At 38.2% G+C, this 122,021-nt stretch overlaps 1 protein-coding gene across 2 annotated transcripts; it reads left to right on the top strand.

The window, feature by feature from the left end:
• The first annotated feature begins 17,034 nt into the window (after positions 1-17,034).
• adcy1a (adenylate cyclase 1a) lies at positions 17,035-97,168 on the top strand. 2 transcript variants are annotated; one of them, XM_038291772.1, is made up of 20 exons: positions 17,035-17,963; positions 20,313-20,462; positions 32,373-32,491; positions 42,157-42,268; positions 52,163-52,290; positions 57,294-57,452; positions 64,859-65,000; positions 65,562-65,717; positions 67,454-67,648; positions 78,317-78,414; positions 78,513-78,597; positions 79,391-79,480; positions 83,458-83,732; positions 84,010-84,136; positions 85,147-85,263; positions 87,856-88,002; positions 88,425-88,523; positions 91,194-91,308; positions 93,308-93,432; positions 96,808-97,168. In XM_038291772.1, the coding sequence occupies exons 1-20, from the start codon at positions 17,349-17,351 to the stop codon at positions 97,138-97,140; spliced, it is 3,387 nt and encodes a 1,128-aa protein (XP_038147700.1). In that variant the 5' UTR covers positions 17,035-17,348; the 3' UTR covers positions 97,141-97,168. The 2 variants fall into 2 exon arrangements, with proteins under 2 accessions (XP_038147700.1, XP_038147701.1); XM_038291773.1 differs by having other exon boundaries at positions 17,349-17,963; positions 83,659-83,732.
• Positions 97,169-122,021: the final 24,853 nt, after the last annotated feature.

Genomic DNA, 122,021 nt, shown 5'->3' with positions numbered 1-122,021 from the left:
ATAAAGTTGAACATTAAAATTTTTTGTCCTCTTACAGTGCTTAAGTGACATGAATCTTAAAGCTATCTATTTCAACTCATAGTTGAAATTGTATTTATTAATCGAGTATACATCTAAAATATAGTTGGGTATAACACATATTTTCTATAACTTTAAGTTTCTACTAAATAATGTTACTGTAGGTTACATTGCCTTGACTAATTGTAGGAGCTTGAAAAAATGCTTTGGAAAGAAAGAAAAAAATTAAAAGAATTGGGTCAATCATGGAGTTTATCTTGCCACCAGACTGGATATTTGGGAGGAATGCGAGAAAAAAATTATTCTTATTTAACTGTCATAAAGGTTATCATGAAAATTTTTTTTCCGTTTCACTAAGATGTAATCTGGTCTGCTTTGGTCAGTTACCCTTCTGGAACAAAGACTCTTTTTGGGTGTGCCAAGAAACTAAGAAGTAGTAGAAACTAATCCTATGCACCACTCTTTAGTGAGACAGAGGATTTCTATGCTATGGTCCTTTACACCCCGTCATAGTTCATAGCATTACAATTTTATTTGAAATGTCGACATTTCAGTATATCAATATTGAAAGATACACACATCCGAAGAAGTAAATTTAGGTTTCAAAATAATGCCTGTCCAAATTTTCAATCAGTCAGTTTGCACCTGAGCAGCCTGTATTTGGAGCATTGATGTTTTAAGCACCTGGAAGCCATCCTCATAAACACAATCCAAGTCAGATGCAAATGAATTACCCCCACGTCATTCTCCTGGATCCAAACCAAAACATTTGAGAAATTTGGGAATAGGTCAAGTTTTAACTAATTTAGAGCAATTTGAATATGTTCAAAACATTTCACACAGCAAATCCATAAGGCAACTTTTGTTAAATGATTTAACTCAGAAATCAATAAACTTTAAATTCATTTTTAACCTTCTGTGACTGTTCCTGAGGGAATAGTTGAAGGTAATGCCTACCTAGCTTCTTTACGCTTCGCTCATCTTAAAGAACTCTTTATAAATATTTTGGCAATCAAATGTAGTGAACATATTACTAAACACATAAATCTCATGGTGATGGACCGAGCAGTAAGGACAGTCAGGCATAGGTGTTTGTCCAGAACAGGGTATCTTTATTTAACCCCCCAAAAAGATTAAATGTAAAAAGTACAAAAAGTGACCCAGAAAAGAAGTCAAAGGAACAAAATCTACTCAAAATATCACTAACAGAACAAGACAAACTCAAACAAACTGACCTACCTTAAAGAGACAAAGAGTAAATTAAATAGTGGCAGATCAGTCCACAAAAGAAACATTAAAAAAAACAACAACAATATAACTAAGCAAAAGAAAATTAAAACCCCATTTTCCCCCATAGCACTGATGTGGTACAGTCCAAATCAACTCAGCCCCTTGGCCACCTGCTGGTTCCTCAGCCAAGGGACTGGAGCAACAAAACAAAAACAGCAACAAAAACAGGGTAAACTAAAGTGTGCACAGTAATTTTGGAACACAGTGTTATAGTGATGAGTAAATTCAAAATAATGAGGTGGCTCTGCAAATAAAACCCTATATGAAAAAAAAAAAAAAATACATATATGGTATTTGTTACCACATCTGTGTGGCTGTGTGTCTAAACCAGGCATCCCCAACCTCGGTCCTCGAGGCCCGCTGTCCTGCAGGTTTTAGAGATTTCCTTGCTCCAGCACAGCTGATTTTAATTGAAAGCTGATTAACAGGCTTTTGGTCTACTGCAATCATTATAACCAGCTGTGCTGAAGCAGAGAAACCTCCAAAACCTGCAGGACAGGGGGCCTTGAGGACCGAGTTTGGGGATGCCTGGTAAACTATTAGTAAGATAAAGTTTTTTTTTTTTTTTTCCAACTTTAGAAACAACAGCACAAGATATGTTTGCATGGGATATCGTATGATCACCATTGGCTTCTTGTTACGTTACTCTACATGAAATGATAAAAAATCATTTAAAACCAAAATTTGGATGGAAACTCTATCCCTAACTTTAACAGACCTGTAACATCTGTTTATCTCCGTTTTGTAAAGATGGTGTATCTCCAGGGGTTCAGTTGCATAGTATCTCAGGCCTGAAACAGGGAAGTTCATGTCTTTTCCTCTCAGATGAAAGCCTCCAGCTTTTCAAAATTTTCTGTCAACTCAGAGACAGAATTAGAAAAAGTCTATTTTGGAGAGTCCAGTTCTGAGATTACCAACAAACCCACTTAACTTTGGCAATCAGAAGGTTCTGATTTCTGTGGCCTGCATGGCCTTCCATTCATGGGGTCTCTCTGATGTGGCTAGCTCAGGAACAACCACAAAAAAGGATCAGACAAGCATGAAGCAGCTGCTTTGACCCCAAGCACGATGGCTTGAGCTTCAGGAAGTTAAAGGTGAACCAGGCTTTGATAAGGCAGGAGGAGAGGGATGCAGGAGCGAGGGGGGAGGCTTTTTTTAAACAGGGAAAATAAAATCTTTAATATTGTTTACTGTGATCGTTTAAAATTGATGAATTCATAAAAACAAACGTTTTGTAAGAAGGATTAAAAGTCTTTAGTAAGGGTAAGATTACTGTTATACAGATGCGTGTTAAAGTAATATTACATCAGGAGAGAGAAGACATATGAGTGAGAAAGTCAGCCAGTTCATTAAAAAGGTCAGTGTTAGATTTAGGCAGGTGGTAAACTGCAGCAAAGATAGTATCTGTCCACGAATTTTACATGCATTCCATTCCATTCAATGGAGGTTAGAGCTGCGATGCACAGAATCGTAAATTTTTTCTCTTTTTTTTTAATGACTTTTCATAATATGTCCAAGGCAAGTGTGGGGAATTGTTTGTATTTTGTGTGGCGAAGACAGAAGTGAAAAAACACTGCACCGATCTGTCCATCCTGCCTAGTCGGAGCCTCTGTTTACATCAGTGTGACATTGAAAAAAAAGAATTGGATTGGAGATTAAAAAGCTGTACCAACTGGTGTTTTCATGCCTTAAGCCAGGCATCCCCAAAGTCGGTCCTCGAGGCCCCCTTACCTGCAGGTTTAAGAGGTTTCCCTGCTCCAGCACAGCTGATTTACATTGATAGTTGATTAACAGGCTTTTGCTTAACTGCAATCATCAGAATCAGCTGTGCTAAAGCAGAGAAACCTCTAAAACCTACAGGACAGCGGCCCTCGAGGACCGACTTTGGAGATGCCTGCCTTAAGGTAACAGTGACATCACATAACTGGTTCCATAAGTATTGTCCCTATACAAATGTACCATTTGACTTTTTTTAAATTCCTTCTCTTATTTATTAATTTTTTTAAAGTCAAACAAGCTTTAATCAAGCCTGACTTTTTTTAGGAGCAAATTATGAATGAAAGCGGTGAAATATATATATTTTTTTCCTATTCACACAAATATATTTTCAGGCGCAAACGCGAGTAAAATGTTCCCACTGTACAGCTTTGTGTTAAACTAAACTTTTTTTTTATTGACAAAGTGCTTATTTTTCTTTTGCATGGTGGCACAGTTGGTACACTGTTTCCTTGCAGCAAAACGGTTCTGTGTGCGATTCCAGGCATGGCCATGGGAAGTGTGGTTGCCGGGGGTGCTGCAGCACTGAAATAAAAAAATAAAAAAACAACTGAAAAACCTTGTGAAAAAGATGCTGATGCTGTTTTATTTAAAATGCAAACATTACAACCTTATGCATGCGGCCTTGTGGTCAGTTAGCCTAACCTAAACTAAGGAGCAGTATTAGTTGCCTTTTTTTTACAGCCTACAACCCAGCTTGAATCTGCTGAAATGGACAGATTGTCCCAGCAAGGTGTTCTTTCATTACTAAAGAGGTTAGGTATTGTTCTTACTCTGCAGATTAAGTATTTAACAAATTTATCCCTTAACCTGTCACTCTTGAGAATAAAAGTAAACAGGAAGACTTTAACCAGACTTAATAAAGATGAAGAGCTTGTTGGGGCAGTGTATGCTTAATGCTGTGCTTTTAAAAAAATAAGGAGATGAGAAGAAGCAAACAGCAAAATATTAATAGTTGTTGGAGTTGACACAAATCGGAGTTCAACTTATTTCCTCTAATTTATGTTTCCTGTAAAAAAACAGCACCAGTAAAAGGAAAAGTGAAGATTTACACATTTTTAGCCACGTTTTACGATTCACCACACAACAGGCACTGATTTGGTCTTGAGTAATACGTTGGTAATCAGGCTCCAAGTGCTGCGCTTGTTGTCTTAAACAATATTTTAGTTCCCTCTGCCACACTGGATGTGTTTATATCTGCTGGAGGAATTTGTGTGCGAATATATATAGATATATATTTTTTCTCTGTGCTCGGTAGGGTTTAACTGAATTAAGATGACTGAGGCTGGTGCTCTTCCCAATCGCCCCAGATTGGGTTTTTGGAGTGAAAATCCTCCAGGGAAGCACTAATCCCCGACTGTCGGGAGCAATTTCTATTCCGTAAGCAAAGCTTTCGCTCTCCATGTCTATCTCTCTCTCCTGCTCGCTTGTTTCCTCTCATGCTCCATCGCTCTATTTATAGTCCTCTTAAGCTGCTCTGAGTTCCACTGTTTACATTTAGAACCCCACAGTCTTTAGTTTTAGACCCCAATCCTTCCCTTTTCCCACTTCTTCTCAGTTCCCTGAGCAAAAGAATACAAAGATATCTGCAGGTAATAGGCTACTAACAAAAGGTGAAGCACCCCAAATATGGTGATCATTCAGGGTAGGACAAGGCGAAGGGATGAAGGTAAGTAGAGGTGTAATAAGGCAGAAGGAAGACAAAGAAGACATGTGAAGTGACAGGCAAATTCAAAGTAACATTCTAGGCAGACAGGCAGTCAGACATTGTTATAAAAACAGGTTTGTGTGGGGGAAAAGGGTATAGAGAATGGATTAAATTTGAAAATAAATTCTTTAAATAATCCAATTTTTGTTAAAATTTGACATAAAGGTGGACAGTCACTAATATCCTGTTAACTTGTCAAAGTTAAAAGGTCCCTGCAGAACCTTATGAAAAAAAAAAAAAAAAAAATATTATAAATAAATGGGGAGTGGTGGCCTAGTAGTCAGGGCATTGCGCTCGTGTCCCAGAGGTTGTCAGCAAGACCCTCAACCCCCCACTTCTCCCAGGCGCCTCACTTTGGCAGCCCACTGCTCCCCAAAGGGATGGGTTAAATGCAGAGAGTAGAGTTCATTGCTTTGTTCTTGTTATAGTATAATAGCAATGAAATTGAATTCTATTCTATTCTTCCCCTGAAAATGTGATTCTAAGTTCTGGAAAGTTCTTGAGAGTAGCATGCAAATTCCATGAAAATTACTGGAGACTTCCAGCAAGCTACTGAATCTACTATGCATCCTTTATATTTGCTAAAAGTGTATTTTGCATAAAATTAATAAAAAAAATAAATCTAAAAAATACATTTCAAATTCTTTAGAAAGTCTCTTCTTTACAACTGAACATTTGGAATCCATTAAAGTGACATGAAAAATCTTAAACGTTTAAGGGAGTTTCAGAAAGAATCTTTTAAGATCTAGACATTACCCACAGGCCTAGAAATGACCCATACCAGCACTACTGGAAATAGCAGTTTGCTATCCTGGAATTTTCGAAGACAGTTTAAGATTTAATTCACCTGTGAACTGAAAATGTTCTAGAAATTGGCATGGAAATCCTGAAAAGCTGCTGGTAGTTTACAGGGATAACCTCTTAAATAACCTGCATCTTTTGGGTAAGTAACATGCAAGATTCTGGGTAAGTAACTTTGCAGATCAGGAAAACACTACAAATACTCACCTAGATTTTTGGATGCCAAAGGTCAATTGAAAATTGCTTTGTAGCTAACAAAATATAAAAATAAAACAAGTTATGGTTGCAGGGAGGTACAAAATATAACTACTTAAGTCCTTAGTAACCTCTAAATTCAGGGAAAATTGAACCCTTCGCTTTCAAAGCAAAATCTTTATTATTTATTTGCTTCCAGAACAGATTTTTACTATCAATCAAACTTTTTAGGCTTTACTGTTTCATTTTAGGCTTTTGAAACATGTAGTGAAACTTGTTTTAGCAACCCCGTACAGATTTAGTGGAGCTTATAGAAATAATAGCTAAACTGAGTTAGCTAATCAGATTTTATAGAAAAAGATGATCTTATATTGTAAATTTCCTGAAACCAGGGCAGGTTTCAGTTTATATATTTTTTCAATTGGTCAAGAAATTGTGTCTAAACAACACTTTTAATGCCATGTTCAATATATTAGCATTGTGTCATCATGGTGAGACAAATTACATGTTTCTTATTCAGATTTGTTCACTCTTCTGATAAACCCGTATTAAACAATGCCTCAAATGCATGAGCAAAAAATAGAATCCCCTCTAAGGGAATAAGCCAGCTTAAACTGGAATGTTATATTGAACATTATATATTTGCTTCTTTCAAAGCTTGTGTTTTATAATTTTTTTCCTCCTATGGAGGTCAGCTTGCCCCTTTCAGCTGAGGAGGAGCAGGATGAGGCAGCAGCCAACATTTAGCTCATTATGTAAATGCTAATCATTAGTTGTACCACAGACCCTAGGGCTTTGGAAGCACTCAGACAAAACTAACGCTGGCAAAGTAAAGCAGTGAGCAGAATTACCAATTCTAATAAATAAACGAACTGATAAATGGATTCCTATGAGCCACGTTTTCAAACAGTTTTATTTGCAGCATGTAGTAAAGCAGTATGATGTAAACTAGTAATTCCATTAAACATGATGAAGCATACTTATCCTCTGTGTATTTTCCCTCTCAGCTGAGGCACGTTTCCACTTGTGCTTCCTGCCCAGTGTCAATAACCTAATCAGATGTGGTGTTCACAGCTGCTCTACCTGTGAGCGTTTCTCTGTCTACTTGTGTCTGAGGTGGAAAAAAAATCCTGCATATAATATCCAAACATAAGCCCTCTAATAATTGAACTGAGAAAAGATTAAGGTTTGATAGCTTTATCCCTCATTAGGATTCATCTAAATGGTATTAATGAGTGAAGCGTGTGGCATACTGTTCGTTTTATTTATTTAGTAAAATATTCAGTAAATAAAACATATTCCTGTGCTTTTATCCAAGCTACAAGCTGCATTTACAAAATTAGCATCATCTCCAGTCCCATGCAATCTCCTCCATCATTAATACCAGTTTGGATCAGGTAGACTCATGTTCCATTTATCATAGGGGAAGTTGTGGCCACCCTAAAAAAAGGCCAGAAAGCTTAATCTTGACTTACTTTAGAGAGGTTCGATCATAAAAAGTGTTAAACAGTCAATGCCTCTAGTCAGCCTTTTTATCAACCAATACATTATTTTATGCTGTATAATTCCAAATACTTTTTTAGAATATTTTTTTATATCCATTTCTTCAAGGAACCTCTTGATTATATTTAACAGCAAACATTTCCCTGAAATTATCTGAAATAAATTCAACTGAAAACATTTTAAATTAAATCACCGCGAAATTGATGACATTTTTGTTCATCATAAAAAACATTAAGTTTTTTAACTTAGTTTATTTTTATTATTTTGGATAATCTAGTTAGTAGAAGTACTTCATAGAGCCTGTTCTTTTCTATCATTTAATTAATATTTTGATGACTATTCCCTGATATTTACAAGATTAACTCCCGAAATAACTTTCACAGATGTTAAAATTGACTTTCCAGTAGTTAACAGCTAATCTTCTCGGATGTGAAGGGGGAAGAGAACTGTGATGGAGTGTTTCTTAACTCATACTTTGCAGAATACACAGTTCAATCTGAAAAACTCACCCAAAGAGAAAAGACAATTAGAAGAAATTTATTTATACAATAACTTTTTCTTTGTCGCTAGAGGACATGTTTTAAAATCGGCAGAGTATTTTTCTATGATTAACAGATTTTGGTAATTGGAATCTGTTAGAGGACTATTTCCCATTTTTACAAGGTATTTTTTGTTAATATTAGATCACCCGGTAGAACTAGGACACATATTATGGGGTTATATATTAAGTGGCTCCATGCAGTTTTTTGTGCCATATGCCATGATGATGGTTTTTGGAAATTGGGAACCAGTGTCCATATTTCATCTTGACAGGATGACCAGAGGAGAACACGCAGCTTTGGTAAATAACCGCTGGGGGAGTTCTGCAGTCCCCCCTTTTCAGCCAGCTCTCTCTGTGTGAGGACAGACAAAAAACCACAGCGAAAACCAGATTCTCTCTCTTTGCCTCCTCTCCCTTGCCCATGAAGACGGGGTCCATCTCTGGCAAAATGGAGATCCTGCCGGAGCAGAAAGACCCAGATCTTCAGAATCCTAAAGGATAAGAAAGAACCTTTCAGAACCAAACTGCTGCAAAACAAACCTTTTGCAACACCCTTGTCTTGAGTTTCAGAACGTATAGAGCCAGAGTGGATGAGAACCATGTCCTGGGTGTGAGCCTAAGACAAAGAGGACCCCTGCTGTGAGACCGAGACAAAGAAACCCCTGGTTGTTGCTGCCCTGACTGCTGAGCTGCAGCTGGACATGGACATGGACAAAAAAGGTTTGCAGTTCTGGCATGATTAGGGACAGAAAAAACAACATGTGTTTACTGATGAGTAAAGACAATGCTAACAGGATGGACTACATGCTATGCTATACAGAAACGTGTGTTGAGCTGTTGTTGTTGAAGCTTGGACAAGCTTTATTTCACAAAAGGGTCTAAACACTGATACAACATTAGTGTTCATGTGTTCCTCATTACATTTCGAATTCCAAGTATGACAAAGAGTCATTTAGTGATGTCTATTCGCTGCTAGCTATTTCAAAGAGGGTAAAGAATAATTTGACTAAAGGTTATTGGTTCTTGATTAAGAAAATCGTTCAATAAAACCAAATTTGGCCAAATAATGTTTTATTTACCTTATGGATATGCATTGTGAATTTGTCTGAAAACATTCCAATTTCTCTAAATTAGTGAAAAGCTAATTTGATCATATCCCAAATTTTTCCAGATAAACTTTGGTTCACAAACACAAAATCCATCTTAAACTGTGATATTGTTTTTAACCATGTTTCCTCTTCCTCTTTGTACATAGTAGTTTAGTTTAGTTCACTAGTCTTAGTTGAGAGTGTTAAACTGAAATAGGTTTGACTTGGAGCTGAATGATTTTTGTTAATAAACTCTTATATTTTGAACAGAAGTTGTGGTGAATTTATTCCATGTATGTACAGAATTAACTGTTTGACCATGATTAGAGCTCGAATTGCTCTTTCATTTATTGTTTAGCTAGTTGGGCGTGTGTCATAAGCAGTATATAACAGCCGAAATAATATCTGATTAAATAAGATATTTTACAACCCCTACCGGGAAGGGCAAAACACTCTTAAAATATCAGAAACATAAACTCCCAGCCGGCTGGGAATTGAAAAGAACATAAAATCACAACACAATGTTCAGAAATTGCAGGATATTTTCCAAAAATTTTAATGTTACTTTCAGAACTTGCTTGTTTTTAACTAAAACCTGTATAATACTCTCTAAAAAAAAACCAAAATAAATAAATGTTAGGAAACTGCCTCATTAAAAGTGATATTTTTGCTTTTTTTTGTATTAATCAGCTAATAAATCTTGAAACTGCATCTAACATTATGGTAAATAGCAAGTTTCTATGTAACTTGAAATCTTCAGAAACTGAGTATGAATATATAGAATCTGACATCTGTAAGTCTAAAAATATAAAAATTATTTTCCTGTGATTAAAGGTATTTGATTACACACTATCTTTCGGTTGCAGTTTATGTGGAGCACCATAATTCAGCTGTCCATGTACACCCACACATTAACTCCTCTACTGCAAGCTCTGATCTGCAGCCATTGATTGGGATAAATAATTCACACCATCTCTTTAATATTTGATGAGTGGAGCTACAGACTGGCAAGTTTAAGAATCATTTCATGGGAAGGAGCAGAAAGTTCTCGCACATTTGAACCTTTTGTACCTTTGTTTGTGCCTATGCTCTTTTTGGACTAAACCTTAGAGAGCATGACCTACGCATTGCAGAATAGTTGGTGTTTCAAGTTGAAAATCGACTCCAAACTCCCTCTCAATGGTCTCTTGATCATGTGGCTGAACTCCTGCACCTAGTACTCCTCCACTATAAGTACATTACGTACTTTTCACTGAGTAAAAATGAAGTTGATTTAACAAAGCACAATGTTTTTACCGCTTTAATCAAGGCTTGGACCATCTGAAAAAACGGTCCGTTTGAAACCTTTATTTGTAAATTTTATTAAGTTGAGTTATTAAAATATTAAAATCTTGTGACTCCCGACCCTATAGTTGCACTATGATGAAGATCAAGAGTATTTGTACTCTATGTCAGCATTTGTTTCTGCAAATGTGATACTCTGTCAGGTTAGTGACTATGAGAAGCTTGTCTTCTTAGCCTGAGGGTGAGGGTACCTAAAGCCATCATACATGTGCTATGGGAAGTGATTAACACATTTGTGCTTTTCACATGCTTCACTGTGAAGGGGAGTGAGAGCAGAATCCACTTAACTGCCTCTTGAGAGAAAAACCTAATCCTGCTTTGCAGTCCACCGTGACTCTGCAGACTCCTAAAAGCAACGGGATAATAGAAAGTCATTAGATCGAAGGCAGTTGCTCCACAGGGAATTAATATTGGCATTCTCTAGCTTGTGGTTTGGTATAATTTGGTTAATGTGACTTGAGGGTGTTACTAGAGTTAAACAGCTTCCGTTTGATTTTGCTCAGTGAGTAGCAGATTTCCGAGTTTCTATTTGCCTTGGTGAATAGATTTCATTAAAAAAATTATAAAAAAAAAACTGTAATTATATCAATCCAGGATCACTTTTGGATTTCATCACGTAGAGTGTTCCTCCCAAGCACTCATGGGAAGATTGAAATAAACCCCAAGAACCCGCAGACAATCCAGAAGGCTTTTTTTAACTTTCAAAGACACAACTGGTGAAATATGAAAGGCTCCTGAAACTGTAAAAGCATTCACCCCTTTTATATGTGCACACGATTGTGTGTGTATTTAAATGATAGCAGCATCGGAAATGTTTCCAGCTTCTCTCCGATGTCTCTAGCTGAGGGAAATGAGAGGCGCTGTCATAGAGAATTAAAAATATCTCTCAATAACACTCCCACACACAAACTGCAACCCAAGAGCCCCTCCCACAGATCCACGTATGCTCTCAAAGACACTCTTCAACTTTGCCTTTTTTTTCCATTTCCATCTTTTCATTCCCCTTCCAGAATAAACATACAATCTGCCTGCAGATGTGATAGAGATATAAATAACTATGAAAGACATTGGAACTTTGATTCTATTTAAAGTGTATTTTTTTTCCTATGTGCTGACAGTAAATATGTCTAGTCTCTCAAAAATATTAATGAGCACAATTGAATTAATTAGGTCATTCAGTGGTTGTATTAGCATTTACGCATATGAGAGTTTGCTTCTTTGTTCATCTGTTTAGTTTGTCTCAGGTGAAGCATGGAGCTAATTGTGTTTGCATGAATGGCAGGAAGCAGGTTTATTCATGAATGCAAACAGCAGCATGGCTCTGTTGGTGAGCTTATATTCATGAATGTACTGAAGAGACCAATTCCCATTTATCTCCCGGCCAACATGCCTTTTGTGTGCATTTTGTGACACGAAATGCATGGTACACAATCCTCAACCAGGAAACCACCTGACTGTGACAAACCTGCTAAATAATCAGAGTTACAATCAATAGATCACATGGTTTTATGCAGCCTGGGCCATCAATCTAGCATTTTTTTTTATCTTATCAGAGTTTAATTTTCTGTTTGCCTACTTAAAACAGCAGAAAGGCTGCAAATTATGTGGAAATATTATAATTTAATTACAAACTCTTTAAATATTGACTAACTTAAACAACATATTAGAAAATAATAGAAAATATTAGAAATATTAAAATTTAGAACATGAAATTGAAATGTTCTTTATGACTTTTAAAGCAGCTTCTTAATAGCAAGCTTGTCAATAGCTGATTTCATCATCTCATATCTTTGCAACGATTTTCAGAAAATTGTGAAAGCTCAAAGGAACCCAGGTATACACCTTCACATGGAGCCTCAGCCTCAATTATTGAATGAAAGGTTTAGGTCAGATTTGTAGCATCCTAATCGACTCAAGCATGATGTGTAATACAACTTGCTTTTTGTGCAGCATAATCACGAAATGATTTTGACATGCTTATAGTTTAATAGAAAACATTAATCTTACATGGGATTTTAGATCATTTTTCGTGTTTTACTACTTGATTTGCTGGTATAGTGAAAAATATCAAGAGCTATGTAAAAAATGTTGTATGAACTGCCACTGAATGGAGAAGCAAGTCCAAGCCAGTTGTGTGAATTTAAGGATTGTTTGTCAACACCCTGCCTGATGCCTGGCAGTGAAGGTGCGACTTTTATGTGGTGTGGTCACCAAAGTGTCACCTTTATTTTCCATCATTCACGTCAGAGCCTCAATTTGGAGAAAATGTCAGTGAGCAATATATGGCACCCGTGCTGTACAGGGTGCTCGATTTACTGTGGTACCTGAAAAAAAAAAAAAAACACCAAAACAAATCCACCTGAAGGAAAGTCATTAATATAAGATGGAAGGGAGGGCAGAACAACCAACAGAGATGAGAGCTTGCCTGTCAGATTAGGGATCACCCCAGCAGCGCATCAGCCACTTACTTACTGCCTCACTAACTTACTGCCTCTGTTGCCATGGAAATGGGGGGATTGTCAGGCATTCTGAAGGGTGGATTGTTAAAGAAAAAAATCTGCATCTGTCACTTTTGTAGAGACAGAGACTAAGGCAATCTGAAACTAGAACAGAAACTTGCCTCATGTATTGCAGGTAATGGGTGGTGTAAAGTACTAGCTCAAAAATATTAATGAAACACTCAAAAAACATTTCCTAGATCCGAATGACTGAAATATTCTCATTGAATACTTTGTTCCATACAAAGTTGAATGTGCTGACAACAAAATCACGCAGAAATCATCAATGCAGATCCAAATTATTAACCAATGGAGGCCTGGATTTCAGATTCAGAATTAAGTTTAATAAAAAAGTATGATTGCACTTACAAGGAATTTGACTTGGTGTTGCTGGTGCAGACAATATATATATATATGTATATATATATATATATATATATATATATATATATATATATATATATATATATATATATATATATATATATATATATATATATATATATATATATATATATATATATATATATATATATATATATAAAATACAGAATCTAAAACTGTATGCAGTATAAAACATACAAAAGACTATGCAAAATATAGTGCATAGTTATATACTATATACACAGTAGTAAACTCCTGGTTTACTGTCCTGTTTCCTGATAATTCCTCCAGCCTCTGGACACTATGCTAACAGACACAGCAAAGCTTCTTGCCACAACTTGCATCGATGTGCCATCCTGGATGAACTGCACTACCTGAGCAGCTTGTGTGTTTTTAAGTCTCATGCTACCACAAGTGTAAAAGCACCATCAACATTAAAAATTGACCAAAACATCAGCCAGACAGCATAGCTACTGAGAAGTGGTCTACGGTCCCCACCTGCAGAACAACTTCTCTATAGAGGTTGTCCTGCTAATTGCCAATAATTTCCACCTGTCTGTTCCATTTGCACAACAGCATGTGAAATTGATTGTCAATCAGTGTTGCCTTCTAAGTGCACAATTTTACTTCATAGAAGTTTGATTTGATAGAAGCTATACTGTGTTTTTTACGTGTTCCCTGTTTGTGTTTACGTGACACATTTCGCAGCCTAATTTCTATCTGCAGAACATCTAAATTATTTGATTGATTGTTATTTGCCTCCGGCTTCATTTTCCATTTAGGGTTTTTGGTGCTTCTCAAATCAGGCTTTTTCTTTTTACTTTTAATGTGCATGTCACAACTTTTACACCTAAATCTTTTTACAAAAAAGCCTCCTTTAGTAGCAACAATGAGAGCATTGATAATAATAATCAATTAATGTCTGATCTACTGATTTTCAAGTCTGCTTTGTAATGATTGAAGATAAAGGGGAAAATATTAAACATTGACTGCAGTAATTGAGTGTGCCCATGAAGAGATGTTTCATTACAACAGTTGCAGAGTGGCGGGCATTGACTGACTTGAAGCATCGACGAGGCAGCTCATTGATTTCTTCAGACATCCAAGCAATCTGAGGCACATGTCCAAAGGTAAACAAGGTCAATAGCATGGCAATCGAAACTACTACATTTGTCTTCTAAGGATGAGTGGTTCATAGATTTCTAAAACCTTTCATCGTCTTTCTGTCTGATCTGATGGTGAAAGACATTTTTACAAAAGGATGTGCTATTGGAGGGTTTTACTATCATGTTATGGCATGTTTACAAAGCAAAAGCTACTGAAGGACCTATTTTTTCAACTGTCCCTACAAGAAAGTTGGATGAATATTCATGCTTAATGATCTGTTTTTCTAATGATAAATGTTATTTCTCTGAGATTCCAAGCGTTAATCTGCTCTATTTTATGGAAACACTACCTTTTGTTTCATTTTATGAGAATTCCTTCCTGGGTCATTTTCCATTAAAGCCCTTTGGTGATTACCACATCTAACCTTTGTCTGACTGACTGGTTGACATTAGGAGATGGATGACTATCAGTGGCTTTGATTCTCTGTTTCTAGCTCATAAAAAAAAACATTTTTTCAAATTTAGGGGTGAAATCTGATCAAATCATGAAACTGTGGCAGCAGAGTTCTAATATAGAGCTTTGTTAAATGCCAAAAATAAAGCATTTTGCTACTATAACTTTTAGGTAAGAACTGCATTTTGTCAGAGTTGGTAAATTTGGGTAAAACAGTGGCAAAAAGAAGAAGACATAAAATTGTACACAGAATATTAAGGAATATATAGGGAAAAAAACAGATTTTAGAAGTTAGGCTGTACAGAAGAAAAAGTGAAACCTTTCAGAGAGTAAAAAAATACCATCCAGTTATTGAGAAAAAGAATATTTAGGTAAGAAAAAAATATACTCAAAGCAGTTAAAAAACATCTCCAAATAGTCACCAACAGATCTTCCTTAATGTTTGTAAGACATATTAAGGGAATTAGAACTGTGAACAGTTCCAAAGAACAGCTCCAAATGACACAAAACTTATATGGGTGAGTAGAACATGATGTACACTCAATGACGGAAGTGCAAGTAAAGATTTTCTCCCTAAAAAATGGGACACCACTAGTCGTAAAATTACATCCCAGCCCTAGATGGCCAGTAATAAATAGCCTGTACACTTCAGAGAGGTGTTCACCTACGTCATGCGTAAACACAACCTGAGTTACAACCCTTGGAAACTCTGCCATACTCATAACTCTTCACCAAACACATCCATAATATTGAAATACAAATATGTTACAAAACGGAAATGGTCCATTTATGAGCCAGCATGGATAAATAAAGGTATCACAACTAGTGTTGCGCTGATGCCATTTTTTGGCCCCGATACCTGGCTGTGCAGTATTGAACGACACAGATACCATCTTTTTGAAATTGATGTGTGTGTTAATATATGAAGAACTGTATACTACTTGGATGAAAATAATTGCCATCATGGCTTTGGCACGCTGCTGTCTACCTTTGTGAAGCAGGAAAAAGACTAAAAGTGAATTCAGTAGAACTTTTTATTGCCTACCTGGAATGGGTGACAATAGTTGAATAAAAAAGGCTCTCAAAATGTTAACAGTGCCCTATTTGTTGGTACTCGCTGATACCGATACCACCATTTTAGTGCTCAGGGCCCCCGCCCGATACTATCGGTATCGATGCAACACTAATCACAACCATCTCTAAATTAATTGACAATCATGGTTATATTATTAACTATGACAACTTTTTGATGAAACATCAGTTTCCATAAAGATGCAATACAAATGAATTATGCATTGGGATCCCCAATGGACTCTAACTAACAGTTATTAAAATCCTCACAATTTACTCAAACTTTTACCTCCAAATAGTTTCTGCATTTTCTTGGTACCAAATACAATAACAAACACATACAGAACACATTTCAACAATCCAAATGCCTCCTAATCTGTATTCACCTTCTGCAAGAAAAGGCTACAACCCTAAACATACCAGAACAGAGTGCTAATACAGTATAGACCTATAGATCAAATGTACTTTTGCGGCAAAACATTCTTATATATGCTCTCTCTCTAATTTTACTGCTGTTGTGATATTTTTTTAGAGAACTACAAATTTAAGTTGAATTTGCACAAACCTGATAGCCACATACCCCAAAAAAGTTGCAGCTGGAGCAGAAAGTATTATTGTACCCACCGTAACTGAACATAATTCAAGCGTTTTAAATCGGATTATATATTTGTATGTGCATGTATTTATATATTTTGGCTGTAGATTATATTCCAAAAATGCACACTTTTGCAATATAAACAGCAGGCTTGCATAATTTCACATATGCAAACTGTGCCCTCCACCATAACAACGGAGCTGCACATTTTAGGATGCACGTCATCATTCATACTTGCGCTGCTTTTTTAACCTCCCTCCGAGCACGACCTCCGCTGGGTTTATTTCCGTTAATTCTTTACGCGCTATGCACGCTTGACTCTGCAGTGAAATGTCTGAGTTTGTTGGGGGGAGGAGGGGTTAGAGAGATGAGGGAAAGACCAAATTATTGCTATATTGGACCATCCACCGGTGCAGCTGGTCTATTTTTAGCCGGGGACTACATCAGCTATGACTGCAGACGCTGAGAGGGGAAATCACCAGCGCTTGCTGCTGTCTTCTTCCATCCAGTGACCCTTCATTGAAACAAATCAAACATCAACATTGACTCTGATACACAGCTTGAGAGAAAGTCAAGGATGATAAAAGAGGTGTGTTTTTAGGATATGTTTTTGAGAGTTTTTGGTGAGGTATTTTGTTTTTCCAATTAAGACCGATTTAGGAACGCAGGTGAATCCCATCTGAGGCAAAGCAGGTGGTCTGCGCACACCAAGATACAGAGAGAGAGAGGGAGAAAGAGAGAAAGAGGGAAGTAGCGCGCGGCACAGTGGTCGGGCTGCACACCAACAACAACCAACCTGTGGATAGAGCGCGCGCGGTGCGCCATCGCCACCTCTCCTTTTCTGATTTGAAGCCCGACATCCATCATCCATGGTCCGGGAGAGGATGCCGGGTTCATACACCAGAGGAGGAGAGCAACCTAAAAGTTGAGGGGTCGTGTGCCAGTCCTCATCCCTCCTCCTTCCCACCTCAGCTTCATGAATGGCAGCACCATGGAGGAGATGCCGTTCGAAAGAGTTAAGACGCGGCGGAGGAAAGGTCGCTGCCCGCCCGGCACACCACTGGGATCCATCGAGTGCGAGGATGAATTCAAAAGCCAGGAGCTGGAAACTCTCTTCCAGACCTACAACCTGAAGCTGGAGCAGACCGCTACCCTCAAGGCTCTGGCGGTGCTCATCGTGGCCGCGTCGTCGCTGTCTCTGGTGGAGCTGCTGTCCAGCCAGCGGCTCACCTTGTCAAAGGGCTCCTACCCGGTGCACTGCGTGGTGTTCCTGTCGCTCTTCATCGTCACCAACGTCAAGTACCTGCAGGTGACGCAGCTGCAGCAGATCGCCAAGCTTGCCCTGCTGTTCAGCTTCACCTTTGCGCTGCTCTGCTGTCCGTTCCCACTTGCGTTAGGCACGGCGGACGCGGTGAGCGCCGCAGCCCCGGAGCAGGGTGTATGGCAGCTCATGCTGGTCACTCTGGTGGCTTACGTGCTGCTGCCTGTGCGGACGCTGCTGGCCGTGTTGTTTGGGGTGATGCTGGCTACAGCCCACTTCATTGTAATTGCGACCTCCGTGGCCGGGAAGAGGCAGAAACCGTGGAGACCGGTGAGTGCAGCACCCTTACACTAACTTTTTCTAAATAACTGCACATCAAATGCTTTATTACCACTCAAAGTCTCTAAGCTGTGGAAGGCATAAGCTTTGCTTCCATCGGTAGTTGAGAGAAAGGCGGTTTACGCATCCAACTCTTTTTTGGAAAGGCAAAGGTTAATAAAACCATGTGCATTGATTTCAGCCCCAGGACGGTAAAGATGTGCCGCGTGTTTCCGCAGCAGCTGAAGCAGATTAGGAGCTGTCCGGCTGTCGGTGCTGAATCAGGAATCAGAACATATGTGTTGAGTTAGATTTTTGAGATTCAAAACGCATATGTGTTGGTATCTCAAAATATACTTAATGGTTTCATAGGACCATCAGCAGTTTAAATATTTCAGCTACAAGTAGATCATCATCACTGGAACAAAATTGAATACTTTTTTATCAGTAGAGAACCATGTTATATAGATCCATTACAAACATCGACTCACATCAAGTGTTGTTACTGTTAATCTAGATGATTGCTAATTATAACTATAAACAACTCAAGGAACAATTGATCAGAAAAAATGTTATGTAATCCATTGACATCTATCTGTTTACTGTACAATAGCCTACATGCAAATCTTTGTTACACCCTTTGAATTAATGTTTGCATTAAAGTGATCAGCCTGTGGCTTTTCTGTAGTGTTAGCAAAACACAGGTAGCTTTTTTGTGTTTTCAGCACTTTTGCGTTCTACTGCCTGTTGTCTGTCTTCTTCCTCTTGATCATTTGCTGTTTTCTATGGGGTTTAGGTTCTAGTAGTCTATGAGAATCATTGATACCATGGTCATTAAAGCAGTTGTTGGTACTTTTGGTAGTCTATGAAAGGTTTTGTGGTAAAACAAGTCAGGATAATCATAAAGCTATTAGTAGAAGGAAGTCTGAGATTTTTTTTACATTTTCTTGGAAACCCTAGCTTTGAATTAAATGACACGGCGTTCCAAATAATCAGGGACTGTGTACATTTCACACTGGACCTAAAAAAAACTTTGCCAAACTGTTCCTCTAGACCAGAATAATCTTTTCCAAATTAAATAAATGCAATAGTTTTTTTCATCTGAGAAGACGACTGAATCACTGAACAACAACCCAACCCTTTTTTTCCTTAGCCTGGTAAAAACGAGAAATGCTGTGGTTGAAAAAAGGAATGCAACAATTTTAGTCGACTTTCTGGGTACATCTGTTTGTGGTGGCTCTTGGGGCACTGGTTCCCAGCACAGCCTAAGCCCAATTAATCTCACTCAAACCTTTCAATAGGCTTTGCCTCAGACTTTGGTTATCTACTGTCTTTCCACTCCCTTTAGAGTCTCTATCTGTTCCACATGTTCTTTCCAATCATCTTGAAAACTGCAATGAACAATCCTCCCCAAAATTGTTTATACTGTAGCATATGCATAACTTCTCTACAAAAAACAAAACAATTTTTTAACTTTCTAATGTAAACTAAGTTTCTGATATCTAATAAGATACCTAGGATAGTTAACATGAAAATGTTTTGCGAACATCAAATTTGCTAGGGGCTCACTAATTATGTCCAATCAAACTCTATAGTCTTGATTGTTTAACCTTAATTGTAATCTTCAAGAAACTAAGCAGATGATTAAAACATGATCTCAGCCTGATAAGAAAAATTATTTTTTTTCCTGATCTATAAATGCATTCAGAAAGGACTAATCATGTTCTTCAGTGCATTTGTGTTGCTATAGTACAGATTGTTCCCAGCACGTCTACTTAAAATAGAGATGATTTTAATAAAAGCTTAAGCCTTTAAATTTCTCCCTCATGTAATAATGAATAATGACAGTACAGTATGAAACTCTCTGTATATTTACATTCCGAGCAGCCACACTTCATAACAATTATAAGGGGATATTGTTCAACAGTTTTCCAACACTAATAAACCTCTTATAATAAGCCTGTCTTTAGCATGTAGGTCATAGAAAATGTCTACAAGAAATTTTGTGAGAAGGTTATCACAAACCATAATCGTTGAAATATGTTATACTTTTTGAAGAGAATCGCTGAACCCTAAATTGTCCAAGACAATCAGATTTATTGAGTTGCACCTGTATGATTCTTATTATTTTCTTTTTAAGTCTGTCTCTTTAATCACTCAAATCTAACACATTAGGTATTGATAAGTAATACAGCACATTTTGCCTTTCTTCCCGTTACCTACAAATTCTTGGTTTTCAATGCTATAACTATGCTCGCAGTCCACTCAAATGGTTTTAGTGAGGACTGCTGACTGCATGTAGAAGCTCCCATATGCAGATGTGTGCAGCTTTGATATGCATGTCTGCTCTTGTCTGTGCAGCTGGTGGCCAACGCGGTGCTTTTCACCAGTGTCAACCTTTCGGGGGTGTTTGTGAGAGTTCTCACCGAGCGCACTCAGAGAAAGGTCTTTCTGCAGGCTCGCAATTGCATCGAGGAGCGGTTGCGGCTGGAAGACGAAAATGAGAAACAGGTGAGAAGTGAACTTCAACTTTACAGCTCCTTCAGGACTTTTTAAAAGTGTTCAGGTGCCACCGTATTCCAACAACCTGCCCACAGGCATGCAGTAACTATGACAGCAGCTATTTAAGGAAAGAACAATTACTGAGGCACAGGCTGCAGTGCCACATGATCCTCCCCCTCCATGCACACCTACAAGGAAGGATTTAACTAAGCAACAATCAGGCAACTTTAACTTGCAGAAATTCTTCATTCTGAGCCTCACCTGTATTTTTTGCACTCAAAGAGAAATTTAAATATACAATTTATACTCACAATTTACATACTGTCTTTTTTTTACACAATCCTTGCATACTTTGCTCCTGTCCTTTGTAGATTAGGAAAAGATATGCTGTGTTTTCCCCGAGCAGTAGCAGGCTCCCTTCTGACAGGCAATTATACAAGCAGATTGCTTCCATGCCCCCCCCCTACATCAGTAAAGGTCGTGGTTTACTTAGGAAAGAGAAACACATGCAGTTATCTGATCAGGATATACTGGCAAACATCTGCCTGTGTTGTTCATGAGCATGGGTCTTGGAGTAGATGATCGCCCATCAAATGGCATAAAACATGCCTATATTTATCACTCAGAGTGTGTTTTGGAGCAGGATGCAGGTCGTATTGACTCCGGAACAACCAAGGGCTATATTCCATCCGCCTCTGTGGTAAATCGGCTCTCCTGCTCAATATTCGAAGAAGTGGAAAAAAAATACAAAGCTTCCTCTTCATTTTACTGGTGTTTGCCTTTCCACTAAACTCGGTCTGATTGGAATGAAATTATCTGAAATAAATTCTCACCATCTCTAAGGCTGACTGATTTGGCATGGAAACAATATATATATTTTTTTGTCTATAACTTAGTAAAAAGTTAATGAAGATAAATATCTATTACATTTTTATGGAAATGGAACCTTTGAACTTCCCTGTAGGCTTCAATGCATTTATTCTGAATCAAGATGTGTGCAGAAGTTTTACTGCAGCAACTGAGGTGAATTCGGCAGATTTATACAGCACCTGCAAAACTATCCAAACTCCATAAACATCTTGTCACATTGCAATAAAAAACTTTGAGAAATTATCTGATTCATCATCACAAAGTAGTGGACAGTGATGGGACTAACGGCGTTGAAAGTAACGGCGTTACTAACGCCGTTACCTTGTTTTAGTAACGAGTAATCTAACTAATTACTTTGACTGTAACTATAACGCAGTTACCATTGCAGACACCCCGTTACTGCGTGTTACTCAGGTCGCACAATGAACCTTTTTTCATGATAGGACTCGTGCGCAGCTGCGTGAAGCTGACACCCCACGTCAAAAAACGCTGCAAATAGACTGAATGGTTAGTGCAACGTTAGTGCAGATTTGTGCAGAAAAAAATATTGTTTGTGCTACTTTTGTTTAAGAGATATTAAAGATTATTTTTTAGGTCATAATCTGGATGGATGGATGGATGGATGGATGGATGGATGGATGGATGGATGGATGGATACTCTGCCTTTTCAACTTACTGTATTTTTTATTGTAAACATTATTTGATGGCCTTTGTGGCAGGGATGGAGATCCATATTTTACGTCACACACAGAGTATACATATAGATAGATAGATAGATAGATAGATGATAGATAGATAGATAGATAGATAGATAGATGATAGATAGATAGATAGATGTTGCAGTATCTATAACAACCCAAACACACAGGATTTCAGAATTAGACATCCCCAGTTATTAATTTCACCAGATCTAAATGCCCTGTTAAAAAACTTCACATGGCGTTCCCCCCTGATGTCATTTACGTTGAGTTGCAATAAATGCTGAACTCTCTGCAGGTCCTTGTCTTTGTTGTCCGCTCTATTCAGCTGGCTTTGGAAACACACCGCGAGAAGGTGGGGGCTGGGTGGTGAGGGTTACGGGGGCGAGAAACGCAAAAGTAACGCAATAGTTACTTTTACTAGTAACTAGTTACTTTTATTGTGGAGTAACTCAGTTAGTAACTCAGTTACTTTTTGGGAGAAGTAACAAGTAACTATAACTAATTACTTTTTCAAAGTAACGTGCCCAACACTGGTAGTGGATAACTGTAAAGTGTAAGGAAATGTTATACATGGTTTTCAAATTTTGCATGCCATCAAAAGCAGGTTTGCAATTATATTCAAACCCATTTGTTTAATATTTCCAGAACCGTCTTTAACAGCTAAGATGTAAATACACCTGGCAGGTTTACAGTGTTTATGACATCTGGTGGCGGCTTACATGTCTATTTATAAAAATGGAAATTTACATTAGATTCTTTAAAAGAACCTTCCAACCAACATGTTTAGCAACAGGATTTTAAGTGGAAATGGATTTTTGCTATGTGGGTAGGTAATTTAATCACGCTGGTAAAACGACCTAGAAAAAAGTGTATTTACCCTTAATTTGAGTAGGTAAATAAGATGATCTACCAATGGAATGAGTATTTTTAATCTTAAAATAAGATAATTAGATAATATGCACTTGAAATAAGACAATCCAATTCTGGTTTCTTATTATAAGTGTAAATTGTCTTGTTCAGATTGACAAAATGTCTCTTTTACCTCCTCAATCCAAGAACAAATGCACTTATTTTAAGAAAGAATTACTTATCTAAATTTAGTTTTTTTTTCCAGTGCAGTGTATTACATACATAAAAAAGTATGTCCTATCTTTTGGTAAATTAAAAGCCTGTGTCTTTACCATCTAGTTAAAAATCACGTTTTATTTGTTACAACTATAAAAAGAACCACTTAAGGCTTTGTATATTGTTTTGTAAAAAGAGCATTAAGCAGGAGGCACACCTTAACCTACCTTCTGCTAGATGATGAGGTGTTATGGGAAGATCTATGACAATGGATGTTGTTTTCCTGTTTCTTCCCTGCTAAACAGGAGCGTAAAATACATATCTGAAATAAGAACCGAAACCTGATTTAGCGCCCTTTAGTGCCCTGATCTCCTAGGTGTCTAGTGAATATAATCTAATTGTTTAGAATGAAATGTCACATGCGTAACCTACATGTAGCTTGCTTTGTTGTGCTTACACACTTCAATGCATCTTGTTTATTTTCCGATTATTTATGGAGCTAATCTCTATGGTCAACTTTGACCAGCCTTTCTGTCCCTACTAAAATATACAACTCCATAGCATGAAGTTACCACCACATTGTTTTTCTGGGGGTTTGCTGACTGAAGAGTTTGCAGAAATTAAACTTTGTTGGCTAAATACAGCAGGGTTGTTGATTAAGTGACACGAACTAGTTGAAAGTCATCAAGAGAATGAGAAGCAGCAGAGATACAGTAAGAGACCAATAAAATTACTCAAGCATGAAGTAAAAGACCGGCACTGATATAAGAATCTAAATAAAGAAAAAAGCATGAGAAAAAACTATAAATCACAAAATATTAATTAAAAATTGGGTCATAGAGAAAACCTAAATGACAAGACCTCAAGATTGCAACAAAATTAGAGAATTTAGGAGCTTAGTATATTCAGTAGATGAAATTATATTTCTGTGCTGTTCCTAATTCGGGGAATCCTCAGGCTGAAAACTCCCTGCTATTGATTTATTGTGTTTTAAAGCTTGCAACAATGGTTTTCATTTTATTACTATTTTTCTAACTTGAACTTTGTAGATGCTTGAGACGGAGCAGTCTCCAGGACATGTAGCTCACTGCAGAATAAATTGCCTTTCTCTCAGCAAACAAAAATCTGCAACATAATGCAGCTAATACTGAATGACCTAAGCTTCAAAAATGAAATCTATTCTGAACAAAGAAAATGCTTTCTTTAAGGATCTCAATAGTTGTTTCCACTTGATAAAAGTCAGATTTGTGGACTGCATGGCTACTAGCTGTCCTGTAAACAGATTCCTCCACCTGGTATGTGATGAGTCATCAGAGGCCTCTTGAGTGCTCCTCTGGTAAATGCTCCCCTTGTCCAGCCTGTCAGTTTATGATGCCAACTTCTGAGTAGAGGTGTCACACTCTTTCCTTTCACAGATGATAAATTGTGAGATGTGGGATACGGTATAATAACCTTTGATCTTCGTGACATCACTCATATTTATTCATATTCTTTAGATAACCCCCGAGGACTTCAGTGGATAACTGTACTTATGCCGAGAAGGAATAAAAAAAAAAAAAAAGAAAAAAGACTTTATTGTAACTTCTAGGGGCATTGGCAATATTAAGGAGAGGGGGTATGAATAATAGGTTTTACTTCTTCACAACCCTTTTCAGACATTTTCCATTAATTCATATCTAAGGGTATACATACCTATAGGTTTATTCACCTGGAAATTGTGTTTGTTTTACAGATTTTTTTTAGGTTTAACAATAACGAGGTGGTGGTGGAAAATTGTAATCAATCAATCAATCGATCAATAATTCAATCACTCAAGCAATCAAAATTGACTGTTTATAATAAATTTCATTTAGGTGGTTACAATTTTTAAAGGATTCAGCAAATGAGTTTATCCAAAGCAAAAATAAACCCCAAGCTTTTGAAGCTAATAGTACATCTGTGGCAGCAGCAGCAGATTCCAGGGAGCACTCAGAGTATTAAGTTAAGAGTTTACTTTTCTGTTGCTATGGTTCTACAAAAGTATGTTTTAAGATCATTTGAGGCAAGAACATTATACATTCAAGCTTAACTATATGACCCATTTACTGATTTAGTGCATCATAAAAAATAAGTTCCAATGTTGAGAGGACCATGGCAACCAGCGGAGCTCCGAGTCAGACCACAGTCAGGGCTAACATTAGCTCGTCTGCAGCAGCCCTCTCTCGGCATACCTGTGTGTGAATTACCACTGACTCTGATGATGATTTTTTTGTTTTATTTGGCAAAATGTTAATATTATTTGTGTTTATCTGACTGTGTTAATTATTATTCCCCCACTAAATGCAAAAAGTCATATCTGGAGACTAACAAGAACAGGAGGTGAAATGCAGCTCCAGAAAAGCTTTGAATGTGGTGACGTCACAAGTACGCATCTGTTCCAATTCTTCTGTTCTTCTAGAAACCATACTTTACTGTTTACTTTTCTTGTGAATTGAGAAACGGCCATAGTGTTTACACCCTGGACTGCATCATCAAATAGGAGAGGCTTCAGCTGAGAAAAAAACTTAGCAAGTAGACTGAATGTTTATCGCTTCCTTGATGCAGTAAAATGGTCATTTGTTAAAATACATAAATAAATAAACAAATAAACAATCAAGTGTACTACTGTTGTTTCAGAGATTTATGTGAGATTATATCTCTGAAACAACAGCTCTCGTTTCATGATATAAGTCATTCCATAACATCATCCATCATTCTTGTGCTTGCATTGCTTATAACAGTGGGCATATTTACCATATTCTGTTGTTTAATATTTAGTAAATCACCAGCTTTCGGGACCCCTTTAATTTGGACTTGTTACCCTTTGCAACCCCATGGCATTTCCTGTCAAGGAAATATTGTCGGTATTTCAGAATAAAAGCACAGGTAAAACTGAACTTTACTGACTAATGCTAAATTTTTCTCTGAACAACTTTTGAATCAGCTTGGGAGTAGGCCTACCATCAATTCTATTTGGAAAAGCCCCCTAGAGCACTGAAAAAAAGAGTCCTCATTGTTTTATCAAGAGCTACGTCTGGCTGACAGTCGAATTCTGCTGTACTTTCTTGAAAATCTACGTCCGCGGAAAGCACTGATGCTAGGCAGAGGGCAGTGAATGACAGAGGTCTAAGATACTATGAAAATCCACCGCCTTTGTCGCGAAAACTTCATTCAGTTTGAGTTCACTGCCTCTCTAGAGTAAAAAACAAACAAACAAAAGCAAAACAAAAAAAAAGGTCTTAAAACATCCCTCTGGGAATTTTCTCTGCCACTGTAGGTTTTTGTTTGCCTTTAGTTTTCAGATCAAACTGATCTAAAAACAGACTAAAAGAACATGGTTGTATTTCTAATTAGATCTGATTATTCTACTGACTGCATACTGTACCAATTTGTATGACCAATTTTCTGCTTGAAAAAAACATGATCACAGCCAGAGGCCTTTTGGCTGACATTTTAAAGTTATTCATGCAAGCATTATTTACTCCATGCAGAAAAGTGCAAATAATTTCTTCCAACCAATTGTATTTTCAGGCATTGGTGTTTATCGTCTTTTGACTTACATGTTTGCAATTCTGCTCATTTCCTCTGTCTTTATCTTAAAATTTTTACTCAGCAAAAAACACACATGACCATTATTAAGAAATTTTGAAAATGTTCAAGACCAGTGGTCCTCAACCCTTTTTTTTGGGCCCCCCTTTTTAGTCAGGTGCCTTCTGATCAGATAAGATGCAGACTACTTACACTGAAAATGGTTTTATAAGTATTATTTTTCTGTAATATTACTGCAATGATACTGATTGTTTTTGTAATTATCACAAAGAATATAAAACATGTACCACTGAATAACAAAAAGATATAATGGTTTTGCAGGGAACAAAAACAACATAAAAATAAATACAGGTGTTAAAAAAGCAACCTATGTTCAACTTGAAAAACGTCTAACAGCTGCAAACCAGAAGCAGCAAGCAATCTAGCACCTACATCTTAATTAAACAACAGCCAATCAGCAGTGAAAAACATCATTCATAATAATTGTTTTAACAGAAAGCAAGCTGGCACTTAAGAAGGAGTAAAGCAAGGGATCATGCTAACTTTCAAAGGAAATAAATTAGAACTTTTGAAAGCTTGTGAGTCTAGAGCCAGGTGTTTATCTGCAGCTTCTTTAACCCAGCATCTTTAGTTTCACCATAGTGAACCTCAAACCATTAAGAACAAGCGATTGTAGTTGGCGATTGTAGTTGGCTACCAGGAAAGCATGTGAAGGACCTGGCTTGTATGCTTGTATGTACAAACACAGCATTAACAATGTGGTCATTGTGTATCCCTCAGGGAAATTAAGGTATTTAAGAGAACAAAATATTTTCACAATTATGACCAGTGGTGTCAAAAGTATACACATTTGTTACTTAAGTGGAAGTATAGATACGGCTGTTTAAAAACTGTCTGGTAAAAGTTGAAGTATCAACTTGACCTCTTTACTCAAGTAAAAGTGAAAAAGTATGTGCTCCAAAAACTACTTAAAGTATAAAAGTATAAAGTAGCCTTTGAAAAAAAAAGCCAGATGTCACTATATGAATTGAAAGCTCAATTTTTCGACTGTTTCAAAAAACTTTTTGAGATAGGTCCAAGTTGTTCTCTTGTTGGTCTCCGTCTCCATCTCTCGATACGCTCTCGCTTGTGTCCGACCTTTCAGACATTTCAACATCTTTTTCTGATACCTACATGGTAGCATGGCATAGACAATTCACGTTTGCAATTTGAAGAACACCTGCTTGCGTCTGAAGATTTCCTTTGGTGTCTGCCAGATTTGAAAAATAGCTAACCACTGAGTGTGTGCGTTATATGACTCATCCTGTTACACCAGTTTTCACTAGATGTGGATGGAGCCAATGATCTGCAGTGGATGGCGCACATGACGTAAAATAAATATTTATAAACATTAAACCGAAGCCAAGAGTAATGAGCAACGTTTGTTTTAAAAATGTAAGGAATAGAAAGTACAGATACTTGTGTTAAAATGTAATGAGTAGAAGTCAGAAGTAGTAAGAAAAATAAGTAATGGAGTAATGGAGTATATTATATACACAAAGTATATTTGTACTTCGTTACTTGACACTTCTGGTTATGACTGATACAGTTGGAGTGTTATGCATGTTTTAATATTGCAGAACACAATTTTTATCCTGCTGCTCAATGTTTAAACTGGGTTCTTTTGACATCTTTGGTGTAAACATTACATTTTTGCAAAGTTTAAAAATTTAAATACAGTACATATAAACTGTACACCCCAACATATATTTAGTTTTTTTTATTTATTTACATATTTTATTGCATTTTTTTTTTTTTTTTGTATCTATGTGCAAGATTTGAGTATAATTATTTTACATGACAGCCTGCTTGATTCATTCTAAGACCAGTTTGCACGTGGGGTTGGGATCACTGTCTTTTCTGAAAACTTGTCTATGTATTTCGTTTCAAACATGTCACTGATTTAATGCTGAGTTGAACATTTTGGACATACTCAGCCTGTTTATTAGTTTATCCCAATTTCCACTACATCAGAAACACCAGGACATGAACAGCCTCAAGGCATATTTTTTCTACCAACATGCTTGAAAACTAATTTTATATAAGTTACTGTGGAGAGCTGAAAGCCGTTAACACCTTACTGTATAGTGACAATGATAATTTGTGCTTCTGTTTGTTACATGTTTGAAGTGAAACAGAGAAGAAAGCCTTCAGTTTCTCTACCCTCTCTGCTTGAAATGCCCTGCAATCTGAACTGAAACTGTCATAACTTGTTTCACTGAAAGCTCTCCGCTCTATTTTAAGAAACCAACAATAGTAATCCTTTGAACATTGCCTGCATTTTAAATCTTAAATATTACAGTTTTGTGTTATTTTTATGCCGTTAATTCACTTCTAATTCCTGCAATTTACTGTAAGTGTCCATTGTTCAACCTTTGCATTCCTTATATTCAGGCTTTATATTGAACTTATTTGAGGGCTTCTTCTTTAAAATTCTTACTGTTCACAGATTTGTGAATGGAAATATGGTCCTGCCTTTCGACAGCCACTCAGCACATGTGCTAGATGATTCATAGTGCTTTTACACAATCATTTGGCATCTGTAAGATTTTGAAGTATGCTTCATGCTGCTGCAACACAGACCTTTTGTTAAATAAAATCAGCCGATCCATAAAAATAGCTGAATTCTAGGCTTTTCCGTTTTTTTCTAACAGAATCAGCAATTGTTTTCCGTATGTATTTCTAAGGGAATAATTTATTTTATTAATTATGGAACAAAATAAAGGCCAAAATATAAACTGCTGACTCTACTGGTAGCAAAAGTAGTTGCATGTGCTAACAAACATAATGTATAAGACTCTAATTTCCTTTTTTTTTTTTTAATACCTCAAAAACTTTTCAATGCAAAAATACATTTCTTTGGAGCTGGTGGAAAGAGTAGTATAATGTTTACTTAATAAAGAATTCAACCCCCTTTATAACTGGAGGTTTAATACTAGAAAGCCTCAGTGATAAAGCGAGTAAAATGTAGAAAATCCCATTAAAACTGCTTTAATTTTATTCAGTTCTTTATTATAAAACACAATGTCGGAAATACATTGGATAATTATTCAAAGTTAATTTTTTTAAGTATCTCAATTAAGTAGAGAGCCATCATATAGATATATAATTACACCAACTGTTTTTATAACTGGTTTAATAACTGTTCCTGGTAATTATAATTTGCTACTTACATTTAATAAAAGAAAAGGATTAAAATGGCTCTTTTATTTTCATTTTAAAACAAATATGAAATGTATTCTTAATACTTGTCCAAACGTTATTACTTACAAAAAGAGAATTTAATTTGGCAAACGGCCCTGTAAGAGCCAATTGGAGGCAAATTCCTTGATATTTGTAAAAAGGTTAAAAAATTGATACATTTTTGTTGTTGAAATTATCATTTAAATTGAAAAACCACTGAAACATTAAAAGCATAAAATATAGAAATGCAAATTTGTCATAGATATTTTTGGGCTCCCAACATGCTGTAATTCAAAACTTTTTTTTGTTTATGTACATAGTGTACAAATGACAGATGGGAAATAGAGGTGAAAGCAACACAGATTTTGGCAAAGTTTACTATGTTCATATTCTTTCCTTTTTTTGTTTCTTTTATTAAACATCATAAGCTGAAGAGTATTATCCGGTTTCAGTACTTTTAAAAAGTGGTACAGAACAAACTAAAGGCGTTGGAATGCCACTACAGGCGCTGTTGGAACACAAATCTAATGTACTAATTATGACTGTACACCCTTTTGTTAATATGTCATTTTTGAAACCTTTTCAAAAAAATTATAGAGGCAATTTAATACAATCAAGCAGGATAGTCTCCCTCTTCTGCTTTATCATTTCACTAGATTCATCCATCACATCCAACAGATGTGATGGATGACCTAAGATTGATGGATGTCTATCTATCTATCTATCTATCTATCTATCTATCTATCTATCTATCTATCTATCTATCTATCTATCTATCTATCTATCTATCTATCTATCTATCTATCTATCTATCTGTCTGTCTGTCTGTCTGTCTGTCTGTCTGTCTGTCTGTCTGTCTGTCTGTCTGTCTGTCTGTCTGTCTGTCTGTCTGTCTGTCTGTCTGTCTACCATTTGCCACCTGTCACAATCAAGTCTCAGTATAATGCACTGTCATAAAATCAGAACATTTGACCCAGAATTCAACGCGAGACATGCAGTGGGAAAGTTCAAAATGTTCAAAACAAAACAAGAGCACGGGGCTGCGGGGCAAATCTCTGCAGAGATATGAAATACAGGTCAGTGACCGGATTGTCGGGCTGATCATGAGTTTGGGCCAAAAGTCATTGACCTGATTCAAAGTTCAGTCCGATCCGGTGGAAAGATTTGAATCCAAACTTCCCAGGTTACTTCCCAGCTTGCAACCCCAGAGTTCCTAGAGAGAGAGCAGAGCAGGCGCCAGCAAACATGTTTACAACGAATTACAAATCCAGACCTTAATCTTTGAAGGTTATAACATGTCAAAAGTTTGAAAAGTTCTGAAAAGTGTCAATTTCACATGCTGTTGTGTAAATGGAAGAGGTAATAGCTAGAAGTTATTAGGCAATTTGCAGGACACACTGAATAAGGGAGTGGTTCTACAGGTGGGGACCACAGACCACTTGTCATTACCTATGCTTTCTGGCTAATATTTTTGGTCAGTTTTGAATGTTGTAGGTGCTTTCTCACTCGTGGTAGCATGATACGGACTCTACAACCCCCACAAGTGGCTCAGATAGTGCAGCTTATCCAGGATTAAACATCCATGTGAGCTGTGGCAAGAATATTTGCCGTATCTGTCATTGTAGTGTCCAGAGTCTGTAGACGCTACCAAGAGACAGGCCAGTACACCAGGAGATGTGGAGGAGGCCATAGGAAGGCAGAAACAGCAGGACTGCTACCTCCACCTTTGTGCAGAGGAACATGCCATAGCTCTGTAAAATGACCTTCAGTAGGCAGCAAATGTGTATGTGTCTACACAAATAGTTAGAAACAGGCCATCCATGTAAAAAAAAAAGAAAAAAAAGAAACAGGCCATCCAGGAATTATTGGATGCTTAAGTCCAGGTCTGAAACCATGGACCATCCACCACCTCATCAGGAGCATGTCTAGGCATTGTAGGGGGGTCATACAGTCACATGAAGGCGACACACAATACTGAGCCCAATTTTGACCTGTTTTAAGCAAATTGCCTCAAAGTTTGAAGTAGTGTAGTTTTCCCTTTTAATTTTGTGTGACTCAAAATCCAGACCCCCATTGTTTAAAAAATTTGACTTGCAGTAAAGATTTTAGTGTGATTCTGTTGTCATCACAATTAAGTTTGCACTTAACAAAGTATTATATTTCCTTTATTCAGATTGAGGATCTGTTATTTGAGTGCTCCCTTTTTTTTGAGCAGCATATCAATATAAATGTATACATTTATGTGTGTGTGTATGTATTTATGTATATTTTTATATAAATGTGTAATTTTATTTATATGTATATATATATATATATATATATATATATATATATATATATATATATATATATATATATATATATATATATATATATATATATATATATATGTATATATATATATATATATATATATATGGCTATATAAACTTTATTTATTGTAGTCAAATGCCCTAATAGTGCCTCTTTTTCTGCCCTCATAACCCCTCCTCAGGAGCGTCTCCTAATGAGCCTGTTGCCAAGAAATGTTGCTATGGAGATGAAGGAGGACTTCCTGAAGCCACCGGAGAGAATTTTTCACAAGATCTACATCCAGCGCCATGACAATGTCAGGTACGGTGGTGTCATGACAACTCAGGAGGTGTGCACAGACGGTTTTTATTTTAGGTGTGACACTGTAGTTTATAAGAAAATTAGACTGCCTGAGCTGTCTGTTCTAAGGAAAATGATTACACCGTCTGTATCTGAAATTACTGAAAATTCTTCTTTTTTAGAACGTTTTTGGTTTACTTTCGTAGCGGAAAGACAGGACCAAAGCATTGAACTGAGCAGCCACAAGCAGTTACAGTCTAACCTGACAATGATTAGAAGTGCTGTATATAAGTGGATGTTTCTCCTAAGGGGGCTAAACAAGTTCAGAATGACAGCAAAGGGTTTGAGAGTATTAGAATGTTACTAGTCAATTACAGTAGTGCCCATTCAAAACTTTCCTTGATGGGCCCTTCCTGAAGTGAAAAATTATTAGTCATTAAATTTTTAAGACAACAATTAAACTTTAGTATTTTTTAAATGTGGTTAAAAATGATAATGTTGAGCATTGTTCTGTTATAATACTCACATTCACATTTATTCTCTTGCTTTCAACAATTCAGTATTGGTATTCTTTAAACACATTAAATTATATGATACTTTTTGAAAGCTTCCTCTGCTTCAAACGTAATGTAGAGTGTGAGAACCTGACCCCGACTCTGAGCTTATTACATTCTAGTGAGGCAGTAAAGAGAATAGGAGAGGTGTGTTAGTGCTGCTTAGTGTTTGAGTCGAGTGTAAGGTAGCATATCAACAGCACTTCTGTCAAGAGGGAGTCCTCCACTCTTTCTGTCTGCCTGTATCATTTTAGCTCTGAGTGTACATCTCTCCTGAGATCACAACATGGGGTCATTGCTGAGCGAGCAGCCTCACTAACCACACATGCACTCAGCCAAATATCCCGTTATTTCTCCCAGTGAGCCAGCTCCTGTTCACCTCCAGGGTTCAGTGGGAAGTGCAAGCATCAAAAAATACTTTTTAAAAAAGGAAAATATGTTTTCTGTAGCTGTGCAGAGTGTTTCAGTTGGCATCAGGCACCTTTTGATGTGGCCTCCAGAACGTTTGATCACACATGTATTTAGTTATGCCAGCCCCATTGCTCTTGCCTTACCCTCCAGACATCAGCATGACCTGCGGCATAAAATCATTCAGTGAAAAATCATACAACAAAGCTCTTCGGCTGAGCGGCGGTCGTGATGCCAGCTCTGCATACATCAGGCTCCTGAGCAACTGCTCCGAGTCGCAAAACAGCTTGGTAACATAGTCACGATACAGAGGAACATTAAAAAGCAGCTGTACCTTAAATTCTTTGAAAAGGATTAGAAACAATATGTGATCATTTCTAATGATGGATCTGGAGCTCTATTTATGTTGTAAATATAGTTATGATGTTTTTATTTAAGCTAGGTTCTAAAATTTTCCCTTTTTGCTTCAAAGATGAATAACATAACTAACTTTGAAGTATTTAATTTCGAACAATCTGTACACTTTAAATTGAAGATACAGAAAGTTCACCTAATCCTACTCTTAACCTGTGGACCCGAACAGTAAAATTTCATGGCAAAAATAATCAGATATACATCCATAAACTCTTACCACAAGACAATTTTTGGTTACCGATATTTTCCTTCTTTTTAAATTCAGGGTTTTTCTTGACACCAAATATCCAATTTCTCAAAAGTGTATGCACTCTCCTGGGAGATCACATGAAACATTGTTCATCAACAAGACTGTCTTCATTAAATGTGACATAAATTTGGTACAATTGTCAGAGGAATCCACAAAAAAAAGCACAGAAAATTGGATGTATAGGTGAAAACCCCCTAAACTAATGATATATCATGGTATCACGCCACATAGAAATGCAGAAAACTTGATATAAAGGATAAGAAGAAAAGGGTCTGTAATCGCTGACTAAAGTTTTACATTTAATAAGTTCAAGTTTGGGTCAAGAACAAACTATTAAAGGATAAAGAGTCTAAGAATGATTTGAAGTCTATCAGTTCTTCTAAATGGAAGATTTCTTTTAGCCAAATTCTGACTTTAACTCTATTTTATGCTGGAAGTGGAACATTTGTTAAATTGTTTTATCTAAACTTCTGAATTTTGATTTATAAGACTTCTGGCATCATGCAACACTTATATTAGGGGAAAAAAAAGAGAGCCTTTCTTTGGTCTAAATCGAACTGTTTGAATGGCGGAATTTCAGCCAGTGGACAGAAAACAAGAGGTTGGTTTCAGGCAGGTAGTTTTAGCATAAGTCCTACGACAGTTGAGAAGTTACAATCTGTGGACACATAATCATAATCTGCTGGACTGCAGGGTTCTTTATGTAATCAATACAAAGGAAAATTAAAACACATTCATGAAAACACACAATAATCTCAACAATTTTCTAATTGCTGATGCAAACAAAAACAAAGCAAAAAAAGGAATTTTAATCATTTAATCATTTAAAAAAGACCTGGATTCCCCAGTTTAAATTCATCAAACATTGTCATGGAAGGTGGATGTTTTTTAGCCCATATGCAAGACAACATCCAAAAGGGGTTAAAGCAGTTAATTTTTTGACTGTAGGGCTGAAGGATAGGTCTTAGGGAAGGAGTTCAATGGTCACTCACTCTTCAGAAGTTGTGAGATTTGGAAGAGGACGGTGATATGAGATATCTGAATTTCTCTCTGGCTTATACAATGAGGATGGAGGAGAAGGGGATGGGGAACTGGGTCCAGAGGTAAGTCTTATGCAGGAAGTAGTTCCAGTATGTGACTTAGCAGGTGGCATTGGAGGACGGACAGGTCGCTTGGAGGATTAGATGAAGGGAGGACTCCTGGTTTAACCAGTTGTGGGGTTGAATTTCTAGAGAATTATGGCACAACAATGTATAATCAGGAGCCACTGTAGGCTTTCAGTTGGCAGAATTACTTGACATAGCAACATGGAGAGGCATGAATCTGATTGGACAAAAATTTTGGCAACCTCAAAACTGTAATGGAAGCATGGCAGGCAAGAGAAACACTACAAAATTAGTAGAATGGATTGTTTGGAATATATTAATACTATTGGAAAGAAGAAAATTACAACTTAGGTTGTGAATGTAAGTTAGTGTTTCTGATTGATAGGTTAGTGTTTCAGTGAAGGCCTTGAGGGCCCTGACAGCCGATCACTGCATGTCTTATAACTGAGGTTCTTATAATAATCTTTGCAGGCATGTTCCAAATAATTTTGCTCACATACGGCAAATCTGTTCCACCAGTAAACAAGAAGACAAAGAAAAAACAAATAAAAACAAAACATAAACAAACAGTTCTCAGATGACTGCTGAGTCAAGCCAGCGTGCCAGCATGTCAACTTTTCGGGGATGTATACCGTACAATTACTGTCATGATGGGTTCACTAAAGGCGACCCAAGAATGCAGAACACCACTTGACGGACACAAGGATGAAAGTTTAACAGTTTATTTATGCACAAGCACACAGTATACACTGGTTCAGGTTCGGGGCCTGGATTCTGGTTCACCGGAGTCTGCGTGAGAGACAGTTCAGTTAGCGTTGCCAACAGAGGTTTGATTTCCTGAAGTTTACTGGTTGTACCTTGAGGGTTCTTGAGGTTAGCTTTGGGAGAGTCTCTGTTGGTTCTGGAGATGAATTCATCAGCAGAGTCTGTTTGCTGCTTCAGCGTCTCACATCTTATTTGAACAGACCTTGGCTTTGGGTTTCCCAGCTCTAGTCCAGAGCTGCTTGGAGGTTCACTGTGAATCTTCAGGTTTGGCTCTGAGGGTCGGCTCGGCAGGTTAGCTCTTCCTGAGCTTACACAGAGGAGGCACAGGTTTCCTGGAAAACAGAAACAAGGATTAGAATCCAAGCTGGATTCAAAAGTCATCGAATTACTCTGAGGATCTAGGCTTAAGCGCTGACCAACTGGAACAACACTGCGGCGTTGAGGCAAGGTCTGAAGACAGCTTAAGTAGTGGATCCTCTGATGATCTTGACGAGCTGCAGCTGTGCAGGAGGCTCCCTCAGAGGATCCACGGCGGACTCTGCTGGAGAAAGGTGGAATATCTCCAGCTCCCAACAGTACCCCCCCCTCAACGACCGCCCCTTGGCGGTCCGGAAGAGGTTGATGGGCAGGAGCGCTCGTACTCCTCGATAAGGGCTGGATCGAGGATGTACGAGCCTGGAACCCACTGGCGATCCTCCGGTCCGTAGCCCTCCCAGTCGACGAGGTACTGCCATCCGCGACCTCGCCGACGGGAGTCCACGATGCGGCAAACCGTGAAGGCCGGATGACCATCGACCTCCAGGGCGGGGGGTGGGGAGTCGGACGGTGGGCACAGAGGGCTCGAGGAGACAGGCTTGATCTGAGACACGTGGAAGGTGGGGTGGATTCGGAGGGACTGAGGTAATTGGAGACGGACGGCTGAGGGGTTGATGACTCGAGTGATCTTGTAGGGTCCGATGAATCTAGGAGAGAGTTTCCGAGACATCCCCTTGAGGGGAATGTCTCGAGTGGACAGCCATACCTCCTGGCCTTCAGTATACTCGGGGGCGGGACGTCTCCTGGCGTCGGCGAAGCGTTTAATTGACTCAGAAGACTGGTTGAGGGTGGCGATGGTTTCCCTCCAGAGCCTTTGACAACGGCGGATGTGTTGGTTGATGGACTGCACCGAAATCTCTCTCTCGTCTGCGGGAAAAAGAGGTGGTTGATAGCCAAGACTGACCTGAAATGGGGATTGTCCAGAGGATGCAGATCTGAGGGAGTTATGAGCGTATTCTATCCATGGGAGAAATTGGCTCCAGTCCACGGGGTTGTTTGACGTGAGGCAGCGAAGGGTGGATTCCAATTGCTGATTCATACGCTCAGTCTGACCATTCGATTTGGGGTGGTAACCAGAGGTGAGAGAGGGTTTGCAGCCGAGAGCAGAACAGAAAGCCTTCCAGACCTGGGAGATGAATTGAGGACCTCTGTCCGAGAGGATCTCTTGGGGAATGCCGTGTAACCGGAAAACATGCTTGATGAGTAGCTGGGCTGTCTGGAAGGCCGTGGGAAGTTTTCTGAGGGGAATAAGATGGCAGGACTTCGAGAAATGGTCAACAATGGTGAATATGGTGGACATACCTCAAGAGACAGGGAGACCGGTGACGAAATCAATGGCGATATGGGACCAAGGACGCGAGGGAACAGGAAGCGGTTGAAGCAGGCCAGAAGGAGGTTGGTGTGAGGCTTTGTTACGGGCACATGTGGGGCTAGCCAACACATACTCCTTTACGTCCCTGTGGAGAGTGGGCCACCAAAAGCGTCTTGAAATGAGAGCAACAGTTCTACTGACACCTGGATGAGCGGAGAATTTGGCGGCATGCATCCATTGGATGAGACGGGACCTGACGGAAGATGGAACATAGGTTCGGTTAGTGGGGCCGTTACCTGGATCGGGTTCAGTGGCCAGGGCTGAGTTGATGAGGTCAGTTATCTCCCAGTTGACCACTCCCACTGTGCAGGAAGCCGGAAGAACAGGTTCAGGTGTCTCGGGATGATCGACGGAGTAGAGACGAGAGAGAGAATCGGGCTTCACGTTCTTGGATCCAGGTCTGTAGGAGATGATGAGATTGAACCGAGAAAATAAAATTGACCACCTGGATTGGCGTGGATTCGCTTGCTTGGTTGACTGGATGTAAGCCAGGTTCTTGTGGTCTGTCCATACAAGAACCGGGTGCTCAGCTCCCTCCAGCCAATGCCTCCATTCCTCCAACTCCAGTTTAATGGCCAGAAGCTCTCGGTCACCCACATCATAATTTTGCTCTGCAGAAGAAAGTCTACGGGAGAAGAAAGCACAAGGGTGTATCTTTTGATCTGAGTCGAGTCTCTGGGAAAGGACTGCTCCAACACCGGAATCTGAAGCATCCACCTCAAGGATAAACTGCTTAGCTGGGTCAGGTTGCATAAGGACTGGTGCTCTGGAAAATAATGACTTTAGTTTTTCAAAAGCTGCTTGAGCCTCGGGAGTCCACTGAAAACTGCGTTTGACAGAGGTCAGAGACGTTAATGGAAGGGCGGTCTGGCTGTAGTTTCTGATAAACCTACGATAGAAGTTAGCAAAACCCAAAAACCTTTGTAGCTGTTTGCGGTTCTCTGGAACTGGCCAGTCTAAAACTGCCTTAATCTTGTCCTCAGATGGTTTAACCTGGCCGCCCTCGAGCACAAACCCCAAAAAGGTGACTGAAGGTTGATGAAATTCGCACTTCTCGGCTTTCCAGAACAGTTTGTTTTCCAGCAGTCTCTGTAAAACAAGACGGACATGTTTCTTGTGATCATTGAGGTTCTTGGAGTAAATGAGTATATCATCAATGTACACGAAAACAAATACGTTGAGAAAGTCTCTTAGAACATCGTTTACGAGGGCCTGGAAGCAGGCTGGAGCGTTAGTGAGACCAAAGGGCATAACAAGATATTCGAATTGGCCCAAGGGTGTTTTGAAGGCAGTTTTCCATTCGTCGCCTTCACAGATCCTAAGGAGATGATAAGCGTTTCTTAAATCCAGTTTAGAAAACACAGTAGCTCCCTGTACGGGCTCAAAAGCAGAGGCAAGGAGAGGCAGTGGGTATTTGTTTTTAATAGTGATCTGATACAAACCTCGATAGTCGATACAAGGTCTCAGGGAACCATCCTTCTTCCCCACGAAGAAGAATCCGGCGCCCAATGGAGAGGATGAAGGGCGAATTATTCCAGCAGCTAATGATTCGTTGATGTATTTTTCCATTGTTTCTCTCTCGGGCTTGGAAATATTATACAATCTGCTGCTAGGTAAAGGAGCACCAGGTAAAAGTTCAATGGCGCAATCGTATGGTCTGTGTGGAGGTAGGGACGTCGCACTGACCTTACTGAAGACAGGGGCTAGGTCATGGTACTCAGAAGGAACTGAAGAAAGGTCAGGAGAGTCCATCTCCCCCCCACCTCTAGGAGACCCCACCAAGGGGGCAGCAGAACGCAGGCATGTCTCATGGCAAGAGATGGACCATGATTCCAGGTGACGTTCAGTCCAGTTAATGTGAGGATTATGCTTCTCCAACCATTCGAAACCGAGCACCAGCGGGGAACATGCAGAGGGAAAAACAAAAAATTTTATAGTCTCTCGGTGGTTACCTGACAGAAGTAGCTCGAGGGGCTGAGTTTGGTGGGTAACTTGATGGAGTCTTTTCCCGTCAATAGCGGATACACTGAGAGGCTGAGACAGAGGAATGGTTTCAATTTGGAGTTGCTGGACGAGGTTAGAATCGATTAGGTTACGTTCACAGCCTGAGTCGATGAATGCAGAGAAAGAGAGGCTCTGATTAGCACAGAAAAGCGTGGCAGGCAGTAACAGTCGAGGAGATTTCTTAGAGTTTATTTGGCCCGCCAGACTCCTCAGATCCTCTGGCGGGCCCAGGCTTTTGATTTAGCCGGGCAGGAAGCAATGAAGTGTCCACTCTCACCACAGTAGATACATAGTTTGCCATGAAAACGCCTTTGCCTCTCCTCTGGAGTGAGCCTGGTGTGTCCCACCTGCATGGGTTCGACATCCCTTTCACCCGAATGAGAGGCCTGAACAGGTAACGGTAGAGACTGGGACTTAGGCCTCTGAATGGGCGGCTGCTCTGTAGAGGAAGAACAAACAGTCACGTTATGTGAGGCAGAAGAAAGTATACCCTGCTTCTTTGAACTGTTTCTGGCACGAATTCTATTATGCAATCTAATGGAGAGGCGAATTAAGTCTTCGAGGGTAGCAGGTTCGTCGAGGGTTGCGAGCTCATCTTTTATGTGCTCGTTTAATGCCATGAAAAAGGCTCCCTTTAAAGCGCTTTGGTTCCATCCGGAAGCTGCCGCTTTAACCCGGAAGTTAATGGAAAATTCAGCCACCGAAGAGTCTCCCTGTTTAAGGTTGAAAAGAGCTCTAGAATCAATAGTTTGGTCAGTTTCTTGGTTGAATACCTGGGTAAATTCAGAGATGAAATCAGAGTAGTAGCAGTTTAAGCTATCGTCAGCGGCAAATCTTGCCTGAGCCCATTCCAAGGCTCTTCCTGTTAACTGCGAGAGAATGAAAGTTATCTTCTTGTGATCCGTGGAAAAACAGCCAGGGGAGTTCTGAAAAATCAACCGACATTGAAATAAAAATCCTTTGCAATCTTTCATGTTACTAGAAAATCTTTCTGGGAGACTAGGACGGAACTCTGATGACGACACTGCAGGTGTCCTCGGAGGTGGAACTGGACCCGGAAATGGTTGTGGTACAGCATTAGCGCTGTTCAGATAATTAGCACAGCTCTGTAGCATCTGGTTATGAGTGTCAACTAGACGGTATAACTCACGGAGCGTTTGGGTTTGTCCCTGAATTTGGGCATCCTGCTCCTCCAGTCGACGGGTGAGGTGATCTGCTGGGCCTTGAGTTTGGCCGCAGTGTTCTGTCATGATGGGTTCACTAAAAGCGACCCAAGAATGCAGAACACCACTTGACGGACACAAGGATGAAAGTTTAACAGTTTATCTATGCACATGCACACTGTATACACTGGTTCAGGTTCGGGGCCTGGATTCTGGTTCACCGGAGTCTGCGTGAGAGACAGTTCAGTTAGCGTTGCCAACAGAGGTTTGATTTCCTGAAGTTTACTGGTTGTACCTTGAGGGTTCTTGAGGTTAGCTTTGGGAGAGTCTCTGTTGGTTCTGGAGATGAATTCATCAGCAGAGTCCGTTTGCTGCTTCAGCGTCTCACGTCTTATTTGAACAGACCTTGGCTTTGGGTTTCCCAGCTCTAGTCCAGAGCTGCTTGGAGGTTCACTGTGAATCTTCAGGTTTGGCTCTGAGGGTCGGCTCGGCAGGTTAGCTCTTCCTGAGCTTACACAGAGGAGGCACAGGTTTCCTGGAAAACAGAAACAAGGATTAGAATCCAAGCTGGATTCAAAAGTCATCAAATTACTCTGAGGATCTAGGCTTAAGCGCTGACCAACTGGAACAACACTGCGGCGTTGAGGCAAGGTCTGAAGACAGCTTAAGTAGTGGATCCTCTGATGATCTTGACGAGCTGCAGCTGTGCAGGAGGCTCCCTCAGAGGATCCATGGCGGACTCTGCTGGAAAAAGGTGGAATATCTCCAGCTCCCAACAATTACAGAAAATACTTTTCTGTATTTTCCTTCCTCAGAACTAGAGTCAATTATCATACAGTAATTAAGTCAAATCCTCCTCCAGCTTTGATACACATTCCACTGAGAGCAGTGCGTTTCTACTGAGTCAATAAGATCCATAACACCTTGTTTTGCTGCCATCTGGGCTGCCTCTGAGCAAATGAATGAGGGGCTAAGTGGTTTTCAACACCTTCCCCGTGCACTACTTTAGTTAGCCAGCAGTAGGCAATTCAGCTCTGTAATTGATTTAGCGGCTGGCCTAAAAGACGCCTTCACTCATCAGGGATTGGATTATAGTACTTGCTGTTTGCTTCATTGCTGATCACTGTTAGCCAATTACTCTTGCTTCACAGTGATCTGTATGTTTATCTCCAAGGGGGATGGGGAACACACCACAGTGCACTAACTCCATCTGTTTGTTAGATTTTTTATGAAATAGCAGGTACATTAGGTGGATGGGAAACAATTAGTTCTTCACTGCTCATTAAAATGTCTTGTTTTTTATTTTCTTCTTTTTTTTTTTTTTTACCCCTCCAGCATCCTGTTTGCAGACATTGTGGGATTCACCAGCTTGGCTTCTCAGTGCACTGCTCAGGAACTGGTCAAGCTGCTCAATGAACTCTTTGGGAAGTTCGATGAATTGGCAACGGTAATTTTTCTTTATTGTCCCATATATATAAATCGATTGACTTCAAATGACAGACAAAATCTGGAATAAGAGAAAAATAGCCCTATTAATGGTGCAGCCAATTTTTGTGTCTACAAATATTCCCAGACATTAAATCCAAATCCAGTACTGTATAAAATGATTAAGTGTGGCATCATATGCTGTTTATTGATAAGTATTTATACTCAAATTTTTTTTAAACATATTTTTCATGTAACATTCACAAACATTGCTTTTCCATTGTTTTATATAAATATTATACCAGAATATATTAATGATCATAATGTAGAAGGGGGAAAAATAACCCAAAGCATTTGTCAGCTCTTTTCTAAATTTCCATTCAGCCAAGTGTATCTCAAAGAACATTTCTCAGGTTAAAAAAGATTAAGCATGTATCAGACCATTATAGGCATAAACATTAAACATGAAAAAACCTTGGAATTACAGAAATAAATAACAAAACAACAATGAGAATAGGATTATAAAGAATTGCAGGATAAAGGAAAGCAAATTCAATCAATTTTAGTACCTGTTGTGAAAACTTTGGAAACAGCAAAGGAACAGGAGATATTAATGTATATCTGCAAGTATACCTACTGTACAAAGCTATTAAGCCAAGCAGTGCATGGATTAATTTAAGTAATACAAATTAATTCACAGTCATAGACACTGAGCACCATAAACAATTAACATTCCAAAATATAAATATATAAATATATAAATATAAATGGTAAATGGTCAGTTAGGAGTTAGGAGACTTGACCAAAGAGGTTTACATTACATTAAGTCATTAACCCATTCATTGACACACTAATACACTGATGGTGGTACTGTGAACAATGCACCAATAACTAATGTACAAAACAACTAACATAATTTGTCAAAATCATTAAGATAAACTTTTGTACAAAGGTAACAAAGAGGATCCAAGAAAAGCCTTTTTTGGTCATTTTCTTAATATTTTAACATCTGTCTGTGGGGCAGTTGCTCTACTATTGAGGGAATTAAAGCAAACGACAAGGGTGCAGCAAGTAATATCATGAAAGTGGTAGACAGTTTAACAAAGATAAAAATCTCTCACAAGCAGATCTAATATTTAGATTTAAGATCAATAGATAGACAGATAGATATAGATACAGATAGATAGAAACATAAACAGATTAGAGAAAGGCTGCTACAAACACTTTGAACTAAAGCTGTAATATTTGGTGTATGCTTAATAATGAGATGTATCTGACAATTTCTACAATTTTACTAGTAACTTATTTGTAAGTAGTAAGATCCACTAAACAGAATAACAACATTAATGTTTAAAATCCATTCTTACGGCATGATCTTATTTTTGATATAATCTGGTTATATTTATACATTTTTGTAAACCCTCTATCCTATTGCTGTATTCATTCACATCTGCTGCATTGCATTGCATTTTTATTGCATGTTGTTTTTGTATTTTTGTCTTGCTGCTTCTGCTGCAAAATACGTTTAGTATGTGCAAATAATTTTTTTGCCATGTATTTATTCTCTCATGTATTTATTCTCTCATCTGGCAACTGACTATGGATGAAACTTAGACTTTTGGCTAACTGATATATTTTACTTTTATACTATGTTAAAATGATATCCTTTAACATTAAATCAAAATTTTATATAAGAAAAAGAAATTAAATGCAACTGTTTTAGCTATTTTTCCCACAACCATCCTCAAATTATGGAGAAGCAGATGTTTAGTTGAGGATTCTGAGTTTGATCAAACAGCTAGTTCCAACTTTGAGCTATTCATGCAGAGTTTATGAACTGATGAGACAGTAAGAATATGATCTCTCCAAATCTCTCTTCTATTCCAGTAATTCTGAAACATCTAGAAAGCTAATTTGTGTTTTTTTTTGTTGCGGGTTCAGTTTTTCTGCATTGTATTGGTGTGATTTAGCTAACAAATACACATTAGAAAGTTTCTTCTCTAACTTTTGTTAAGAAATGTTACTGAGCCACCCTGCTCAGCCCACAGCCATGGAGGCAGCTAGTGAGTTTGTGTTCCAGTGAGCTGTTTGTGTCCAAGAAAACTGAATGTATTATTAAGTCCTGGAACTCATTTATTATACCAAGCCATATATGTATTGATCCAAATTTTGAGAGTAAGACTAGAGAGACCTGACTGACACTGAGGAGGAGGAAGAGGAGGAGAAAAAGGTCATGAACTGGAGACGAGAGGGCTGATTCTTAAACAGATGAGCGATAAGGGCTGAGGAGGCGGATTGTATTAAATGTGCGCGTTGGAGAAATTTCTGCGTGTAGTAAAGAACAACTCTGACTACTGTTAATGTGCAGGACAGCCCACACTGTGCATCAGTAAGCCTTTCCAGCGTCGTTCTCCAGGAAAGAAGATTAAGTGAGAGATCAGTTATCTGCCGGCAGACCACTATAATCATATTAATACTGCATGAGCCCCACACAGACACATACATTCCTCTTTCGGTCACCGCAGAGGACATTTTATCGACTTACATAAATTAACATCTCACACCTTCTCCACTCTTACCACATTGTGCCGTGTTTTCTAAAGAACCCTTATCGTGGTCGTAGCAGCAGACTGAGATTTTTCCCTGATGTGATAAAACTGGAGCTGCTGGTAGGAACCCAAGCTCAGTTCACCCCAGTTCTTAAACAGCCCCTGCTCTAAAAAAAATAAATAATTCGCAATGCACTACACCTGCATTGGCTACTAATGGTAGTAGGTGGTGCCTTCTACAGATTCTTACCACTCTGTGGACTATGTGAGCTTATTATGTATACTTTGTTGTCTAACTGTAGTTCTAAAAGGTGCACAGAAGAAGCAACAATCATGACTTTTGTACCAGAGGAGCGAAGAGATTCTAGACACATTACATGTCAATCAAAGCACTAATTTGGTGCAGATGCTTCAAATAAAACTTTTGATACTGGCTACCAGTGTAACAGTCACAATATTATTACAGTTCTAACAATTTATTACTATGTTTTCTATAGCTGTTTCTTTTTTTGTCTAAAAATAAAGCCAGAAAAATAACGGGAACAAGGGGAACTTAAGAGAAACTTCAGTTCTTCGACATAAGTGTCATAAATCTAAATGAAATAGAATGTCGATTATAAAGCCCTCTTGTAACCCTCTTGTAGCTGACCTCTTAAATTTAAATGCAAGCAGTAGCTAGAAAGATACTTTGCATAAGAGACTTCATTTTGAAAAGTAGGCTGATATATTCTCTAAGTTTACTATCAAGAGATGCTGTGGCAAAGGATGCTATTATACACTACAAGTATGGTCACTGAACACAAGTAGCAAATCTCTTTGGCTTTCAGACTTTAAGATGCTGTTATCCCAAAATTACAATGGTGTTGCTCAAGGGCGCAGATAGCGTGTACGTCAGGGGTGTTCTGACGTACACAGATTCGAATGACCCTCAATCCGTCCCCCCCACTTTTATAAAAAAAAAAAAAAAAAAAAAAAACATACGGCGAAACTCACAGAAAATCAAAAAGCTTTTTCTAATTCACTGCTTTGCAACAACAACATAAAACAGTCAGATCATAGACAGGCAATCGTTTTGTTTAACTGCAGGCTGCCTGCGTCGTAGAGATTCTAATCTAAAAGTTATCCTGTCTCTGGCGTTTACGTCTCGAGCCTGGTTTCCATGGTTACTCAGACAGACAGTAGTGGTGGGATAGTTCCCAATTCCGGAGTCCGGACATCAACATGAGGCCAGCCAAACCGAAAAAACAGAAAACAATTGCATCCTTTTTTCGAAAAGCACCAACTGTAAGTAAACTGTTCATCATATCACCTTGCATTTTTTTGGTTGTCTGTTCGATGTCGCCGTGGAAAAAAGAGTAGAGACGGTCAGTGAGAATAGCGTGAAGAGAGGTGCCAATGTCATAAGGCGGGAGGCAGGGGGAATCGACTGGCATTTATTTATTTATAATTAAATCGACTGTTCCGACTTTTTCCGGAGTTGTCGGGGGTCTTTCAGAAATGTGTAGGCTACAGTAGGCTACTTGAATCCGTATTTATGCCAAGCCAAATGGTTTAGGTTGTTACAGGTTGAATCATGAGAAAAACGAACTTCAAAGCTAGACAAATTCCACTACACAGGGGCGGATTTAGGAAATTTAGGGCCCTAGGCAAAGACAGGCATGGGGCCTTCTGAATTGAGAAGACAACATATAGAACAGACCCATTATACAGATACATAAATTTTAATAGAATAGAAATTTGAGGATGTCATGTATCTTCAAGTTTGTCTATGTCACTGTAACTCGGAGGAAAGAATCTCTCTCTCATATGTATATATATATATATATATATATATATATATATATATATATATATATATATATATATATATATATATATATATATATATATATATATATATATATATATATATATATATATATCAAGAAGAAAGAACACGAGAAGCTTGAGAAATACCAAGGACTGAAGGAGGAGCTAGAAAAGATGTGGAAAGTAAGAGCAGCAGTGGTGCCAGTGGTAATTGGAGCACTGGGGGCTGTGACCCCCAAACTGGGAGAGTGGCTACAGCAGATTCCAGGTAAAACATCAGAGGTCTCTGTCCAGAAGAGTGCAGTCCTAGGAACAGCTAAGATACTGCGCAGAACCCTCAAACTCCCAGGCCTCTGGTAGAGGACCCCAGCTTGAGGATGACACATACCACCCCACGAGGGGTGAGAAAACAGTTTTTATATATATATATGTATATATATATATATATATATATATATATATATATATATATATATATATATATATATATATATATATATATATATATATATATATATATGTGGGTGTGTGTGTGTGTGTGTGTGTGTGTGTGTATAAATAAATAAAAGGTGCATGTCACAGGAAAGACTAGTGATGTTACAAATATGACAAGTGCTTAAACTACAGAACAGTAAATTATTTAATCTATAATTAACATGGCCCTTAACATCCCCAGCTGTACACAATAACACCCATTAAAGCAATGTTAATACAAAGCTGTAAAGTAGAGTGAGACGTTGATAATAACTTCCTTATGTTTTTTGAATGTATAAATTTAATTATAAAGGACTAAAACACCTAAAACTTATGGGTGATTTTACAACATTTAAAAGCCTGAGATTTTACTGAAATTGGAGCTACTGGGGCTCACTGGCCTTAGATGTAATGAGCGAACTGGAAGTGCTGAATACATCGCTCCAAAAAAGCACCCAGACATTGGAGGGCATGGTCTCTGCAGTCTCTGTTGTCCAAGAGAGATTACGGGACAAAAGAAAGCCAGCCCACTTTGAGGCAGTCTTTAAGGAAGCAGTGGATATGGCTGAGAAGCTGTCTCTAGAGCCCATTGCTCTATCTCGAACACATAGGCCCCCAAAGAGATATTCTGGGCCAGCACCTGCACACAGGCCAGAATCTGCTGTGGAGTACCACAAAGTGGAGTTCTACAGAGTCCTTGACAAAGTAGACACACAACTTTCTTCATTTGAGGCCATTTATTGAAAAGCCATGTAAAGTACTTATTTACAAATTTGTTTTTGTATATATGTAGGCTTTGCTGTTCGTGTTTCTGTGTGTTTACAGCCTGCACTTAAAGTCAGTCCATGTTTAAATAAAACCTTTTTTTTTTCACACGTCATGTGGCATGTTTGGTGAGTACTTGGTACCAATAGATGTTATTTTCTTGCAATGATGGGCAATTAAGATTGATGGGTTGTCATAGCTGAGTAATAGCCAGTAATAGGGCTCGGGATCCACGTTGCATTGTGGGACGTCGCAGCCACACTGACTGCTACGCAAACGTAAGCATAGCTCTGACACAACGTTGTTGTTGAAAGAAGAGACAGAAGTAGAGAGAAAAAAGACGTTAAAATCCCGAAAAGGATCTGGAATTTACCGGGACACATTAAATAGAGAAGCCAGGGACCGGTATGGTGACAAAATCAGCATCATTAATAATTTGGATCCATATGAAGTTCCAAACAATGAGTGGAGCACCGATGAGTGAGCGCCTATACTTCAAAACAGTTCCCAAGCTACAAGTCCTTGGAGTCTCATGTGCAGTTCACCAATGGATGGGTTCAGGAGCTGCAGATCATAAAGCCAGCAAACAGTGGGAACACAGTAATCCGTACAAAGGTAAGCTGTGATCAGACGGGCTCTGGAACCTGCTAGTTTAGCAACTGCTAACCGCTAATGCTAACAACCACTCACGCATGTAATGTACTTTTAACTAGCTGCTATGTGTTTCAAAGGTGTAGTTAGTAACATTAACTGCCAACCCTCCGGGTTTCTCGCGTATTTCAGCCTTTTCCCGCTGCCGTTTTTATTATTTTCCCATAAAAGATCCCAACTTTGAAGGAAAGAAACAATGTAGGCTATAAAATAAAACCGTGCATCTTTAACTTACCAGAATGAAAATGCAGGGAACACACTCTCAATGACATTGGAATACTGTGGAAAGTTATGTTCGGTCGTCTTACAGCCGAGATCCAAGCTAGCTCTCTTTATCTCTGACGCTTGGTCTCCATGGTTACGCCTCCAGTCAGGAAAGCGGTGGAAAGTTAACCCATTTTCTATGTTTCCATGGCGATCATGTGTTGAGCTGTTACAGCCAACAATACAGCAACGGTTTACCATGGTTGAAATCAAGTTAAGGTGAAATTAATCAAATTAAAACACGGCTGAGAGGGAGTACAGTACGCGGGAGTCATAGGGAGTAGTCTGAGCTGCGGTAAAAGACGCATTCAACATGGCGGCGACGCGAAGTGCTTACGTCACGATGACCAAGCCCTATAGTAACTGTCCCCCACAGTTTCAAAAACCTATCTGCGCCCCTGGTGTTGCTTAAAATGGTGTTGCTTAAAATAAAAATGACTCTTTATCTACTTCTTATTCTTGCATTGTGCACTGATGATTACAGGTAAACATTTTGTTGACATTTACTGTAATCACAACTTGCTTACTTTGTTACCACTGCATAATTATGTTGTAATGTATTTAACCACCAAATCTACATAGTCTCATCAATTACATCCTGCAGCATTTAAGCCTAACACACATTCTTAAATTGGAACAATTGGGAACTACTTTAGGGTAATAACACAAGCTAAACTCTCTAAAATTAGAGTATTTCTTAATAGTACAAAACATATGTCAGGTGGTTATCGGCTAAGTTAGAAGAAACAAAACTCTGCAGTTATGAAATTTAACATTGACTGTGTCATTCCAAGTGTGCTCCATGCTTATCATCCTGTTGTCATGAGCAGTCAAGTTTGCAAGCTGTTAAACAGGGGGACTGCTATTTTATTACAACATTTTGAACAGTGGGATTATTTGTTTGCAGTGATGTTTACTTTTTAAAGAAGCACATTAAAAGTTATGTCCTTTGTGTTTCTACATTTATGTTATTTCCAGAGTTTAAAACCACTGTCTGAACTGGTATTTCTAGGCTTGCATATTTCCATGTAACCTCTTTGTAAAACTTTTAAATACATTTTTATCTTATCTTTGCTTCTACCTTTTTGTTTAAATATGCCGACACTAGTGCTAAATAGTTACAATTGCTAAGTAGTTCAATTCACATCATGAGCAGAAATACACACTGAGAACTTTACCCTAGCCCTTTAGTGTGACACATTCATGACCTCTCCTGCCGCAAAGCCAGAAGATGTCATCAGACAGTTTACTTTTATTTTATAACACGCACGAACATGTAGATGTTCACAGTCACATGATCGGCAGGATAATCCCAGTTGAGTTAATTCTCTATTGCCGCAATCAGTCAGGGCTTAACAGAGGGAGATCGACTGAGGGGGCTGAAAGAGCAAGATACAAGGTGATATGTGATTCACTACCACCGCTCTAATGCTCTGCAAACCCATATTATGGACATCTTGTGATGAGGATATATTGCTTCCATGTGTGCAGCAGCTGCATCCTAATTGAGATTTATACCCTGTCGCGTTAGCTCAGGGAGAAACTTGCTTTGAAACCAGCTCTGTCACAGCTGCTGAGCCTGACTGTTGTACGCTACATGACACATTTAGTCCGTGAGGGTTTAAACTACACCTAACCATCATGGATACAAACCTAAGCAAAACCTTTAACCAGGTGGGTGACAGGTGAGGGCAGCCGCGCATCAACCCACCATCTAAATCGGCTGGATTAACGTCTCAATTTTGTGTTTCTAAAAGCAAACAATGATGCTGAACCATATTTTCTTTCAGATGATGATTCGTCTCTCGTTTCCTCTGACACAGATACACAAATGTGCCCCCCCACACACACACACACAACTCTATTCCTTGGGCAGGGATAATCATCCACATTCTAAATTCTCATATCCACCCACGCCAGAATATTTCTGCTCCCGTGAGCAGAAAACCAGAGCACCCCATCTTCCCTCTTCTCATCTCTTCCTCTCACCCTGCAGTTGTCATGAATCCTCCCTATATCTGTGTGCATGTGGGTGTCTGCGTGCACGTACAATATGTGTGTTTGTCACTCACAGGCTGCCTGCAGGGGAAGCTTTCTGGGGTTTGCCATCATTATGTCTGATAACTGAGCGATACAGTTGCCAAAAGGAAACCCTGTGCACAAAACCAAATTCAAGTACAGTGTAGTAAAAGTGTTCACATGTAAAGATGCGGCTGTTTGTGTTTTCTTGACTGATAATGCGGTGCTAAGGTGTGAGTTTATTTTTGTACATGTTCTGACTTCAACAGCTCTGCGCACAATGTGCACTGTGACAAATAGAAGGATCTGTTTGGAGAAGGTGTGGGTGGGATTCTACTTCAAGAGCATGTCGGAGCAATTAGAGTTGGCCCCAACAACAAACGCACAAATGGTTTCACGAGCAACATTTCTGATTTACATGATCAGGGGTGCAGCTGCAGCTCACAGACTGCGTCAGTCAGGTGGCAGGAGCTAATGTTCGCTAATGTTGAACAGTTGTCTGACAAATGTTGAAACGTCACAATTTATCTAAATTCATCTTTAGTAGGTTTCATGAGATTTATCTGAGCATTGCCATCTTTTCAAACAGAAATTTTTTTTTAAGTATTTTAAAGACCTTTTTGGGAATAAGTGGAAAACCAAAACCCAACAAAAGAAAATTTTCCTGGTTAGATTTCTTATCTAATGCTTTGGCTCCTATATGTTTGACCAGAGGATGACCTTGGTTAATTAGCTTCAAAGAGCTCTTACTTTGAGAACAGTAGCTTGTGTGGTTCCTTTTATGGTAGAAAACAAAGAAGAAATAATGAAAAGGAAGAAATTATTGTCACATACCTCTACTGGCTAGAAAAATCAAAATCAGTGTCACAGATTTGCAGATTTGATTTAAAGATATTGGTCAAAATTAAATTTTTATGGCCTGTAGGACCAGCCAATGCTGTTGATAGCATGCATTTTGGAGATTCGATCAACACAGTAAAAGAATCCAACATTTTTTTTAACCTTATGGAGTTTAGCAGAATAGAATTCAAATAGAATTCAAATAATGAACATGCAATAACTGTTTTTACCAATGCAATAAGTGGGTGCGTCACTGTGCTCATCACTAGTGATCTACAAAGATTGCTGCACAAATATATTACTTAACCAACCTATAAGCATGACATGTAACTACAACTGATATTCACAGGTGTTCATAGACTTGCATATGATTTGTTCAACTTTACTTTAAATTTACCTCATTGTAGCTGTAAATATATCCAATGGCTGCCATGTCAACTGAACTTAAAGGATTACCTAATACATGCTTGTAAATTTGTCTTAATTGGTCTCCCCATACAGGTGTTTTTAGATATTCACCTATAGTTTTCTTCATGTGCTTGCAGGAGAATCACTGCAGGCGCATAAAAATTTTGGGTGACTGTTACTATTGTGTGTCAGGACTAACGCAACCCAAGGCAGACCATGCTCACTGCTGTGTGGAGATGGGACTGGATATGATTGATACAATCGCGTAAGTAATGCACACAAGCAATTAAAACAAATACATCCCCCACAGGCCTGCATGGCAGGGCAGAAGGTGTAATTTTAAGTAAAAATATGAATTTTATTTGAAGTTTTTGTACTTTTGCTGGCTTTTATTTTTATAAATACATTCTTTCAATTAAATCATTTCAAGTTCACTTGATTTGCCTTTCCTGTTGCATTTCCTATAACCTGTAGATACAGTTATTGCTAGCCATATAAGGTACTAGAGCTGCTATGGTACCTAATGAGAACTGCCTGGAAAAAACAACTCATTCCAGCAGAGTGGCAAAGAGCAGTAGCGGTTTTCATTCCCAAGGAAACAAACTCCAAGGACATAGGGCAGTTCCGTAACATCGCCCTTCTAAACGTAGAGGGAAAGATCTTTTTCTCGGTGCTAGCCAGAAGGATGACGACCTACCTGCTCCAGAACAAATACATCGACACCAACTGTCAGAAGGCAGGGGTGCCAGGGTTCCCAGGATGTGTGGAGCACTCCACAATGATCTGGGACCAGATCCAGAGGGCTAAGCGCGACAAGACTGACCTGCATGTCGTCTGGCTTGACCTGGCCAATGCATATGGATCTGTCCCACACCAGCTGATCATCTACGCCATGGAGTTCTTCCACATGCCTGCTTGCATCAGAAGCATGGTAAAAAGCTATTTTAACAACCTGCAAATGTGCTTCTCTGCCCTTGACTTCACTACTGGATGGCAGCGGCTTGAAGTCGGAATAGCGATGGGGTGTGCCATTTCACCTACACTGTTTGTAGCAGCGTTTGAAATAATCCTCATCGGTGCAAGGCAGATGGCAGGAGGAATAAAACTGCCAACTGGCCAGAGGCTCCCCCCGCTAAGGAGCTACATGGACGACGTCACCACCCTCCTTCAGACAGCACCATGTACAGCAAGACTGCTGAGGAGGATTGATGAGCTGATGTCATGGGCAAGGATGAAGATCAAGCCCTCCAAGTCCCGTAGCCTGTCACTCAGGAGAGGTGTCCGGAACGACAGCACCACCTTTGTCGTCGGGGGAGAGAAGATCCCACTCCTTGCAGAGCAGCCCATCAAAAGCCTTGGGAGGCAGTACACTGCCGAGCTTTCTGACAAGCAAATGGGGAAAACCGTTATGAAGCAGCTCTCTGATGGCTTGACGAGAATTGACCAAAGCCAACTACCGGGCAAATACAAGGTCTGGTGTTACCAATTTACACTCTACCAGAGACTGCTGTGGCCCCTGAAAATGAGTGAGATCCCCTCATCAACCGTGAGTAGGATGGATGGGAAAGCCAATTCATTTATCCGAAAGTGGTTGGGGCTGCCACGGTGCCTCTCTGAAGCTGGCCTATTTGGGAGGAACATGCTCCAGCTACCCCTAAGATCGCTACAGCTGGGCTACATGCAAGAAAAGACCAGGTTGGTGCTCGAGCTACGGGAGTCCACAGATGAGCTGGTTAGGAATGCTAATGCCAGGGTCCTGACTGGCCGCAAGTGGAACGCCCAGACCGAGGTCGACCAAGCGGTAAGCCGGCTGCAGCACAAGGAGATTGTAGGCAGGGTGCAGGTAGGAAGAGCAGGCCTAGGATGGGGAGAAGCACCACGCTTCTGGTCCAAGGCCCAACACAAGGAAAGAAAGGAAATGGTGGTGGCAGAGGTGATGAGGATGGAGGAAGACCGCTATAAGATCAAGGCTGTGTCTCAGCTACGACAAGGAAGCTGGACAACCTGGGAGGGAATCTCAACCAGGAACATCAGTTGGTCAGACTTGTGGAAGATCCCACAGGCAAGACTTAGCTTCCTTATCCGCTCAACATATGACACGCTTACCTGTCCTCGGAACCTTCATCAGTGGTTCGGAAATGAGGAATGTTGTGCACTCTGCAATGCTCCCAACGCAAGCCTCCAGCACATCTTGTCAGGCTGCAAAGTGGCCCTCTCACAGGGCCGCTATAGATGGCGCCACGACCAGGTCTTGAGAAAGCTAGCCGAAGTGCTGGAGGAGCGCAGAAAGGGTAGTAGAACACCATCGCCAGCAGAGGACCCCACCATCTTTGTCGCGGAAGGAGGAATCAGAAGCTTCAAGCAAAGAGAAACCTCAAGGCCCTTCACTACTGGCCAGGAGTGGAGCATGAAGGTTGACCTGGACAGGAAGCTTCAGTTTCCTACAGAAATCACCACCACATCTCTCTGACCAGACATTGTGGCGTGGTCCATAAAGGCAAGAGCGGTAGCCCTCATTGAGCTCACTGTGCCAATGGAGGAAGGGATCGAAGCTGCCTTTGAGCGAAAAAAGGCCAAGTATTCAGAGCTGGCTGCAGAGTGCCGGGAGGCGGGCTGGAAGACTACCATCTACCCAGTAGAGGTCGGATGCCGAGGCTTCACAGGGTTGTCGACCATACGCCTCCTGAAAGACGTGGGAGTCAGGGGAGGAAGGCTGAGGAAGGCAACAAAGGAACTGGCTGAGGAGGCGGAGAAAGGGAGCTTTTGGCTCTGGCTGCGGAGGAAGGACAGAACCTGGGGGAATAACACCTAACCCCCAGATAACAGTTGCAGGGAATAACATCTTTCAGCTGCAGGGGGTGACAGGGAGACGCCCCTGTCACTGCCCCGCCACCAGGAGACGTTCCAGGATTAAAGGGGCGAAACGTTGGTGAATGGTGGTTCCTGGCTGATGACCCTGCAGCTGACCCATGGGCACCGGAGGAGGTGCGACAGGCAGAAATGCCAAGCAGGATTTAACACCCTCCTGTATTATCCTGCTGTGGCTTGTTGCAAAAATGAGTTTGAATACAACATTACAGTTAAAACAGTCATATGAAGTGCTCATGAATCAGTAAACTAGAGCTTTTATAGTCATATGTCACCATAATGAACATTATCCCAGACATGGGCTCAAATTATACTCAGACATTTGTTTAAAATCCATCCTTGAAAAGAGGAACATGTGAACACGAAATGTAGCATGCACAAAAATTGCAGCTTGTGCTAAAACAATGTATAGGTTTATGTGATATATTAGATTTTTTTTGCCGGGAATTTTAGGGTCAGCCTACAGGGGCATGGTTGCCTTAAGAGCTTTTTGATATAAACTGTTCCTGAGTCTTTTTTGATGCAACAGTTCTAGATAGTTTTTCCTTAGGGTAAATAACCCTAAAGGTTTTTGGACTTAAGTGTTTTTTATTATTTCAAACAAGACCCAAACTACAGTTACACCATTAAAAAACACCTTAAAAAACCTCCAACATAAGATAAATAAATGGAAACAACCTGCCTTCCCTGTAAATCATATTGACACAAATAAACAGCACCTTTACCTCGTTTTCTCACATGAACATTTACCTGACACGTTTGATCCCTGCTGCTGTGTCTGAGTGGATGGATGCCACTGAAGGGATGTTTTATCTCAGAGGGCAGGCTTCTGCTGTGCATAATCATCCATTAGCGTGTGAGTGTGTGAGTAGAGGGGGTGCACAGACATTCCTCCTTCAACCTGGTTGGCACAATTTCTTTTTCATTTCTTCTTTATGCACAGGTTCAAACCCAGAATTTGTCAAGCTTTTGCTGCTCTCTAATTTGTTCTTCAGCCCCACATCCTGTTAAAGGGACAGGTCTCCAGCTGTCGATGAAGACCCTTATAAGGTGGTTTATTGAAGCTAATCTTTGCTATACTATGCAAGATGTATGTTGAGAATTAATAAAAATCATAAAAATTTGTATGGCGTAACACAAACTTTTGCCCCTAACCCTGAACCTAACTCAACTCAATTCATAGCTCACTCCTTCACCACACCCCCAACCCTAGAGGGTAACTCTTACAATGTAGCATATTCCCAGGTAATTGGCCTTACCCTGTCCCCACAAGATAACAAACATGTAGACACCCACACACTTAGGTGGCCCTGATTTTGTCATCAAACAAGGAACCAAAGAAGGAAAAAAAATGTCAGAAAGAAAACCACATTTCATATTTTAGGTATGTATATACTTTCTTTTGGTGACACAAAACTGCTTTCACCTCCTAATGTATTCCTAGAACATATATCTTATGCAAATTCTTCATATTAAATGCAGGAGTTCTTAAATTTGATCATCAGTGAGAACTTTTTTTTTATTATTTAAGCAGGTTTATGCTTTCTGGGATGTATACTGATTTAAGAAGAGCATTTAAAGATTGCACCGTAAGGTTTAGCTAGAGAAAACTCCCTTTAGTTTTGCATGTTGGTGCAGCAAACTGGCATGTTTCAGCAGTTTTAACCTCTTAATATCCACCTAATTTATGGAAAATTCTATTGGGAATGGCATATTGGGTATGCAATTCCTATCCTATCCTAACAGCAGTAATAAAGACATGCTTGCTTGTTGTGGCTGCTTTGTCATGCTACATTTCCACATGGTGCTATAATTATCCTTTGGTGCTCACTATGTCCATAAAATGAACTAGGTGGTTGAATTGTGGAGAATCTAAGCTTTCCAACAATGTCTAGGATGTCTATATTGGTAAACATTTTATCAGTGTAATTTTCATGCATTCTGAGTTATTTCTAAACGCTTTAAAACGGGTCGCCGAGGTCGCCAAAACGGGTTTTGAGAGGTTAACTTCTGTAACAGCATGGGAAGTTATCTGCTTTGTGTCATCTGATTTACATGTAGAGAGAAGCAACACTGCTAAAACTTGTTAAAACAGTTACAAATTAATTAACTTTTCTGTTGCAGGGCTGTCAGACTTGACAGCTCATGGTGAGATTAGGAGAGTTTTGTTTCCAGTCAAAATGTGGCTCAGTCTTTGAATACAACAGGCAGCTATTATTTTAAAAAACAGACTTTGCAAATGTATCAGAACTTTCTATGATGCCAAGTTGACATGACTGAAATATTTGTTGATGTTTGACCTCAAACACATTGCCGAAATTAGAGCAAATACATTAAAAAAATTCCATTTGACTTGAATAATGTACAATTTTTTCTTTCTTTTTTTTTATCTGCCTGTAGGTCGGTGGTTGAAGCAACAGAGGTGGATCTAAATATGCGCGTTGGACTGCATACCGGACGGGTTCTGTGTGGTGTGTTGGGCCTGAGGAAGTGGCAGTACGATGTCTGGTCAAACGATGTTACATTGGCAAATGTGATGGAGGCCGGTGGGCTGCCTGGGTTAGTAACAACTGTCAGAACTTCTGAGACTGAATCAAACTCTAACAGAGAAAAGAAGAAAAAAGCTGTGTGGAAAACACAATTATAATCATTATAATCACCCATGTATACTGTTTTCTAAATATAGAGGACCAGGGTATAAGTTAATGATGAATAAGATTATCCAGCAATTGGTGCCTTTTAAACACTGCTAAGTGCAGCTGGATTTCTTAATTATGAAAACGAAAAGCTGTGTGCTCAGGATTAACTAAGCCTTCTGTGTTTCAACTCCATTTGAAAGGAAAAGTACCAGCCAGGTGCTGATAATCAAACGCACTTGGATAAATGATCATGATCAGTGTAACCAGCTCTATAAATGCAAAATTACCAAGGAAAAACATCAGCAATGGCCACCAATCTGTAAGGCACTGTTAAGCCATTCACATTAATGAAGGAAATTATTTTTGAGACAGAAAAACTAATGATCATTTAATGTCACTCAAGACAGCTGCTAAAAACCTCCCCAAAAATCTGATTGTTCTGTGCTTACGGACATGACAAATAATCCAGAGATTAATCCCAAGTGGAAGCTTAGGATTGCACTTTAAAAGATGAATTTAATGGCAGGGCAATTAAAGAAGATTGAACGAGTGTTGGTTATTTAAAAGAGTTAAAAGACAACCTGCTAACAAAATGTGGCAGCATGACACTGGTTTGCAAAGTGGCATCTAAATTAACCCAAGTATTCTGAAACAATGAGCCAGATTTAGAGATGTCAGGCAACAATGCACTGATCTATGCTGGGGAAAAAACAAAATTTAAAATCGTTCAATATATATTTTAAAATAAATTAATTAAGAAAACTTTTTTTTTTAAGTTGAAATAACAAAATCTTACAAAAACAGCCAAGTTACTCAACTTTTTTGAAAGGTTTCTTGAAATCACATCTGGATACTTTAGCGAGGATACTTTCTTCCTACTGTAGCTTTGTCTTATTTCATAACAATTTTTCTCTCTTATTTGATTTTCTTGACAAAAAAAAAAAAAAAAAAAAAAAAAAAATATATATATATATATATATATATTTATATATATATATATATATATAGATTTTGGGCTTTTGTCAAACATTATTGTAGTAATTCCATATTATCAATCAAAACAGATTTGGAACAAAATTCACTCCGCATATTTATACCAAAGCATTCTAACGTTTTTCCCCAAGTTCCTTATAGACTCTGTTTAATGCATGTTAACTTTGGGTTAGGGATTTCTGAATAAATGAGCATACATTATTCTTATTGTAGCTTTGTCTTATTTCATAACAACATTTATTTCTGTTTGTTATTTTCTAGACATTTTGTTTTTGTGGCTTTTGTCACAAGTTATGTAGGTAATTCAATATTATCAGTTTAAGTTAATCAGACTTCTGTTGTCTATAAATGCATACCTCTGCAGTAACAGTTTTTCACACTGTATGCACTCTTGTGTGTCATTCATAAGCACCAAGACAAGTGTCATTTAATTGCTGATTTATGCAGCAGCTGTTCTCAGTCTCCAATACTAGCTTCATGATGCTCAAAGGAAAACTGAACACACATAGTGATGAATATGTTTGTTTACATTAAAGTAATAATCATTTAATTTTAGGGGTCAAACGTACTATCTTAAGAGCTAGAAAGAGGTTTTACAAGTCATATTACCATTAAAATAAAAAAAAATTTAAAAACATGGAAAAAAAACTCAAGAACAGCATGGGCGAGCGATATATCTATGCAGTGAGTGGTAGTATTTTTGTAGAAATGAAAGAGGTAATAGAGTTTTTTGAGAATGAACTGCTGCAAAGTATTATGTTCAGTTTAGACAGTATAGCAGATCATACAAACCAAAGGTGTGCAGATCTTAAGTCAAAACAGAGGATACAGTTGATGAGCCATACAATAAGAATAAGGGAAGAAGCAGGTTTGGGAGAAGAAATGTTATTAAATTATATGCGGCTTGGTTTCATTATGAGAAAGAGATCCACAATATTTCAGGTCAGCTTTGAAAGTGTCCATTGTCAGTGACAGTGATAAGGTGCTTCACGGAGTCTATGGATGAACTGAAATCACAAAATGCCTTGCAAATATTCATACTTCTTAAGAACTTCCACATGTATTAACATAAGCAAAAATTTTAAAGATTAATTTTGTATAAACACAATTTAAAACATAGTTGTACATTTTCTTTGCTAAATAGCTTTAATTACATCAGATTGAATAAGAAATTATTGTGAAAATACATTCTAAGGTCTTTCACAAATTCATCCATTTAGATCTATTTCTAGACTTTGACTAGTTCATTTTCATATGAATGAGCTTTGATCCAGAATGTTACATTCCAACTTTGGCATTTTGTTGAACTGATTCAGTTGGCTTTCTGTGAATAAAAATCTTTTCTTTTACAAAAATGCATAATAAACATATATATTGTATATCACAACTATCTTGTTATAGGAATAATAACTATATATTTAATTTTAATTGAACATGTTTAGAGGCACATCTTAAACATGTAAATATCTCAAATACTATAGTGATTAATGTCAAGGTTTTATTCTTTGCAGTTTTGGTTATTATGGTTTATAAATGAGTGAGGAACAGGGATTTCTGCTGCCTCAAGTTCACATCAAGTTTCGCTTTGCAAAGATGTATCCTACCCATGGGCTACAAATGTGGCATTTATTGTGTTAGCTACTATTTAACCAAATCTCACATTTGCAATGGAGGATACAGTAAGAGCTGGACTGATGATATGTGATTCACATTCTTTTTTCTGAGGAAAATAAAATGTATATTTAATTATAATTCAGTTAAAATCATTTCCATTTCAATTCAGTTTATATCCAATACTCTAATTCACAACACATGTCATCTCAAGACACTTCCTGACTGAATTTAATCAAATTATACAGCCAGACTGGTTAAAAGATAAGCAATATTCCTAAACCTAACAGGTTGCATCACGTTATTGACTTGCAAATTTAATTTAAGGTTCAAGAGTCTGAAAAAAAGTGGAGAGATACAGAATCGTCTCTGCTCTAAGTCCAATCTTAGTTTGGGTTGACATGTTCTGGTGTTTCTCCACTGTGTTTTCATGAGTCCAATGTCAATAAGGACAATTTTCAAGCACTTAATGCTCCCTTCTGTTGACAAGCTTTATGGAGAGGCTGATTTCATTTACCAGTAGCACTTGACTCCTTCCCACGCTGCTAGAGGTTCCAAAAGCAGATTAAATCAACATGGTGTGACTGGACCTGATTGGCCAGCAAACAGGCCTGAAATGAATCCAATAAAGAATCTATGGGGTATTTTAAAAATCCCAGCAGAACCACCTAGATCTGCCATTGCAATGATGCACTAATTTCTGTGAAAAAGGCCCAAACAAGTATTGAGTTCAAGAAAATGGACTCACCTTTCAGAAGCCTGATATTTCGGTGTAAGATATGCCTTGGCCCTGAATAAGTGTCAAAAAAAATCTTCAACTTCTCAATGTTCTAATGTTTTAAAAGCTGTTGTATATGAGTGAACTGCACTGACAATATATTTCTATAATTTGTTCTTGCAGCCTTTTTAAGTTCCTTGAGATAGTTTTGCTTTGAAGATTTACTAAAAAAAACCCAAAATAAATGAACAGATTTTACTGCAAGTGTCGGTTTGCACTGCATGAAAAGTGAGATTTTCGTCCCCGTAAACCCCCGTAAACTCCCGCAGATCTGCCTGATTTTCGTCAGTTTCCGACAATTTGCAACCCGTGCTTGTCCGCGTTTGTCGTGCCACAAATTGTCGGAAACGTACCGTGACGTATGTGGAGAGCGATCAGCTGTACTAATGGCCCTAATTAGCATATGAATACAGCAAACCCGCGCGGCTGGCCAAGTCTGGCTTGAATAACCTTCTCAGTATTGGCTGAAACCACTATTCTCAAACAAGTAAAATCGCTCGTGATTGGCAGCAAAACCACACGTGGCCACGCCAGGCTTTAATTTTCTTACTGAGTATTGGACGGAACCACTTCTTTTTAAACAAGTAAAGTCGCTCGTGATTGGTTGGCATATATATATATTTACATATAAATTTACATATATATATATTTATTCATATATATATATATATATATATATATATTTATTCATTCATATATTTATTCATTCATATATTTATTCATTCATATATTTATTCATTCATATGGTGTGTATTTATGTTATCCTACACTACTACACAATTATTATGCTACCATCAAGGACATGAATGAATTTATACAGGAAATGAAGATTTGCCAGGAAGCTGTTTATGCAAAGAAAGAGCTTTATTGAAACACAACTATATACAACGCGTATCCAAACACATGCGTTTCTAAAAATTAAAACTCCGTGAACGGTCCGTTTGCTTCCTCGGGGTTGGAGGTAACTGGCAGCATTCCCTCCGAGGCAGGTCCGATGTGCAGACGCCTAGTGTGCGTGGCCCTGTACTTCGGCATCGCTTCTAACCGGGACTGCAGCTTAACACAGAGTTCAGTGAGATCCGGCCTACGAAATGGCGGCGACCGTACAATCCATCCAGAGACACCGCCGAGGAAGGCGGACTTCCAGAGTTCCACTTCCTCATCTGCTAGCACACTCTGCCTCGCTTTCAGCAGCTGAAAAAAAAAACAATGAATCAGCGCACTGCGTATGGACACAACACATCTATCAATGCACCTGAAAAATAGTCACCAAATAAAGTCTTACCCTCTTTCTTCTGGCCCGACTCCGAGCAGATAGCCTCCGCACGCAGCGTGTGGCTGGCTGCGTATATCTGAAGCTCCTGCGTACAGTCTGAAAATACGTCTTACAGGCAGCTGGAAAACAATTAAATGAGAGTGGTATGAATAAAAAATCTAACGCAAGTCACAGTAACAAGGAAGGAGAAAACATTAAAACAAGTCACTTACACACAATGTCGTCTTTATCAACATCGTGCAAATCTGGACTTGCCGAGATGGGAGGTCTGTGAAAACAAAATGTAAAAGCTATGATCGGTATCCATCCGTATCCATTGCCTTTTACCGCAGAATGAAAGCATATTCTTTAAATCTTACCCTTGCTCCGGTTCATAGCGCCTGCAATTAGTCTCCGAGTTGTGAAGACGGCGTACTGCTTCCTGTAAATCACAAAAAATACACTTTAATAAAGCTTGTTCTAGCAAGGCTACTATTAGCCGCTATTAGCCGCTATTAGCCGGTAGCTTAGGCTAGGCTGCTTTTAGCTTAGCAGGCAGTAATCGAACATATATTTACCGCTAGCATCTCTTCTTTGAGTTCGTCTTGTTCGATGCAGAGTCGCCATCGCGTCCAAGAGGAGTTTTACCCCGAAATCCAGAAGCTCCAGACCGCTGCACAAAGCAAAGCATACATCCTCCACTGTGGCTGCACACCGCCGTTCTGAGTTTCTTGGAGATCGTAGGGAGCATGCGAGATGAACCAGGGTGTCCGCGGATCAATAAAAATAATTAAAAAATCATTCTTTTTTTTTTTTTATCAAGGCCTTAATTGGCACTAAAATTATTTAAATATGTTTATCGAAGTATTTATAATTCTTTAATAAAAAATGCTTATAAAAACAATTTCGTCAGATATATTATATCGCTCCAGGCGGAGAAAAAGCTAGAGGATATATATATACGTATATATGTGTGTGTGTGTGTTTACATTCATACAGGAGTCATGGAACTCTGCTTGCAGCTCCTTCATATTTCATGTACACTAATAACTTGTGTACATGGTTCTTGATGATGGCATTAAAATCATTTCAAATAGCATTAAAATAGCATTAAATTAGAGTCACTCATTCCTGTATGAACCCTGTGAGTGCTTAATTTAATATGACATATTAAAAAAATCCCACCATCATCCAGCATATGTTCAGTTTCTGCCCAAATATATATGTAGATTTTTGTAACGGGGATAAGGATAATTCAAAACTGCTTTTTTTTTAATGAACTTGTTCACTACTTCCAAACTCAGCATCTCTTTTCATTCCTGTAATAAGAAGTTTCTTTTGAATGGATTTGATTAAAGTTTAAGTCCCTCGGTATAAAATAAATATTTTGATGGAGAAGAGAAATCTGCTTCCTCGTTGGTGAATAACCAATAGTTTGGATCCAATCATTTAAATAAACGGTGTTAGTTTTATATATATATATATATATATATATATATATATATATATAAGAATTGTGCTATAATTTCTAGTCACCGATCTGTTGCTGCTATATTTTAATTTGACGAACCGGAATTTGTCGATGTTCTTTTTCCTGTTTGGTGCGATTGCAATTGCGGATCTTGACCTGGCCGGACCTTATGACCACAGTGTACCAATCTTTTCATGGCTACTTCCAACAGGATAATGCGCCATGTTATAAAGTAAATCATCTCAGACTCATTTCTTGAAACTTTTCCACTTAAGTAATTGTGAATTGAGCATATTGACAGACATTTTATTTTTTATCTTAAATGCTATTTTTTTTTTTTATAATTACTGCTCTAAATGTATTGCTCTGTCAGCTAAAGATCTGTTTTGGTCTCTATACTTTAATTAAATAAATCAATTCAAGCTAAAAGGCTATACTGAGCCTGATCTCTTTGTATCAGAGATTTTCTTACCCAGAAAGATGTCACTTGGGGTAAAACCCCCCCTGCAACCCTGGTTTGCATTTTTATAGCTCACAGCATGTTCATTTACATGTTAAAGCCTCCCCTAGAATTCCATGGGGGGGAGGCATGGGGGGAACACTGCCTAAGAGAGTCCACGTCAATTTCTGACAATTTACGGGAGTTTTCGGCGAAGCCTGCAAATTGTCGTAAACTGCCGCTAACCTGAAGTTCCACGACAATCTACAGTGCCGCATATTGACGAAAATCCCACTTTTCATGCAGTGTTGGTTCAAGGTGTGTGAGGGTTTGCCACAGGGTTACGTTCTGAGCCCCTTTTCATATTTGGAGAAGAAATAATATAGCATTCTTATCATATTCAAATAATCTGGCAAGAATTTCTGAATTCCGCTTATGTATATGTAATAAATTAAAATTCTTTTTTTTTCATTTTATTTAAAAAAAAAACAGCATGAAGAGCCAGAAACAGACTTGAGTGGGTGATAGTAAATGTCTTTTCACTAAAACCCAAGAACAAGTAGATTTGAATTTAAAAAAGAAATATTAAGCAATCACTTTGGCCTGGCCCTGTTTCATGAAAAGTAATAAGATTTTATCTCTTAACATAAAATCTAATGAGTTATGAACATTTCTATACTCTTAATAATGTTGAGCACACCTACAGTAGTAGCTCAATAAATGATTAAAGACCTTATGTTAAGACCAATTGCTTTCATTTTCTGCCGTTCTCATGACAGTAAGGTGCACATTACAAGGACCACCATGGAGTGTTTAAATGGAGACTATGAGGTGGAACCCGGTTTTGGCCATGAGAGGCATGCCTTCTTGCAGAAGCACCACATCGAGACTTTCTTCATCGTGCCTTCGCACCGACGTAAAGTACGTCACATTGCTTCTTTCAAGCTTTTTCCTTCAACCAACAAACAAGTTGAGAAGTGCCACATCTGTCAGTGTCATATTGTAATAAATAATCCTCTGATCCAGAGGGAGAGACAGAGCATGTCCAAAGCTGTCGTACACACGAGTAGTGAAAGTATCTCACACACGCTGCACACGTTGCACGTCAATAGATGTGTGAGTGCATTTATGAGTGTCATGACATTTTAAATCCTATAAAAACACACAAACTTGCAAAGACAAGTGAAAGCTTGATATGAAAAGATTTTTAGCCTCAGTTTGCTTTTGTTTTTATCATAAACAGCTATTTTATTTTTATGTTGTCAGGAATTTAAAACGGATTCCTTGTTTTTGAAACTAATAGAGAGAGAGACCTATACAAGGAAGACAAAACACAACTTTAGTTAGTTATTTATTTTATATATTCACAACTTTTAAAGGTATTTCATCCGTCATTTCTTCATATTTTACTTTCAGACAGACAGACTTCAGATAAAAACAAAGCTATCCTGGTCTAGTAACACCACATTTCTCAACTTTCAGATTTTCCCTGGTATTATCCTGTCAGACATCAAACCAGCCAAGAGGATGAAGTTCAAGACGGTGTGCTATCTGCTGGTGCAACTCATGCATTGTAGGAAGATGTTCAAGGCTGAGATCCCCTTCTCTAATGTCATGACCTGTGAGGACGACGACAAGGTGAGTGATTTGCTCTACAAGGGTTAGATATCTATCCATGTTTTTTACACTAAACAGTTTTCTAAAATGCTGCCATATGATTTATTATTGTGTGCTTTAGTATGTTTCTATTATGGCTTATATCCATCCAACTTCTCCCCCTTATTCCACCAGTGTCACAGTAGTGCTCGTGCCTATATCCGGCAGCCTATTGGCGTGAGGACTTAATTAAAATTTTGATATTTTAATAATATAACTGAAATGCTAAAATACAATAAAATACATTTAAGATTTCACACTTTTGTGCCATGTAGAAAATCCCATTCAAAGAGTTTGTTGTTTTGCTTTTTCACTAACATTTCAATGTTCTAAATCATTTAACAATTTCTTAATATCAGGAATATGTTCATATGAAATTGATATTCTCAAGTTAACAACATAGTTTTAGAGATAAAGTCTTACCTGGAAAAGCCTTGGTTTTGGCAGCTAAAGCTTTGGGTCTCTATCAAACCACAGTGAGCTCTATACGTATTACGTTTATTTGTTAAAGACCTTTCATATTTCAAGGAACTTCACTAGGCGATAAGTTCAAGAGCACAGGAGATGACTCAACCAGGATGTCCTCAAAGAACCAATCACAACATCTTAAGCACCCCAGATCTCACTAGCTTTACGGGTCAGTGTGTATGACTAAACAATAAGAGAAAAACCAGACAAAGTGCATCCATCTGAGAGTTATGTAGAACAACAGCAATCCAGAGAAAGGCGGTAGGTACTTATGACCATAATGTGAACTAAAAATGTTTTGAATAAACTGAAGAGCTTGCACATTGCCTGATACAGTTCCTGTTTGAGATTAGCTGAAAACACAGCAATGATCACAGCAACCAAAAGTGAGTAATTTGGGCTATCTGGGTACCAGAAGATTATTGAGTTTGTGTATACTACACACGAATAGGATGCCACCCTTTTTTGCCAGCTTCAGTCACTAAAATTGTAGGTTCATAAACAAAGCAAATTATGTCAATTGGTAATAAATAATTACAGAGCCTATTCAGAAAGGGGTTTACTTTTTACTTTGGCATTACCTCACTGAAGTAAACAGTACAGATGAATAAAACTCATTTATTGCATTGACAGATTTTAAGCCAATCCACTTAGTAATCTTTAAAACTTTAAACTGAAGCCAATATTTCAATGAGTGACAAGAAAAACGCGTCCTATTCTGTTCTATTTTAAACCTTTAAACAGTAAGATAGAATGCAATATTGTTGAAGTAACTTCAATTCAATTCAGTTTATTTATATAGCACCAAATTCACAACACATGTCATCTCAAGGCACTTTACAGGCACTTAAACAATATATTTTGTTAGAAAATATGCCTTCATTTTTGTGGTTAAACTTTTCATACCAAAGGTATTGTTAGTCATATCATTTACTTTTTAATGCTTAATTTACAAACTGGTATGGTAATAATTCATAACTATATTTTGAGTCGATTTTAAAGCAGAATAAACTACAGTTTTATTTTAGATTAAACACTTTGACTGTTGGATTTATTTACCTTATTCTTTGCAAATAAAAATGTTTCGGGAACAATTTGGTTGGTTTTTAAAATATTTTTACCTTTTGAAAAACAAAAGAGTTTGATTAGGCACAATTCTTCCAAGTAAACTGCAACACAATATGTCCTAAATTCTAAGGTGAATTATGCTTGTGTTGGGACTGATTGCACTGTTTTTCCCTATCTGACAGCGGCGAGCTCTGCGGACTGCATCAGAGAAGCTGAAGAGCCGAACATCCTTTTCAGCCACCGCTGTGCAGCACTCCCCGGCCACAAGAGTCAACCGTTACATCGGTCGGCTTATTGAAGCACGGCAGACCGAGTCCAGGACATCGGACCTGAACCAATTTACCCTGTTTTACAGGAGTAGAGACAGGGAGCACAGGGTGAGGCCATGCACACACCTGCTGGGAAACATTTGCTTTACATTTACAGCAGAACACACGCTCATACATCAAATATGAACTTTCTCTCAATACACGTGAGGAAAACTGCTTCGTGACTGCAAGATCAGCCTCCCTCTGTCTCATTCACACACAATACGCCCCACACAGCTTATAACTTGTTTGTCTGCTTGCAAGCGAGTGTGTTTGTATGAAGAATCCACCCACCCTCTCAGGAGGGGTTGCAGATAATGATTAAGAAATGTCTGAACTGCACATGTGATATTTTTCTCGTGTGTGTGTGGGTAGTGTTATAAAGAAGATGTAGGCTGGTTTGTCTGCCCATGAAACTGGTTACAGAAAAAGATAAAAGTTCAGGTAGAGCATAATTAAAACTGACCTTAAAAAAAGAAGTTATCCTTTAGGAAATAAATTAAGCAAGCAGGCACAAATTAGTGTAATGAGTTTGTTCACTCCCACACAACTCATTTTCTTTTGCAGAGTTCACAACGTAACTCCTAGACAAATTTAGATCTAACAACCAGTTAAAGTAGCCATGTAACCAGATATTTAGAAACATTTGCATCATATTTGTAGAAAACACATAGAGAACATTTTCATTTTTCCAAGTTTTATGGGTTTGAATTCTACTGAGAACCTGCACTTATACTGTGGCTTCTGTGCTGCTGCAGCTCACTTTCATGTGACTCCACGGAGGACTAATGGGTATTATTTATTTTTATTGTTATTCATTTAGGTAAGCTTGATTAGCATTGCTCTTTTTATGTTAATCTATTCTGGTTACCCTAGTTTATGTTTTCATTAACTGTTAGTTTAAATTTAGACCATTACACAGAAGAACAATGAGTGAGGAAGTAAGATGCTATCAAGAAATTTGGAGCTCATGCCATGTGGAGTATAACAATAAAATTACTTCTGCTTTTACTTTCTTTTTGAAGTTCAAGGAAGGATAACCAATGCCCACATGGTAGTGTAAGGCCTCATCATATTGATGTCAGGAGATGTATGAACTCTGTTGATAACATAAAGAGACAAACAGAAGCTTTGAAAGACATCATTACTAATCATTCACAATGCTTGACATTTGCTGTGGATCCGAGTTCCTGGATGGCCAAAGCTTCCCGACCAAGACTGGCCCAGCATCTAGGGATGACCCTATCGTACTACTGAAAGACACCATCAGCAGTCAACACCCACTATCAAAGAACAACAACTCTAGTCTATTAGACAATACAACAGGAAGGGTCTCATCAACTGAGTTGTTGCTGCCACAAGAGGGAGCTCCCACCCAGCCAAAGGCATTCAGTGAAAAGCCCAGGCCAAGCTTCCAATGTACAATGACAAAACATGTGCTTACCGGGAACAGTTTCAGATTGGTGTGACACTCAGTGGCTGAATTAATGTTATAGCTGCATCACACCTAGCCTTAGCATTGCAGGGGACCAGGGTCGTGCAGAGACCACTAAAGGGGCAGGTGCTCAAAAAAAAAAAAGGGCACATCTTATCGGATTTTAGGACAGAATATTAACAAAGTCACATAGCTTTCAGAGTTTAATGAACAATGATAAATTACAACATTGTGAGACATACAATCAAAGCTAAGGGAAATCTCTACATAGAACATAGAACTATGCATATGTAAAATATTTTATTAGTAATTTCTTTCTGCAGGTCTATTTTGTTATAGGAAAGTATTACAATATTCAAACCTGCAATTTAGCCAAAGATGTAAATCAGAGCTGGACCACCAGACATATTTTGTCTTTACAGAATTAAACTGTTAAAAATGCATACAAGGGCACAATGCAACCTTTTAGTGTACTGTAATCTATAAAAAAGAATGTCTGCCTGGTTTGCTGTACTGACAGTGGAGATGGAGACGGTCCATTCAGAAAAGCAGAGCTGCTGCATCAAACTTTAACGTGGAACTGCAGAAAAAAAAGAACAAAACAAACATTTTATTAGTGCATGTCACCATGAGAAAAGCCTACTCTGTTTGAGTCTTAGTGTATTTTGTAAGTACCTATATACATTTTCTTCAATCTTTCCTCTTCGTTTTTTCTTGTCAGTTTCTCTTTTCTTTTTTTCCTCATTGTCTCATCTTTTCTGTGTTGAGTGAAGGTCAATGTCTTATTTATTTCAGTCTCTTGCCTTTCTTTTTCCCCCAAACTAAATTCAAGATTATGATCCAAAAACTTATTTTCCGTCATGGTGATTTAACTGTTTAAAAACAAATTTCCAACTTTTAAGCATTTTTGCTATTTTTGTTCTCTTTTGTTCACAGCAGCAGTTTTCTGTTAGCCATGTCTTTAAAAATGTTAATAACCTCACTGTGAATGATTGGCACATCCTTCTCGATTGCCAACAAAAGAAGGTCTGACAACCGATCCTCCTTGCATAAGCTGCGCAGTTTTGTTTTCACCAGCTTCATACATTATATCTATCATATATCTATCATGGTAGTTCTGGATGAGTTCTCCTTTAAGATACATTTACCTAACGCTAGAATAAATGAAATGTACATCATGCAGCAAAGGAAATTAGAAAATCAGACATATATCCATTATGGAGATGATAGGTTTTTGACGGGCGATGTGCCCCTATTGCATAAGTAATACTGAAGAATGTCCTACTATCATTAACGACACAGGAAAGCTTTTTAGTTATCTTGCTTTGCTAGCAAAGTCATTAGCTAGCAGCTAGCTCATAGCACAAGAACAACAGCCTAATGTCTGTATGATAAAAATACTGAATCGATAGATAAGAACAGCTTTTCCTCACCTGGCTGTCTCCTCCCGCTCAGTAGTTCTTCAGAGAAAGGCGCGCCACGTCCTATACTTTCCTCCGTTTAAACCGCTACTCTTTGCTAAAGTAGAGAAATTATACAACGTTCAAAGTTTTCCGTTGTCTGACAAGTAGCAAGCCTACTCCAGTATTTTCACCAAAAATTATGTTTTTTAATTCACAAAAAAACTGTTCTGTAATCATTACAGAACCTAAAAGCACAGTGTAAACAGTGTTTTAGATCAAACAATACTGCATCATCCATGGGGCTCATATAGTTTCACTTACATCTCTATTAAGGTTGACATTGGAGAGGCGGTGCAGACTGAAGACATAGCCATCCGTCTGATCATGGTTGATCTTGCTTAGGGCCAAATGAGCAGCGGCCACAGTGTAATGTGGAATATTCGCTACCTTTAGCTCCGCAGTTAGCCACCTTATCTGACTGTACGAGAGGCAAGTGCGTCGTCACCGGCAAAAGGTCAAAGGTAACAATGTGACCGCAGGGCTTATTGTATTGTTTTTCTTGCCAAAAAAAAAAAAAGATAATAATAATAATTTTAGTACATGTGTCAAAAAAAAAAAAAAATAAAAAATAAAAGGGACCAAAAAGGCACATTGGGATCATGGAGCTAAAGGGGCAGGTGCTCAAGCCTCCTTAGCCCCCCCCCTCTGCACGTGCCTGCAGGGGGCTGCTCAACGGGCACTATTAGACCTGACTCATAATAGCCAGGCCCTACCTGCTTCACTCAATAAACATTCTGGTAAAAGCAGAGGGCTGTAGTGAGCAGAGGGCCCCTGATCAGCCACAACAGGTCGGAAGGAGAGAGTTTGAGACCATTTCCTGCATATGTTCAGCTACATGTCCACAACATGGTTATTCACTATACCCTAAAACTGCAAGGGATGAACTAACCCTGCATGCATTTCTGAGGTGGCTCAAATCTGAGAAGTTCTAACAGCATTCTAGCCTAGCTAAACCTCATATATCAACCCTTTAACTGCCAAGTCAACTATATGGTTGATCATTTGCTCAGCAAAATGCAGGTTGCAGGTTGACAAGACAGTTAAAGGGTTAAACAATACACTCCAGGAAGCCAGGGTAGTGCCCAGTTCACAGTGGAGAGCCCTTATCTCATACATCTGTTTGGTTAAAGTGCAAGGTGAGTCATGCCAAGAGGACAAACCAGGGATTGTTTGCAAGGTCCGCCCTAACCAAAAGACAACTATGCATAGGACTGTCTAGTGTCACATTTGTTCTGAACCAGGGCATGCAACATGGAACTGTCTGGCACTAACTCTTAAGACAAGGAAGCATCAGCTGCAAGGAAGCACCTAGTGGTGTAGAGAGGGGAAAACCACTCTAAACCCTTATATCCCTTATGATCACCTTGAACACATCAGTTTGACCAGCTGGTTCAGTTCCCTTTGACTCGCACTGTGGATACTAGCTAATAGAGCTGATGCTAAATCATAGACTGCCCTTACCTTGTGGCAGATATGGGTTGTGGGGGTTCCCTGTCTGTCCATCTCCCTCTGCAATTCCATGGGCACCTTAAAGCATCTTATGAATTTTTTCCCCCCATAATTCATAGCATGGCTTATGGCGTAACACTGGTTAAAGCAATGGTTTAACTGACCAAGCTGTAGGAGGAAAGATGTGGGACTGTAAGATCCCTGCTGTGACTCTTGCAATGCCTAAAAATGGCCAAACAGCATTCTGATTTGCAGATGCAACAGTACTTAGTGGTGCACCAATTGAGTGAGTGGGGGTACACATCCTTCGTCAATTGCCTGTAGAAGACTCTTTGAATTACTTTGACAAAGTGGTAATATATTATTTTACAAAATGACTAGAGGCATATTGCAGTGCTGAACCAAAGTACTGTAACTCCACCACTGTTGAAAAACTGGTTCAAGACATTTCCACCCGCTTCGGAGTTCTGAACTTCAAAGTAACTAGAAATGCAAATTCGAGTCCCAAGTCTACACGTACAGATTGACGGTCAGATAAAAAGGTTTAGTCACACTCTGACTACAGAATTGGTGATCCTTGTCGACCAACATCTGCAGGACTGGGGTTGCCACCTCCCACTGGAACTGTAGGCCTACCAGACCTCCAATCAAGTAAATCAGTCTACAGATGTTGCCCTGATATTTTGCCAATTATTGTGCACCCCACCCCTGGTGCCTCACCAGAGCCTGAGGTTGCTGGGAGGCGGGCAACAGTTTACTTTCAGAGACTTGTGAAGTTCAGGCCGGTGCTGGGATGAGGCAGAAGAGAGCTTATGATAGCTGGTGCTGAGGATGGGCTTTTAAACCAGGAGAAAACAATCTAGATCTATTGACTAAAGTGTAAGAAGGAAGTCTTAAGTAAATTTTGCATCAAGTGGCAGCCACCGGAAAAGTTGGTAGTGTGCCCGTCTTAGGTGGTATACTAAATAAGGTTATATGCATAAACTCTAGTTTATGTGTTCGTTATCAGTTAAATTTGTTTTAGAGCATGACACGGAATGACCTTGAGTAAAGAAGGTAGTTGCTATGAAGGATATGTGGTTCTTATATGGGGCTATGATATATACCTACTATACATATAGACCTAAGATCTAAATGTATTTACTGTAGCTTGAAAAGGTAGCTCTTATCCCTCCTACATGTCATGATGGGTTTCAGAAAAGCCCAGTATGCAGAACACCACGGAAACAGATGAAAAGTTTAACAAGTTTTATTGAGCACAAGCACATGGAATAAACACAGGAACTGGTTCAGGCCTGGGGGCAGGTTCACTGGAGTCTGTGAGGATGACAGTTCAGTTAGCTTGGAAGCAGATGAGCTTGAGTTTGAGAGTTTCAGGTTTATACCTCGAGGAGTCCGAGTTTGGCTTTGAGAGAGGAACTGTTGGGTCCAGAGACTGTTTAGTTCAGCAGAGTTCAGTAACCGCTTCAGCGCCTTACTTCTAGCGTGAGGGCAGACCTTGGCTTTGGGTTTCCAGCTCTTAGTCCAGAGCTGCATGGGAATCCAGAGAAGAGTCTTCAGGTTTGGCTCAGAGGGCAGGGTCGGCAGGTTAAGCTCATCCAGAGCTTACAAGGGAAAACTGGATTCCTGAAAGCAGAGACAACAAGGAATTAGAATCCAATCAGGAATCAGGAGCAACAAAGGTTCTCAGAAGAAGCTAGGCTCAGGTGCTAACCAAACTGGATAAACGCTGCGGCGTTGAGGCAAGGTCTGAAGGCAGGTTATATACTGGTGGATCCTCTGATGATGAGATGCGCCTCAGGTGTGTCGAAGGCTCAGCTCAGGAGGATCCACGGCGGACTCTGCTGGAGAAAGGTGGAACTTCTCCAGATCCCAACACTACAAGATTGGCCATGGAGATCACTTGGGGGGTGTTAATGGTCGTTAGGGGTTCTGATGGGCTGTTAACTCCTTGTCAGAGTTTATTCTATTTCCCCTAAATCTTTGTTACACCTACAGCATATTAATCTCAGTGCCCCCCACCTATTGGATGAGAGGTGAAACCTCTTCTAGAAAACTTCACATCCAGTTGCCTTAACTGAACTTATCAAGCTTGACAACACTGCAAAAACTATCTAGAAATAAGTAAAAATTTCTTAAATTAAGTGTATTCACCCTTAATTTGAGTAGATAAATGAGATAGATTGCCAATGGAATGAGTAATTTTACTCTTAAAATAAGATAATTAGATAATATGCACTTGAAATAAGACAATGCAATGGTGTTTTCTTATTTTAAGTGTAAATTGTCTTGTTCCATTGGCAAAATGTCTCTTTTACCTCCTCAATTGAAGAACAAATGCACTTATTTTAAGAAAAAAATGACTTTTTGCAGTGAATGACCTGGATGACTGAGAATCTTCACAGATTTTTTTTTTTTATATGTAATTCAGATGTTCCTTTCAATCTTGTAGCTTTTTAGTAAAAGCTTATTTGAATAACTGGCAAGGTGGTAGAGCTGACCACTCAGAGCTGTCAGGCCCTTGTAGAGAAGCCAGCCATCATATTCAATTGCTGTTGTTAGAAGTATGTAATAAGTTAATAAATTGTGGTTCTTTTAACTAAGGTTGTGTGAAGTACCTATAAAAAGTCAATAAACAGTATGAGGGTTCCTTCTAATTTAAGAGGGCAGCAAGATGTCATAAACTAGCTTATGCCAAAGTTAAGGCCAGGTTTATGTTCTCATATGCATATTTTTAGAGTGAACCGTGTGTGATATCGTATGCCTTGCAAAAGTATCTTTTAAAAGTCATTCCCAAAAAGTTTAAAAAGTTTTAAAAACTTTTTAACTTTTTTTACTCTTAGGAATGACTTTGACCTAGATGACTGAGAATCTTCACCAGTACACATTTTAAAAGTGAAATTCACATTTTGCTGTGGTATAAAACTAAAACATTAAGTATTATATTTATGAGGATGTCATGTGATAGACCGGCACAATTAGTAGAACAAAATAAGTGACCCTTTTGAACGTAATCGGAATTTAAAGGTATATATTTGTATTTCTCCACCTCAGTTTTGTAGAACCATCTTTTTGCTTAAGTTGCTGTAGCTTAGAAAAAATGGAGCACATCTGTAATAATACTTTTTGCTGTGCCACTTCAGTGCATGCTTTGCTGTAAATGTAACTGTAGCTCTATGTTTAGGGTATGTCTTCTGCTGAAAGAATAATATTTGACCTACTTATGAAGTCCTTTGCAAGCTCTGTGTGGCTTTCTCTTTTTTAAGCACTATCCATCTTCAGTTATTTTATATTGTTCAGTTTTTTTTTTATCTGACCAACTTCTCCAGAATGTTTGTTATTTTCTACGTAAAAGTAGACAATGGGGCTTATGTTTTTCTTCTTGCAGCTATAGTGCCATGCACTAAACAATACCTGTTTAGTGCATGGCAATGGTTTTTCTGACAACAGAATCTCCAACATTAATCTACTCTTTACCTCCCCTCGGCTGATTCTTTAATTAATTTTTCTGCTTACTGGAAGTGTCAACTCAAATGAATAGCCTTGTCTTAGGTAGCAGTTGCACCAACTCTTTCCTTTTTCAAAGATGGGTTTAACAGTGCTCTCTGATATGTTTTAAGCTTGAGATATAATTTCTGTTAAATAAACTAGCTTGCTTTGAACATCTCTTAAACATTTTCCCTGACCTGTTTGATGTTTTACTTGTTCTTCATGATGCCATTTGCCGCCTGAAGGTGCACCCTTTTAATACCTAAGCAAAAAAAGTGATGTTCCATAATATTGTAAAAGATTAGGTTCACATGTTTTTCAAGACATTGAAAGGGGAACCTTCATTCCCTCCTCCAACTTTCCTTTGAGTGTTATGTTAATGCCTTAACTGTGATTCGATCTATTGGTCTGACACATTTCCATTTTTTACAGCAAGTTTCTTTTGTTGTTTTATTGTTGTTGTTATTTTTTATTTATGTTGTTTTTGTGACTCTAGTAATGTTGATTTCGCCCCTGTGTATATTTTGGGGTTTGAAGCATTCCTTTTTTTCATTATGTCTCTGTTACATTTATTTATTTTATTTATGTGTTTTGGAGATTGCATCATTATATTTTCCATGATTGTAGCATTTTTTTGTTGTTGCAGTGTTTGTCTGTTGAACTTGTCTTGTGTCAGAGTTGTCAGCTGTTCATGATGAGTTCAACCCTTTGCTGTGACTTTGCATTTGTAGGCTACTGTAGTGACGCTATACACTGAAACACTGAGGCATCACAAAATAACCTGGTTTATACAGAGAATACATTTCCCACATGTGGAGTCAGATGTGGGAAATGTGCAGTCGCATGACTTTTGAAGGTAATTGGTAATTCAGGATATAAGAGAAAATGAGGCTGAAATAAAGCAGACTACACTTTTTACATTTTTTGTTTCAAACCATTTAAGTACTGTACATAATTTTTCTTTCACTTTTCCACAGGTATACATTGCCTAGTCTTGTTCTATCACATAAAAATGATACAGTTTTAGGTGAATGTGAAAAAGACAAAAGTTAAACAGATGTGGATATTTTGGAAGATCTATACAAAGTAAATGAATTACAAAATATCCCAAAATCTCACACTGGCTTGTGATGAGGTACTGTCTAAAGGCTTGTGTCTTTCAGGCAAATTTTCCCTCTCCCTCCTTTATTAAACAATCTTTTTTATGCAGAGGAAGCAGCATTACTGAGAAACATTCTGTGCTTGAAAACACCTAAAACAAAGCTGTTACAGTATAAATGATTTACCAGATGCCTCAAATAAAAAATTGGGCAGTTCAATTGAAAACATTTCTAAATTAATTTGGGGAGGGATTATTAGCCTAATCCTTACTCTGACTTAAAAGGCAAACTGAATGTGTTAAAACTGCAGAGTTATTTTACATAAGATAATCCCACATATTAATGTGAACACTGTAGTAAGTTGTTTTACATTGAGATACACTTAAAGATACTTTGTAAGGAAGCCTAAAGCTGCCAAATGATAACAGACTTTCTATTGCTGCAGTCAGAAAACGGTTAAATAATGTATACAGGGTTTCTTGACTTAATGGAGATGCAGTTTGTCACCCTTTTTTAATATGTACAGTTCCACTTTGAATTATTTGATGTATCAGTTTTGCAGTATAATTGCAAGAAAATAAAAGATACCATAACATTAATATATTCTATTGGGTTTTCTTGTGTTTTTCTGAATACTTTTATGATGGGAGCCCCTTTTTCGCTTTAGCACATTGCCCAGACAATGCCTGTGTACCTCTATACTACTGCTGATAAAAAAAACATGATTAAGCAATGTGAAGAAAACAAAAAAATGTCATGTTAGTCATTTTACTGTTATTGGAAACTTAATTTTTTAAATCATACTTTGGTTTTGACTTATGTGTATTTTATTGCTAATGATTACAAATATGCAAAGCAAAATCATTTTACAGATTTAAATATTATGTGTGCCTTATATTGACTACCCCTGGCTAATTCAGAAAGCCCTAGTTACTACGGATGAAAGGTGAAGCCAGCCTTAATTGCCATGCATTTGGTCATGATAAAGGATAAAATGCAAGACACATACTAAGTAATTACCTACACTCACCAGGCACTTTATTAGGTACACCTTGCTAGTACAGGGTAGACCCCCCTTTGCCTTCAGAACTTCCTCAATCCTTCTTGGCATTGATTAAACAATGTACTCAGATATTCTCAGAGAGTTTGGTCCATATTGACATGCTGGCATCACACAACTCTGCAATAGGGAGTTGTTAGGGTTGTTATTGACCTGGCTTGCAGGAGCAATGCTTTGACCACCTGTTTCAGTTCAATTTGCATGTTTTCTAAGCCATAACAAGGCTTTTGTTGGGCTACTCTGTAAAGCCTGGAGCTCCATGCTAATGCAGACATTTTAAATTGAGAAAGCTTTCTGGATTAGAAGCAAAAGGTCTTCAAACTTGGACAAAAAAAGTCCAGTGTCTTTGTTTCTAACTTTTCTTTTGAATGGCTTTGATCTGGATGACTGAGAATCTTCACCAGCATGTTCAAACCGAGCATCAGAATGCCTTCACCATGTCTACTTGCCTAAATGAATTGAGGTTTTGCCATGTGATTGGCTTATTAGAAATGTGTGTTAACGAGCAGTTGGACAGGTGTCCCAAATAAAGTGGCCAGTGAGTGTACTTTGGTACTTTGTAACTTTTTTAGTGTTTATATTTACAATAACCGGGCAAGAAATACTAAACTCAGTAAATCTAAAAGATAAAATCATGAACAACGCCTGGCAACCAAATATGTGTAAAGAACCTACAGAAGCAGGTGTTGACGGATAGATTTATGCTCCAAACTTCTAACAGTGTTTTATGTTCTCCCTTAGTATCACCAGGTTTATGATGACCATTTCATCAGTGCGGTGGTTCTCTCTCTGATCCTGGGTGCTCTGTTCAGCCTTATCTATCTACTAATGATCCCACAGTAGGAACACCAGCACTCTCACACATTCATGTTCTGTATTAATCCTTTGAAAAAGCTTCAGAATTTTTTTGATTTTTATGTTGTTGTTTTTTTCATAGGGGGAGGTTGGTGTTGCTACTGTTGGTGCTGTGTGTGTGTTTCCATGTCGCCTGTGTGATGTACCTGCATCTCACCAAAGTTCAGGTAGGACTTCCTTCTTCACTTCAGGATCTCTTTTGTCTACCTTTTATTAAACTTTTTTAAACCGACAACATTCTTCTGCCAATAGCAATCTACCCTAGAGCATTATGAGGCCAATAGGTTTCAACGGAGACAGACTTTCTTTTCTATTACTCAGTGCTTTAGAAAAACACCCTGTACAGCTTTGGCTTTTTAAAATCACTGACAGCCATTTTTACCTCATTTGTCCTTATGAAAATATGCTTAGTTTTTTTATACCTTTGTGCAGTTTTGAGTCCAACTCACTATCTGTTTTTGAGAAATGTCCATTTTTGCAATTCTTTGTACTTTAAACTATCTGTCCACACATTTTTGAATACATTACTGATATTGCTTATGATCTATGCTTAATACCGATGGCATCTTTTCTGTATTAACTATTTATATTAAATGTTCTATTGATTTTCCCAGTTTTCAAAATCACAATATGTTCAATTTCTACCTAATTATTTGGGAACTTCTCATTTTGTATTAGTTAATTTCTTTTTTAATTTTGTTCATCTGATTATTCTAAAACATTTATTCAGATTTCTGACAATATACAATACTTTTATTTTAATATCTTATTTTCTCATTATTGACTTTGTACTATTATTATAAGACATTCATTTAGATTTCTATTGATTTCTGGCATTGATGATGAACCTGTTTAATGCATTTATTTTAAAGTTGTATACTCTATGTAAATGAAATATTTTTTTATCGCTGCTTTTAAACATCAGCCTCTCAGCCCATCAGTTCTTTTCTGTGGTTCTAGTGCCAACCAGGATGTCTGACCATCCAGATTCGAACAGTCCTCTGCATCTTCTTGGTTATGCTCACCTACTCTGTTACACAGGCCTGTGTGGTAAGTCTTTGTTTGACACCACTAACCCATATATTTGTAACTATTAGCACTCCTTTTGTCTTTAATGCAGTAACATAATCTCTCATTGAATTTATCGATACATCCAACAGCTATAAGCTGCTATAAAGTAAATGATGATTAGAGAACACAACAGGACCTGTGAAAAAGTTTCGTATTTTTTACTCTCATTTTAGAAAATCAAAATCATATATTGCATTAAACAGAGTGAAATAAGTCAAGCCTCTAATTTTGATGATTGTGGCAGATAATGAAAACCTATAATACAGTTCAAAAAAATAAATGAAATTAAATTTCCTAAAAAAAAAAAAAAAAAAAGGTTTCATGAGCTTTAAATGATCTCTTAGTCTGGGTCCATAAGGTGCACTGTCATTCGGGTAATACTGCTGACTTGACAGTTGTCCAGAAGAAACCCTCAAGAGAATAAGCTATAGAAATCCATTCCTAAATAAGTTGGTTGTTCACAAAGTGCTGTGTCCAAGCATATTCACAGAAAGCAGAGGGGAAGGAAAAGTAAAAAACACAAAGCCATGAGAGGATTGTTAAACTCAATCCATAGGACTTCCTGATCCTACGAGAACTCACTGCCAGTCAATTTGATGGTGACATTTTTCCCAATGGAATGTAAGAGTAATGATGATGGCATCGACTGATTGATCCCCCCTGCACTTTTTTTTTATTTCCCACACACCACCTTTTCAAAGATAATATGAGACGTTTTTTGTGCAGCGCTGACGCACCAGGCACTGTTTACTTTGCCTCGCCAAAGCTGCCTTTTCTGCAGTGGAGGGTTTGGTAACTTGCGGCTCTCTGGAGCACATGTGGTTGGCAAGCAACTGTTTTACCAGTCCAGGGAAAAAAAATCTCTGCCTTGGGAGTGAACTGTAGCTGGTGTCAGTGCATCAAAAGTCACTAACACACAAGTTTTAAAATTTGGCATTCAAGCGACTCCTAAACCAGACACAATGTCAGGACCCTTATACCTGCTAAGGACACAAATGAAAGTGTAGCTCAGTGGTACAATGTTTTTTTGTGTGTTTTTTTTTTTTAGATGAAAGAGTTTGATTTAATTAATAAAATCAAGTTTCACAGCAGAGTCAGAGAAGTTCAGAGAGGCATGAAATCCACATTGCATGAATTCCCCTCTGTTAGTAATGATTTGGGATGCTACATCTCAGACGTGATGCTGGTCAACTGTTTGGATCTCTCTCTACGTTAGAAGTAAACAACAGTATTTTCCAGGGAACCAATGAGAACTTCCTCTGTCTGTCTACTGACAAGATCTATAGAGATGCTCATTTCATTTTACAGTAAAGCTTTGGATTTGCCTAAGATGTAATTGTAAACTGTAATGTAATCTTTTGCCGCTGTCTGCAGGACTCCCTTGAAAAAGAGATTGTTAATCTCAATGGGACTTTTCCTGGTTAAATAAAGGAATAAATAAAAAAAAAGGTACCAAAAACAAGATTGGCCAGCAAACTGGCCTGACTTCAACCAAAAAGAGGATGTAATGGTAATATCACAAAGAAAATGTCAGACAATTTAACAAAATAGAGAGTCTTACCTGAGGAGTGTTATTAAAGCAATCTGTTTTTTTTCCCCATCTCAGCAGAACCAGAGGCTGATTGCCACCATGTCACATCACTTTGATCCAGTAATTAATGCAAAAGGACTTTTAGCACATTCCTTCCAATAAAGATGTACATGGCTCTTGGTTCAGAAGCATTTTAGTTCCACTCACTTTAGCGCTGTCAAATGTTTTTTAAAGTGACCATGCAATCCAACAAACTTTATTTCCTCTCGATCAAGGAGCTTTATTTTCCAAAAAACAAACTTAGAATTTCTTACCGCAGTATGACGTGACAGGCAGATCATATCGGCTCATTTCATTCCCTTTTATGCTACTCAAAAAAAACAAAAACAAAAAAAAACAATAATCAATAGCAGTCAAAAACTGTATGGTTGCATGCCTGAATCCAAGAGCTCACCCCAATAGCCTACTCTAATATATTTCAGATGCTATAGTCACCTGTCTATAATGCAGGGGCGGAGGCGAGAAACAGTGTAAATTATGCACAGCAGCAAAAATACAACTAAACAAATTCTTTATTTCATAATTTCATAATTCATAAGTCAACTCATACCTCAAACCAAAATATTTCATGTTCATATATGTCATACCAAATCAGACAAACATAGTAAAATAGAAATAATAAATATTTAATCATAAATCAAGCGTTTGGCTCCAACAAGGCCCAACAAAAAAAACAACAACAAAAAACAGCTGTTCATGCACTTTATTTGGAAATTTCATTATCTGTAAGCCACAATCATCGAAATATAAAGAATTAGATTCTTGAATTTTTTTCCTCTGTGTTTAATGAATTTAGTTTCACTTTCTAAAATGTGTAAAAATATATTGAACTTTCCTTCTATAATCTATTCTTATAGACATCCCTATAACTACTGCCTCACTTTGTTTAGTTGTGATCCTGGAAACATTTTCCAACCAGGTCTCTGAAGACCTGAGGGGTCAACCTGGTTTGTACGTGAAAAAAATTCTTTGCGAATTCAAATATGTGTACCTTACTCGCCTGCTCTAGGATTTCAACTGGAACCCTATGCTTTGGTTAAATTATATTAAGATAAAGATCTTTTTTTAAACAAGTAAATCACAACAAGACCTGCCTAGAACAAAACATGTATTTGCTAAAAATTGATCCCATGATCGCTTCACTGGAGTTCAGTGTGAATACAATACAATTAAATTTCATATAAATTTCTATTGGATTTTACCTGAGATATGAAACATGGTTAAAAATATTGCTTTGAGCAGGAAAGAGAAACTAGATCAACACAGAAATGGCGCAAGGCCCCAACAGTCTGCAGTAATAATTCTATTAAAAATTAATGTGCTTACAGAAGGTAGAAAAGTGCATTGATAATAACCTCTATATCCAGGAGAATAAATCATTTTTAATATGTCATAACACATAAACTTAACAAAAAAATTAAGAGGATGTACTTTTCCCCCCATTACATTTAGCTTTGTTAGCTCCTTCCTTGTTCAGATGCAGGGATTTGCTTCTTGTTGCTGTAGAAAAGACTCTTTTTATTTTAATTTTTTTTAATTTCTGCATTAAAATTTTCATTTGTTGAAAATATTACTTTAATACGACTGATAAGTGAAATAGTGGGTACTCCTGCTGCCTTGCAGCAAGAAGGTTCCGGGTTCGATTCCCGGCCCGGGGTCTTTCTGCATTTGGTTTACATGTTCTCCCTGTGCATGCGTGGGTTCTCTCCTGATACAACATGACTGCTAGGTTAATTGGCTTCTCTAAATTTTCCTTAGGTGTGTGTGAATGGTTGTTTGTCCTGTGTTGCCCTGTAATTGACTGGTGATCTGTCCAGGATGAACCCCCTCTCTCGCCCTTAGACAGCTGGAGATAGGCACGAGCATACATCGCGACCCCGCTTGGGATAAGCGTGACGGAAAATTGATGGATATTACTTAATATAAGTTAGAATATTAATCTTGAATGATATGGTTTTCTGTTTTATTTTATATCTTATTATTTTACTAATTGGACTGTCTTGATATAGTGAAGAGTGAAGAGCATGAATAAAGTATTTACTATTGTTCAGTTTGAGGAGGGGGAATAAAGATCTATAATCTCTGGGGTAGAACAAAAATATGTCTTTAGCTTCTAATATTAGCCCTCATAGATGTTTACGAACCTGAACCCCAATACACCAATAGGAAAGGTTGTTTTATTGCAGTCAAATAGTCACTTACTTGTAATCCATTCCATAATCCATAATGGTAATCCATTAATTCTTACATCATCATGATTATATCATGAAACGCATATTTTTTGGACTGCTAATAGTAATCTGTACTTCATACTGCATGATTTGTAAGTGGGAGATCAGTGACGACCACATGTGACTTCTTGCAGGCGGGTTGTGTGCCTTGGGGTAAAATTGAGAGGAACTCTAGCCGTTTTGTGGAAGACATCCCTGCCAATGCCCTCGGCGTTGGACGTTCCAACAGCTCCACAGTGGACAGGATGGTTCCCAGCATGGCTTATGCCCTGCTGTCCTGTGTGGCGGGGACCCTAACTGTAGTCCCTTACCTCCGTGTTTCATCTCTCCCTAAGATTTTGCTGCTCTTCATCGTCTCTGTTACCTACACGGCGGTTATGGAGAGCAGTGGCTACCGACAGGCGGTGGGGTGAGACGCTCTTACTTCAGTTTGGTGCTGGATTACAAATTAAGATTTCATCCCTGTTGTCAAAACTGTATATTTTGTGGTGCTTAAGGATTATAACACCACCAGAAGTTGATTTGATAGCTAAAACATAAATTAAAGAATTTGAACTTTAACTTTGGTGGACCCGAATACCTCATTCTTGGCAGCACCAAATGAAATCCCTAAATTAGACCTTTTTTTATCATTATTATTAGATAATAGAGATTATTTTCTTTTCTGTGTTTAAATCATGGTCCAGTGGCGGCTTTCTTCACACAAGGGGCTACGATCCAGTGTTGGCTGTCCTGCTGTTTTCAGGAGCTCTGGCTCTTCATTCCAGGCAGTTGGATTTGAAGCTGCGGCTTGACTATCTTTGGGCAACACAGGTGAGAATACATCCAACATAAAGAACTCTAACTGCTCCTGGGTCCTGACCTTTACTTAGAACAAGCTTTTTCTGATATTATTTGAAGCATATTTTTTTTTTTGTATTTCTTTGCAAAAAAAAAAAGTCTGTTCTTAGCATTCGACTGTACTGCTTATAAGAATAGAAACATTTTCAAAAGTGTTTGTGAACTTTTGTTTAATTACACTAAAGAAACTAGATAAATGCAGACTTTTACATCTTTCTGAAGATGATTGAAGAACTTTCAAAAATGATAAGATCTACTGCATAAAACATACATGGTAAATATCTATGCTTCAACTGTTTGAGCAGCATTTCAATGTTTCCTTCATCAGTTCGTTTACACAAGCCCAGAGGTGCTAGTCCCTATTTAGGCTGCACCACAGTGAATCCATAAAAAAATAAAAGATATTTTGTTGTAGAGTAGTAGATTTATAAAGTTTGTAAAATCAAATATTACATGGGGCCATGGTCAAAAACATGTTACCTTAACATACAAACCTTGCCAGAAATATCTAATGATGTAGGAGGTCAAAAAAAGGTCCGGATGCTATATGTTTCTGTTGTACTTTTGACATATTATAAATGCAGTAGTTGCTGAAATATAGTAAATTTTTTAACATTTATAACTGTTAAAAACGTAATTGAGCCATTTTGTTAATGTTGGATTTAAAGTTTGGTTGTTTATTTACCAAACATAAAGAGGAAGTGAAGATACAGCAAATGGATATCATATCAATTCACTCTTTATTACCTCTGTACTTTTATCTTCTTGGCACTAAGTATTACACATTTGTTAAATACAAGTTAATATTACAATTAATTATATTTCAAATTTGTTTTTCCAAAGCTCCAGTTTCTTGTAATCCAGGGTGATGGTGTTTTAAGAAAAACTTAATCTCTCTTGTTTGCTAATCATTATCTCCCTCTAGTGATATAGGCTGGCTATTACATCTCCATTCCAATGTCCTCTGTTTATTGGAATTCTAGGCAGAAGAGGAGAGAGATGATATGGAGAAGGTAAAGCTGGACAATAAGAGAATACTGTTCAACCTGCTTCCAGCTCATGTGGCTCAGCACTTCCTGATGTCAAACCCAAGAAACATGGTGAGACATGTGCATTGATGTATTTAGTTGAAAGCAGACTGTAAGAAGAAAGACAGACCCATCAAAAATGCTGACCTGTGTAAATAATTGAAATAATTTGATAAATGCAGAAGCATCAGGTTTACAAGATAATCAAGAACTGAATCTACACCCTCTGATGACTTTTAAAAAATGCTTCATTTATAATTTGCTAATAACACTTGGGCTGTAATTTCAAAATCAAAAGGGGCTATGAGAGTAGTTCAAGCAATTTAAAGCTATAGATTGTTGTCAAACAGTTGCTCACTAATATTTATTTTACAATAAGTGAGCAACAAAAGTCATTAACCTTATTACCTTCCATTTATATTGTCCTGATATACAGGGCCATGTTTAAAGTTGTTACAGTGCTTTATAAATTGTGTGCAACAGTCACCAGAGCTCAGTTTTACAGAACAGCTTTATGTTCTGAAATATAGTAATAACTTAAAAAACATATTTTTTTTTTTTCTAAGCTGTGTTTAAAATTCCATAATCTTTTTAAACCTTTCTGCTGCAACGAATTTGTGGTTTATGTTCAACTCGTAAACACATCCACCCATTTATTGCCCATTTCACTGATAATTCCTGCTGAAATGATGTAAGCACCTTCATTGCCCCACCCCCACATGTTTTTGGTTTTTACTAAGTCATTATATTGAAAACAGGACCACTTCTAAAATTGAGCTCAATTATTTTTCTAAACCCATGATTCAGTGTCTGAAAACTCTGAATACTTAACATACCTGTCACTTATTTGTCATGTCCTCCTCAGAAATAATACCAAAAGAAAATCTGTGTGGTATTTCCTAACGTTTCCTGAAAGTGCAGAGCTTTGTATCATTAAGAAAAATAGCTGTTTATCAATGAATAAAAACTGTCCAAAAGCAGAAATATTCATTGTATTCTGATTTTAAAAAGAGCTAATTGAAGCTTTACAGATTTTATAGATAAAAAATCAAATCACAGTTAGATACAACTTAAGGCCAGCAGTTGTAAGTGTAAAAAATCCTCAAATAACTGAAGAGAAAGGTTTTTTTGTTTTTTTTTTACACAGCACAACTAAATAGCAATACAATTGCACTGGGACTATTTAGGATAGGCTGGAAAATTTTATTCTGACATAAAGGCACCTTTCCTAAACAGCTTGTTGAAGAACACTCTTGCATTTCTGGGTATAGGAAATTTTCCAAAAAAAAAAAAAAAAAGAAACAAGAGCAGTTTTATCCTTCGACAATCAGCAGGGCAATGCATCAGACAGTGTGGATCAGCCAGGATGTTTATTTCCAGCACAAAATTGACCCCCACAGAGTTGCAGTGTTCAGAAAGACTTCATCTGTTTCCTCTGGGCTAAAGTTCAGCATAGACTGCATTCAAAGCACAGCAATGTGGGTTTGGAGTTTCACTCCTCTCACAGTGTGGTTTAAGAAAACATTTTCACTGGCTTGGGAAGCTTCTTTTATCCTGACATATAGGCACAATTTCGTGTTTTGCTCAATTTTCTAATTATTTCATATAAGTTCATTAGCAACTGAAATAATGTTTATTGAGATAATAAAAGTACCAGGCATGAATGCAGGAGATTTGAAAAAGACTTTGGAGCTCTGCTCCTTTTCACCTTGACTGTTCTCTAAACATATGATCATAACTCAAAACTCTGCATATTTGCTATCTTTAGTTTCCATGCAGTATTTGTCATGAGTGTTTTAAAAAGAAAGAAAAAAAAAACGCATGTGACAAGAAATCTGATGATGCTGAAGAAAAAGTGCAAGATTATGCTCCTCTTCATGCCCTTCCTAAGGAAGAGTTGGGTGAATAGTGCCTTTACACAATCTTTACTTTACACAAGTAAAACAGAACAGAACAACTTCTTAAATATATTTTTTTTTCCTAAACACCCATGACATATTTTCATTGTGTGATAATATAAATTCTCTTTCTAATATTATACTTGTTTTGTCCAGTTTTGCAGTAAGTACGTTGTTGTTTTAAGAGCAGCTTGGGCTAGTTACTGCTTGACTCATTCAGTCTTTGCTTTCATGAGATATCTAGTTGTTGTCATCTTTTCTGTCTTTAAAAGTCCACCTTTCAATAAAAAAAAACTCATGGTAGTTTTCTGTGAAGGCTAGTGGCTTAGCAGTAAAACTGCGGTGTACGTAAGAGAACTGTGCTGGGTCCCCTCCCAGATTTTGTTTCTTATTTTAACCCTAACAATTTTGCGTGGGGATTTTCCAAAAGGTTAATCATTTTAGCAAGAACAATTTTTTCTAAGTATCTCCAAATAATAAGCCATGTTAAGGTGTAAAAGACATTTAAATAAACACTATTGTTTTATCTTTTCACTTATGCCCCTAATAAGCAATAATAAGCATCCAACAAGGACAGTTAAAAATCTGAGTTAAGTCTTGCATGGCAACAGGTGAGCTTATTAAGAATATAGTCAGACTGAATGAGTTGTACGAGACAAGAGCAACTGAAAATAACAGTTAATGAAAATCGTTAGAGTTAATCAAGACTCAACACCAAAAGGATAAAAAAGTTTTTTTTTTTTATGTTCTTTTTTATTCCTTTCAGGACCTTTATTATCAGTCCTATGCTCAAGTTGGTGTTCTGTTTGCCTCCATCGCCAACTTCAATGACTTCTACATCGAGCTGGATGGGAACAACATGGGAGTCGAGTGCCTGAGGCTGCTCAATGAGATCATTGCGGACTTCGATGAGGTGGTTTAAACCGTTCATTTAATTTCACCCTCTATCTATAAATCATCTGTTTTTTAGATGGTTTGTTCCACAATGCCGATCTTAGGTCTACAAGCTCCTGCTGAGTGCAGGGTGATACACAGAGCGTCATCTTTTAAAAATGAGATTGTGGCCCAGAGTTGGGTTTATAGAAATACCATGTTTACTGATGTAATATACCAAACTTTGGTTATGGTTGGGAAAGTTCTTCAATGTAACAAATTACTTACAGATGATCCCTGGCCTCTTTGGATCTGTAATCAGCAGAACCAAGCATGCCTTTACTCAAACATTTTTCTATCAAGCTGCAATACAGATTTACAGAGGATTTGCCTGTTTTGAAATCTTATTTGAGAACTCTTTTTTTTTTTTACTATCTTGAAATGTCTGTTTTTCTTTTGCAGCTCATGGATAAAGATTGCTACAGGGATATTGAGAAAATCAAGACCATTGGTAGTACATATATGGCTGCAGTGGGGCTGGTCCCTACAACTGCTTCTAAGGTACTCATAGTGTTTGTTTTGAATAATCTATCTATCTATCTATCTATCTATCTATCTATCTATCTATCTATCTATCTATCTATCTATCTATCTATCTATCTATCTATCTATCTATCTATCTATCTATCTATCTATCTATCTATCTATCTATCTATCTATCTATCTATCTATCTATCTATCTATCTATCTATCTATCTATCTATCTATCTATCTATCTATCTATCTATCTATCTATCTATCTATCTATCTATCTATCTATCTATCTATCTATCTATCTATCTATCTATCTATCTATCTATCTATCTATCTATCTATCTATCTATCTATCTATCTATCTATCTATCTATCTATCTATCTATCTATCTATCTATCTATCTATCTATCTATCTATCTATCTATCTATCTATCTATCTATCTATCTATCTATCTATCTATCTATCTATCTATCTATCTATCTATCTATCTATCTATCTATCTATCTATCTATCTATCTATCTATCTATCTATCTATCTATCTATCTATCTATCTATCTATCTATCTATCTATCTATCTATCTATCTATCTATCTATCTATCTATCTATCTATCTATCTATCTATCTATCTATCTATCTATCTATCTATCTATCTATCTATCTATCTATCTATCTATCTATCTATCTATCTATCTATCTATCTATCTATCTATCTATCTATCTATCTATCTATCTATCTATCTATCTATCTATCTATCTATCTATCTATCTATCTATCTATCTATCTATCTATCTATCTATCTATCTATCTATCTATCTATCTATCTATCTATCTATCTATCTATCTATCTATCTATCTATCTATCTATCTATCTATCTATCTATCTATCTATCTATCTATCTATCTATCTATCTATCTATCTATCTATCTATCTATCTATCTATCTATCTATCTATCTATCTATCTATCTATCTATCTATCTATCTATCTATCTATCTATCTATCTATCTATCTATCTATCTATCTATCTATCTATCTATCTATCTATCTATCTATCTATCTATCTATCTATCTATCTATCTATCTATCTATCTATCTATCTATCTATCTATCTATCTATCTATCTATCTATCTATCTATCTATCTATCTATCTATCTATCTATCTATCTATCTATCTATCTATCTATCTATCTATCTATCTATCTATCTATCTATCTATCTATCTATCTATCTATGAATGACAGTTAAAGCAGTGCTCTCAAACTCCAATTCTCAAGAGCCGACATCTTGCAATTGTTAGATATGTTTCTATTTCTACACACCTGACTCCAATATATGCTCTTTTGGAAAACTGTTGGACTTCTGCTAGGGAGCTAGTTTAGTTAGCCATTTATTTCCGGCGTTTAGGGCAAGGGACACATTTAAAAGTTGCGAAGTCTGTAATCATTTGTTGTTTTCTTTCATGTTAAATCCTGTTAAACAAAAAAACTTGTCTAACAGAGACTACTCTCTTGTACATAGTGTAAAGTGCCTCTGCTTATATTAATTATGGATCATTTACAGATAAAGGTCCTGAAAGTTTCATAAACAACTACAATAGATTGTTGAATATTTGACCAATGCAGTTTACAACTGAACATCAGAATGTGTTTCTCTAAAGAAAATCAGTTAGATTCAAGGGCTATTTTGAAATATGCTTTTAAGAAAGGAAATGAATTGAGTTTTTTAAATGTGCAACAACAAAATACTAAACTGTGATAAATTTATATAAGGATTAAAGTGAAGACAGAACATGCTAACCTGGTTTTATTTCACTAAAGCATTTTATTTTCAAGACAGCTGAATTTTTATGTAATACATAGAGAAATGTTTTCTTTGTTGTTATTCCTAGTTGTCAAGCAGAACACTCCGTTACTTAAAATCAGTATTAGGATGTCGCAGCTTTACAACAATAGTGAGGTAAAACTGGGTAATGCATCCAAAGATGATACATCTATTATGCCTTTGTAAAGTCTGTTTGATTTATTTATTTTAAATTTACAGGACATTATGTTCAATCTTGAAGAAATGACATTCAGTCAGTCTTGAACATAGTCTTTTAAAGGCTTAAGACTTCCTCTTTTGTCAACTATGTTTTTTATTAAACAGGCTTTAGTCAAGGTATTTTATGAAAAAGTAAACAATGTTAAAACAAAAAACCCAAAACAACTTTGAACAACCATTATAAAAACAGGGAATATAATGAAACACATTGAAATATAGAGAAAGTCAAACTTTTGGCAAGAACACACTGCAAAAAAGATAAATCTAAAGTCATTTTTTCTTAAAGTAAGTGCATTTTGTCTTGAATTGAGGAGGTAATTGAGTCCCTTTGCCAATGGAACAAGACGATTTACATAAAAACAAAAACAAAAAAAACAATTATATTAGCTTATTTCAAATGCATATTATCTATTGATCTTATTTTAAGTATAAAAAATCTCATTCCATTGGCAAATCTTCTTATTTATCTGCTCAAATTAAGGGCAAATACACTTTATTTAAGGCGTTTTTACTTATTTCTAGATCGTTTTTGCAGTGCATGAATAGAAATTTAGGCAGATTTAAAACTTATCTGATTCATACATCCTATTTATTAGAAGCGAGATACGTTTTTGGAGCTAATTTGCATTTTTCATGTGTTTTTTCTTTCAGACAAAAAAGTCCATCACTTCACACTTACGCATGGTGTCAGACTTTGCCATTGAGATGTTTGATGTTCTTGATGCCATCAACTACCAGTCCTACAACGACTTTGTCTTAAGAGTAGGTGGGTAAAGAGAATAACCCTCTAAGTGGTCCGAACATTAAAGACCTTTTAACCTTTTGGTTTTGAGGGGGGCATTCCAGTAAGTTTGCCAGGAATATACATCAGAGAGAGCGTCATCTCCAGGAAGCCTGTAAACTGAGGTTCTTGGTTCCATTGTGTTCCGTATCCTGTGGAGAGTTTTTTGTTTTAATCCCGCTATGCGCTGGTGTACAGAGTTATCCTGTTTGCATAGTCAGGCTTTTATACTTTGCTTGATTTGATTGATTGGCATCTTTGTAGAATATTTGGTATTCAATTAGATTTAATTCAAAAAAATGCATGTGTTTGTCATTATTTTAAACCAAGAGAGACGCTTTTTTATTGGTAAAGATATGATACCACCGTTTTATAGCTGGTAAAAAATACTTCTTGCTAACCATGAAAAACTGCATATAGCTTATAATGGAATACAGAAGACATAAGCTAGACTCAGCTTTATGGTTTTTCCTAAATTTTTCCAAGTTTTATCAGGTATATATATGCTTCTTTGTTATGAGGGGAAAGATTTGATAAAAAAAAATGGGAGGCAGTTTTTTATCTGATTCTACCTATCTTAATATTTTCTGACCCCAGACACTTACAGCTGTGCTTGAAAGTTTACATACCCTCACATTATAGAAAATGATAAATTCACACTAGTAATTCAAATAACACAAAAATGAAACAATAATAATAAATACAAAATGTACTAAATTGTAATTTAGTAAAATTAAATATTGCTTTTAAATTTTGGTTTGAAAAATAATTCTAAAAAATCAAACTGTCCCAGACAAATTAAAGTACCTTCCTCATGAACAGTATACCTGTCACAGGTGCAGAAATCTGACTGAACATTTCCTGAAGTAAGGTTTCTACAGCTACTGCAGGGATGTTTTATACCTCTTTAGTTGTACTTTATGGTTGGTATAAGCATACGAAGAAATATTTGGCTGTCTAATCCTTTTTCTTGTAAATATTTAATTAAACAGTCTTCTCAAAATCAAATACCTGCAGCACAATGTTGAGAAATAAAATAATACTTATATGTGAAAATACTACTATCCATCCATCCATCCATTTTCTGTTACACTTATCCCCACTGGGTCATGAGGGGTACTGCTTCCTATGTCCAGCTGTCTACAGGCAAGAGGCGGGGTACACCCTGGACAGGTTGCCAGTTCATCACAGGGCAAAATATTACTAGGGAAGCATATTCTTATGCTTTTAGAACAATATTCATCTTCAATAAACTTCTGTAATTCCTTCTCAAATCATATTGTCAGGGGTCATGATAGTTTATACTGATACTGCAGACACAAAGTTGAATAAGTGGAAGGTTTTTCTCTTTCTTTTTAGCAACATTAACTCTTTTTATTGCCTTAGCATTCCTTTAATTTCTGAATTCTCATCTCAGGGTTTTTTTTTTTGCACTATTTTATTACAATATGTAAATAGTCACAACAAACACTGCTTATCTTACAGATATCTATGTTTTGCTGTTTTTCTGTTTTTCTCACCTTCACAAATTCAGCCTGAGTTTTTGCACAGCCACCATCAGTTAACCCATTAATTCTACTTAGAGGTTCTGCTTTTGCTTTTTAACATATTTAGTGTTAATTTATCGCACTCCCTACATGATTGGATTCCTGGTTTAGATCTCAGGAAGGTTTTCTATGATTATTTTTTATAGCTCATTACTTTCTTTGCTTCTCTCTGAAAAAAGGAAGATTTCATATTTGATATTCAAATAAAACCTTGCACGATCAGATTCAGATCATACACGGAAAATAAGTAATCTACCAGGGTTAAATATTATTTATTACAATACATATATCAGAATCAGAATCAGAAATACTTTAATAATCCCAGAGGGAAATTACTTTTGTTACACGCTCTAGTTACAGTTTTACATGATATATACACACATCCAACTATGTATTAATATGTGACACTTGGGACATTATCACCTGTTTTACTCTAGGAATCAACGTTGGCCCTGTGGTGGCAGGAGTGATTGGAGCCCGTCGGCCTCAGTATGATATCTGGGGAAACACAGTAAATGTAGCCAGCAGGATGGACAGTACAGGAGTTCAAGGAAAAATACAGGTATGGAACTATAAACAATAGCTCCAGTTTTTTAGCTACTAAAAGCTTAACTTTGGAAGCAACAGCGAACCTGTACAACCCTCAAAAGGATCCCTGAGAACTTTTTTATTAGTGTTTAATCATGGTAAAAATATGATAATTTGAAGCATTTAAACTTTTGAAAAAAAAAAGCATCCAAAGAATGTCTACAATGGTTGAGAATAATTATTTCATAATTTTTTTCGCACAATAAGGCGCACCTAAAAGCCTTCATTGTTCTCAAAAACTGACAGTGCACTTAATTATCCGGTGTGCCCTATGTATGGACCAGGATTAAGCATAAACAGGTCTTGCAACTACAGGGAGCAGCCACCAACTCCATTTTCTCCTGTAGAAGACGTAGCACGCAGTGGATACTGGGAATTTTCATTTCCATTTGTGTGTGTTAAAACACCATAATGGCTCCTTTCTAGAGACATGCATATAACCCAGGGCTAAAACTCAAAGCTATCAGTTACACAGTAAAACATGGTAATAGAGCTCGAGAATTGAACATTAATGAATCAATGGTACTGAAGTGGAGGAAGCAAGAAGATGACTTGCACCAAGTAAGAAGACTAAACAGAGTTTCCAAGAGAACAAATCAAGATGAATACAGTTAGAGAACAAACTCAAACTGTGGTTTATTAAAAAGAGAGCAGCAAGTAGGAGCGCTACCACACAAACTCAACATCAATGACTATAGAGGCGGACATTCTTGAGGCTTTCAGTTTATGAAAAGACGTGTAATCTCTCAATCAGCAGACAGACTACTGTTTCACAGCAACTGCCAAAAGACTACCAAGAAAACCTGGCCCCTTCCCATGCATACTGCAAAAACAAGATCACTTAAAAAATTATCCGGCCAGAGCACATACTCAACATAGACGAAGTTCCACTCACCTTTGATATTCCTGTGAACCGCACTGTAAATAAAATATGAGCCCGTAAGGTGAATTTTCTTTCACCTTAGTTCTTGCCTGCCAAGCTAATGGCCAGAAACGTCCACCCATGGTTATTGTCAAGAGGAAGACCTTGCCAAAAGAAAACTTTGCTACCAGCGTTGTTATCAAAGCTACCTCAATGGAATGGATGGATGAAGAGAAGATGGGTGAGTGGTTGAGAGAAATTTATGTCAGGAGACAGGATGGCTTTTTTCACACAGCTTCGTCCCTATTGATCTACGTCTCGATTCGCTCTCACATCACCGATGGTTTCAAAAAACAAGTGAAGTTCACTAATTTAGTGCTTGTCGTCATTCTGGGTTGATTGACAAAATAATTCAAGCGGCTAGATATTGGTGTCAACAGGGCATTCAAAGCTAGACTGTGAACTTTGGGGGAGCAGTGAATGACAGAAGGCAAACACAGGGCGTGTTGAATCCTGTATTAGCTCAACTGTTCATTTCGGACAGTAAAGAAGAAGAATTTGAGGGATTCGTTGATGGAGAAATGAACAAATAAATTAAAATGTACGTTTCTTTTGTGTGTTTACAGCTGAAGAAAGTTGGTCATATTGCAAATGATATACAGATAAAGTTTGACTTACTTATCTGCAGAGATGGGAAGTAACGAAGTACAAATACTTCGTTACTGTACTCAAGTAGATTTTTCTGATATTTTTACTTTACTTTACTGCTTATTTTTATGGCGACTTTTTACTTCTACTCCTTACATTTTTACACAAATATCTGTACTTTCTACTCCTTACATTTTAAAAAATTGGCTCGTTACTTTAGTTTTGAATCATTTTAATGGAGTTACCGTTATTATTTTTCACGTCATCAATACCAAATTCAATCTAATTGGATGGGAATCTACGTTGCATTTGACGCACCACTACAAGATGAATCGACAGATTCGGTGGTATTCATTCGCGGCAAATCATTGCAGCTTGGTGGCGGTGGCGTTAGCATAGTAGTATGGACGACGAGATGATTAAAAATGAGCACAACGGAGATCTAGTCCTATTGGCAGACATCCATTTAAAATGTAGGCAACGGCATGAAAAAAGTGGTTTCTACTTTTACTTTTATACTTTAAGTAAATTTACAAGCCTGTACTTTGTTACTTTTACTTGAGTAAAGAAGTTTAATCAGTACTTCCACTTTAACCAGAGTATTTTTTAACACAAGTATCTGTACTTTTACTCAAGTATGGAAAGTGAGTACTTTTGCCATCTCTGCTTATCTGTCTGTTTTATTGACATTCTCTTTAGCGCAGCTGCATCTAATGTATGCATAACGCCACCCTAATAACTGCTGTAGCTTCTATTCTATGCTTGTTATAGTGCAGTGCGCCATATATAGGAAAAAAAAAATTTAAAATAGGCAATTCATTGAAGGTGTGCCTTATAGTGCGCAAAATACAGTAATTTACAAAAAGAAATTTATATAAATATTTTTTCATATACAGATGTAATTATTTATTTCTGGTAATGATGTCAACGTCAGCATGAAAGGATTTTGTACCAATAGGAATAGTAGGGGAGATGGAGATTAGAGGCCTGTACCACGAAGCAAACTCAACCTAGATGGATTACTCCCAGCCCATCCAATTAAACAATACGCAAAAATGATCAGGATCAGCGGTACCATAAAGCTGTTTATCAAAATGCTAACTCAATCCAGCTTTAACTGATCATGAACCTTTGAACATGCATGTATAAAGGCGTGAGTTAAAAGTAGCAGGCCTATCCTAATCATGAGCGCAGAAGGTAGAGTACTGTATTCCTCCTGGGAAGAACAAAAACTAATCTTCCAGATATATGAATAGAAAATACAGTCTCAAAGAAAAGTCAAACATGGTGGCGGCATCAGAGAGACACCAAATGGAATGGCAAAGGTTTGCAGAGTAAATGCACAAGTTACACATCAGTGACATTTAACACAGACTTCATCCAAATCACTGTACTGCATATTAATTGCGTGCCCCTCGGGAGTGAAGAGGACTTAAAGGGAGGAGATAAAAATATTAATTTGCATTTGCAATTAATCCAGAAAGTGATCAGTGAAAACATCTTGATTTCTGAGTTACAGAACTCAGCAGGAAAAATTGTAAAAATTCTACTCTGCTTGAAAATGGTGAAACCCCTCATATACAGCTCTGAATATACAGAATTACCTCATTATATTACATGAAACTTCGTTACATTTTCTTTTCAGTCTCAGAGACTATTTGCTCTAAATGCTCATTGTACCATTTCACAGAAACATTACAGACTTCTCACGTTTTTTTGCTCTTTGACAAGTGGACCTAATATTGTTGGATCCCAGTATGCTGATTAGGCTATTCAGATTGACTCACAACAGTCTAAAATTCATATTTCACCTAATGGTCATCTATTTTCATCCTTTAGGTGACAGAGGATGTCTACCGCCTCATTTCCGACTACTACAACTTTGTGTGTCGGGGTCAAGTCAGTGTGAAGGGCAAAGGCCAGATGCTTACATACTTTCTGGAGGGATGCAGGAAAGGGAGCAGGCCATCTCAGAGCCAGCAGCCACAGCACACCAACAGTGAGCGACGGTCGAGCGCCTTTACCCACAGCAGTGTTTGCACCAAGCTTAGTCCCACACAAACAGTGACCAGCTACTCAAACATCAGGACCCCGAGCCCAGGCGTGCCGAAAGTTACCACATCCACCAGCACTACCAGGTATCTGCCATCAGCTTCTGCAGCAGTGGTGTAATGCATGCTATCCCAAAGAGAGTTTGGGAGTAATAAAAAAAAAGAGTGGAGATGGGTAAAAGGATCGCTGTAGCAGAGAAAAGCTTGCCTCTACTCTTGATCATAGTGTTTCTGGTAGTGGAGTACAGAAAAGAGCAGAAGCTGATAGACCAGCGGGAGGCCCAGGATTCAAGTCTTCTTTCGCTATGGGACCATCCAACACCTTGATCCGACTCTCCCTCTCCATTCGAGCAGTTTGCCTCAGTCAGGATATGGGATGCATTCGCCACGTGATGCTTCGTCATCAACCCAAGGCCAAGGAGTCTCTGGGATCCAATATCCTTTTCCAAAACTGACAGTGTAGCATGCAATCATCTAACAACAACTAACACCTAGAAGTTCCTTTAAAATGACCAGTTTATTATAGTGTACATACCATGTCAGTGCTGTTGCCTTAGAGGCTGCTACTCACACAAAGTTTGGGACTCTGTTGCCTTTTAGTTCATTTGTGGAAATTTGGTGGCGAGAGACTTTAACAGGGTTATTGCTGCCTCAGTGTACTTTTAAAGCCAAATGTTTGACAGTGCAAGCAGATTTAGAGATTGCTCAAAAAAGACATGGCACTTACGGGTCGGGGATGCTGTTCATCTTACTAAAACACCATAAAAGTACAAGTTATTTTTTTTTATTACAATTCTTTAAGTGCATGATACCATAGCTGCATTTTTGTTGTGAATGCCGTCCGTTTCCCTGTGATGCTTGACTTCCAGACTCTTCCTTGTCAAAGTGTAGCAATAAAGCAGTTTGTCTCCTACCGTTAACGCGTCTTATCGCGTTCTCCCTTTTTGCATGCTGTAGCCTGCTAGGTCCTGAGTTGACCTGATAGTGTTTGTAGCTAATAGAGTGTGCATAGCTAGCCACAACAGTCCTTATCTCTGTGGGATTGAAGCATGACTTGGGGAGCTTTTGTTTTATTTTTGGTGTGATAGCCTCTTTTTTTTTTCAAAGCAAACAGTTTTGTATTTACGAAGACATATATGCTCCTGTAGAAATGTGCTTTTCAGTTGTTTTTATTAAAGACAAAGCTGTTTCGTAGAAAAAAGAAAATGTGTGTTTATGAGGAGACACCCAAATCTCTGGTTCTGGCTTCGTCATGCAAACCCAGACGATTTATTTTATAGTATAGCATTCGCAGTACGGCTTACCACAGCCATTAACTCTCCTCTAATCAGTTTTAGCATGCAATGCCTGCAAGGCTGTGGCTCGTACATGCATGCTTTGATGAAACACTGATGCAGCGCAAGCAGCAGACACTCAGAGGCTCTTTTTTAATATTGTCCTCATGCATGCACTAACATTATCGGTTTCTCTTGAATGTAGGCTGCTTTATTAAAACAACTTCTTTATGAGCTTGATGTGTGAATCTAAATGAGGGTGTTTTTTTTCCAGGATTGATAGGCATCAGGCTGAAGCAGTTTGTTTTTTAGTGGGGTCCTGCTGTATTAAAAAAAAGGAAGCTGTTTCTTTCAAACGTGCCAACCTATTTTCATAAACATATCAAACTTTTCCTGTCAAGCTGTAGCACAACTAAATAGCCGTGGCTACAGTTCTCATGGGATTTTTGTTTGTTTGTTGAATGCCTGTATTTTTACTATTCGAACTGTTCCTGAACAGTTGTTTTTTTTTCACTAAATAGAAGGCAAGAGTTGATTTTGGAAATTTAAATGACAGATGTGTTGTACTTATATTTAACATAGATGAAATATCTAGTATCTCTGATGCTTTCTTTGAGCTTTGAAATGAGGATTTTTATAAAGTTTATTTAAAATAGTTGAAGAGAAGTTACTGGAAATTAATTATCCATAATATTTTTTCTGTAAATTGGATATTTTCATACTATATGATACGGGTTATAGTTGTTATATGTAGGTAAGACCTGCTCATTTTGTCTATTTCTGAGCTATATTCTGAATTCTTTGATATTTGTCAGGTTCTTTTCGTTGAAGATGTATTTATGGAGATGTTTTATGTGAATGTAAATTTTGTTAAAGACAATATTTTATACTAAGTGTTTGCACTGAGAGATTATTGACGTATTATAAAGATTATAAAAAATAAAAGCAGCACTGCTTTGTCTCCTGCACTAAGAGCTCGTTGTGCTTGTTTTTTACTCACACAGTTCAAAGAGAGAGGCCATCAAATATTATCCAGCATTACATAAGGTCAGAAAAACACCAGCTGATGTAAGATGGATAAAGCTGAGTTCAATGTCCACCTGATGTTTGTCTCAAAATGATACAAATATTATTGCTGCATGACAATAGAAATCATCAATTTTCCTGCCAAAGTATTCACACTGCCTAAACTTACAAGTTTGTGATGCTGAAACGAAGGGATACATGTTTTTAAATTGTTTTACAAATAAATATGTAAGATGTGGGGTGCATTGGATCACTTTCCCTTGTGAAGTAACTTGTTGGTAAGTACAGCCCACCAATCTGTAATTTCATCCACTTTTCAACACAACTGTTTGTGAACATTTGTTACAGATCATTAGTCAAGCGTTAAGCAAGGTCACCAGTCTTGGAGGATCTTAAAGAGCATTGTTCAGTTAATTTACAATCTTTTTATTAACTGCAAACTTGCTAAAACATGGCCTTCCTACATTGAGGAAGAGAAAACAAATTAAAGGAGAAACCAAATTACCCACCAGGAGTGAGGGAGCTGCAAAGAAACACACAAGTAAAAGCACTTGGAAAGAAGCCCATGCTCCTAAGTGTGAGCCTAACTCTTAAATTAGTAAGGATTTTAATGAGCCCCTAAGTTCTTTGTCAATCATCTTCAAGAAGAAGAAGCTAATCATTCTTAAAACTGCACCCCTGGTGTAGACTTGCCTAAAACACCTCAAGCCAGAAATGCTGCAATGGTTGAAAAACACTAAGGGCCGGATCTATCAAAGGTTTGCGTGTATTAAAAACATGAGCTATTTCACTGCGCACGCTAAAAAATGTACAAACTGATCTATCAACAGCGTGCTAAAAGGATTTGGTCTTTTAAAAAAAAGGGTGTCTTGTGAGAGAACATGTAAATATATTAATTTAGCACTCGCAAAGTGATTAAACCTGAAAGCAATTTTGCTAACGGTATCTGACTCTATATTTAACACGTTTCGTATGCATAATTGCGCACACATGGCAGCGGTTATTGTCGCAAGAAGGAGACATCGAAATGAAGCAAGGAGACACAGAGAATGTGTTTTTTCACTCTGTGTGAAACGATCATCAAAACATATCGTTAATCCAGCATTGCCATTTTGGAGCTGTTGGGGGAACTCCGAATGGATTTGGAGCCAGCCACAAGGAGGACCCACGCAATACCAGATATCACAAAACTCCTTGCAACATTGGATCTCCCAATCTAGTTTTTCAGAAGTGCTGTCTGACGTTCTAAATGCCATGTCGCCCTGACGCCCTAACGGAGAAACCAGACCTCCCCCCTGCGCCTGTGGAGCAACATGCCAATGCTGCGGGGATGCGTACGCGCAGTAATCTCATCCACAGTCACTTCTTGTGAGCCATTTGGTATGTGCATTTTTCTACAGGCCAATACAAAACACAATTTTTTTGTTTTTTTTTACTGCAGTGAAGTAGAAATTCAGCCACATACCACCTTAGGGAATAAAGGTTGCCAAAGTTTTTCTTTGTATATATATATATATATATATTTTTTTTTTTTTGGGGGGGGGGTCACTGTAAGATTTAAATTTCTTAATGCACTAGTTTGTACAAACTACAAACTACTTTGCCGCAAACCACAAAACGCGCAAAACCATCATTTAAATAGGGTGTCTTCAACAGTTTTGCACCTGCCACCAGTTACGCAATCACTCTTGTTAAATCACCCGCAAACCATGGTTCAGCCCCTCGCACAAAATTCCAGTTTGCGAGCGCAAATTACTGCACGCAAAATTGGATCTGGATAAATCCGGCCCTAAGAGTAGATTGGTTGGAAAAACAACCAATCTTGTTTGTTATACCAATTTTGGTTAGATTAATTATTGGTCCAAAACTCCCCCACCCATTGGTCTTGGACCAACCAATTTAATTGGTTAACCAAACAACCAATAAAAATTGTAACTGATTTATACCACTCTGACTGGCTATAGTTAAGTGTTGTGCATAATAGTTAATGATGTGTTCATTTACAGAATGCAAATGATGGCTTTAACCTTGGTTTTAATACTTGTAACCAGTATTAAATTCCAAGAATTGTTAGTGGTGATAGTAGCATCTGACGCTGGAGTTTGCCCTGTAACCAAAGGTTCTGGTTCCTGGCTCTCACTTCACTGTTATTACATTAATAATTCAATATCTTGGTCAAAGTGACCAATTTGTATTGGTTTACCCTTTTAACGACATAGATTGGTTAAAAACAGTATCCAATTAGAACACATAATGCCCAACCAGATTGGTAGAAGTTTAGTTGCATTGACTAATCTGTTTATAGGGGGAAGTGTTAAAAAAGAATAGACTAACTTAGACTAGACTAAATGCTCTATATGTTTTAAATTATTATTTGTAAAAAATGTTGAAAACCACGTACCTCTTTCTTGTGTACCAAGTGTTGAGAAAACTCTGCTGGAAAAAAGTTTTGCAAACTTGTAAATGGAATGCTGTAAACATTTCAGATCCAACATCTCTTTAAATTAATGTAAGAAACTTCTAAAGTGAGATAAAAAAAAAAACAGGTTCTCGGTGTTATGAAATGATAGGTCTACAAACTGCTAACATGTGATTAATGGCCTTTTTTATTTTGCTCTGAAATTACCTATCTTTTATCTTTAGTATTGCTTTGTTTTGCTCTTTTATGTTATGGAACTAACATTTTACTGTGATGTATTTTGATGGTTAAAAACATACAGTAATTATTCTAGAAAATGTCCTGAGGGAGGATTTTTACATTCCTTTCCCCTGTAAGAGTTCAGCACCTTGATGCTCATGTTTAGTGTGTTTCTGTTTCTACCTTTTCACATGCCCTGTTTTCCTTGTTGGAGGGCAAAGAAAAACAAAACAACAGTGAGACCTTATCCTCATGTCCGTTTCTGAGAGCGAAAGGATGTTTCAAGTCCTGTTACAGGAAGACCCAACCTCCAAACATTCATCAGTGGTGTAAAAACTGTGTGTATGTGCGCAGCTTCTTGTACCGTATGCTCAGCATCCTGAGTGACAGTCGTCATGGCAACAAAACAAGTTTATGCCCCAACATGTAAACATGCTTTTTTAAACATCAAGGTTGTGTTTTCCAGCTGGCAAATGATAAACCAGTGAACGCTTCCTCCTCTTCTTTCGTCTTTTGACTTTGTGATTCGTGGTGATTGTGTGCAATCACCACAAAGGATGTCAAAAGTCCACTCGTTGATGAAAAAGTGTTTTCTGTATAAGTGTGTGAGCATTTACCACCTGCTGGACACGTAGATACGATCAAGCATGCCTGACTCAGAAGTGCCAGTGTAAACATTCGCACACTCTGAGATAAGTGGAGGAAATGGGCCTTTTCGAGCCCTTGTTTGCAGCTGCAGAGCAGAGGAATGACTGCTTGAATCACACACTGCAAAGAGATGAGAACGATGCTGACGAGAACACTTTGCAGGGTTATTCCTTGCTCAATGACCCTGTGTGTCATGACATCCCTTACTGTAAACTTTGTTGGAATCTGCTGCGTGGGAGGACAAACACTGCCTCTCTGCCAAAAACCCTCACGTGAAATGTAGATGTTCCATTTTCCTATATTTATGTTTGTCAAAAGATTTACGTCAAAGAGGTTCCTCAGCGCCATATGCATGATGTTTCTGCAGCACATACAACATAAACTACACCATGTCCTTTTTAGTCATTTGATGGTAGCACCTTGAATATATTTCAAAGGATATTTCTTTTAACTGACTTTTTGCAAAATAATTATTTTACATTTGTTTAGTGTAAAACTATCTGCAGATTTTCAGTTCTGGGTTTTACCTGCAGATTCCAATTTCCAATTTCTTTCTAGAACCATAATCCATGCATACATACTGATCATCAATACCTACCAACTCTCTCTATATATATCTATATATATCTATATATATATCTATATCTATATATATATCTATATCTATATATATATATATATATATATATATATATATATATATATATATATATATATATATATATATATATATATATATATACATATATATATATATATATATACATATATATATATATATATATATATATATATATATATATATATATATATATATATATATATATATATATCTCTACTGTATATCTATATAGATACTGCGCAGAACCCTCAAGCTCCCAGGCCTTGGTGGAAAAAGGGGGGAAGACCACTCGCGATGGGTGAGGAAGAGTTTTTTTATTTTATTTTTATATATGTATATCTACATGTGTGTAAATGGAATCTGGGCCAAGTCAACACGTAACAGGATTTAAAATAAAATCAATCCCAATATCTCCCCAAAACCATTTAAAAAATAATATTGAGCATTTTTGTAGATATGAGAGACACGTAAGGGGCAGTGTGCCGCAAATTTAAAACTTGTCAGCCAATCAGAACCCAGTACAATCCCTACTTCCTGATAGGACTAAATCATGGATCATGTAATTAAAAAATCCATTAAACAATAGTTACCCCTTTATGAGGCAGCAAAGACATACCATGCAGACCATGATGCACCGGACATTGATAACCATCTTTTCATGTAAAATTGCAAGCCTAAAACCTGAGCATTTATAAATCTAACTTTAGCTGGAGTTTTTAGGATCATGTGTCAGAGGGCATAATCATATAAAAACGTCAACATTTCCCCAGATATCATGTTTTGTGTGGACAGTAGAGATACAAGCAGCTAAACTCAGCTTTCTTCCCAGAGTAGCTGGGCTCTCAATCCCTTAGAGATCAGAGGCTTAGAGTAGAGCCGCTCGTCCTCCACATCAACTTTTCGGATGCCCTCTGCATGCCTGTATGGAACACCTCCAATGGGAGTAGGCCCAGGGGATGACCGAGGACATACTAGAGAGATTATGACTCTTAGCTTGCCTGGGAGAGCTTCAGGCTTCCCTTAGCAGTGCTGGAGGAGATGTCTGGGGAGAAGGCAGTCTGGGAGTCTCTTCTAAGACTGCTGCCCTGTGACCCCTCTCAGATAAGTGGAAGATAGATGAGTGAAATTGAAATTTTACAAATGTTATTTATTAACTACATTAGCTTCATTATAAATATGTTATCACTTAGAACACTGTTCATTTATATTTATCCTCATGAATACATTTCACAAAGAAAGTAGAAAAACTTTGACTTGATGTAACTAAGCCTCCGATGTGACATTTCTGCTGAAATGTCTGTCTTGTGTTTACATGTGCTTTTCTTGTGTAGAAGAGTTTTTGATAACTCAAACTGTATCATGTAAAGGATAAAGTGTGAAATATGCCCCCCCCCCTTCCACAATGTGGCTCCTATCTTTCCACAGAGATGAAGGCAGTGCTATAGGTAACCGCCTGGGACATGGGAAGCCAGGTAACTAGTGGGAACCTGGCAAGCCATAAGTATTCGCCATTTTGGTGAATGGCAGCGTTCTTCCGCACACATGGCCTCAGTCAATCCGTTCACCCCTCTCAGCCCCCCCAACCCAAATGTATGTGGTGTATTGTGATGGACAGTTGTACTGACAAGGGAATTTCGATTGCAATGTAAATTGTAGTTGACAATAAAGAAGTTTTGATTGATTGTATAACCAGGGCTAAAAACTACATCTGTTTTGCTTTTTCTCATTTGCCTCTAATGCGAATTGTACTCCCCTGAATGTTTTTAACACATGCCAAATACAAGAAATAGATAACTGAGTATTTTTCTCAAACTAAAAAACTTGAGATTTAGGACATTCTATATTTTTCTTTATCATTAAAATTCGCCATTTATGGTTGTTTCCACTAGTTTGAGTGCAAAAATACCTGATTCCAGTTATGTGAACAGTATTATATTAGCCCTAATTGTAATGACCAGACAGACTGAAGACCAGAGATTGAAAGATAATCATAAATGTTTACAATATGCATTAAAAATAAATCCTCTGGATAATTGCTTTCCATCAAGACCTAGGCAGGTAATCAGCAAACTGAATGAGACGTAATCATGCAGGCAGGCAAGGCAAGGAAGAAACAAGGCAAGGCAAGGATAATCTACTCACAAGAACCTACAACTTTTTTGAAGAATCTACCGGTACTTCAAAAAACCTGCCACTGAGGGGATCAGTGGTGGAGGCTTATAAAGACAGGAGATAAGGGTGAGCTGAGTTGCACTAATTGGGAGTGGGCATGGCTGGCACAGGTGGAAAAACTGAGCACTTTAAGAGTAAATAATTTCAAATACTTATGAAATAAATAAAACAAACCAAAAGAAAAAAGTACATGTACAAAGCTGTTGAAAATGAAACTCAACACATGAAGCCTAAGCAAATGTTACAGCTAGACTCAAAGGTATAGTGCAGGGGTAACCAATTAAAAGTCTACAGGGTCCAAATCAAGACAATTTCCTGATTCACATATTTTATAAAACACCTGAACTGACTTTGTTATTGTTCTTTTTTTCTTTTCTATGGCTTAATCAGAGAAGTGGGCATTATGCTGCCCTGCAAGGCTTTTAAACCTAGATTTGAATAGTGACAAAGCCATTGTAAAGCACTTATCAAGGTGATCATTCTGAGCCTAGATCGATATTTATTTTTGATTATGGTCATGGTGGGGAAGGTTGAGCTAAACATTCTCAAAATGTGCAGAGTCAGCTTTGAGCACACCATTGCACTTTTCTGTCACAATTTCATTGCATTTCTTCCAGCAGTCTACACTTTCTCATCTCTCTTTTTCTTGTTGATTTCTCCTTCTTTCCCACCGCCCGCCTTGCCACAGCTTTAAGTGAAGTTAGACACTGTTGTCAGACAACATGCGGTAATTCATAAATGTTTTAAATCAGGTTTAGTCCGGATTAGCCAGGGGGTGGGTCCGGATCTGGACCCTGGTCCACTAATCCGTGACCTCTGGTATCGTGGATGATCTTTTTTTACTGGGTGGAGCATCAAAATAAGTGGTCCTGCTAATTGTCAATGATTCTGGTGATATGTTCACATAAGGTCATCCTACGTCCAAATCTTCTTTTGGAAAGTAAACTTGTAGAGTGATGCAAACAGCAACTTTTAAACAGAGCGGTGCACTAGCCCCCTTCTCCTCGTGCATGCTGTCCCACACGTTTAATAAGCATTCCATCTCTGGAGCGGGGACAGGGTTGTGCATGTGGATTTTTTTTTTGGAGGGCGGATCTTTTTTAAGATTCATGACAATCCTCCACTATACCTTTAACCAAGCCTCCTTTCTCATCAAACCATAGTCTGATGTACTCTTGTTGCAAGCCCAACGCCAAACCTACACCATGACCAATCATTATCTAGGAACATGCTTTTTGAGTGTCTATTTCAATTTAATTCAGTATATTAATATAGTGCCAGTTCACAGCACATGTCATCACAAGGTACTTTACAGAGAAAATTCAACCAGACCATACAGTCAGATTGGTTAAAATTTTTAGATCTAAGGAAAACAATCTTATCAGATCAACTCATTGACTCAAAAGCAATCCCTCACAACCAAGTATGCATGTAGCGACAGTGGAGAGGAAAACTCCCTTTTAATTGGAAGAAACCTTCAGCAGAAACAGACTCAGTGTGAGTGGCCATCCGCCGATGCTGACTGGGATTCAGGAGACAGACTACATCCACAGTTCTGTTTTCTTCCAACCTAGCTGCAAGCACATTTGTTGACACACTCCTCAACGTGTTAGATTTATACTATGTTGACCCTGGCCGGCTTATGCTTCCTCAAGTACCTCTGTCTCCTCTACCCTCAGGGTTCTGAGCCAACTGCCATCTGCCGATCACCAATCACAAAAATCTGTATCTGCCAATTGCCGAGCACTGATCACAGCTCTGTCTGCCCAGCAGGCTCCTCTGATCCCCTGCTGTCATTGTTCCACCTCCAGCAGTTAGCCTCGTCCAGCCATAGCCACTCCCTGACAGGCTTCTCCAAAGTGTTTCTGTCCGAATCCCAGATAGCAGTAGCCTCTCCCCCGCCTTCAGTATACTGATTCCCTGGAAGGCTTATCCGATCTTCTGCCATGCTGCAACAATCCTCTGCAGTTAGCTTTGAACTTGTCTCCCAGGGCCACCACCTGTTCCCCAGCTGTTGAGCACTTTGGACAGCTTTGCTGTTATCAATATGGTTAATAACAGCTGGTTAATTATAGCAGCAGCTGGTAGCGGCACTTATTCGCTATTCCCTCTGGTAGGCAGCATTACGGCTTTCAGTTACTTTCATGGAGTGAGTGTAGGTTTGCTTCCAGATATGGGAGGCGGGCAATGTGCTTCTGGCTTTTGGCACAGACAGAGGAAAGGGCAGCTTCTAGTATCATGGTGGGCAGTGTGCTGTTTGAAATGTTTACAGTGCAAAGGGGCAATATGGGCTGTGCTTGAAACGGCATGTAAGGGGCTAGTTCTTGCTTTAAATTGCAGCTGAAAAAGTGAAGGGTAGGCAGCTACAGTTCTCTCATTTGTGGCTCTTGGTGACATTGATTCAAGCAACTTTTTTGGCTCTCTTTTTATCAGTGGCTATTATCTGCATGGTCGGATGGCGTGCTTGTGGCTCAGTCGTCTTGCTTGTCCAAAGCAAATCTGGTTCACTGTGATTTTATCGACTTTCCAGAAGGGGCATTTTTGTATCTCCAATGCTCCCAGGACCTTCCTGTTCATCCAATAACAGAAGCACTTTAGTCTATATCGGCATGCTTGACCAAGCAGGCAGTCATAAGGCTGTGCAGATGATTCCTTCTGTAGGCTCCAAGCTCACAAGCTTTTTCTTCAAAAGAATGATAAAAGAAGTTTATACAGACTTCAAACATTAAAGCGCCAGAACATTAGATTCAAAAACATGTTTCCATACATTACGGCGCTTAGCTGAGTAGCTTGCTCCCTAATGCAATGCAAACCACCAAACAGGAAGGCTTGTTGTGTGGCATATTGTCTTTGTCTGGTGACATCAATACTGAAAGGTGTGCTGGAAATATTGGTAAGGTTTGTGTATGGTTATCCTGGCATGACACTTTAGTTGTTGCACACCTTTGTCATAGGCAGTCATCATCTAGGACTCAGCTTTGAAAGCCTAGTCTATGGCTCTGTCTGCTCCAACCCAGCTGCAACCCAACTCCACCCCATCTCTACCATGATTCTGCTTTTCATCTAGCTCTCTTTTGGCTTTAGCCCCAATTCCACCACCATAGTCAGGGTTTGGGGGGTGGGGGGCTAACCTATCTTTGTTAATCTGCTCAAGCATCTAAAATTCTCCATGTCTACATCTTCTACTGAGGTCTAAAACACTGGTCTGAATTTCTGATAAATATAAAGTCCCCGATTGTTCTGATTGGGTCTTTCCAGGTTGAAACAAATCGATAGATAACAAGGCGAGGTACTAATTTGGAGTTCATACAGGAACAGTGACAGATCAGAGCAACAATCACGGCATACATGCTCCAGAGTGGGTTAGAGACGGTCAAATTGTTTCTAAAAATTTGGTTTTGCAACTCTGTCTCCCTCAAAACAAGTCCTGCTCATTACTGATTAAACAGGGGGAAAAAACATCCTCCCACCAGACTGTTTCTCATCAAGGATTTCCCCACTGCGAGCTTGTTGTTCTCAAATAAAAATACAGTGTTTTCCACAACGGACTACACAGATACAAGGTCGTTCAATAAACTCTGTGTTGTGTAAGAGCAGCAATGAACCTCTTGAACTTAAACTTGTAGCAAAGCCTCATGTTTGGCCTTCCCTGACCACTCTGACAGATAATGATGAGCTGGTTGAAAAAAAGCTTGAAAAATACAGAAAATGTCACAGTAACCTGCAAAATCAGTGGATCACAATGACCTCCAAGAAAATGATAAATCCTGTGGATAAACAAAGCTCAGAAGAAACTCTTTCAGTCTGAGATATGTACAAAGCAAATAATAAAAGTGGTACAAAAAGTATATAAATTTTTGTGTTTCTAAGAGTGTTGAGCTTTTTGCACTATGAGTTATATCTTTTAGATGATGTCACAAAATACCCTGATTATGAAGAAGAAGAAGGCCCATCTTTGAGTTTAATGTTTCATGTAAAAGCACATTTAATATAGTATTTTTCAGAAAATTAAATCATAATCTAAGCTGAAAACTTCACACTTCCAAGCAAAAACTGTCTTTCTAAGCAGACTAGGAAGTGCACTTTAGATTTATTTAGTTACCCCACATTTAATCTTTTTCCTATTGACATGGATGACTGTTGCCTTAATGCAAGCTTTTATTTATTATCCTTCAAAAATCATCCCCTACAGCTCTGCATACAGACATACAAGAATTTGTTCTGTTTTTCTATGTTAGGCATTGTTAAATAACGTGTTTGTTTTGGCTTATAACAGCTTTTTTTATAAGATGAGTCATTTAAATAAAATTAATATAACTAATATTGATGGAAGCCTTAGTTTTAGCCCTAGAATTTGCAGCTCCGATAACGGAGACAAAATTCAGCATGTTTATTAGAGCTATGCAGACATATTGTACAAGTTGTAAAATGGTAAGAGAAGATAAAAAGAAAACAAACAAGTTGGAATAAGCTTACACTGCAAAAGTAAACTGGCTCTTTATCAGTCGTCTTTTTAAGATTTGTACCATCAGAGGCCTGTTTGCACTCAAGCAATAACAAAATAATAAAAATGTACTATATTTCAATTGTTTCATCTTTATTTAATATTCGTTGCCCCGACAAAATACCTTGCATGAAATGACTAGAGTTCTTAGAAAACATAGTCCATAAAAGTAATTTCTTAAGATAAGTGCATTTTGTCTTGAGTGGAGGAGGTAAGGAAGACACTTTGCAAATGCAACAAGATAATTTACATTTAAAATGAGAAAAAGCAAATGCATTGTCTTTTTACAAGTGCATATTATCTTATTAAGCAAGCAATTAAGTAAAACTACTAATTCCATTGGCAAATCATCCCATTTAACTACTAAATACACTTTGTTTAAGACATTTTTACTTATTTCTAGATAATTTTTGTTGTGTAGGCTACGGTTACCAGAAACACAGACAGCAGTAACTAATTTTTTGATCAAAGGTGTCTTCTTAGATGTATTTTTTTTTTCTTGGCCAGCAAGATCAAGATGTTAAAACATGTTCTTTCTTGATGCACCAACGACATTGGTGACTTCAAATCAGATGGAGCATTATCAAAACCTACTATATCTTAAGAGTTACAGCAGATCTGTTCACCACTCATGCTTTTATACCACTTTGACAATAAAGAGATTTCATGTGGAAAAACAACTTTTTGGTAACCTGGCATAAGCCAGATTGATATGTGCAGTTCAATTTTAATTCTACGTAGTATCCATACTGAAGGCTCCTCTGGAAATTGTTATTAGTAAAATTCTTAAAGCTGATTGGGTAAATCAGTGAGTGGCACCTTCCTGTCATGTTGAGCTTTTAGCCCGTCGCAGCAGCAGTAGCAGCTTTGAAGTATTGCATTCTTGATTTGATTCACAACTCGCAGTTCTTTGATAAATCAAACTCTTATCAAGTCCAGTCAGCAGGAATGGCAAACATCTTTTTCATTTGCAAAGGCACAAATCGCATCCTTTTTCAAAATAATAAATAGCAGATATTCATACTAAAACTAGTGCAGCCATGCTTGTTTTGCCTCAGACTGCTACTTCTGGTTGACGTTATTCCTGTCACTGCATTTGACGTAAATGAGTGACTTCATCCACTTCACTGCATTTTGATGTTTCTAAATGTTTCTCTATGTGTTTGTGTATTACCAAATCTTGTTACAATTCATCTTGCTTCCAAGGAAACGTTTTTGGGAGCTGTCACTATTGTTATAACCAGTCTCTGTTATTGCTCATAGTTCTGTAATTTCTTGTGATTTAGACTGTTTATGTCCTGTATTTTGCTGTTGTTGTTTTTTTGTTTTTCATTTCTCATTGAACTCCTTACCCTTAACTCCCAAATCACTCGAATCCACTCACCTGTGTCTCCCTATTTATCTCACACTGCATTCTCTAGGATATAATATTGCACGCTCTCGACACGGGCTGCTTGACAGAACTGAGGTGTTGTTAAACAGAGGCACCATGGGGGGAGAGTGGAGCGGGGACCCCTCAAGTCAAAAAATCATGTTGTGGCAACCAATCAGGCACTGGTTGTGGTTGTGACATAAGTTTAAGAAATGCAGCAGAGACAAATCTTTTATTAGTCAGCACTGAATATAGAACAAATACGGTTGACAAGGGTTGAAATGAGGAATTCTCTGAAGAGGTTTAGGTGGCTTTTAAAAAACCTGTTTTAATTTAGCTGTAGAAGCCTTTTCAGTGCTTGCAGGGCTTAAAAAAAAAGATTGTTTTTGCAAGCCCATTCGAAAGAGATAACAATTTTGCAGCAGTCTGTCATTTTATGTTAACCTAGGCTTTCTTTGTGAAATGATTTTATGGGGATAAATGCTTTGGGGTTACCAAGGGTAACAGTAAATCCAAATTGAACGATTCTGGAGGCTATTGAACCACTAAATATTGTGAAACAATTATTACATCAACCCATAAGATAAGTATATCCACTCTTATATTCGATGCCGAAACAGTAATTATGTTATGCAATAACTTTATATTTGGAAACAAGCAAAGTACTAACATCAAATGCTAACATCATCATCCTATATCTTCAAATCTAAGGCAGCACAATCAACAGTTTTAACCACAGATAACTGCAGTAAAGTAGGACTAAAATGTAGGTCACTTCAATGCATTGAATGACCTAAAATATTATCTTTGTTATCTCTGAAAGAAAGTTTTATTTATGACCACACAAACCTGCAAAGAAGCACTTACCATTTAGTCTATTGGCTAAGAAGTTCTATTTGGTTGGGGTATCAGCTTTATAGTGCTCAAACTCCTCCTATTTGTTACCATGGTCTGTAGCGAAGCCACTGAATTTCAAACCTGTGAACTCCCTACGGTGCTTGCAGAAATGTTCGCAAACACCGGTTTGCATCCTCCTTCTGTACATTTCTGCTCTCTGATCTTAAAGGTCTAGAGCACAAGCATTTTTTTCCAGGTGGATCATCTAGATAAGTGATCCTCCTTATTATCAATCATTATAGTAATATGTTTACATAAGGCCATCCTACATGCTTGCCCCGTTTGCTATCCTTTTCTGTGCATGTGTGCTTTTGAGCCGCATATGCGTGGTATCCTATGGTTTCAGACAGTCATTGAAGCTCACCTTTCTTTGTAAATGGCAGAGGGTTGTGAGAGAAAAGGCATCAACGAAGTGTATGAGAAGAAAAGAAAGGCTTCAGAAGAGATAAATATATCCCAGAATGCTTTGCACAGAGAGCTCTCCTTGAAAAGCACTATGGGATTTGCTGTCACAGCGGCCTGCTGTCGCCATTGGCTGTCGCTACCCGACAGCAGTGACTAATAACAAAGATAGTGCAGGCACCACGCGGAAGAGGAGGAGTTACGTGACCAACGGAGCAAAAAAACAGTGATCATTGGTTGGTTTTCAAGCAGAAGGAGAATAACAGATCTGATGTGTTTCCTATGGAACTCCAAATCCCAAGAATAAATGATCATGTTGTCAAGGTAAACAAAAACAAAATATCCTACCATGTCTCTGAGCGTCTCGTTAACTACATTTTGAAACACAGCAGGAGCATTGGTGAGCCCAAAAGGCATTACCAGGTACTTGTATTGACCAGTAGGAGTGTTGAAAGAAGTCTTCCATTCACAAAGACTTCACTCACGGATGCAAACCAGGTGATTGCAGAGATCCAGCTTGGAAAAAATCTTAGCCCCTGGAATCTGATCAAAAGCTGAGTTAATCATGGGGTAACCATTCTTAATCATGAGGTCACTGAGACCCCTGTAATCTATACATGGCCCGAGAGAACCATCCTTCTTCCCCCCCCCCCCCCCCCAAAAAAAAAACCTGCACCAGGAGAAGAAGGAGATGGACGAATAATGCCTGCTCTCAATGACTCAGAGATGTATTTCCTCATAGTGAGAGTCTCAAGGGCAGATAAAGATAATAACCTACCCCTAGGGGGTGTTGTACCTAGTGTTAAATCAAGCCTACAATCATAAGGCCTGTGTGGAGGTAGAGCTGTGGCTTTGCTGTTATTGAAAACCTCAGGCAATAACCAAGACAGTTCCAACTTCCAACTTCTGCCAATCAACATATGGATTGTGCTTGGTTAGCCAGGTTAAACCTAGAACGACTTAAACTTGGGGAGGAAATAAGCTCAGCATGATTACCACCTACCACTAACTCCACTGGTTCTGTCATAAGTGATGACTGGTTAAGTTGATGGCCATCTAAGGCTAGTACTTTATGGGAGTCTGGTGAGTGAAGAAGCTTAATGTTGAGTCATCTGGCCAGGTCCCCATCAAACTCTGTGTCAGCTCCAAAGTCCTGAAAGCTGAAAGACAAAGTGCGCCAACAGAAACAATCAAATGGAGAAGAAATTCTGGGAAGGCAGATAGTCTAGCTTGGCTCAACAAGATCTTCCCCCCTCCTACTGAGCCTGTCCTTTTACTGGGCAGAATATCACCTGATGTCCCTCTCCACCGCAGAGGAGAGAGAGCATAAGTTTGAAGCGACTATCCCTCTCCTCCTTGGAAAGATGTTTGCATCCCAGCTGCATCGGTTCCAGACCAGAAGAACGAGGTGGTTATGTCACAGTCATGTGTGCCAACAAAGCCAAAAAGGAGGTGAAGCGAGGATCAGCAGGTCTCCGCTCTCTGCGTAGCTTATAAAGATGAAGGTCAATCCGAGATGCTAATGCCTCCAGCTGTTTTGGAGACTAAGGACAATACCCGGTGCAGAGCTCATCCCTTATTCTCTCGATAAGTTCAGTGATGAACACTTCCATGAGAGATTGCTTATTCCAGGGCTTTCAGCAGCCAGGAGGTCGAAATCAGTTATGCAATACGACACTGACTCCCTTGTCTAAGAGCCAGGAGACTTCTGGAAGATTTTCTGCTGGGGAGAATTGGAATGAAAACTCTGATTAATTCCTGAGAGAAACTCTTACATGAGCTACACAGCGAGGAAATATTCTGCCACTCTGACATAGCCTACAACTTTGCCTTGCCTGCTATTAACGAGATTACTAACTATTATTAGCATAGCCAGAGCAGAGGCCACCTTAGCACAATCAGAAGGAAATGCGGAAGGCTAGAGCTCAAAGTGGATCTCACACTGTGTCAAAAAGGCTCAACATTGTTCCGGATCACCCCTAAAAAAACTCCAGGGACAACATGCGCAGCTCTTGGCCGATCGCTCTAGCCTGGGAAAGCATCTGTTTGGGTTCAGCAGTTAGTGTGGAATAAAAGGCATGGTTACAGCCCACTGTTGCCACTGGCGCTCTGTGCTCTTCACAGATGAAAGCAGGTTCACACTGAGCACATATGACAGTCACAACAGATTCTGGAGACACATTGGAGAGCGATCTGCTGCTGGCAACATCCTTCAGCCTGAATGGTGTGGTAGTGGGTTGGTAATGGTGTGGGATGGCATTTCTTTGGAGGGCTACACAGCCCTCTATGTGCTCGCCAGAAGTAGCATGACTGCAATAAGGTACAGAGAAGAGATCCTCAGACACCTTGTTCGACCATATGATGGTGCAGTGGTGTAGTCTATGTGATACGCGGGTATACGCCGTATACACACTAGAAAAGCTTGTGAATTTCCGTATAACCACTTAAAAGTGCCCAATGCATTTTACATTTTCTTAAGTTTACATGCAACGTCAATGGTTGACGTGCGTCAAGGTGCATCAAAAGGTCCCGCAGGTCTTTTGAGCAGCTGACACGCGCGATGCGCCGCAAACGCGCTGCTGCTCGAGATTGAAAAATTTAACTTTTGCTGCTCGACGCGCCGCATCAACCAATCAGAGATGCTGATCTGGGAGCTGGCAGGGTGACAGACAGATCGCTGATGACACAGAGCGCTATGATCACTCCTCTGAAACAGTTTATTAACGCCTAAATTAACTGAAAATGCTGAAACCTGCCGACAAAGCGTGTTTGCTTTTATTATCCTGGTGCCTGCAGTTTGGATTACGTTCATGAAAACTGCTTCCAGCCGCCGCAGCGAACCGCAAGGAGGCAACAGGTGTTATGCCCAAAAATGCATGCCTGCTGAGACACGCATCCCCAGTCGCGGGAGTGCGCATCGCTCTGTTCAACTGCATATCGACGAGGAAAACTGATTAAAATACGACCAATGGAGCTTGGGTTCTTATATTAATGATATAAAAATGTTTAAATATACCTCTCGTGGAAAATAAATGTGGTTATTTGGAAGATTCATTTACAAAAATACGGATTTTTTAAATAACATTAATTCCAAAGATTTTGACCAAGGTACGGCTGATTTACTTGTTGTGGTCTCTTGTTATTTACACACAACAATAAACCTTGATAGCCGACGTGAGTTTTGAAATTACAAAGCTTTCTCTGAAGGGTAAAATCAAATGCGCATCTACACAGCACAGCGTTCACAGACCAGTGTGATATGGCTTGTATGGTATTTCTGTTTTTCTTTTTTGATTAGGCACATTTGCTAGGTTTTTATTTTTAAAAAATATATTACAGCAGCAAATTATCAAAGTTTTTCAAAAGCCTGTTTAAAAGCTCCAAATGGGGCTTCAGATCATACAGCTACAATTGCGCTGTCATTGTTTTACAGGGCAGAATTTGCATTTGCTGATTCTTGTCCTTTAACTACTGATGGATATAGAGGAATACAGTCGTACAAGTGTCAACTCCTCTGAGATAACAAGGGATGCAATTTTTGGCAAGGACCTGCCACAAAATGCATCCCCCTTGTTTTTAACCAAAGAATTGTCCCACACACATGAAATTCACACTGGTAGCTCAGTACACATGTGGAAGCATGTAGAAATTGTTACATCTGATAAAACTGCATATTTCTGTAAAAAAGCAGGGGATGCAATTTTTGGCAAGGACCTGCCACAAAATGCATCCCCCGTGTTTTTATATATACTACACCGAGAATAAAGTAAATAGCACAAAAGAACTACATTACCGTGTTTGCAACTGGTTTTATTTTCCAAGTTCAAAAACGTGAAAGGAGATGTAAGGTATAAGTTTACATTTAGGTCGGATGTAAGATGTAAATCTTGATTACCTTAACGGCAGGTCCTTGCCAAAAATTGCATCCCCTGCTTTTTTACAGAAATATACAGTTGTAGCAGATGTTACAATTTCTACATGTTTACACGTATGTACTGAGCTACCAGTGTGAATTTCATTGGTGTTGGCCAGAGGCTGCTGTTGAATGCGATTCCTAATGACAGCGAACCGCCGGTATGGGGGGGTCTGAGCGGCTCCGACAGAAATAATCCTGCAAGGCAGGATGGTAATCTGGATGAACTGACTGCACTGATGAAGTTTTCAGGTGGACTTTCCCACTAAAAAACATATTAAAACTACTTTATTCCCACTGGTCACAGCAAATATAGCTGCAAGGCAAGAAAGGATGGAGCAGGGAGCCTGAAAACCTTAAACCACTGATCACTTGCATGCAAACCATTCCATGTAGCACAGCTGAGTGTGAAAGAGGGTTCAGCTTAATGAAGAATATCTGTGCAGATAAAAGATCTTCTCTGTTGTTGTCAACTTTAAGTCATTTCATGATGATCAGTATAAATGGGCCTCCTGTTAATCTTCTTGAACCTAGGAAGTATGTGACAACATGGTTAAGAAACCACCGCTCTGCAACAGAAACAAGAAGACAAGTGAAACATAAGGAGCCTCAAAACAAACATGTCTGGAACATTTTATAGACACAGTTTTAACCTGCATAGTACTTCTGTACTTACATGTAGTACTTGATACTTAAGCATGTTTTGTTGTACTGTTTTATAGATTCTACATCTTTTCAATACAAAGCCAACTGTAGTACAGTTTGTTGTTCATTGATTCAAATGTAAGCAACAGAGAAATTAAGCAGTGTTAAATATGCTTTAAAAAAAAAAAGCTCAATTACATTGCACTTACTGGCGTGCTTATTTCTAAGCACAGTATACCCACTACAATAATGTAGACTACACCACTGTGATGGTGTGGTTGGCCCTGGGTTCCTCCTAATGCAGGACAATACAAGACCTTATGTGGCTGGAGTTTGTCAGCAGTTCCTGCTAGATGAAGGTATTGCAGCTATGGATTGGCCCATCCGTTCCACATACATGAATCCGATTGAGAATATCTGAACATCATGTGCTTACCCATCCACGTCACGTTGCACCACAGACTATGCAGGAGTTGGTGGATGCTTTGGTCCATGTCTGGGAGGAGATCCTCCGGAGACCATCCACCACCTCATCAGGAGCATGTCCAGTTGTCGTAGGGAGGCCATCTCACATGAAGGCCTCACAAAATACTAAGCCTCATTTTGACCTGTTTTGAGGACATTACATCATGTTGGATCAGCCTGAAGTTGTGCCTTTCCACTTTAATTTTGTGTTAAACTCTTTATACAGGCATAGGTGGTAAAAGAAGTCAAGTAAAGGGTTGAGGTAAAGTAGGATTTTGAAAATGTCTGAAAAAATCTGCTTGTTGAATGGAAACAATAAAAAAATAACTTTAACATCTGTTATTTTACTTTTTTGTACAACTGAATTTGTGCGCAATTGCCCTTACATCAATTTTCCAAAATAGCAAATGGAGTTAACAAACTAACAAAATTGCTTCTTGATCTGCAGACCTTTGCAAAAACAATGTTTTATTTGTAAGCTTTACAGTTTCAGGAGACTGTTTAGCAAACATGAAATAGGATAAAAGGTCAAGTGAGTCAAGATGTTTGCACAATCTTTTTTAACTATACATTTTTAGAAAAATTCTACTTTTTTAAACCCATTACTTAGCATATGTATCCTCTCCTCCAGGAAAACAATAAAGTTTAAAAAGAACAAAGCTGTACCACAGGGAGGCAATCCAGTCAACATCACAAAGGATTGCATTTGGTTTTTTTCCATGGCTCTCCCTCGCTGTATTTGAGCTCCCTGTTGTTATTTATTGTGTTGGAATCTCTGATGTGCATGTTCTGGACCGATCCCTCTGTTGTGAATGAAAAAAGGATCGGCAGACAGATGGAGGGAGAGGAGGAGGAAGAAGCGTGTCTGAAGCAACAGTTTAGATAAAAGCTTTCTTTCTTTATTTTTTTTCTCCTGGAACATAATAATCCTACCAACACAGATCCTCTGACCCATTCATTAGAATGGTTCTAGTGAATATTGCCAAGTGCAATCGTCCTGTTTGGACTTCCTCCTCCATCTCATTAAAGCCACAGCAAGAGAGGAAAGCTCTGCAGCTAAACACACACACAGTCACTCAGAAGACAGAAAGAGGAGGAAACCAAACACAATGGATGCTGGCGCATGGGAGACTGGATTTCCTGGGTTTCCCACACACAAGTATACAATCACAAACTTGCAAACATATACAATCATTTGGAAACACACAGAAACACTAACACGTGCACCATCATGCATGGTGCCAAGATTTTTGGCTCGAAACAAATAGACCAATCCCTCCATTCAGAACCATAAAGCTGTGAGAGTAGTTCTAAACTCCTCCGTCATAAATGACCTCAGTTCTGCTCCTGTGTTTTTCTCCCGGAGCTCAGTTCATGATCTACAGTCCTCGTTAAATAAGACAGGAATGATCCGATTAAGGAAATCTTGTGAGGAGGAGAGGGAGAAGAAAGAACAACGTTGCTGGGGGGATTAGCGTCATTGTGCCCACTCATATCACATTCCTGACTGCTGATTCTCAGCCCTGGGAGAGGACGCCACTTAAACAGGCCCTGCCATGGATGTGTCCCAGAACAGAGTGGTCCTGTCCCACAAACCAGATCTGCACTGAGAGAGAGAGAGAGCTCACATTGATGGGTTGTTAATTGGACTGTGAGGTCCAAATAATACATGTTGTCCATAAACAATTTTCTCTCAGCTCTGTGTATGAACTATGAAATAAAGTGAGGCCATGTGGGAGAATTGTTAAAAGTGGTAAACAACACATGGAAATCACTGAGACATTTTAAAACATCATAACCCTAATAGTTACTAGATGGAACTTACATCAATCTTGAAAATATGCAATAAGAAAAAAAAGCACTAGCTCTAGTTGCATATTATGCAATTTGCTGCATAATATGCACAGTTCTACAGATGTGATCTCAATAGATCTGCATGTGTGTCCTTAATACAGGAAGTCGCGGTTGTTTGAGTAGTGGTAGTAGAAGCATTTCTATGTATGGCATTTCTGGGAAACTTCTCTTAATGCCTGTATGCCAACATGGATGATGGCTGCAGTTACCCAAAGTGCCAGTCGTGTCACTCGTGAGTACTATTTCATAGGAACGTGAGGCTCTCTCTAAGAGTGAGAGGAAGGTTGTAGGTGCCACCAGAAGGTACTTAATTTTACTGAGATGTCTGTAATCTAGAGTGGCATCCCCCCCAGTTATCCAGGTTGGCACCATAGGATTGGTGTGTATCGGGCAGAGTTAAATTGCATATCGGGCAGAGTTAAAGTACCTGTAGATAATGGGAAAGGTTTTGCAGTTCTATGGTAGTAGAACAAAAGGCAAGGTTCTGGGGAATTGTCAACTGCCCAAGGAGAAATTTTTGATCAAATGCTAACAGCTTTAAAGATAATTAAAAATCAAATAATGGAAAATTAGCTCAAACAAAGTCCTCTTCTTCTCCATAAAAAAAAAAAAAATCATCAAATAAATAAATGTAATCTAACAAAAACTTCCAACTGTTTTTAATATTTTTTTTTTGTTTCTGCATTCTTTTATTTTATTTTATTTTATTTTATTTTATTTTATTTTTATTTATTTATTTTTATTTTTTTTATTTTTTATTTATTTTTTTTTTATTTATTTATTCCTACTTGCTTTGATTCTGTTTTATCTTCCTGTATTTTAATCATGTAAAGCACTTTGCATTGTCTTTGTACTGCATTGTGCTATACAAATAAATTTGCCTTGCCTTGCCTTGCCTTCATCATCCTGCATCTATAGGTCCTTTAAGGGCGCCGAGTCAGGTAAGCTGTCAGGTAAGAAAAAAAAAAAGAATTTTTGGACCAGGTGCAATCAGGAGACTTCTGCTGACCCCATCTGCTGACAGAACTTACTCACACATCCATTAAATTGGCTCTGAAATCTGAAAGCTTCCACATTTTCAGCCCCAAATTTGATGAACACCAGCATTCAGACTGTAATATGGGTGTTACTAATGTCTTAAAGTATAAAGTAACTGTTTGCACTTTTGCCTTTTCACACCTCTACTGGAGAAATGCTAACTTGCTCTGCTCAATTTTTTTCTTGTTTACTCAATTTACAATAGCTTACTTCCAAACACACAGTGTAAAACAGAAATTAAAAATCATAGGCCAAAAGACTGTCATAATTTAATCTAAAAGCTTTCCTTTTTTTACAGAGTGGGGTACTAAGAAGTCAGAAAATTAACCAGTCCACCTTAAAGTAAAAGTAACCTCTGTTATAAGAAAAGGTGTCTGCAATGTTACAATTAAAGGTATTGAGAGGATTTTCACAAATTTTTGAAAAGACACTCCCTCTCCACTTAAAAAAAAATGCACATGCACACGTGTACCCGTTTCCGAGAGGGAACGCCTATTAAAAGCGTGTGAGTGCATGCACAAGCCCTTTTCTCCTTGTGCACGCTCTTTTAAAAATTTGCTGTTTGCATCTCTCATACAAGCTTACTTTCCAAAAGAAGATCTGCGATTTTTCCACTATGTCAGAATCACCACCAGTAAGTTAAAATTAGTGTTGCACCGATACCGATACCAGTATCGGACGGGGCCCCGATACTGCCCTAAAATGGTGGTATCGGTATCGGCGAGTACCAACCAATAGGGCACCGATACCATTTTGAAAGGCATAAGTTTCTTCAACTATTGTCACCCATTCCTGGTAGGCAATAAAAAGTTCTACTGGATTCACTTTGTATTAGATTTTTTCCTGCTTCACAAAGGTAGGCAGCAGCTCGACAAAGCCATGATGGCAATTATTTTACATTATTATGGTATCGGTATCGGCCGATACTGCACAGCCAGGTATTGGGTATCGGTATCGGGGCCAAAAAATGGCATCGGTGCAACACTAGTTAAAATAGGGACGAGCATGTAGGACGGCCTTACATAAACGTATCACCAGAATGATTGACAATAAGGAGGACCACTTATTCTGATGATCCACCCAGAAAAGGTACATCCTCCACTATTCCTTTAAGGTTCCAGTTTGTTTGCAGCTGTCAGGTTCCTTTACCTTGAACTTGAACACAGATCAGGTTTATGTGTTTTCAACCTACAATTACAAATTGAGCCAAAGGATGCTTCTTGCTCTAAATGGGTCAGTTTATGTTATACCAGTCACTAACAGACAAACAGAAATTTTTGTTTACAAGGTACTGAATATCTACTCACAATTACAAAGTCTGATTCCAAGAATAAAATATTTTGATTAATAGTTTAAACCATCATAAAAAGATTTGAGCAGAGTAATAGAACTGTTCACTCAACAAAACAAGGCTCCACACAGGTGTAGACTCTGTTCGTGCAGTATGTTAAAAACAATCCTGTTTTCCTGCGATTCACCTGTTTTGGTTATCGGCTCTTCACACCCTAAAAAATGAGTCGAAGCTCTGAATC

The sequence above is a fragment of the Cyprinodon tularosa genome, unplaced genomic scaffold (assembly GCF_016077235.1).
Source record: "Cyprinodon tularosa strain WSP-4 unplaced genomic scaffold, ASM1607723v1 ctg30, whole genome shotgun sequence".
NCBI lineage: Eukaryota > Metazoa > Chordata > Actinopteri > Cyprinodontiformes > Cyprinodontidae > Cyprinodon > Cyprinodon tularosa.
The sequence above is the reverse complement of the archived record's forward strand: the minus strand, read 5'-3'. Positions and strand labels throughout refer to the sequence as shown.

Coding starts and splice junctions, on each gene's coding strand:
- adcy1a (XM_038291772.1), top strand. CDS start 17,349: ATGAATGGCAGCACCATGGAGGAGATGCCGTTCGAAAGAGTTAAGACG. Junction 65,718..67,453: donor CCTGTGAGGACGACGACAAG/GTGAGTGATTTG, acceptor CCTATCTGACAG/CGGCGAGCTCTGCGGACTGC. Junction 79,481..83,457: donor CTGTTACACAGGCCTGTGTG/GTAAGTCTTTGT, acceptor GACTTCTTGCAG/GCGGGTTGTGTGCCTTGGGG.